The 144179-nt window shown below is 38.3% G+C and overlaps 3 protein-coding genes across 4 annotated transcripts; 1 reads left to right on the top strand and 2 right to left on the bottom strand.

Moving 5' to 3' along the window:
• Window positions 1–69027: 69027 nt before the first annotated feature.
• LOC140861003 (uncharacterized) lies at window positions 69028–88607 on the bottom strand. The gene is made up of 9 exons (XM_073264002.1): window positions 88478–88607; window positions 80382–80707; window positions 80161–80282; window positions 79969–80082; window positions 79043–79254; window positions 72721–73054; window positions 72408–72549; window positions 70322–70397; window positions 69028–69098 (listed from the first exon to the last, which is right to left on the bottom strand). Exons 1-9 carry the CDS (start codon window positions 88605–88607, stop codon window positions 69028–69030), a joined length of 1527 nt encoding a protein of 508 aa, XP_073120103.1.
• Window positions 88608–117515: 28908 nt separating this feature from the next.
• Window positions 117516–121752, top strand: LOC140863165 (cytochrome b5 domain-containing protein RLF). 2 transcript variants are annotated; one of them, XM_073266376.1, is made up of 7 exons: window positions 117516–117604; window positions 117707–117748; window positions 117923–118004; window positions 118368–118716; window positions 119898–120032; window positions 121184–121234; window positions 121343–121752. In XM_073266376.1, exons 3-7 carry the CDS (start codon window positions 117972–117974, stop codon window positions 121417–121419), a joined length of 645 nt encoding a protein of 214 aa, XP_073122477.1. In that variant the 5' UTR covers window positions 117516–117604; window positions 117707–117748; window positions 117923–117971; the 3' UTR covers window positions 121420–121752. The 2 variants fall into 2 exon arrangements, with proteins under 2 accessions (XP_073122477.1, XP_073122476.1); XM_073266375.1 differs by lacking the exon at window positions 117516–117604 and having other exon boundaries at window positions 117610–117748.
• A 131-nt stretch (window positions 121753–121883) lies between these two features.
• Window positions 121884–134658, bottom strand: LOC140861002 (putative zinc transporter At3g08650). Its single transcript, XM_073264001.1, has 6 exons — window positions 134421–134658; window positions 130522–130967; window positions 129026–129310; window positions 125035–125163; window positions 123160–123257; window positions 121884–122835 (listed from the first exon to the last, which is right to left on the bottom strand). The coding sequence occupies exons 1-6, from the start codon at window positions 134656–134658 to the stop codon at window positions 122022–122024; spliced, it is 2010 nt and encodes a 669-aa protein (XP_073120102.1). The 3' UTR covers window positions 121884–122021.
• Between the last annotated feature and the right edge of the window lie 9521 nt (window positions 134659–144179).

Genomic DNA, 144179 nt, shown 5'->3' with positions numbered 1-144179 from the left:
AGTCGATTGAGCCGTCCGATAATAAGGATAAGGATCGCTCGAGTTTGAGACTAGCTTTGCGATGCGGAGTACCACGTTTCATTGGTAGGGAACATGGAGATGTTCGAAGCATGCAAATGGATATTCATAGGATGAATAATCGAACTACCCTATCCGGACTTTCCAAGTGGTTATCACTTATCGAGTGGATAAAGTCCGCGGTTTTGGTTGTACACCATTAGTCCTTACTACTTGAAACATCATGGAGACTCTATATGCTAGTACTGTGCTTTGACTCGTTTACCGACTCTATGGGGGTCATCAGGTGTCGGGATTGGGTACAGTTACAACACATATAGGAGTCGATGCATTGTTGTCAAGGATTCACCACATACTTGCGAGTGTGGATATCCTATGCGATCTGAGGAGATATTAGTGTGACGAATCTCTGGCCAAAGTACTTGATGTGATTTAAGAAATGGTTTCTTAGTAGCACATGCGATGTCACTAATTTGATCTTCAAGATGTATTGCATAGTTATCGAATCTTGAGCGACTCTCGATATACCAATGGTTGTTGATTCGATCGGGATATATGGATGAAGGGACCGTACTGTACGCTAACCAAAATCTACTGGTTCTTGTAGGCACTATCAGTGATACCTAGGGAATCATGGGGCGATGTTGCTAGGCGCTTTACCATGATTCGTTGGGCAAGTCGGAAATCGTTGTTCCGAGTCACAAGGAGTTGTGAGCCCACGGCTAGCTGTATCCCTGAACCATTGAGGGTCACACAGTGTAATGGAGTTTTAATCCCCGTTGAGATAGTTAAATTTAAAGAGTTAAATTTAATGAATAAAGAAGTTGGACTTCTTAAATAAGAGTAAGGGAGTAGGATTTCCTAAAATGACATAGGGATGTACATTTTTGGAAACCACTGAATTCGGATTCAGGAAAATTTATCTTGACTTTAAAATGTGCAGAAATGGTTTCTGTGCACATTGGTAAAATCGGTTTATCAATCGGAGTCACGATGAATTTTATATTAATTTCTGAACATGCGGGCTTTGCTTGTCGGGCCTCAACTTATGACTAATGGGCCCTAAGGTGTTAGTGGCCTGCATTATAAATAAGTTATTGCAGTACAGAAATTACACACAGTTGGTCATAATTTTGAGAGACAGTTTTCGAAAAAAAACCCTAGCTCTCTCTAGAAATTCGGCCGCCCCTCCCTCTCTCTGTCAGAGATTTTCCGGTCTGTGATTTTGAATTGCAGACAGGATTAGCGAATCAAATTCGTTATTCTCTTCGCAGAAAACTTCTGATAGATTTTCTAGTGCAATCTATCAGAGGGATTAAACCTCCATTCGTGGACCTGATTGAAGGAAAGCTTGTTCATCAGTTCCAGGGAGATACAAGAAGCGCAGAGAAATCTGTGTGGTGTCCAATAATCTCGCTTCGAGATTGAAGGTAAAATTTAATAATAGTTATTTAATTTTACACACACAAATAATTTAATCGTATGGTTGATACCCACACTATGGAATTGTTCCATACTAAAAATTTTAAACTTCCGCTGCACCGGGTATCAATCGTGATTGATCTGAACGCCAGTTACTCAACATAGTCGTCAATGATGACAAGAGTATACCTCATTCCCCCTAAACTTGTTACTGGAATTGGACCAAATAAGTCCATGTGCAATAGTTCCAAGCATCGGGAAGATAAGTTATAACCCTTGTTTTTAAAAGATGACCTAACTTGCTTCTCAAATTGACAAGCTGAGCAAACTTTGTCGTTGTAAAAATCAATTTTAGGCAGGCCTGTTACTAGCTCGAGTTTACTCAGACTGGCAATTGACTTAAAGTTAAGGTGATTCAGTCGCTTGTGCCAAATCCAGTTGCGCTTAGAGTTGGAAGCTACGAGGCAAACTGGTTTGCTAGACTGAATGTTCCAGCATACTTTATATGTGTTTCCACATCGTTTCCTGTCAAAATAATGTTACCAGAGGCATCTTTAACAATGCAAGTTAGTTTTTAAAATTCAACAGAGTGCCCATAGTCACACATTTGACTAATGTTGTTTAAGTTATATTTCAAAGTCTCAACTAATAAAACATCTTGAATGATTATGTTGCCGTGGATAATCTTACCCTTACCCATGGTCTTACCCTGTGAGTTGTCACCAAAAGTGATAGTTGGACCATAACATTTAATGAGTTCAGACAGTAGTTTATCATTTCCAGTCATGTGTCTTGAACATCCACTATATAAGTACCATGATTCATCAATTTTTTCTTTGGTACCTGTTACCTGCATTCACAAGGTTGAATAACTTTTGGTACCCACATCTATTTGGGTCCACGAGGGATTAATCCTTTAGGAACCCAAACCTGGAATACTTTAACAAGTTTACCAGTTTCTGTGTTCCTATAGCTGCGTACTAAGTTAGATGCTCTAGATGGTAGAGTGCGATGTGCTTGTGAGACCATGTGTTGTTTGCACTTTCCTATATCCTTTAACTGTCGATATCGCTTCTGAACTGGAAATTGATTATGATAATGACCTCGGGTTCCTCTTATAGGATTAAGTTGGTGTGTGTTAGTCCGTTCAGGACTTTTAGCAACTTCAACTTTAGTTTCCTGAGGATTGAAGCCAATACCAAATTTTTTCCTGTTCATCTGCTCTATTTTCTGCCAAGTCATAAGGATGGGTTTATCATCTTCATTTACCCTAACTGCTCGTACAAGTTTATAAACTTTCCTTTGCACATATTCAGTTTGGGTTGAGTACTTATTTCACCAATGTCAGTTGTTTTACCAAACCCTAGACCAGTTTTGTCATTCAAGGGTCTTTGTAATTCATGCATTTCTGTCAACAAGCTCGAGGATTTATTCCATGATATTACTAATTCATCCATGCTTTGTTTTTCTATTGTAAGATTCATGATGTTGATCTTGAGTTGTTCATTCTCAGTTTGGAGCACACCAATCTCTTTTTCAGGACAATTTATCTCAACTTATTGTTCCCAGGTGGGTTCAATTGAGACATCTTGCAGATCCTTTTTCTTGGCACTGAATTCTTCGAATGCTAAGGACAGTTGATGATACTTATTTGCCATATCATGAAGTGCTTTGATCAGTTCCTCTCTGGTAAATTCCTCAGAGCTGAAATAAAATACATGTTCACTAGTGTATGGAAGCTCACGATCATTTGCCATAAGACACTTGACCTCTTCTTCATCATCATTGGAACTGGAGGAATAGTTGGATCCCTCTGAATCACTATCTGTTTCTGCCCACTTGGCTTTGCTATCCTTTGCAACCAGTGCTTCATGTTTTCTATCTCGAAGTGTGTCTGTCATCCCTTGAACTTCTTCTTTTGTCAAAGTTCTTCGGTTTGGGACAGTCAGCTATAAAGTGTCCTGTTTTTCCATAGTTGAAGAAACTTCTTGGTTCTTCGACTGCATCTTTCTTTTGGAAGTTTCTTCTATAGGACCCTTCCTGGTTTCTTCTTATGAACTTGCCAAAATTTTTCACAAATAAGGACATGGAATCACTGCTCAGTTGTTCTGCTGATTTTTCTGATTGAGCTGGTGACTCTATCTTCACTGCAGTCAAGACCTTGGTCAGTTGAGAAGTAGACTGATCTTCCTCTCGAGTTTGCAACTCAAATTCATAGGCCTTCAAATATATAAATAGATCGTGCAGCTCCAGTTTGTTCAAGTCCTTCGATTCTCTCATAGCCATTGTCTTCACATCCCATTCTTTGGGAAGGCCTCGAATAACTTTGAGAATGACTTTCCTGTTAGGATATGTCTTTCCCAATCCATTAAGTTCAATAACAATGCTACTTACTCTCTCATTAAATTCTGTCATTGATTCACCAGGTTTCATCCTGATGTTGTCAAATTTTTGAGTATCAACAGACAGTTTGTTTTCTTTGGTCTGTTCATTTCCTTCACAGAGTTGAATCAATTTCTCCCAAATTTATTTCCCGATTTTGCATGTCTTGATTTTGCTGAAAGTATTCTTGTAAAGAGTTTTATACAAGATATCTTTAGCCACATTGTCAATATTTGCCTTCTTTTTTTCTTCAGCAGTCCATTCAATTCTTGGTTTCTCAATGTACTGTGGACCACCTCCAGAAAGAGCTATAGCAGTATTGATCTTGGTGATTGCAAGAGGTCCATCAGTGATGACAAAACACATGTCATCATCTAGTGCTGATAGATGTGCTTGCATACGAATCTTCCAATCATCAAAGTCTTCTTTTGAGAACATAGGAATTTTGCTAAACGAAGTCATTTTGGTACAGTGCTTAAAAATAAGATAACAACCTCTCTGATACCACTTGTTAAGATCGGTTGAAAGTCTAGAAGGGGGGGGGGGTAAATATACTTTCAAGCAGTTTAGTAGGAAATATTGAACTCGATCGGTTTAGTGATTGAGTTAGAGGCTTATATTAATGTCAGATGTAGTTTAAAAAACAAAATATGTACGGAAATATGTCGAACTGCAGATTTAAAACATTGAGTGAATATCACTTTAGGGTGTGTGTTGAAGGTGAGTAAACTGAAATAGTACAAGCAATTGTTTATGGATGTTCGGAGATTTCAAACACTCCTACGTCACCCCTTCTTGCACATCGAAAGGATTTCACTAGAAGACTTTGAATTTTACAAGCAATTTGCAAAACCCCGATCCAGTTTAGGACTTAGACACTGCCTAAACAAGAACTCCTAGTACAACACTTCAGTTTCAGTCCTCTACTGATAAGAGAATAGAATGAATACAACTCGAAATTCTTAGCACAAAAATGATCCTGCAATTATCAAAATTACACTTCAGCATTTGTGCTTCGAGTTCCTTGATCAAATCTTGAGCGTATGAAGCTTTTTGTATTCTCGCAAGAATGACAGAGTTTTTAGAACATCAGTGTCTCCTGATATTGATCAAGATCTCTATTTATACCCTTTGGATTGCCAATGGTCATAAATTCAAATTGTCCTTCAGATACGATTTAAATAATTCCCGTTGGATTTGTCACTATCATCAACGATTTCTGGAGCCGACATTCCCTTAGTATCGCGACACTACTTCTGCAGAGTTGTCAGAGTACGGATGATCTTATCCAAAAATGGCAGGGTAGTAAACTGTTGTGGGTAGACTGATGGAGTCAGTTTAGCAAGGGTAAACTGATGGATTCAGTTTAGCGAGGTAAACTGCATTCCTTAGCCAGTTGAGCGCGGTCGTTGATGATGACGTAGTTTAGTTCCGAATATCAGTTTAGCGCTTTTTAGTTGCTCAATTAGTTTGACTTTCTTTTAAACTTTGTAAATACCAAAACTAAATTTCCCAACATAATCTATCATTTATCTTTTAAACCCCATATATTTCAGAATGGAAAAAAAAAGCAATTATCATAATTTTATAAGGTTATGATTGATATATTATAATGGATAACATAAAAATAAAATAATTTTGGAATGAAATGATGAAAATTAACTGAATATTTTTATGTAATTGCAATGATGGGTACGTGCGTGAAAAATAAAAATAAAATAAAATAAAACTATTTTTAAACATCAATTTTTTTAACTAAAAATCGAAATAATAAATACTCAGCAAATGTTTTGTTATTAATATGAAATAACAACAATAATAATTGATGCTATATTAATTGTTACATATAAAATTAACGTTATCATATACTTCCCTCGTCGCGATTATATATGACTGTTTTCTTTTTATTTGACTCAAATATATAGATATACACCATATTTAGTAATAGTTTTTACACTTATTAATTTACCAGTATGCATCTATTAACTTCATCTTGAAAATTGTGCAACCATCTTTTGAATGCATTAAATAGGGAAAAAATAGGAAGTGTATACATATCCCAATCATTTTTTCTTAATCTGTGTGAAGAAAAAAGTAAGGCTATATAATCGAGACGGATGGAGTATGTAGTAACCCGTCCGGATCACCTACTAACTAGCAGTCTTAAGAATGTCATTAACTTAATATAAAATTTATTAAATCAAACTTAATAGAGTTTATTGCGGAAACTTAAAAACCTAATAATTACATGATAAGCCGGCGGAATACAATCGGTACCACAAACCGAAGTGTATTAACCCAAAATATATACAAATGAAACTGACTGTGGCAAGTAACTTCTGGCATCTCCAAAACATGCACTAACCCTGCTTTAATCCACCCGCTCCATCCAGCCTAAGAACTTCCCCATAGAATGGGGTGTCCAAAATAATACCAAAGACGTGAGCGACTAATGCCCAGTACGTAAATATAAGTATACAAAACTTAATATGATGCATGCAGCATGAGATTACTAGGGTGACTGGTTAACTACCAAATCCTGCTCAAACTAGGCGTCAATGAGTATGTAGTACCATATGGGATTCTATCTTCTTGGTAGCTCACACACTCTTCTAGATCACCATAGTATCAGTCTCCACTCCGTGCAATAGCTCCCGGTGTCAGATAGTATAATCAGGAGCGACCCTACGAGAAAGACTATCTCAAAAGAGATACGGCTCAACGTGTATATGCACGTACATGCAGTATGTATATAAAATAGTAAAACATATATCATGTCACATAAATGCAACACATAAGCATACATACTCAGCTGACAATCTCAGTCCGTACTTACATACCTCTAGTAGTAGATCAAGCCTAGCAGAGTCTAGATTTCAAGCCTACAATCAAGTATTCATCGTATCACTAAACATGTTCTAAAAGTCTTAACTAAGCTAACTTATAATCCTATAATTTAAATAGGATTCTCGGACCATACCTTCGTCCGTCGTTAGCCTGTTGATGTTGAAAACCTAGTTTCTACTCTCAACTGGATGTTATTACCAAAGCACCTCACTTATATCGTTGGGTCCTCAATTATAGACTGAATCAAGAAGGGAAACTTGTGAATCGTGGTCTGAAATCTCGTCTGATGTCCCCTATTTACAAATGGAGGTCGATAGTTCTGATCTGGAGTTTGGATCTTCCGATCTCTGCATGCTCGCCACGTTTCCGAACGCCAGAGTTCGGACGTTTCGATCAGGACTTCGGTGGTTTTGATCTCTACATGCAGTCACACGCGTCCAATTTCATTGCTTAATCATCATGTCATATCATCGGATGCTTTGATCTGTCACTTTGGATTGTCCCAGAGACGGAGCATTGCATGGGCTGTGGTGGGCTGTAGCCCAGTCCCAAAAAAAAACTTTTTTACTACCCATGTAAGTTTTTGTCCACCTCTCTAGCCCCCAGTCAACCCTTTCAAGTTTCAAGTCCAGCCCATCTCCATAAACCTTAATTCACACTTTGAATTCGGCGGCCTTGTATAAATTGGAGATTTTCTTCTTCTCACAGGCTGGAAACAACACACAACGCAGGTTTACCTTAATTTAATTTTTTTAATTTTTAATTTTTGCTCTCCTTTCGGCTTTTTTGTTGTTGGCCTGACAAAGAGTGGGACAAAATTAGTTCTTTATTTATACGTGGTATGTTCTTAGCTTAGAATACAAGCACTTTGAATTTTTTATGTGTATTTTATGTGAATTTTTTGGGCTCTCAATCAAATTATAAGCTTGTGTATTTTTTTTATTTATAATGCAAACTCAACAAACTAAATTAGATATATAATTTGAATTTGGATTACTTATTAGTGCCATTGGAATTATTGTTTTTTTATTAAAATATTTTTTCTTGTGTAATTTATTTATTAAAATATTTTCCCTTAAAAACTTTTATTGCTAAGTGAAGATACGGGTGATAAATTTATTGTTATTTTCTTGATTGTTATGCTATCACTTGTTTAGGGATATAAATTAAATTATTTCAAAATTTAGCATCAATCTCCTGCAAAGAAAGGAAAGACGTTGATCTCCTCTTTCTTTAAGAAGATAGATAATCAAACTAGTGAAAACACTTCAATTTCTACGGTATCTACAATCGACCATCAAGCTAGTGAAAATCTTCTAATTCCTAATGTCCAAATTCCTTCAATTTCCTTACCTAGAGACGACCATCAGTCATCCTCCATATGTATTGAACGATATCTGGGAAAAAGAAAACAGATATGTGAATATATAATGTTAATCTACTAGATGAGATAAGACACGTTCATATATGAAGATGAGACCTTATCAACCAGATATGTTGGAGTATCCGGGTACAAAATTTGAAAGTCAGAATCGTCGTTTTTTTAACAATATAATGTCTTTATATATATATATATATATATATATATATATATATATATATTATACTTTTTGATAATAATATATAATTTATTTCATTAAGTTCAAGCTCATCCCAATTATAAGTCCTGGATCCGTCCCTGGATGGTCCGAACTGCACCACGTGCCAGTTTATCTCGCTACTACTCATGGACAACTTTGCTACAGGAGTTCGAACGTTCCGATACTCAGTTCGGTCGTTCCGAACTGGTCTCTTGTTTCCGAAGTTGATCATGTTGACTTCGCTGCTTCCGAAGAGTATCAAGTTCGGATTATCAAGTTTTGATCTTCCGAACTGCCCGGTAATTCCGAAGTCTAGAATCATTTTAATCTCATTTCATCCCTTGATTTATGATGTCTAACATTTAATTATCTTAAAATAGGGTACAAGTTATTACAGAGTAACTAATATTACCATTAATTTTAATATGACTATAGCATACAAAAGAATGGAATGAGATTGGGGATGACATTTCCACTCCATTCCATCTTAATTACCAAGTATGTAGTTATAGTTTTAAATAATTCAAGAGATTATAGATATCTATGTTATGAATAATATTTTTATCCATATACATAATTTTTTTAAAAAAAATAATAAGATATGTATAATCATAAAATTTTTTGAACATGCATGTCTCTTGTTGTCTTATAAATTTATATCCGTAAAATATGTCGATTCGTTCCATTTATAACGAAAAGTAATGCTGTGAGCATAAAAAATAATAATTATACTCAAATCATCATATATACATAGTATGTTTTTGACATAAAAATAATATTTTTTTTTTTACTTAAATAAGCAAATATTACACAATATGTTAGGATCGAGTGATTGACTAGTAGGGGGACTAAATAAGCAATCACACTACTTTCTTTGAAAATTCGGTTGGACTAACAACTTAGAATGTATAATTCTTGATTTGTCAATATCAGTTGGCTAACAGATCAATTCTATGCAGAATATAGTATGACTGATATATTAAACACTGAAACTGGCTAAGCAAAAAAATAAGGGATAGACTAACTGAAAGATATAAATGACACCAATTTGTTTTTGGATGTTCGAAAACTTAAATAACTCGTACGTCACCCCTTCTTCCTTGTGAAAAGGATTTGCACTAGAAGATTTTGATAATTACAACACTTGTAACTACTAGGGATGTAGTGACCCGCATCGAGATCACCTACTAATCAGAAGCTTATACATGAAATTAAACATTAAATAACCTTAATCAGAGTAAATGCGGAACTTTAAAATAAACCAATACCAGAAAGTAAAACCTATTGGTCAACCCTGCCATCCAACCTTGGTCACCATCTAACCTTCGTGTTCTCAGGAGTACTACTTGCATCTTCCCCATTGAATGGGGTATACAGATAACAAAAAATAACCAAAATTGAGCCTAACATGCTCAATACAAGAGTATGAGTATACACTATTAAATGCGCATGAATGCAAATGAACTGGGTACCAAGAAACTCAGGTCAAGAATCAAGCTCATTGATAAGTGCAATTTATGCACTTAATTTATATATGATTTGGCTTGACTTTTGTGATGTATCGAGTGGATTTTATGCGTATTAGTTGTTGTTTTTGTGAGTTGCAAGGATTGGAAGAAAAGTAGCAAGAAGAAATGGAAAGACGAATTATGAGCAGCAACTTCAGAAAAATACTGGGAATATTTGAATCATCCAAATCCAATCTCCACTATTCAGAATAAAGTTTGAGATGTTTTGAAACTACTGTCAAAATTTCAGCTCAATCCGATGGTTAGATTATGAAATATGATTTTTTGCATATTATCGCGCGATGCAGAATTTCAGACCCGAGAGCCATGCGCGGGCGCGCCGTCGCGGAGTCAGATTTTGTTATTTGTTTTGGAAGGAAACTTTGGGTTTTCTTTGGGCTTTTTTTTGGACGATTTTAAGGGCATATAAAAGGAGATATTTAGGCACAATTAGGGAGGAAGAGCTGCACGATCAGAAACATAACACACACACAAATTTGAGAGACTTGAGAGGAGAAGAAGCGGCACCCAAACAAGAGAACCACACAACTACGCATTCTAGTAGGCTTGGGACACAGATTTGAGACGTGAGAGCAAACGACAAGGGATAATCGAATCACCATATAGAGGAAATTCATCTTGGGACGGAGAATCAACTCTACTCTGTGATTTTTATTATCTGCCTTGATTTATGATGAGATTTTTGGATATGTCTATGTGTTTGATTATTTTATTATAAACTTATTAGTTGTTTATAGAGATTGATGAATCTTGATTGGAGTTTCATGTTTTGACTATTATTTTGCCTAATATTATTTGTTCTTAACAATTTATTTGTGTATTCTTGATTTGATTGTCTTTCAATTACTTGATCACTAATTGAATTGTTATATTTATTTAAAATCTGGCACTCGAGAGAGGAGATTTTGAATAGGATCATAGAAAAACACATCCTAGGATTTTTGTGGAGTCGGGAGGCTTACAAGTTCCTTTGAGGTCATTGAAAGAGAACCATAGAACTTGATAAATTATTTTGTGTTTGATTTCTGATAGGGATATCGAAATTAGCATTAGAATAATAACATTTACTCGGCACTCGGGAGAGGGAGTAAATAACAATTAAGGGTTCTTGGTCTATAAATTGGAATAGATGATATAATCAATTGATATGATTTGGATGAATGAAAATCGAGTGATATCTTGTATCTAGAACCCGTCTCAGATCGTGTACCCAAAGCCATCCTTCAAATTCTAGATTCTTTATTTTATTTTAGTTTATTGAAATTTAAAACTTTGATTTTCTAAAAAAAGTTGAGATTTTTCTAATTACAGGACTTGATGTGAATATAAATTTTTAATTCTCATGGGAACGATACTCTACTCACTCTATATTAAAACTTGACACTCGTACTCTTGCGAGTATTTTTCACAACAAGTTTTTGGCGCCGTTGTCGAGGATTGATTCAATTTATTGTGCACTAATACTGTTATCAAGTGATCTTGATTTTGATTTAGAATTTTTATTTTTATTGTCTATTTATTATTATCATTTTTTTTAATTATTTTTTTGTTTTATCTATGCATGCAGTTTATTCACAGATCTTAAAGTTTTGAAAGTGCAGATGTAGTCGGGCTGAGGACTATAAACTAAGCGCTGCTTGGGAGGCAACCCAAGAGTTTTTAGTATTATTTATTTATTTGTTTATTTATTTTTATGTGTTTATTTCTTAAATTTTTGTCCCTTGTCATTTTTTTTATAGGATGTGTGGAGATGAAATTTGGTGGTGTTACCCCTACTATACCCCAATGCGCTGCAAATGACAATGAAAAGGATGATGAATACTGATGGTCGTTGTCACAGGTACGTGCATTCCTATGCTACTTAATTTGTTTATTTTACACTGAGGACAATGCACAGTTTAAGTTTGGGGGGGTGTTTAAAAAATTCCAAAAATTTTGAAATTTTTTCATGAGTTAGTTTGAGGTGATGATGTGTACTTGTGTTGGCTTATGATGAAAATATTTTTTGTGCTGAAAAGTTCATGTTAGCGATATTTAATCTTGAGTTCTCACTTACATGCACGAATGCCATGATTTTTGATACTCCTAGCAATTAGAGAAAAATAATGTGGATTTGTGATGTGGATTAGAATATTTGATTCTTAACTCTTGTGATTTTTACTTGAAACTGAGGTAGATTTTTAAGAGCACAAAAGTGATTTAGGCATTTTTGAATTCGTTGAGCCTTTTTAGCCATTATTCATTTGTTAGTCATATAAATCATGAAAAATCCAAAACAAATTGAGTAGCTAAAAAGTTCAAAGAAAAGTAATGGAGGAGAAAGTAAGGTGAGGGGAGGCCTTGAAAAGAAAAAAAATGGATTGAAATTCTAGTCCAAATACAAGGCATAAAGATGGAGATGTATGGAGTAGAAGAAAGCCAAGACTAATGTCTGGCAATGAAAATAAAAAATTTTAGCTACTCATCATCCTGCACAAATTGAAAATATTCAATTCCCTTTGTTTTGAATCCTGAGTCCTTGTTTACATTGATATACATATGGATTCTTATCTCCTGCTGATTATACTTGAGCCTAATGTTAACCGAAAAAGTCCTGTTGATATGTGCAATTAGAAGTTGAACTTGGTGGAGAGTGTCTTGAAACTTGAGGGCGGGATTAATGAATCTGTGAAGCTTACGGATTGCATGATTTTATTGAAAGTTGGGTGGGTAGATGAGATTGGCGAAATCACACACACACAAAAACTCTTGAGAAAATTAGCCTACATGTGTATTTAATCTTGAAACTCAAAAATTCGGAGGCCGACTATATTGCTCATTATTGTTTTGCTCGGGTCTAGCAAAAGTCTAAGTTTTGGGGAATTTGATAAGTGCAATTTATGCACTTAATTTATATATGATTTGGCTTGACTTTTTGTTGGAGAACACGGCTTTCAGATCAACTATGATTGATACCCGGTGCAGCGGAAGTTTAAAATTTTGTATGGAACGATTCCATAATGGGTATCAACCTTACGATTAAATTGTGTGTGTAAAAATTTAAATAACAATTATAAATTTTTACCTTTAATCTCGAATCGAGATTCTGGACACCAACAGATTTCTCTGCTCTTGTTGTATATCCCTGAAACTGATGGACGAACTGTTCTTCAATCAGGTCCACGAACAGAGATTTAATCCCTCTGATAGATTGCACTAGAAAATCTATCAGAAGTTTTCTACGAAGAGATTAACGAATTTGATCCGTTAAACCAGACTGTAATTCAAAATCACAGGCTGGATTTTTCTGTCAGACAGAGGGTAGGGGGCGGCCACTTTTTAGAAAAATACTTAGGGTTTTCGAAAATTGTGACCTGTTGTGTATTATTTCTGTACTGCAATAACTTATTTATAATGTAGGCCACTAACAGCTTAGGGCCCATTAGTCATAAGTTCAGGCCCGACAAGCAAAGCCCGCATGTTCAGAAATTAATATAAAATTCATCGTGACTCCGATTGATAAACCGATTTCACCAATGTGCACAGAAACCATTTCTGCACCTTTTAAAATCAAGATAAAATTTTCTGAATCCGAATTCAGTGATTTCCAAAAATGGCCATCCCTATGTCATTTTAGGAAATCTTACTCCTCTACTCTTAAATATGTTGGAAAAACTGGCGGTCAGATCAATCACGATTGATACCCGGTGCAGCGGAAGTTTAAAATTTTGTTATGGAACAATTCCATAGTGTGGGTATCAACCGTTCAACGATTAAATTATTGTGTGTGTAAAATTCAAATAACAATTATTAAATTTTACCTTAAATCTCGCAACGAGATTAATGGACACCAACAGATTTTATCTGCTCTTGTTGTCTCTCCCTGGAACCGATGAACTCCTTCAATCAGGTCCACGAACAGAGGTTTAATCCCTCTGATAGATTGCACTAGAAAATCTATCAGAAGTTTTCTGCGAAGAGAATAAACGAATCTGATTCGCTATTCCTTACTGCGATTCAAAATCACAGACCGGAATTTTCTCGGGCAGAGGACAGGGAGGGGACGGCCGAAACTTTTGAGAGGCTAGGGTTCGATTTTTGCTTCTCAAAAATTATGAGCTGTTGTGTGTAATTTCTGTACTGAAATAACTTATTTATAATGCAGGCCACTAACACCTTAGGGCCCATTAATCATAAGCTGGGGCCCGACAAGCAAAGCCCGCTCGTTCAGAAATTAATATAAAATTCATCGTGACTCCGATTGATGAACTGATTTCACCAATGTGCACAGAAACCATTTCTGCACATTTTAAAGTCAAAATAAATTTTCCTGAATCCGAATTCAGTGGTTTCCAAAAATGTCCATCCCTATGTCATTTTAGGAAATCCTACTCCCTTACTCTTATTTAAGAAGTCCAACTCCTTAGTTCATTAAATTTAACTCTTTAAATTTAACTATCTCAACGGGGATTAAAACTCCATTACACTGTGTGACCCTCAATGGTTCAGGGATACAGCTAGCCGTGGGCTCACAACTCCTTGTGACTCGGAACAACACTTTCCGACTTGCCCAACGAATCATGGTAAAGCGCCTAGCAACATCGCCCCATGATTCTCTAGGTATCACTGATAGTGCCTACAAGAACCAGTAGATTTTGGTTAACGTACAGTACGGTCCCTTCATCCATATATCCCGATCGAATCAACAACCATTGGTATATCGAGAGTCGCTCAAGATTCGATAACTATGCAATACATCTTGAAGATCAAATTAGTGACATCGCATGTGCTACTAAGAAACCATTTCTTAAATCACATCAATTACTCTGGCCAGAGATTTATCACACTAATATCTCCTCAGATCGCATAGGATATCCACACTCGCAAGTATGTGGTGAATCCTTGACAACAATGCATTGACTCCTATATGTGTCGTAACTGTACCCAATCTCGACACCTGATGACCCCCATAGAGTCGGTAAACGAGTCAAAGCACAGCACTAGCATATAGAGTCTCCATGATGTTTCAAGTCGTAAGGACTAATGGTGTACAACCAAAACCGCGGACTTTATCCACTCGATAAGTGATAACCACTTGGAAAGTCCGGATAGGGTAGTTCGACTATTCATCCTATGAATATCCATTTGCATGCTTCGAACATCTCCATGTTCCCTACCAATGAAACGTGGTACTCCGCATCGCAAATGCTAGTCTCAAACTCGAGCGATCCTTATCCTTATTATCGGACGGCTCAATCGACTAGGAACGGTTTTTAGAATATACAGTGACTATAAGATGTATTTCATGATAGACATCTCCATGTTCTACCACATCTTACATACACTATAGTATATTCAAGGTCTTTATCAAAACAACAATAGTATATCACAATATAACAATATGAAGTAATATAAAGTCATTGCCATAAAAGTGTAAATAATATTAAACAAAAGATTGTTTATACAAAGAGTCATCAAAGCCCATAGCCACACAGTTGGCTCACTGGGCACCCACTCTTACAAAATAAGAAGTCCAACTTCTTCGTTCATTAAATTTAACTCTTTAAATTTAACTATCTCAACGGGGATTAAAAATCCATTACACTGTGTGACCCTCAATGATTCAGGGATACAACTAGCCGTGGGCTCACAACTCCTTGTGACTCGGAACAACAATTTCCGACTTGCCCATCGAATCATGGTATGAGTGCCTAGCAACATCGCCCCATGATTCCCTAGGTATCACTGATAGTGCCTACAAGAACAAGTAGATTTTGGTTAGCGTACAGTACGGTCCCTTCATCCATATATCCCGATCGAATCAACAACCATTGGTATATCGAGAGTCGCTCGAGATTCGATAACTATGCAATGCATCTTGAAGATCAAATAGTGACATCGCATGTGCTACTAAGAAACCATTTCTTAAATCACATCATGTACTCTGGCCAGAGATTCGTCACACTAATATCTCCTCAGATCGCATAGGATATCCACACTCGCAAGTATGTGGTGAATCCTTGACAACAAAGCATCGAATCCTATATGTGTTGTAACTGTACCCAATCCTGACACCTGATGACCCCAATAGAGTCGGTAAACGAGTCAAAGCATAGTACTAGCATATAGAGTCTCAATGATGTCTCAAGTAGTAAGGACTAATGGTGTACAACCAAAACCGCGGACTATATCCACTCGATAAGTGATAACCACTTGGAAAGTCCGGATAGGGTAGTTCGATCATTCATCATATGAATATCCATTTGCATGCTTCGAACATCTCTATGTTCCTTACCAATGAAACGTGGTACTCTGCATCGCAAATGCTAGTCTCAAGCTCGAGCGATCCTTATCCTTATTATCGGACGGCTCAATCGACTAGGAACAGTTTAGAATATACAGTGACTATAAGATGTGTTTCATGATAGACATCTCCATGTTCTACCACATCTTACATACACTATAGTATATTCAAGGTCTTTATCAAAACAACAATAGTATATCACAATATAAACAATATGAAGAAAGATAAAGTCATTGCCATTAATAAAAGTGTAAATTTTATTAAACAAAAGATTGTTTATACAAAGAGTCATCAAAGCCCTTAGCCACAAGTTGGCTCACTGGGCACCCACTCTTTCAATCTCCCACTTGCCCTATAGCCAACTAGTCATACTACGTAGACCCATTGCTTCGCGATGTTTGTCAAATAATGGTCCTGGCAAGGGCTTAGTAAGTGGATCAGCGATATTGTCTGCAGAGGCCACTCTTTCGACAGTAATGTCTCCTCTTTCCACAATCTCCCGGATGATGTGGTATTTCCTCAGTACGTGTTTGGATCTTTGATGAGACCTTGGTTCCTTTGCCTGAGCAACGGCACCCGTGTTGTCACAGTACACCGGGACTGGACCAACAACTTCAGGAATGACGCCCAACTCTTGGACGAAATTCCTCATCCAAACGGCCTCTTTAGCAGCAGCTGATGCTGCAATGTATTCAGCTTCAGTGGTGGAATCCGTTGTGGTGTCCTGCTTGGAACTCTTCCAAGAGACAGCACCGCCATTGAGCATGAACACAAATCCAGAGGTTGACTTCTAGTCATCCACGTCACTTTGGAAGCTAGAGTCGGTATAGCCTTCCAATTTTAGTTCTCTTCCTCCATATACCATGAACATATTCTTAGTCCTTCGTAAGTACTTAAGAATGTCCTTCACGGCTTTCCAATGCATTTGACCGGGATTAGCTTGATATCTGCTCGTGACACTCAGAGCAAATGCTACATCCGGTATGGTAGATATCATCCCATACATGATACTACCTATGGCTGACGCATATGGTACATGTGTCATTTTCTCTATCTCTTCATCAGTCTTGGGACACATAGACTTGGATAGAGAAACTCCATGACACATGGGTAGATGTCCTCTCTTGGAACCATCCATTGAAAACCGTTTCAATATGGTGTCGATGTAGGTTGATTGAGTGAGTCCTATCATTCTCTTAGATCTATCTCTATAGATCTGTATCCCAAGAATATAGGATGCCTCACCCAAATCCTTCATCGAGAATCTACCTGATAACCATATCTTTGTTGACTGCAACATCCCTACATCATTCCCAATGAGTAGGATGTCATCAACATAAAGTACTAAGAATGTCACAGCATCCTTAACTACTTTCTTGTACACGCATGGTTCCTCCGGATTCTTGATGAAACCAAAATCTTTTATTGTTTCATCAAATTTTTGGTTCCAACTTCTTGATGCTTGTTTTAGACCATAAATTGATCTCTGAAGCTTGCATACCTTATGCTCGCTTCCCATGGATGTGAACCCCTCAGGCTGCTTCATATAGATCTCTTCCTTAATGTCTCCATTAAGAAAAGCAGTCTTCACATCCATTTGCCATATCTCATAGTCATACCATGCAGCTATGGCAATAAGGATTCTTATGGACTTGAACATTGCAACTGGTGAAAAGGTTTCATCATAGTCAACTCCTTGTCTTTGAGTATAACCTTTCGCCACCAATCGCGCCTTGTAGGTCAATACCTTACCATCAGGCCCAAGCTTTCTCTTGTAGATCCATTTACACCCTATTGGAACAATTCCATCGGGAGGATCTACTAAAGACCAAACTTGGTTTGTATGCATCGAATCTATTTCCGACTGCATAGCTTCAAGCCATAAATTTGAATCCGCATTAGAAATTGCTTCCTTGAAGTTTCTTGGATCACATCCAACATCGGGTTCATCTTGATCCCCTTCAAGAAGAAGACCATATCGAATAGGAGGTCTAGAAGTCCTCTCGGATCTTCTAGGTACAGCCGTGTCCAGCAATGGTTCCTGAGGTGTAGGATCGTTATTTTGTATTTCGGGTTCTTCTCGAATTTCTTCGAGTTCCATCATCTCGCCTTTCTTATCCAATAAGAACTCCTTCTCCAAGAAGGTGGCATTCCTTGAAACAAACACCTTTGTTTCAGCAGGATAATAGAAATAATATCCGATTGAATTCTTCGGATACCCTACAAAATAACATAAGCTGGATCGACTATCCAACTTATCTCCCACTGTCTGCTTCACGTAAGCAGGACATCCCCAAATCCTCAAGTACGAATACTTAGGAGCTTTTCCATTCCATAACTCGTATGGTGTTTTGTCCACTGCTTTAGTGTGGACGTTGTTCAACAACAATACCGCCGTTTCAAGCGCATAGCCCCAAAACGAAGGTGGAAGCTCAGTGAAGCTCATCATGGATCGAACCATGTCCAACAAAGTTCGATTACGACGCTCCGATACACCATTAAGTTGTGGTGTCATAGGAGGAGTCCACTGAGAGAGAATCCCATTCTCTTTTAGATAGTCCAAAAACTTGGTACTCAAGTATTCTCCACCTCGATCCGATCGAAGTGCTTTAATACTTTTACCTAGCTTGTTTTCTACTTCAGCCTTGAATTCTTTGAACTTTTCAAATGCTTCAGACTTATATTTCATTAAATATAAATACCCATACCTTGAATAATCATCAGTAAAGGTAATGAAGTAGGTGTGGCCATATTGAGTCCCAACTCTAAATGGACCACAAACATCTGTATGGATCAAATCCAACAGATTTTGACTACGCTCAGGTTTCCCCTTAAAAGGAGATTTAGTCATTTTTCCTTTTAGGCAGGATTCACAAGTAGGTAGAGAGTTAATATCAGACATATCAAACATGCCCTCTCCCACTAGCTTGTTCATCCTCCTTGAGGAAATATGACCTAGCCTAGCGTGCCAAAGGTTTGCCGGGTTTTGGCTATCGATTTTCCTTTTGTTTGTTGTTGCCGGTTTATCAGCATAATTTATTGGAACGTCTTTTAGTTTTAAGTTGTATAGATCGTTTTCAAGTTGTCCATTTCCAATCAAACATTCATTCTTGTAAATATTGCAAATCCCATTCACAAAATTGCAAGAATAACCATCTCTATCAAGCATAGAAACAGAAATAATGTTTTTTAATCAAATCCGGAACAAATAAAACATCTCTTAAAAGTAACTTAAAACCGTTCTGCAAAATTAAATAAACATCTCCCACGGCTTTTGCTTCAACTCTGGAACCATTTCCGAGCCTCAGCTGGGTCTCACCCATCCTAAGCCTGCGACTTCTTGTCATCACCTGCAAATCATTGCAAATGTGAGATTTACATCCGGTATCCAATACCCAAGAAGTAGTATTAAGTGAAACATTTATTTCAATATAGAACATACCCTTCGCAGTTCGCAACTGCTCTAGATATTCCTTGCAGTTACGCTTCCAATGACCGGGATTCTTGCAGTAATGGCAAACATCCTTGGATTTTTCCATGTTTGAAGCCTTTGTCTTGTACTTCTTCTCGGGTTTGATTTTCTTGGGTGGGGCAGAACGTTTCTTGCCCTTTGTACTTGGCCCCTTCTTAGCAGAAGAAGAGGAGCCCACCAAGAAAGCCGGTTTATCCTTCTTTAATGTGGATTCATATGTCACAAGCATATTGACCATCTCTTCAAGGGAGGCCTCTATCTTGTTCATATTGAAATTTACCACAAATCCGTCAAACGAAGAAGGAAGAGACAGAAGTAGTAAGTCCACGTTGAGTTCATGCTCCAACACCAAATCAAGGGTTACCAACTTCTGTATGAGCCAAATCACTCGTACCCCATGATCACGGACCGAAGTCCCTTCACGCATGCGACACGTCATTAGCTCCTTTACAGTAGCGAACCTTTCAGCTCTCGATTGAGCCCCAAAAAGTTCCTTGAGTTGAACGTGAATGTCAGCAGCATTCACGGTGTCCTCAAATCGCCTCTGGAGTTCATCAGACATCGAGGCTTGCATATAGCATTTGGTTTTAATATCATGGTCCCACCATGTATCAAGCTTGGCTAACTCCTCCGGACTTACGTCAGCTGGTGCTTCCTTCGGAGGAGATTTTTCTAACACGTAGAGCATCTTCTCCGAAGTCAAGACAATCTTCAACTTACGGAACCATTCCGTATAGTTTGCGCCAATCAACTTATTTTGTTCGAGGATCGAGAAAAGTGGATTACGCGAATTCATCGTATGAAATACTGAAAAGAAACAGACAAATATCAGTGATTGTTTAAGCAATTTACTAAGACATAAAATAGGCGAAATTTATTTTATGAATCTCACTCCCACTATTTTAACGATTTCACTACCCTCTAGTGAAAACGGGAAACTGTTTTCCTTAGTGAGAACATGGAGTCCAATTGACAAACTTATAGTCCCGAATAATATCAGCCAACCATAATTTTCAAAAGGTAGAGCCCAATTGCTTCCAAAGCAACCTCCACGTTTTTACCTCATGTCCAATAAGGGCCCAATAATATGACGCCGATTATTGTGACATGTCAAGATGACCCATCAATATTAAGTTGTGATGGACGGTCGCCATGTGGATCCCCAATAATATGAGCCGATCCCATGGGAGTTCCACCCAACTTACAACATGTGTCGATCCAATGTACAGCTTTCCGACGAACGGGCCCCCCCAATAATATGAGCCGGACCGTATCCGCGGGTAGCATCTCATACATTGATCGTTGATGGAAGGTAGGAACATTTAAACAAATTTAAATTTCCTTTAATTATAAAAATTTGTCTCATCATTTTTAGAATTTTGTATGCTTGTCGGATTCACACAATTATGTCTAAAACATGCATACAAACCATAATATCACATATTATATAGGATGATCGATTCCATTTCTAATCGACCCGTGGTTGCCAATCACGAGTCTTAGTCCAATCCTAGGTAATATGCAGTATGCAATGCAATCCTATTACATTTTCTTCCAATTTACATTTCTTCTGTCTTTATTGTCTGCTGGGCCCACCTCCATCTTCAAATCTTGATCTCCCACTAAATCTAATGTATTTACAATAAATAACAATGACAAGTGGGGATACATTTTTAAGGGATGGGAACGGGCTATAAACCAAGTCCACTTTTATTACATATGACATTCATATTGGGCCATAAACCAGGCCCATTAATAAAACCAACAACAATAAAAACAAATGTAAATTCCTAACATACACCTACAAAATTGGTCATGGCAATCGATCATCCTTATCCAATAATATTTAATTCAAAATTAATTTATTGGATAACATGCAATGTCAATTTAAATTTAAAAAGATAAAATCATATCTCATACATAAAATCTTATTTTACATATAAAATCATATTTTATCTTTTTATCAAATAAAATCATATTTTATCTTTTTATCAAATAAAATCATATTTTATCTATAAAATCCAATTTTATACATAAAATCATATTTTACTCAATATATCCATAAGATCATATCTTATCATCAATTGTACCAAAAATTAATTAATTTCAAAATTTAATTAAAGGATAAAATATTAAAATTTTCCAAAAATTCAAATTTATCCAAAAATCAATTTTAAAATTTTCGGACTCGAACAATTCGATCCGACGCCTCGTGGACCAATCAAAACAATTTTCAATCGGACCAAAAATAGAATTTTAACATATTAAAATTTAATTTAAATAATTTTTCCCGCGGGCCGCCCGGGACGTTCCCGGGCCGGGCAGCGACGATCGCTGCCCTGGGCAGCACCGTGCGCTGCCCTGGGCAGCGATCACATCGCTGCCGGGCAGCGCCGTGCGCTGCCCGGGGCAGCGACCATCGCTGCCCCTCCCGGGCAGCGATCCAATCGCTGTCCGGGTTTTTGCCCGAAAAAAAATATTTTTATTTTTAAAATATTTATTTTGTTTCAAAAATTGAGGCCTAAAAAATTTTTGTACAATCGATTAATTTAATCGCTTGATCTGAGCAACCTGGCTCTGATACCACTGTTGGAGAACGCGGCTTTCAGATCAACTATGATTGATACCCGGTGCAGCGGAAGTTTAAAATTTTGTATGGAACGATTCCATAATGGGTATCAACCTTACGATTAAATTGTGTGTGTAAAAATTTAAATAACAATTATAAATTTTTACCTTTAATCTCGAATCGAGATTCTGGACACCAACAGATTTCTCTGCTCTTGTTGTATATCCCTGGAACTGATGGACGAACTGTTCTTCAATCAGGTCCACGAACAGAGATTTAATCCCTCTGATAGATTGCACTAGAAAATCTATCAGAAGTTTTCTACGAAGAGATTAACGAATTTGATCCGTTAAACCAGACTGTAATTCAAAATCACAGGCTGGATTTTTCTGTCAGACAGAGGGTAGGGGGCGGCCACTTTTTAGAAAAATACTTAGGGTTTTCGAAAATTGTGACCTGTTGTGTATTATTTCTGTACTGCAATAACTTATTTATAATGTAGGCCACTAACAGCTTAGGGCCCATTAGTCATAAGTTCAGGCCCGACAAGCAAAGCCCGCAAGTTCAGAAATTAATATAAAATTTATCGTGACTCCGATTGATAAACCGATTTCACCAATGTGCACAGAAACCATTTCTGCACCTTTTAAAGTCAAGATAAAATTTTCTGAATCCGAATTCAGTGATTTTCAAAAATGGCCATCCCTATGTCATTTTAGGAAATCTTACTCCTCTACTCTTAAATAAGAAGTCCAACTTCTTCGTTCATTAAATTTAACTCTTTAAATTTAACTATCTCAACGGGGATTAAAAATCCATTACACTGTGTGACCCTCAATGGTTCAGGGATACAGCTAGCCGTGTGCTCACAACTCCTTGTGACTCGGAACAACAATTTCCGACTTGCCCATCGAATCATGGTATGAGCGCCTAGCAACATCGCCCCATGATTCCCTAGGTATCACTGATAGTGCCTACAAGAACAAGTAGATTTTGGTTAGCGTACAGTACGGTCCCTTCATCCATATATCCCGATCGAATCAACAACCATTGGTATATCGAGAGTCGCTCGAGATTCGATAACTATGCAATGCATCTTGAAGATCAAATAGTGACATCGCATGTGCTACTAAGAAACCATTTCTTAAATCACATCATGTACTCTGGCCAGAGATTCGTCACACTAATATCTCCTCAGATCGCATAGGATATCCACACTCGCAAGTATGTGGTGAATCCTTGACAACAAAGCATCGACTCCTATATGTGTTGTAACTGTACCCAATCCTGACACCTGATGACCCCAATAGAGTCGGTAAACAAGTCAAAGCACAGTACTAGCATATAGAGTCTCAATGATGTCTCAAGTAGTAAGGACTAATGGTGTACAACCAAAACCGCGGACTATATCCACTCGATAAGTGATAACCACTTGGAAAGTCCGGATAGGGTAGTTCGATCATTCATCATATGAATATCCATTTGCATGCTTCGAACATCTCTATGTTCCTTACCAATGAAACGTGGTACTCTGCATCGCAAATGCTAGTCTCAAGCTCGAGCGATCCTTATCCTTATTATCGGACGGCTCAATCGACTAGGAACAGTTTAGAATATACAGTGACTATAAGATGTGTTTCATGATAGACATCTCCATGTTCTACCACATCTTACATACACTATAGTATATTCAAGGTCTTTATCAAAACAACAATAGTATATCACAATATAACAATATGAAGAAAGATAAAGTCATTGCCATTAATAAAAGTGTAAATTATATTAAACAAAAGATTGTTTATACAAAGAGTCATCAAAGCCCTTAGCCACAAGTTGGCTCACTGGGCACCCACTCTTTCAATCTCCCACTTGCCCTATAGCCAACTAGTCATACTACGTAGACCCATTGCTTCGCGATGTTTGTCAAATAATGGTCCTGGCAAGGGCTTAGTAAGTGGATCAGCGATATTGTCTGCAGAGGCCACTCTTTCGACAGTAATGTCTCCTCTTTCCACAATCTCCCGGATGATGTGGTATTTCCTCAGTACGTGTTTGGATCTTTGATGAGACCTTGGTTCCTTTGCCTGAGCAACGGCACCCGTGTTGTCACAGTACACCGGGACTGGACCAACAACTTCAGGAATGACGCCCAACTCTTGGACGAAATTCCTCATCCAAACGGCCTCTTTAGCAGCAGCTGATGCTGCAATGTTTTCATCAGCTTCAGTGGTGGAATCCGTTGTGGTGTCCTGCTTGGAACTCTTCCAAGAGACAGCACCGCCATTGAGCATGAACACAAATCCAGAGGTTGACTTCTAGTCATCCACGTCACTTTGGAAGCTAGAGTCGGTATAGCCTTCCAATTTTAGTTCTCTTCCTCCATATACCATGAACATATTCTTAGTCCTTCGTAAGTACTTAAGAATGTCCTTCACGGCTTTCCAATGCATTTGACCGGGATTAGCTTGATATCTGCTCGTGACACTCAGAGCAAATGCTACATCCGGTATGGTAGATATCATCCCATACATGATACTACCTATGGCTGACGCATATGGTACATGTGTCAATATCGACCCATATTTATAGGCCTCAATCGGACGGTCCGATCTTTGCATGGTTTCCACATCGCATGCATGCAAGTTCAGATGGTCCGATCCTTCTTCGGATCGTCCGATCTCAATCGTCCGATACACCTGTAGAATCCCTTTTGACATCTGTCCTAGGAGTGTTTGGACCGTCCGATCTCACCCTCCTCCAAACTCCAAACGTGCCTCCGAACTGACCGAGTCCAAATAAGTCCATTAACCATTTTTTGGGCATTCTGGACCCAATTCCTTGGTTCGGTTGATCGTATTAAAATCCCTTAATCATGTTTTATTAAATCTAAACATGATTAAAAACTTAATCTTATAAAATGGAACCGGGCTACTACATTCGCCCCCTACTTAAGACATTTCGTCCTCGAACAATCTTAAGTATTGAATGCAGTTAAAACTTGGATAAACATCTTTTATTCAGACTGAACATTTTACAAGATACAACTGAAATTCAAAAATTTCAAAGCAACTCTGGACATTCCGTACACATACTATTCTCACGTTCCCAAGTGGCTTCTTCAATGCCTTGGTATTGCCACTGAACTAGAACAAGAGAAATAATTCTTGTTGCGTGAACTATATCACTGTCCAATAATCTAATTAGACCAATAAACTCTAGAGATATCATTCTGATAAATCATGTGTATCAATTCCCAGTTGAATTAATTCTGGTCGTTCAACCTGTAGCTCTTCCACTTCTTCCCAGAACAGTGGAGTATGACATTATCGTTCATACAATGCCACAAATGGTGTCACACCATTACTATTGTATGCGAAATCAATCGGTGGCAACAAATCTTTCCATGCTGGACCAAAGTCCAAAGACCATGCTTACAACATATCTTCAAGAGTACGAATCGTGCGCTCTGACTGCCCATAAATCGCTGGGTGATATGCTGTACTCAAGCTAAGAGTAGTACCCATATATAGCGCTGAAGACTCCCCCAGAAACAGTGTGTGGTGCCGGAATATACATAAATCTGCATACAAATTGAATATCATAAATATATTTCATGTTTCAAAATGTAACTACTTAGAAATAAAATTGAACATACCTCAAGATAACATTTTTAGTGTCCATGAATCATCAATAAAGCTTCTAGTAACTGCCATGAAACCTTTCATAGTATTGTTCGATATACACATGTCAGTTGTGCGCAATTCGGCACGAAAGCTTGCCTAATAATTTATAGCACTTGGTCTTCTTATCATTATAAATCTTTAAAATATCTTTTTTGAGGGTATTTCTTGAGATCATCTTAAAACAAGGTTGGAGTCTAGCAACAAAATCTTGAAACCCCTCATGATCAACTATACAAGTGCATAATCATGCAAAATGACCATCACAACAAGCTTTTGCCTTGAATATTCTTGGCTGAAAATATGGGTAGTCAAGGCCGAACTTCCACTAGTTTTCTTGCTTGCCATCATAAGACTTTGGAGAATATACATTTTTCAGGGACGGTTTTTACAAGCACTGTCATAATGTTTTCTCAAATGTGAAGTTCCAAGTCTTGATGAAACTTTAAGACGGGTTTTTCAGTAGTTACACTCTAGAATTGAGTTTTTTCAATATTCACTATCTTATAGTGGTTCCAAACATCTGAATTGTGCTTTCTTTTACCACTATTCTCGGGAAATAAAAACTCTTATATCATCACCATCTTCATCATTCTCACAAGTAATTTTCAACACATTATTACTTTCTCGAGGATTTATAGATGCGTCTTCAGATCCCATCTATTAACAAATAAGCAAATAATAATAATAAAAGCTAATAACTACCATATTTGTTCAATTTCAAAACATCTCAGACATGGATAGCATACTATACACCTTTACAAATTCGTAATGAAGTTGAATCACCGATGAAGCTTGATGGAGCTGATCACGCTTTTCCTCTACCAGCTGCTGAAAGTCAACTTCAACTGCCTATTTTTCAGTCAACGCCTCACGTATGCACATCATAAATCTCAATGAGTGTCAATATAAATAAAACCCAATATTTATTTTCTTGAACAAAAATCTTAAACATTAAATTTTTGTGATTCTAATTAATCATGATAAAATCGATAACTAAGAAATGTAGCTAAATAATATGCTTCTAAGAGAATATTGAACACAATCTTTCCTATAGGCACCTTTACTAAATGTATTGATAGTCGTATTTTGTTTGCATATTTTGTTGTTATTTTGTTGGTAGTTTGCATGCATTTAATTGTGTTTGTTCATGTTTTATCTTAGTTTTGTCTTTTGCATGCATTTATATTCATAACATACTCACGGGTTTAATGTGTAGGAGATTTCAAGATGAAGAAAACGAAGGTAGAATATTGGTTTTTCCCATGCGATCGATCCCACGTACTCAGCAGGATCGAGCGCGGGCCGAGAAGTTGAAAACAGAGAAACGCATATTATTACGCGATCGATCGGACGAACTCACGCGATCGAGCGCGCGCAAGGAATTTTGGGCAGTGAATCGTGTAAAATAGCGCGCTCGATCGTGCGTACTTATGCGATCGAGCGCGCTCGTCTGTCGGGAAAAAAATAGTAATTTGGGAAACTTTGTTATTTTATTCTCTAGCCTTTATTAGACTCTTAATTTCGATTTTGGAGGATTATTATATGATTTTGAGACTCTCTCTTGGAGGCTAGGTTTTATTCTTGAATTTCTATCTCTAGTTTTCTTCTTTTCTTTGAATTTTTATGAATTTGGTGATGAATCATTGTAGCTAAAACTTTTAATACTTGGTTGAGGGAGACAAAACCTTGATATATTTTATTCATGAGATTAGATTCTTAGTGTTTAATCTTTATTAAGTATCAATCTTTGATCTGTTTGATTTCATGTTTGTATGCGAGATTTTAGGATTGGCCATCTTAGAGTTTTGTATTGCGAATGATAGCTAAATTAGAATTCAAATCCGTAATTGTTTGAACAATCTAATTTGCGAAGCAACTACGTTTGATATTTTCTGCTGTTGAGTTTATTAAATCGTAGGATCATTTATTGACTAGGCTAAATACAACCGCTGGTGTTTGTGTTGTCTAGGTTCGTCAGTTTTACTAGTTTGAATGCTACCGTGGATTTAAATCTAGATTGCTGTTATCGGGTTAATTCATTGGTAAGAGTTAATTTAGAATGTTGTTTTCTAATTAACTAAAATTACGGTGAAACAGGAATTTAGTTTTCAGTGATGAATATTTAATAGGACTAATTATTTTTAGGGAATCGATGATTGAATGAATGAATATCAAGGGTGTAGTTGACCGATATCAAGTCTCACCTCTTATTGATTTCTCCAAGTTTATTATTCAATCTTGCATGTTAGTGAATTTTAATTGTTTAAAATTTTTAGTAGTTAATCTCAAACTACAAAACCCCCTTTTATTTATTTAGAACACATTAAATTTACCTTTCCTCGTGGGAACGATCCCTACTCACACTACTGCATTATTTGTTTATCTGATTGAGTCGGGTAATTTTGGCGTGACACAATTAAGCGCTACCAAATTTTGGCGCCGTTGCCGGGGAACGGTGTTAATTTATTGTGTTCCTTTTCTTTTTGTTTTTTTTTTGATCTCTTCTTTTTTTTTTCTTTGTTCCTAGTTCTCTCTAGTTCATGCTTTCAGGTGATCTTGCTGACGAAGACTTTCTCTACGATCCGGAAATTGAAAGGACTTTGCATAGGCGAAGGAGAGAACTTCGTAGGCAACAACAAGAATCCGCTGCTCGAGCTGCTTTTCCAGAAGAAGAAGAAATGGCTGCTAATGCGAACTTGAGTCTTAGACAATTGGGCACTCCTGATCCCAATCAACAACCTTTATGCATTATTTTTCCTACATTAGAAAATAATGCTACTTTTGAGCTTAAGTCTGGATTAATTCACTTATTACCTTCTTTTCATGGTCTTGCAGGTGAAGATCCCAATAAACACTTGATGGAGTTTCACGTGGTCTGCACGAGTATGAAAACCCATGGAGTGACAGAGGAACAGATTCAACTGAGAGCCTTTCCTTTCTCTTTGAAGAGTGCTGCTAAGGATTGCCTATACTACTTGCCCTCTGGCTCCATCACAACTTGGACGGAGATGAAAAGAACCTTTCTGGAGAAATACTTTCCAGCCTCTAGAGCTGCAAATATCGGGAAGGAAATCTATGGGATCAAGCAATACTCCGGGGAGTCACTGCATGAATACTGGGAGCGGTTCAAGAAGCTTTGTGCTAGTTGTCCGCAGCATCAGATAAGTGAAAACCAATTGATTCAATTTTGCTATGAAGGTTTGTTACCTCATGACAGGAGCATGCTGGACGCAGCCAGTGGAGGAGTTTTCGTTGACAAAACTCCGGTACAAGCAAGAAATTTGATAGAGAATATGGCTGCCAATTCTCAACAATTTGGCACAATCATGAACGAGCATCCACCAAGGAAGAACAACGAGGTAAATGTCTCTTCCATTGAACAACAATTAATTGAATTGACGACTCTTGTGCGTCAGATGGCTGTAGGGAATGGACAAACTGCAAAGACGTGTGGAATTTGTGCTGCAATGGGACATGCTACTGATACGTGTCCCATACTTCAAGAAGAATCAGTTGAACAGGTCAACGCTACTGGAGGATTTCCTGGACCACCCCAGCGAAAATATGATCCTTATTCCAACACATTCAATCCTGGTTGGAAGGATCATCCAAATCTAAGATATGGGAATCCTCAAGCAAATCAATCGGGGCCTCAAGCACCACCACATAATCAAAATTATAGGCCGCCGTATCCTCAACAGCAACAGCAGCGTCCTCAGATACCAACACCAGGTGAGTTTCTCGAAAATATAGTTAAGGAACTTGCCACTAACACTGCAGCTTTTCAACAAGAAACAAGAGCAAGTATCCAGAACATGAACACCCAGATGGGACAGCTCGCCACCGCCATCAACAAGCTAGAAGCACAGCATTCCAATGCTCTACCATCTCAAACAATTCCAAACCCAAGAGAAAATGCAAGTGCAATCACTCTAAGGAATGGGAAGGAGTTGAAGATCAAGGAAAAAGAAGCGGAGACTTCACCCAAGGAGAAACAACAAGAAGAGCCGAAGGCGACTGATGGAGAAGCATCCAAGGAAGAAGCGCCAAGAGGTAAGTTTCCTCCACTTTCTGAATATAAGCCTGTCGCCCCTTTTCCCTTAGCACTTAAGGAGTCTAGAAAAGATGAAGGGATAAAGGACCTTTATGAAACTTTTCTTAGATGTGAGGTAAATATTCCGTTGCTAGATGCAATTAAGCAAGTGCCTCGATACGCGAAGTTCTTGAAGGAACTATGCACAACAAAGAGGAAACAAACATTGAAGGGCTGTCAAAAAGTGGAACTTGGTGAGAATGTATCTGCTGTGATCCAAAGAAAATTGCCCGCAAAATGTAAGGATCCAGGTATGTTTTCTATCCCATGCACCATAGGGAATGTTAGACTTGAGAAGGCCATGCTAGATCTAGGAGCATCAATCAATGTTATGCCTTATTCTATCTATGCAGACTTGAAACTTGGCCCATTGAACAAAACTGGAGTTGTTATTCAACTAGCTGATAGGTCTAATGCATACCCTAGGGGAGTAGTAGAAGATGTGTTAGTGCAAGTAAATGAATTGGTGTTTCCTGCAGATTTTTATGTGCTAGACATGGAAAACGGTGATCATAATAGTCCTATTTTGTTAGGCAGACCATTTTTGAAAACTTCCATGACAAAAATTGATGTTTACAGTGACACACTTACTATGGAATTCGATTGCGAGATTGTGAAATTTAATATTTATGATGCCATGAAATTTCCTGATAGTGATGATTGTGTATTTTCTGTTGATATTGTGGATTTCTTGGCCCAAGATTATTGTGAGCATGCAGGGAAAGATGAGCTAGAGGTGGCTATTACAGCACCCATTATGCAGACGAAAGATGGAATTCGATGCAGTCAAGAAGTGGAAGAGATTGAGAAACTTCTGAATAATTCACCTGAGCTACCTCAGTCAGGTAATGTCTCTTACTTATCTTTGCCAATCTCTAATACTAGGCGTCTTCCATCTGTTTTGCAGGCACCAGTGATCGAACTGAAGATGCTTCCGAACCATCTGAAGTATGTTTTCCTTGGTAAAGGAGAAACACTACCGGTTATCATCTCCAACAGTTTGGAAGTCGATCAAGAGGAGCAATTAGTCAAGGTGTTACAAGAGCACAAGACTGCTATTGGATTGACCATAGCAGACATTAAGGGAATCAGCCCTTCCACATGCATGCACCGAATATTGATGGAGGAAGGAGCAAACCCCTCATGTCAGCCACAACGAAAACTGAATCCACCGAAGATGGAGGTGGTAAAAGCTGAAATTCTGAAGCTACTTGAATTTGGGGTTATCTACCCAATTTCTGACATTCAATGGGTCAGTCCGGTTCAAGTGGTGCCCAAGAAAACTGGAATTACTGTGGTAAAGAATAAGGATGATGAGATGGTTCCCACTCGTATTCAAAATGGGTGGAGGGTTTGTATTGACTATAGGAAGCTGAATGCCGGAACCCAAAAGGACCACTTTACTTTACCCTTTATTGATCAAATGATTGAATGGTTAGCGTGTCATCCTTACTATTGTTTTCTTGATGGATATTCTGGTTATTTTCAGATTGCTATCGCGCCAGAGGATCAGGAAAAGACGATGTTCACATGCCCGTTTGGCACCTTTGCATATCGACGGATGCCCTTTGGACTTTGCAATGCACCGGCCACTTTCCAACGGTGTATGGTTAGTATTGTTTCGGACTTTATTGAGCATATCTTAGAAGTTTTCATGGATGACTTCACTGTCTATGGTGATTCCTTTGAAAACTGTCTATCTAACCTTGCACTTGTCCTTAAGAGGTGTGTCAAAATCAACCTAGTTTTAAATTCTGAAAAATGTCATTTTATGGTTGGGCAAGGTGTGGTTTTGGGTCATGTTGTGTCATCTAAGAGCATAGAGGTAGATAGGGCTAAAATTGATATCATTCAGTCTCTCCCTTATCCCATATGTGTGCGGGAAGTGCGTTCTTTTCTTGGACATGCAGATTTTTACAGGAGGTACATCCAAGATTTCGCCAAGATCGCATCCCCCATGTGCAAGCTATTACAAAAAGATGTGTCATTTGAGTTTAATGAGTCATGCAAATCATCCTTTGACAAATTGAAGAACTCCTTGACATCTGCACCAATAATCCAACCACCGGATTGGAGCTAACCATTCGAGATTATGTGTGACGCCAGTGACTATGCCGTTGGCGCTGTTTTAGGCCAAAAAGTTGGGAAAGCATCGCATGCTATTTATTACGCTTCGCGTATAATGATCGATGCCCAACGAAATTATTCCACTACTGAAAAGGAGCTTTTAGCTGTTGTTTTTGCATTAGAAAAATTTCGCTCCTATTTACTTGGTGCTAAAGTTATTGTTTACTCCGACCATGTAGCTCTTCATTTTCTGATGGCGAAGAAAGAGGCAAAACCAAGGCCGATCCGGTGGATACTACTTATGAGCGAATTTGATGTGGAAATCAAGGACAAAAGAGGGGCTGAGAATCAAGTTGCTGACCACTTGAGTCGTCTAGTTCATGTTGATGAGGAGCTGAATTTGCGAGAAGAATTTCCTGATGAACAGCTGTTTTCGGCGAGCGCCGAATTACCATGGTACGCAAATATTGTGAATTATTTAGTTACTAATGGTTTCCCCTATGAATTTTCCAAGGCGCAAAGAGACAAAGTGCGAAGCGATGTGAGGTATTATGTGTGGGATGCTCCATACTTGTGGAAACACTGCGCTGATCAAGTGATACATCGATGTGTACCCACGAGCGAGGTAATCCCTATCCTCACATTTTGTCATTCTTATGCATGTGGTGGCCACTTTGGGCCGAAAATGACGTCAAGGAAGGTGTTGGACAACGGATTTTTCTGTCTTTCCTTATTTCGAGATGCGTACCTGTTCTGTAAGTCGCGCGCTCAATGCCAAAAGACAGGTAAAATCTCCCAACGAAAGGAGATGCCCCAACAACCTATTCTAGTTTGTGAGATCTTTGATGTTTGGGGCATCGACTTCATGGTACCCTTCCCGAGTTCATATGGTTATATTTATATATTACTTGCTGTGGATTATGTCTCGAAGTGGGTGGAAGCAAAGGCCACCCGTACTGACGATTCTCAAGTTGTTGCAGAGTTTATCAAGCATAACATTTTCTCTAGGTTTGGAATTCCGAGAGCCCTCATCAGTGATAGAGGTACACACTTCTGCAACCGAACTGTGGCAAATTTGCTTAAAAAGTATCATGTGACGCACAGGATTTCCACGGCATATCATCCGCAATCCAACGGTCAAGCTGAGGTATCAAACAGAGAGATCAAATCTATCCTAGAAAAGACCGTGAATCCTACAAGAAAAGATTGGAGCTTAAGGTTGGATGATGCCTTGTGGGCATATAGAACCACATTCAAGACACCGATTGGAATGTCTCCATATCGGTTAATTTTTGGGAAAGCCTGTCATCTACCAGTGGAATTGGAGCATAGAGCCTATTGGGCTATCAAAAAGTTTAACATGCAAATGGATGAGAGCGGCGAGCACCGAAAGCTACAGTTGCAAGAATTGGAAGAGATCCGGAATGATGCCTATGCTAGCTCTAAGATTTACAAGGACAAAACAAAGGTCTTCCATGACAAGATGATTTCTCGATGGAACTTCGAAGTCGGTAAGAAAGTTTTGCTCTATCATTCAAGACTTCGGTTGTTTCCAGGTAAGTTACGTTCGCGTTGGAATGGACCGTTTGTTATTACTAATGTATTTCCTCATGGTGCAGTCGAAATTCAAAGTTTGGACACCTCCAAAACATTCAAGGTGAATGGCCACCGGCTGAAGCACTACTATGAAGGAATCCAAGTGAACGTCGAAGAGGATGAGCATGATATCACTCTTGATACTCCGTAAAATGTCGACTAAAATTGCGGCATGCAGTCGAGCTATAGACTGACTGTAAATTTAGCGCTGACAAGGAGGCAACCCAGTGTTTTTCCCAAAGTTTCACGCGATCGAGCGCACGTTTTTCCCAAAGTTTCTGCCCCGGAATTTTTAATGGGGCGCGCTCGATCCTGCGTAATCACGCGATCGAGCGCGCTCCCCTGAGCCCGTTTTTTATTTATTTATTTATTTCCTTCCCTTTTCCCTTCACTTTCTCTTTCCCTCTCTCTCGGTTACTCTAGAACCCTAAAGCCCCAAATTTGAATTTTTCAAATCGTCACCAATTTCTCTTGACAAATTGCAGGTCTCACCACACGGATTGCACTCACCATCCTATTTCTCTTCTCCACTTCTCTAGTGCCCGATTTTGCCAAGAAACACCGGAATTCTTAGTGCACGCCACGTGTTCGATATATTGCCCCGGTCAAATTTCTTGCTCATCTCACACATTTATGGGCCCAAAACGCACTCGAGAGCGCAGAGAATCCTCTTGCCAAGGAGTTAGGAATACCCAGGACCCAATCCACCCAGCCGACCAATTCGTCAACCAAGCGGCTCAGGATTGATACGATCATGCTAAAGCCCATCGCTCCCCTATTACTAAGAGGGGTTTTGCTCAAATGGACTACGAAAGCGATGTGGCTAACCAAGTTGTCAACCGTGGGTGGGGGCCATTTTCTCGACATCCATCCCCGGCTATTGTCCCTATTGTGAGGGAATTCTATGCCAATGCAGCAGCGCACACGGATGATAAGGCCTTCGTCCGGGGTATTCTAGTTTCATATGCACCACAAGATTTGAATAGCCTTTTGGAGACGCCCGACGTCGATGACAGTCTCTACCAGAGCATGGATTTCGACCCGGATTTGAACGAAGTAATTCAGCAAATATGCATGGCCGGGGCTGCTTGGAGGGATCCGGTTGCATTCAAGTGCTTTAAAGAGAAATATCTGCTGATGAATCCATCAACTTGGTACATCTTTGTAGCCCGCCGCCTCATGCCCATTACCCACACGAGAGAGGTCCATGTTGAGAAGGCCGTCTTACTCTACGCTCTTGATCTTCAATTACCGGTGAATGCGGGGCGTGTGATACATAGTCAGATGAGGCATTCCATCACTACGAATACGGCGGGTCTCTACTTTTCGATGATTATCACGCAACTGTGCTTGCGCACTGGGGTGCCACATCGACCCGACGAAGAATGGTTACAACCCATGCGTCCTATTGATGGCGCGACTGTCGATGCCAAACGAGAATATTGGAGGAGCCAGTTCATGTTGGACGATCAATTTGTGCCGGTGCCCGACCCACTACGCCCTCCACCGCTTCCACGCCGAACCACTACTGTCATGGTTTGAGCGTTGGCCAATCAAGCCCAATTTCAGAATGCTTTCAATGCAGCGGTGGCCTCGAATTTTCAGGCCTTGGACTTTATTTGTTGAGGAATTTCTGAGCGGCTTGGGATTGACCCCACCACATTGCCCCCGGCTATCCCATTTCCACAGCCTTCTGACTTTCAAGGCGCCGATCCCATCCTACCTCCCGAGCATGAAGAGGAAGATGCCTCCGACCATTGAACCAGGGGAGTTTTGCTTTTATTTTGTCGCTTAGCATATTGTTTCGTTGTTTGTTTGTGTTTTGTCTTGTAATGCATTGAGGACAATGCTTAGGTTAGGTATGGGGGGGGGGGGGGGTGCATTGTTTGCATTTTGTTTTTTTTGTTGTGCATTTTTCTTGTGTTGTTATGCATCATATTGTTGTCTTGTCGTTTTTGTTGTTCAAATGCATAAGTTGAGGATGAGTTGTTAGCCTATGATGAGGTAGTTGAAAAATGAAATTTTTTAAAAATTTTACTCTTCATTGGACATGAGAAACCATAGGTTGATTGTTGAATATTCTTAAGCACGCATGTTTAACCAGTGAAGTGTAGCGATGTATTAGATATCGCGGATGTCTGTTGGACCATTGCACGACAATAGGTGTTTGTGGAACTTGATGGTTCTTAAGTCTTGATGATCCTGTTGATTTAGCATTTATTATCTTGGGTATTTTTAGAAGTAAAAAAGAAAAAAATCAGCTTTTATAGCATGTTTATGAAGTAATCAACTCCATCCGGGTTGCAAGCAAGATGTTTGAAATCCTACTCATCTTGTTTGTGGCTAAGTCTGCGGAAAAAAATAAAATGGGGTTTAGCCTTGAAAAAATAAATTAGTAAGGCATCAGTTCCATCCGGGCTTGAAATATGTTTGAAATCCTATTCACTGTTTCATAGCTAAGTATGCGGGTAATTATTGGGACTGCAAAAGAAATCGCAAATTAGTGCTTAGTTAGCTTGAGAGAGTTGTGTTTTGTTGATGGATTGTTGGGAGGAGAGTTCTTGATTGTGAGACTTGCACTGAATTGTTATAGGTAGGCGGACAGTCTTGAAACTTTGCTCTTTTGAAGTTGCATGTAACTGGGGTAACATGGCACACACACACGTTCGCATTCGACTGAAGGTATATCATTGATGATTGAGAGTAGCTATGAACTTGTTTTTTTTTTATGAAAGTGGTTTACTCTGAGGCTAAATTTTATGCATAATCGTCCTTGCTTATGTGTTTATCCTGTTTCATTTTGTTTTTGCATGACTTGCTCGAGGACGAGCAAGGATTAAGTGTGGGGGTATTTGATAGTCGTGTTTTGTTTGCATATTTTGTTGTTATTTTGTTGGTAGTTTGCATGCATTTAATTGTGTTTGTTCATGTTTTATCTTAGTTTTGTCTTTTGCATGCATTTATATTCATAACATACTCAAGGGTTTAATGTGTAGGAGATTTCAAGATGAAGAAAACGAAGGCAGAATATTGTTTTTTCCCATGCGATCGATCCCACATACTCAGTAGGATCGAGCGCGGGCCAAGAAGTTGAAAACAGAGAAACGCATAGTTTCACGCGATCGGTCGGACGAACTCACGCGATCGAGCGCGCGCAAGGAATTTTGGGCAGTGAATCGTGTAAAATAGCGCGCTCGATCGTGCGTACTTATGCGATCAAGCGTGCTCGTCTGTAGGGAAAAAAATAGTAATTTGGAAACTTTGTTATTTTATTCTATAGCCTTTATTAGACTCTTAATTCCGATTTTGGAGGATTATTATCAGATTTTGGAGACTCTCTCTTGGAGGCTAGGTTTTATTCTTGAATTTCTATCTCTAGTTTTCTTTTTTTCTTTGAATTTTTATGAATTTGGTGATGAATCGTTGTTGCTAAACCTTTTAATACTTGGTTGAGGGAGACGAAACCTTGATATATTTTATTCATGAGATTCGATTCGTAGTGTTTAATCTTTATTAAGTATCAATCTTTGATCTGTTTGATTTCATGTTTGTATGCAAGATTTTAGGATTGGCCATCTTAGAGTTTTGTATTGCGAACGATAGCTAAAATAGAATTCAAATCCGTAATTGTTTGAACAATTTAATTTGCAAAGCAACTACGTTTGATATTTTCTGCTGTTGAGTTTATTAAATCATAGGATCAATTATTGACTAGGCTAAATACAACCGCTGGTGTTTGTGTTGTCTAAGTTCGTCAGTTTTACTAGTTTGAAGGCTACCGTGGATTTAAATCTAGATTGCTGTTATCGAGTTAATTCATTGGTAAGGGTTAATTTAGAATGCTGTTTTCTAATTAACTAAAATTACGGTGAAACAGGAATTTAGTTTTCAGTGATGAATATTTAATAGGACTAATTATTTTTCGGGAATCGATGATTGAATGAATGAATATCAAGGGTGTAATCGACCGATACCAAGTCTCGCCTCTTATTGATTTCTCCAAGTTTATTATTCAATATTGCATGTTAGTGAATTTTAATTGTTTAAAATTTTCAGTAGTTAATCTCAAACTTTAAAACCCCCTTTTATTTATTTAGAACACATTAAATTTACCTTTTCTCGTGAGAACGATCCCTACTCACACTACTGCATTATTTGTTTATCTGATTGAGTCGGAAAATTTGGGCGTGACACGATTAAGCGCTACCATGTATCCAACCAACACTTAAAGAAACTAGAAACACACTAATTCACGTATCAAACTATCTATTATGAAGATTACAGAAAACTCATTTTATAAAAAGTCTCAAGAAACCCAAGAAGTTGTACTCAAATTTCTCAATTACCAAGTTACAATGAGAATCAGACAAAGTTCTAGGGAGATGAAGACTGGAAGAGGAACGCATAAAAATGGAATTTTGCACGTAATTACCATATTCAACGGTGAGAATTATCTCATCGAGTTTAGAAAATATTTGAATTAAAAAGTTTGTTACCTTATTTCTAACCGGAGTAAGGGGTGTTCTGGCGAGATTGCAAAAATCGGGGGTAATACTCAATTTGGTATTCTTTGTTTAGGTATATTCCCAAATTAATCCTTTATCTTTTTAGTGTCCCATTTTATTCCCTTTTGTTTCGAAATTTTTTCCAATTTAGTTTAAATACCCATTTTACCCTTCTTTCATATTTTTATTTACTTTTTTTTTTTTTGCCTATCATGCTTCTGTAAAATAAACTAAATATATTACCATTTTGACCAAAATGGTGCAGGATTATATCCACCGGGTTTTACAGACTATTTTTACAGCCTCACCACACGATCGCAACCGATGGTTCCTGTCATAGATCTCTTCAGTAACACCCAGCACAACCTTGTTTCATTTCCAAAATCAAGGTTTACAGTAATAGACTTAATTTGTGAATGAAAACAACATGATAGGGAACAACCTGGAATTTTTTTATTCAGACATAACAAATATTATTAAATTAGTAACCTTCTGCATAGGAGGAGATTACTTGTTTAGCTACTTATAGTAGCGAAGATTACAAAACACATAAACTAGAAAGAAAAATATTAAAATTTTTATTTGCAGAAAAATGAAGAGAATGATCGATGCTTTCATCTTCCTTCTGCTTGATATTTATAGAGGTCCTTCACGGATTTGAAATCCGGACTTCAATCTTGCTCACTTCTTTACATTATTGTTGGCCAGCTGTTCTCATGACTTATTGTTGGCACCTTCTTTTGTCGGGTGATCCTGAGTTGTCCATCCCATCTAGTCGTGGTTGGGTCACATATTTTCTTTTATTTTTGTCGGGGAATCTTTGACTTTTGATATCCTCGAGGAAAATACTTTTTGTGTGGGCCTTCCTCACTTGGATTTGTTTTTGCAACGTGTTTTCGGTCAGATCTTGGATGAAAACACTTCCCAAATTCTGTCTCTTTTTGGTTTGGGCAGTCTGGGAAAATTTTTTCTTCCATCTTTCCAAGTGAACCATGTTGCAAAATTTACGGCGAGTTTCTTTACTCCCCAATAACTTTTGTTCCATAGAAGATTTCTTTTCTTTTCTAATATGAATCTTTGATGGCATGAATAGAAAACACGATTATTGAAAAAATGACTCCCTCAATCCAATAACAAGAAATAATCAAAGTGTTGTCCCGATCTTGAAACAAGTAATCGATTTTGTGAAATTCACCCCTATTTTAAAAGAAACCAGTAACAAATACTCACGATAAACAATTGCGATTCAAAGGAACCTTCAAAAAACTTATATTTGACAATCCATGATGAAGAATAATCGAAAAATTCCACACAGTGTTAAACTTTAATAAGTTTGATTTAAAACAAAGCAAAAGGCTTCAATAAAAATTCTAGAGAGCATCTTTTGATATATATCAATAAATCTGAATTATGAATCATTCATTGTGTATTCTAAGTTTTATACAACGTAAAAGATAAATGATATCATGAAATATTTCAAAATTTAGTTACCTAGTAATCTAAAACTCTCAAATAGGCAGAATATTGAAAAATCCACATAGAAGATAATTTTCCTTATCGCGGACGTGTTGTAGCGGCCAAAACGTGCGGCTGGGGTGCATTCAAATGCGCTGGAGCCGCCAAAAGTTGTGGCTGGGGCGCATTCAATTGAGCTAGAGCCACCAAAAGTTGCGGCTGAGGCACACACTGTTCTGTCCCGCATCACAAAATCTTAATTCTCTTTATCACTTAGCACTTCAATAAAATTTAAGTACTCTTCAACTTGGTCTCCATGCATCCCAAACCCTTCATGACTTATTGCCACCTTTGTAAACATCCCGTGGAGCTTTTCCTTAAACCTCTTGCTTCGACTCCTTGTTATTGGCACTTGTGGAAGCTCCAAAGGATCCCAAACCTTCTTGGCAACTTGATCAACTTGCAAGTGCATGTTTGCATCATCCTCCCCTTCTTGAAAACTATTTTTCTTCAAATCTAGTCCATCACCTGCATCAAAAAACAAAAGATCAGAAACATTAAAACTTGAACTCACGTTATACTCACCTGGTAAATCGAGCTTGTAGGAATTGTCAGTGATCCTTTCAAGTACTTGGAATGGTCTATCACCCCTGGTTAGTAGTTTTGGCCATCTCTTTTTCGAAAACCTTTTCTTCCTCAAATGCAACCACACCCAATCACCGGGTTCAAAAACAACCTTTTTCTTTCCCTTATTTTCTTGCTTGTACTGCAAATTCCTCTTCTTAATGTTCACCCTAACCTTTTCATGCAAACTTCGAACAAATTCTGCCTTTTTTTACCATCCATATTCACCCTTTCACTCATAGGTAAAGACAATAAATCCAAAGGGGTCAATGGATTAAAACCATAAACAATTTCAAAAGGAGAAAAATTTGTAGTAGAATGCACACTACGATTATAAGTAAATTCAACAAATGGAAAACATTCCTCCCAACTCTTCAAATTTTTCTTAATGATACGCAATAAAGTCCCTAAAGTTCAATTAACGACTTTAGTTTGACACTCCGTTTAAGAATGACAAGTAGTAAAAAATAGTAACTTATTATCAAGTTTGCACCATAAAGTTTTCCAAAAGTAACAAGTGTCTATAAGAAACAAGACTTCTAGGCATGCCATAAATTCTAAAAATTTCATTAAAGAACAAATCAGTGAAATGAGAAGCATCATCAAATTTATGACATGCAGTAAAGTGAGCCATCTTTGAAAATATATCAACCACTACAAACACATAGTCCCTCCCCTTCTTAGACCTCGGTAGTCCTAGAAAAAAAATCCATAGAAATATCTACCCACGGTTCACTAGGAACTGGAAGTGGAGTATACAATCCATGTGGTTGCTGTCTAGACTTAGCTTTTTTACAAGTCACACCTCTCACAAATTCTCTCAACATCTTGTCTCATGTGAGACCAATAAAAATGTTCGTGCAATATTTGAAAAGTTTTGGCCACGCCAAAATACCCCATAAAATCTCCCCCATGTGCTTCCTTAACAAGAAATTCTCGAATGGAATATTTAGGAATGCACAACCTATTTTCTTTGAACAAATACCCATAATGCACAAAGAAATTATCATGTGGACCACGCATACACGACTCATACACCTCACCAAAATCACCATCCACAACATACAAATCTTTCATATGCTCAAACCCCAAAAACATAGAATATAAATTGGATAGAAGTCCTTGTCGTAAGTCGGGTAGTTCAACACTGCTTCATTAAGCTTTTAACTAAATTACGCGATCGTCCGTCCTCCTTGCATCAAGACTCCTTCAATACCTACACCTGATGCATCACATTCAATTTCAAAAGTGTTAGAAATATTAGGTAAAACACTTAAAGGAGCATTAATCAATTTTTTCTTAATATTATTAAAGGACTTCTCTTGCTCCTCGCCCCAGTGGAATGGAACGTTCTTGATCACCACAGTCATTGGTGCCGCCAACGTGCTGAAATCTTTTACAAACCTCCTATAAAATCTTTCAAGTCCATAAAACTTTGAACTTGACCAATAGTATTAGGCATTGGCCAATCTCGAATAGTACTTACATTTTGTAGTGACCCTTACCGGGATCACCTACTAAACAGAACTTAGGCATGCAATTAACCTAATCAAACAGTAAACCAGAATTAAGCTGTGGAAACAATAAACATAAATACAATCCCAAAAAAAGGAATCTGCAAATATCCAAATAGTTATACTACCAAATCGAATACTGTATAAACCCAATACAATAAGATAAAACCCTAGGCGAATTAGCTCCAGCTGGCCAACCACTGCTTAGCCCCTCTTGGATCCACCCGCCTCATCCAATCGCAAACCTGCCCCATGAAATAGGGTGTCCAGAAACACAGAGTACGAGACGTGAGCATAAAATGCTCAGTACGAGAGTATGAGTATACATGAATGCAAGTGTACCGCCTACTGACTAGAGGTCAAGAATCAGATAACAAAGACAGACCGGGCCCTGGTATGTAGCAAGCTGTGCCGTCGCTTCAGGAGGTGAGTCACATACCGAAATACCAGTGGATACGCCAGACCCAAATCGATGGAAGTCCATCCACTAACAGGATAGGGTAGAACCCTGCTAACGGACATCTCAAAAGAGATAGCTCAAGATGCAAATGTATGCAGCATAAAATTATGTCATATAAATCATGATGTCACATAATACATGCATACTCAGTCAGGATATCTCGAACAGTACTTTTGTACCTCAAATACTAGGCAAGCTCTACCAGCTCTAAGTCCACGCCTATAATCCTCACTACACAGCGAAATGATACTAATATCATTAAAGTGCTCTAAAAACCTTAACTAAGCTATTGCATACTCCTAAATATTTTTAGAAAGCAAAAATCTATACCTGCGTCCGTCGTTAGCCCGTTGCTGTCAGTTGCCTCAAACTAGGCCACAGCTCCGCTACGATGCCTAGATCGCTACGCCACTTTCGGATTCCCAATGGGACGCCTAGAATGCCCTAGATCTAAGCTGGAAGACCAAGGAATCGAGAGAAGAGAGGTGATTGGTGCGTCTGAAAGTGAATCTCGGCACCCCTATTTATAGACGGAGTTCGGGCCGTCCGAACCCCACTTCGGATCCTCCGAACACTTCGGATCGTCCGAACTCAACTTCGGAGCTTCCGAAGTCCCATCAACACATCAGCCGTGATGTCATCTTGCTGACGTAAGCAATGACGTAATACTGGACTCCGATCTGACCGTCCAAACCTGCCGATGGAGCGTCCGAACATGTTCGGAGCCTCCAATCCTGGCTTCGGATCGTCCGATTTCATTCGGAACCTCCGATTTTCCTTTCAGACCGTCCGAACTCAAATTTAGTAAAACCGATTAGTTCCTTAATCTCTTTAATTGGTTACGGGCTACTACATTCTCCCCCACTTAAGATATTTCGTCCTCGAAGTTAAATCTTAATTACTGAAAATGAAACAACATGCAGAAACATATTTTATTCAAAAGAAAAATTTACAGAGTCCATAACTAAATACAATTCGAAATAAAATCAAAATAACTCAGGATGTTCTGTACGCATCCTGCTGTCGAGATCCCAAGTGGCTTCTTCAGTGCCTCGACGCTGCCACTGAACTAAAACCAGAGGAATGACTTTATTCCGCAAGACCTTATCCTTATCATCCAGGATACGAATAGGTCTCTCAACATAGGTCAAATTCGTATCCACCTGAACTTCAGACGACTGCATAATATGAGACTGATACGCCACATACCGTCGCATTAGAGATATGTGGAACACGTCATGAATACTGGACAGATACGGTGGCAAGGCTAGCCGATACGCTAAATCGCCAATGCTCTCCAAGATCTCAAACGGATCGATAAATCTGGGAGACAACTTGCCCTTGAGGCCAAATCTGAGAATCTTAAGGAAAGGTGAAACTCTCAGAAACACTTTCTCTCCAACATCGAACTGCAAAGACCTACGCTTAGTATTAGCATAGCTGGCCTGACGATCCTATGCAATCTTAATCCGTTTCTTGATCTGATCAACAATATCTGCTGCCTGCTGGATTAAATCCGGTCCCTTAGCCTGTCTATCCCCCACTTCTTCCCAAAATATTGGAGTGCGACAAATTCGTCCGTACAACGCCTGAAATGGTGTCATCCCAATGCTACGATGATAGCTGTTGTTGTACGCAAAATCAATCAATGGCAAATGATCTTGCCAGGCTGAACCAAAATCCATAACGCACGCTCGAAGCATATCCTCCAAAGTACGGATAGTGCGCTCTGACTGACCATCTATCTCCGGATGATAGGAAGTACTCAAACTGAGAGTAGTGTCCATCGCACGCTGAATACTCCCCCAGAATCTATAAGTAAACCTGGGGTCTCGATCGCTGACAATGCTCACAGGAACTCCATGAAGTCAAATGATCTCCTGAATGTACAACCGAGCCATACGATCCACATTGTACTCTCGGCTATAGGAAATGAAATGAGCTGACTTGGTGAGTCGGTCCACCACAACCCAGATAGCATCACAATTCCTCGAGGATACCGGCAAATGGGTCACAAAATCCATCGTGATAAACTCCCATTTCCACTCAGGAATAGGCAGACTGTGAAGCAAACCTTCTGGTCGTCGGTTCTCTACCTTGACCTGCTGACAGACCAAGCATTTTGAAACATACTGATACACACTGTGTTTCATTCCCTTCCACCAAAACCAAGTACGTAGATCTTTGTACATCTTGTTACTCCCCGGATGAATACTCAACTTAGTGTGATGTGCCTGAGACAAAATCTCCTCTCGCAACTCCTCATCCTCCGGAATCACAAGTCTACCAGAAAAACACAAAAAACCATCTGATTGATAGTGAAATCCATACGTGCTACCCTCGTTGGCTAAACGAGCCAAACGCTGAGTCTTCGGATCAGACATCTGAGAATCCCGAATCCACGAATACAAAGCTGGCTCAGATAATACTGCAAACATCTGGATACTCTGCATACCTTTCTTGTGCTTGAAGGTATACCCTAAAGAACAACAATCTCCAATCGTACTAGACATCGAACAAGTCTGAAGTGCGGATAGTCGCACCTTGCGACTCAAGGCATCAGCAGTGAGATTAGCAGCTCCCGGATGGTACTTAATCTCGCAATCATAGTCCTTAAGCAAGTCCATCCAACGCCTCTGCCTCATGTTTAACTCAGCCTGAGTGAACAAGTACTTGAGACTCTTGTGGTCGGTGAAGATCTCAAATTTCTCGCCATACAGATAATGACGCCAGATCTTCAAAGCGAACACAATGACTGCCAAATCCAAATCATGAACTGGATAATTGTCTTCATTCAACTTCAACTTTCTAGAAGCGTATGCAATCACATGCCCATTTTGTGTCAGGACACAACCTAACCCCTGAAGAGAAGCATCTGTGTAAACCACATACCCTCCAGATCCTGACGGTAATGCCAACACTGGCGCAGAAGTCAACCGTCGTCGAAGTTCACAAAAATTCTCCTCACACTCTGAGGACCACTCGAAATCAACACCCTTGCGGGTAAGCTGCGTCAACGGTCGAGCTAGTTGAAAGTTCAAAATGAAGCGACGATAATATCATGCTAGATCCAGAAAACTACGGATCTCAGCAACCGTCGTCGGACGCGACCAATTAAGCACAACCTCAATCTTGCTCGGATCAACAGAAATCCCCTTCCTGGATATGATATGGCCAAGAAAGACCACTCGATCCATTCATAACACACACTTACTCAGTTTGGCGTACAACTGCTCATTCCGAAGAGTCTGCAGTACCAACCTCAAGTGAGAAACATGCTCGTTCGCATTACGCGAATACACCAGAATGTCGTCAATGAATACCACGAAAAACTTGTCCAAATACTCCCTGAAGACAAGGTTCATCAGATCCATAAATATAGCCGATGCATTAGTCAAACCAAATTGCATCACTAGAAACTCGTAAGGTCCATAGCGAGTACGGAATGCAGTCTTGGCTATGTCCTGATCTCGGATTCTCATATGATGATATCCAGATCTCAAGTCAATCTTGGAGTAAACCAAAATACCCTGCAGTTGATCAAACAAGTCATAAATATGAGGCAAATGATACTTGTTCTTTACAGTAACTTGGTTAAGCTGTCGGTAGTCAATGCACAACCGCATAGACCCATCATTCTTCTTCACAAAGAGAACAGGAGCTCCCCAAGGAGATACACTAGGACGAATGTACCCCTTGTCCAAAAGATCCTGTAACTGATTTTTCAACTCTCGCATCTCTGACGAAGCCAGACGATACGGTGCTCGAGAAATAGGCGAAGTACCTGGCATCAACTCTATGCCAAACTTGACTTCCCTAGCCGGAGGAAAACCCGGAATCTCATCTGAAAATACATATGGGAATTCATCCACAACCGGAATACTCTCTATCCCAATGCTCTCAGCGGACAAATCAACTGCATAGATGAGGTAACCTTTCCCGCCAGACTCTAGAGCTCGACAGGCTCTCAAAGCTGATACCAAAGGCATCGGGGGTCGCGTTCTCTCACCATAGAAAAACCAGCTATCACTCCTATCTAGATGAAAACGTATTAATCTCTGATAGCAGTCCAGTGAAGCTCGATAGGTAGTCAGTATGTCTATCCCCAGAATACAATCGAAATCATCCATCTCAAGAACCATGAGATCCGCTATCAGAATGTTCCCTTCGAACTCTAAAGGAAAACCCATCACTAGACGCTTAGCCAAAGAAGATTGGCCCGTCGGAGTAGAAACAGAAACTACTACGTCTAATGAAATGCATGGTAACTTATGCCTCTTAACAAAATGTGCAAAAATGAAGGAATGAGATGCACCAGTGTCAATAAGTACAAGAACAGGTATACCATATAACAGAAATGTACCTGCGATGACCTTCTCATTCTCCTCCACTGCCTGATCGTGCCTCAAGACAAACACCTGGCCAGAAGCCCGTGGCTTCAAGTGAGAACTTCCAGTAGGCTGTCCCTGCGTCCTCTACTGAATGGTGGCCTGAGAACCCGATCCCAAACTAGAACCAAAATTGCCTTTTCCAGATAGTGGACAATCCCTCCGGAGATGACCAACCTCTCCACAACGGAAACATGCTCCAGAAGCTTTACGACATCTGTTGGTCGGATGGTTCTTCCCGCAATGGTCGCACTTCTCCTTCTTCCCAAAATGAACATCACCAGCGGAACCTGAGGAAGAAGAAGTAGATCCAGACTTCTTGAAAGACTCAGCACGGGGACCCAAAGAACTCGCTGGCCTAGACTAAGAGAAAGACCTGTTACGCTGAACTCTATCCTTGCCTGGTGACAACGGCTCACCAAAACCTCGTAGGTAATATCATCACTGACCACCACACGGTCATGAATCTCCGGGTTAATGCCCTGAAGGAACATATTGTACTTAATCTGGAAACTATTAGCGATCTCGGGGCAATAGGACAATAGATCAAAGAACTTCTGCTGATAATCCTCAATAGACATAGATCCCTGACGCAGACTCAGTAACTCACCCGCCTTTGTCTGAAAAAGTGAAGGAGGAAAATACAGCTTCTGAAAAGCTGTGCAAAACTCGGCCCAAGTGGCAACTCCTCTCACCGCAACGAATGGTGCAGAAGTGAATCTCCACCACTTCCGGGCTCGCCCATCCAGAAGATAACCAAGAGTCTCCATCTTCTGATCCTCAGTACAGTGAAATGTCTGAAAAGTAATCTCAATACGATCTAGCCAGTTCTCCGCATCCTCGGGAGACTCGCCTCCAACCAAGGGCTTAGGAACCATCTGTAAGAATCGGCGGACACTGAAATGCTGATCATCATGGCGACGATGATGGCGTTCTCAACAACGCTCCCGATCGTCATCCCCCCAACGTCCGCCTATACTGCCATGGCTACTCTGATCACCGTGATTTACCATCTACAAAATTACCTCACGGTTACCTTATGCAGAATCTAAATCCAAAGAATACTATGCATGCTCTGATACCATAAATGTAGTTATCATTACCGGGATCACCTACTAAACAGAACTTAGGCATGTAATTAACTTAATCAAACAGTAAACCAGAATTATGCTGCGGAAACAATAAACATAAATACAATCCCAAGAAAAAGGAATCTGCAAATATCCAAATAGTTATACAACCAAATCGAATACTGTATCAACCCAATACAATAAGATAAAACCCTAGGCGAAGGTCAAGCTGGCCAACCACTGCCTAGCCCATCTTGGATCCACCCGCATCATCCAATCGCAAACCTTCCCCATGGAATAGGGTGTCTAGAAACACAGAGTACGAGACGTGAGCATAAAACGCTCAGTACGAGAGTATGAGTATACATGAATACAAGTGTACCGCCTACTGACTAGAGGTCAAGAATCAGATAACAAAGACAGACCGGGCCCTGGAATGTAGCACGCTGTGCCATCTCTTCAGGAGGTGACTCACATACCGAAATACCAGTGGATACGCCGGACCAAAATCGATGGAAGTCCATCTACTAACAGGATAGGGTAGAACCCTACTAACAAATATCCCAAAAGAGATAGCTCAAGATGTAAATGTATGCAGCATAAAATCATGTCATATAAATCATGCAGTCACATAATACATGCATACTCAGTCAGGATATCTCGAACAGTACTTTCGTACCTCAAATACCAGGCAAGCTCTACCAGCTCTAAGTCCACGCCTATAATCCGCACTACACAGCGAAACGATACTAATATCCTTAAAGTGCTCTAATAGCCTTAACTAAGCTATTGCATACTCCTAAATATTTTTAGGAAGCAAAAATCTATACATGCGTCCGTCGTTAGCCCGTTGCTGTCAGTTGCCTCAAATTAGGCCACAGCTCCGCTACAATGCCTGGATCGCTACGCCACTTCTGGATTCCCAATGGGACGCCTAGAATGCCCTAGATCTAAGCTGGAAGACCAAGGAATCGAGAGAAGAGAGGTGATTGGTGCGTCTGAAAGTGAATCTTGGAACCCCTATTTATAGACGGAGTTTGGGCCATCCAAACCCCACTTCGGAGTCTCCGAACACTTCGGACCTTCCGAACTCAACTTCGGAGCATCCAAAGTCCCATCAACACGTCATCCATGACATCATCTTGCTGACTTAAGCAATGACGTAATACTGGACTCCGATCAGACCGTCCGAACCTACCGACGGAGCGTCCGAACACGTTCGGAGCCTTCGATCCTGGCTTCGGATCATCCGATCCCGTTCGGAGCCTCCGATCTTCCTTTCAAAGCGTTTGAACTCAAATTTAGTAAAAGAGATTAGTTCCTTAATCTCTTTAATTGGTTACGGGCTACTACACATTTTCTTCATCAACTCTTACTCCTTGAGCACTTACAAAAAAAACCAAGAAAAACAAGTTTTTTTGTACAAAACACATACTTTTTCAAGTTAGCATATAAATTTTCAGCCCGTAGTATTATTAGCATAAGCCTCAAGTGCTCAACATGCTCATTCAAACTCTTGATATACAATAAAATATCATCAAAATATACCACAACAAATTTCTCAATGTGTGCATGCAAGACATGATTCATTAACTGCATAAAAGTGCAAGGTGCATTAGTTAGTCCAAATGACATAACAAAAATACTCATACATCCCATACTTGGTTATAAATGCAGTTTTTCACTCATCATCTTCTCTCATTCTAATTTGATGATAACCACTTTTAAGATGAATTTTACTAAAAATACTTGAACCATGCAATTCATCTAACATATCTTCTAGTCTAGGTATGAGATGCCTAAACTTGATGGTAATACTATTAATGGCTCACAATCCACACATATTCTCCATGATCCATCCTTCTTAGGAACTAACAACATAGGTACAAAACACAGTGACATGAATTCATGCACAAAAACTTTATCTAAAAGTTCACTTACATGTATTTGTAGTTCTTTGGTTTCCTCTGGGTTGATCCTATAAGCTGGACAATTTGGCAACGCTCTTCCGAGCACGAGATCAATCTGGTGCTCAATTTCTCTCAAAGGTGGTAATCCTTGAGATAACTCCTCCGAAAATAAGTCTTCAAATTCCTGCAAAAGAGAGACAACATTGCTCGGAATATTTTCTGATATATCACTTGTGTTTAAGAGAACTCCTTATAAATAATTAACACAAGTGGAACATGTGTGTGTAAAATCTCTCTCAACTCACTCTTTTGAGCCATACATATTTTTTTAGCCTCTTTCCTCTCAATTTTTTTTTCTCTCATCTTTTTTTTTCTAAAGTCATCTCACTTTTTTATCACTCTTTTTTTTGGCCTCTTTTTTTTTTTTAATTGGTCCTCCAACACTTGTTTTGGAGACATAGGTAGCAATACAAGGGATTCCTTTCTCATAGTGAAAGAATAATTATTCTTGAACCCATCATGTACTGCCTTTCTATCATATTGTCATGGTCTATCCAACAGATATGACAAGCATGCATAGACACCACATCACACAACACCTCATCCACATACTTTCCAATAGAAAATGATACCAAAACTTGCTTAGTCACCCTCACTTCCACACAATCATTAAACCACTGCAACCTATATGGTTGATGATGCTTTAGTATAAGAAAACTCAACTTTTACACAAGTTCACAACTAGCCACATTGGTGCAACTCCCACCATCTATAATAAGACTGCATACCTTTTTATTTACAAAACATCTAGCGTGAAACAAATTTTTCCTATGGCTATCCTCCTCCTCCTTATGTTGGGTACTCATAATCCGTCTCATCACTAACAACTCTCCAACAACAGTCCCACATCCCTCATCAGGATCCCATCCAACACAGGCATATCATCATAATTTTCAACCTCCTCTTCACTTTCAGATTCAAATTCACCACATGCATTCACAATCATTACTCTTTTATTTGGGCATTGACTAGCAACATGGCCAACTTCTTGACACCTAAAACATTTAATATCTCTAAAATGATAATAAGAGTTTCATATTTACCTTGTGCTCCTTGCTTAGGTGCTCTTGCTAGATGTAGGTTTTTGGCCTGGACACCATCTTGCCATCCTCTCGTTTTGAAACGTTTGGATGCCAAGAATTCAAAGAACCTCTAGCTGATGTTGTTTGACCAATGCCTCTTCTCTTGAGCTGTTGCTCCACTTTCATAGTTGTCTGCACCATCTCGTCCAGATCAAAACAGTGTCGACGCTCCACTTGGTCTTGAATCTCCCTGTTCAAACCACATAAAAATCATGTCATGGTAGCTTCACTATCCTCCTCTATATTGGTTCTGATCATGGTAGTTTCCAACTCTTTGAAATAATCATCTGCACTCCTCGAACCTTGCTTCAAATTCTGCAACCGCCTAAACTTCTCACGGTAGTAATGATTAGGCACAAATCTCTTCCTCATAACCCTTTTCATCTCATCCTAAGTCTCAATAGGCCTCTCACCACATCTCCTCCTAGTATTCTCAAGCTGATCCCACCAAATAAGGGCATAATCCACAAATTCAACCATAGTCAACCTAACCTTTTGGAGCTTGGAGTATTGGTGGCAATCAAACACAAACGCTACCCTCTTTTCCCTCTCTAAATATGCTTCAGGATCATATTTCTCACGAACGAAGGGATTTTCATCTTAATACTGCTAATATTTCCATCCTCTCTACTCACATTAGTATATCTCTCACGTACTGCTTCTCTCCTAACTCTACCAAACCCATGGCCTCGCCTTTCCCCCTCTCAATTCTCATTATAACTTTCATAATCTCCATTAACATTGTAGTCATCCTCGACTATCCTATTTCTAGTCTTAGTCCTACTACCACTAACTTCAAGATTACTTACCCTCTCTCGTATTGGATCCAACTCGGCCCTCATCACCCTAGCCAAACGACCCATCAACGCTTCCATTTGAACCTTGGACATTCTTTGGTTCGAACTATCTCCTCATTATTTATTAGAATTTTTATCATCCATGTACCTGCAAGAAACATTAGTAATAAAAAATTTCTCACCCAAATTCTCACAAGTCACTCTAAATAAATTCACTCACTCTCTTTTTTTAACTCAAATATATGGAATGGCTTAAGTGTATCAAATTCATAAGTTTAAACTTGTAGACACATGCAAATCGACTCACGTAGACTGCACAAAAACAACTTAATTGATTATGAAAATTGAAGTAGATTTGGCACCCAAGGACGAACAAAAACACAAGAAAATTGACCACAAGTTATTTTTTTTATTTTTTTATTTGAAAATTTTCTCTCTCTCTCTCTCTCTCTTTATTTTTTTTTACCAATTTTTTTTTTAAATTCAAATTTTTTTGTTAACTTATCAAAAAGTCAATGACGAATAGACTCAATAGAAGAACGAATAATGACGAACGAATAAGAATCAAAGATATTGAAAACTAACTTGTCTCAAAACCTTTGCACTTGATATCAAATGATATGAATCTTCGATGGCATGAATAGCAAACAAGATTATTGAAAAATGGCACCCTCAATCCAATAACAAGAAAGAATCAAAATGTTGTCCCGATCTTGAAACAAATAATTGATTTTGTGAAATTCACCCCTAGTTTAAAGGAAACCAGTAACAAATAATCACGATAAACAATTGCGATTCAAAGGAACTTTCAAAGAACTCGTCTTTGACAATCCACGATGAAAAACAATCGACAAGTAATTGATTTTGTGAAATTCACCCTAGTTTAAAGGAAACCAATAACAAATAATCACAATAAAAAATTGCGATTCAAAGGAACCTTCAAAGAACTCGTCTTTGACAATCCATGATGAAGAACAATAGACAAACGCCACAAAGTGTTAAACTTTAATAAGTTTGATTTAAAATAAAGCAAAAAGCTTCAATAAAAATTCTAGAGAGAATCTTTTGATAGATATCAATAAATCTGAATTATGAATCATTCATTGTGTATTCTAAGTTTTGTACAATGTAAAAGATAAAAGATATCAGGAAATATTTCAAAATTTAGTTACCTAATAATCTAAAACTCTCAAATAGGAAAAATATTGAAAAATCCACGTAGAAGATAATTTTCCTTATCGCGACGCGCTGGAGCGGCCAAAAGTGCACGCTGGAGCACGTGGTGTTCTGTTTTGCAACTTCAAAAATACTCAAGCATGCTCGAGCGCCCAAAACATGTGGCTGGGGCGCATTCAAATACGTTGGAGCTGCCAAAATTTGCGGCTGGGGAGCACACTGTTCTGTCCCGCATAAAAAAATCTTCATTCTCTTGATCACTTAGCACTTCAATGACATTTAAGTACTTTTAAACTTGGTCTCCATGCATCCCAAACCCTTCATGACTTATTTCCACCTTTGTAAACATCCCGTGGAGCGCTTACTTAAACCTCTTGCTTCGACTCCTTGTTATTGGCCCTTGTGGAAGCTCCAACGGATCCCAAATCTTCTTGGAAACTTGATTAACTTGCAAGTGCATGTTTGCATTATTTTTGAATGTATCTTATGAAAATCCTGTACTTTTCCCTGTCATTGTGTTTAGCAGGAATGATCCGTTAACTGAATTCTGGTAGGATTTGAACATAAACTTGACTTTTTCCATCTCTGTGAGACAGAGCATATTCACCATGCTCTCCTATTAGAAATTTCTTCTTCACTAATAGTTGAAACCAGGGGTGTTTCTTTTTTTGGAGGGTCCTTAATAAATTTTTGAGAATTTATGTTTGGCCTCCTAAGTTTGATGAAATGAAAGGTTCCATGTGATCCTTTCCCAGCGGGTTCTGGTGTTGTACTAAAAAATTATAGTTCCAGAATATCTCCTCTGGACAAATAGTCATTATTTGCCTAAGTTTTATGCACTACTTCCTGGATCCATTTAGGTAACAAGGCTATCGCCGGGAAGCCTGGTGAGGTGGTATACACAAAGGCAAGGGCCCCAAAATCATACCATAGTATAACATCTTTTGGATGTGTGTTGGTTTTCGTCCACATCCTTGGATATTTTCCTACAACATCAACCCGACTTGTAGCCGGAATAATTCCTACTCTGGTTTTTAATTTGTCCGAAGTTTTTTGATATATCTAAAATGGAGAAATTGTAGTTTCGTTAGTATCAACCTTAGTTTTTCCTTTGTAAGTTTGAGGTCTAAGGTTGATCTCTCCCTCTTCAATCCCTTAGGTAAAGGGTTCACTTGATGGCTCGAGATAAGGATCTGAAGCCTCAATTATTGCTTGGGTCGACTCATCCAAAAATTATCCCGACTTAGCACTTCTGCTAGGGGTACTTGAATCCCATGCTCCAGGTGTAGAGTCATGTACTCGAAAGCTCTCATTTGTGAAACCAGTGGTTTCTCAATAGCCTGGAGGATCGGATTTTGTAATACAGACCATCACTGAGTATAAGCCTGTATGCATCATGTAATTCGATCAGAGACAGTTATCTTATCAACTTGTTGTAGCCTACCCGCCACTTCTGCATTTAGGGCAAGCTTATTGAACTCGTTTTTAAGCATTTCAAGGTGTTCCCTCAAATGCCTCTGCATTTTCATGATGGCATCGACATCAGCGCTGTCCATCCCTTGTTAATAAATCTGCAAAAATATTTTTATGAGATCTGATACTAACAATATCAAAAATATAAATTTGACATAAAGTTTGCCATCTTAATAGTCTAGCCTTTTCTGGTTCAGATTCAAATTTATTCTTGAAAAAGGCTTTTACCTGTGTATTATCAATTTTTAAAGTAAATTTCTTAGCAAGTAAAAATAATGGCCATTTTTCAAAGACCTTTTTTATCGCATAGAATTTTTTTCTTTGATATGTCATCTGGCTGCTTCTGCATCTGAGAATAGACCACTATAGTATCTGCATGGCTGTTCTCCATCTAGTGTGAGATTTGTAAGAACCGCTGCCCACCAATGATCATTAGCATCTGTATACAATACTAGTTCATCTTCATCTTGAAGGATAACCATTTTTGGGAGATTTTCGCAAATCTCTTTTAGTTGGCTAAGGCTCTTAGCGTGGTCTTTTGTCCATCTGAATCTAGCATCCTTTTTTTTTAATAATGTACATAATTTTCTTCTGTGTTTTGCTAGATTCTTTATGAACATTCCGGTAAAATTAACAACTCCTAAGAAACTTTGGAGCTACTTATTGTCTTTAAGAATCTCCAGAATATTCTGCACTTTTTTTACAATATGCTCTTGCAGAATTATTCCCGATTCATCTAATTCTACCCCAAGGAATTCAATTTTTCTTGTAGCAATGACTTCTTTGTTTTTGGACAAAACCAGTCCTTCTTGCTTACACACTTTAGAGAACATTTCTAAACGTTTTATGTATTCATCCATATTTTTTGATGCTATTAAAATATCATCAATATAGATGAACATAAACTCAAGATAGTATTTAAATAAATTAGCCATTTTTATTTAAAATATTTGGGGTGCGTTAGCCAATCTCATCGGTAATACTTTCCAAATATAATGACCTTGTGGTGTTAAGAAAGCTGTGAATTTCTTGCTTTCATCCTTCATCAAAATCTGATAGAATCGGAATTACAATCAAATTTAGAGAACACTTTTGCGTTGCGTATACAACTGATTAAGTGATCTCTACTTGGTATGAAATACCCAACAAATCCAAGATTTTATTTATTTCTTGGTAATAATGACTAACCTGGGTTTGTTTCTCTTGATCTCACCATGATTTATTACTAGAAAGCCCGGACTGCTACATGGTGATACTCCTGCTTTGATAAGCCCAATGTCCAAATGTTCCTTGATAATAATCTGCATATCCTTCTGATCAATTATGTTCATTGGGATAGGTTTGCATCTTACAAAATCACACTCTTTGCCTTCCTTAATTTTAAGGCTGACTTGTATTTGGTTTCTTTCCCACCATGCTAAAGGATTTTCATTGTAATTTTCTTTAATACTTCTCTTAGCATCTTCTAAGGATACCTTTATTTCAAGATTTAATTCTTTTAGGAACTCTATTTCTTCTGGTTGAAGTTCCTGCTCCATTCTTATTTGTATCGTTGTTTCTCCAAACCTTCTGGAGTCCTTCATTTTTTGGTGTAGATGTAAAGCCTAGAAAATCCATAAAACCAGTCACGAGTATTAATGGGATTTTAAATAAAATTTAAATTATTTTATTTTATTTATTTATTATTTAAAAGTTGTGTTTAATTAAATGATTTTATGTGATGTATTAATGATTTAAAAGTTGCGCTTAACAGATTTCGTGTCATATATATTGCATGGGATTTTTGTTTCAAAGTTGAGTTTTTAGGTGTTCAAATATATGCTTAATTATGGTGTTAAATAATATAATATTATGTAAGTTATCTGATGTTTATTGGTTACAAGTTAGTATTTGATGTTTTTCAGGTATGAGTTTAATTCCGCTGACAAAGAGAATCGAGACTAACCTATGAACGAGGGTTAAGAAATTTTAAGTTAAGCGTGTTTTACACGGATATTTATTTTTAATTCAAATATGTATTTGTGCAGCCTTTTATTTTGAATTTGGGCTTGACATTTAATTTTAAGAGTTTAGGCAAAGATATTTTAAAAGCTGAATTTTTAAGTTGTCGGGCCAACTTTTGGCCCAATAAATTACTACAGAATTGTGCGTCAAGTTCCTTTCCCCAAAATTTTTCTCTTCATGCCGCCTCTTCCCCTACCCCTTCTCTAGCAGCTGCCATATCTTCCCCTTCTCTTTCTTTTTGAAAATACGCATTATTTGAAAGAAGTTTATAGTTCAACTCGTTTGTGGCAAGACTAGGTCGTGTTCCTGAGGTCTGGATTTTTCCATACCAAAGAAGAAAAACAAGTTTTAACGTTTTGAAACCACCATTCAAGGTTATAGATATTTTTCTATGAAAAATCATGCGTATATGTTTATTTATGCATGATTTATGAGAATTATTAAGACATGATGTAGAATCGTGAAGTGTGATTCGTTCCTGATGTTTTTTGTGAAATTTTATTGAGATTTAGAAGTGTAAAAAAATCAAAAATTTATGATATATTTTTTTATGCATGATGTTTTATATGAGTAATGCTTGTCGAGTCTTTAAACTCATTATACTTGATTGGTGCAGTTTGATTGAGAAGTAAATGAATTAAAAGCTTTGGTAGAAAGGCTGAAGAGTCCAACAGGTGAAGACATTGCATGTTACGACTGTTCAAACCTCTGATGTTTTAAAGCGAGAAGCTTTGCATATTTTTGTTTATATTTTGTTGTTACATTATTTTATGCATGATCTTTAAAAGTTAGTGATGTGATGATATTTTCCTATATTTATTTTCGCTACTTTGTATGATTAGTAGAGTTTAATTGATTAAATTCACTTTATAGTTCCTAATCATTGTTTGTGATTTAATGTAGGAAAAGAGAAGAAATGGAGCCAAAGAAGGGAAGAAAAGAGCCGGAATGAAGAAACTGAAAAATGCGGACAGAAGGACCGCGCTCGAGCGGAATTTTTCGCTCGCTCGAGCGCGAGTGCAAGACATGAGAATAATTCGGGACAAAAATCTCGTGCTCGTGTGCGATTTTTGCTCGCGCGAGCGCGAATGAAAATTGCAAGAATCTGAGGCAAAAACATCGCGCGTGAGCGGGGGTTTTTGCTCGCTTGAGCGCGACGAAATTTTGGGGAATTATTTTTAAAAAATGAAATTTTCCCGTGGAGGACTCTAGACCTTAAATATCATCTAGAAGCCGAATTTTAGGATCTTTTTGATGGCTGAATAGGAAGAATAGGTCTTGGCTGCTAGGTTTTCTTCTTTATTCTTAGATTTAATTTCTATATTTAATTTTTCTTAAGATTTCATGAATTTTAGTGGCTAAGTTTTAATACTTGGTTGAGAAAGACGAATCCTTGAAGTTGTATTTTCTCGTGAGATTCTGATTTTCATTGTTTGATTTTTATCTGAGTATCAAGAGTTGATCGGATTTATTTGTTATTCTTGTGCGATTGATTATTAGCTTGATTGCCTAATGGTTTTCTCATACAATCTAAAGCTAAATTAGATATCAGATCCGTAATTGTTTGATCCCTCTAATTTGTAAAGCAAATATGATTAATAATTTCCTCTTGTGAATTTGTTAATTCGTAAGAACAACAATTGACTAGATTAAATACAACCGCTTGAGTTTGTGTTGTCTAGATTCATCAATTTCACTAGTTTGAATGCTACCTTAGATTTAAATCTTGATCAGTTGCATCTTGGTTGGTTTATTGGTAAGAGTTAATTTAGAACACTTGTGTCTAATTAACTAAGATTAAGATGAGATAGAAATTAACTTTTCAATGATGAATATTCAAATGTGAATTAATTATTTTTAGAAAATCGATGTCCGAGTGAATAACTTCAAGGGCATAGTCGACCGATACCAAAGCTTTTTTTGATTGATTACTTCGTTATAATTTTAATTATGCATGCTAGTTGATAAATTTTATTTTAATTTGTTTTTAATTATTAGTAGTTAATTTCAAAATCAAAATCCTTTTTTTTTTACTTTCAGTATTTTTAAGAACACAATAAATTTCACCTTCCTCGTGGGAATGATCCCTACTCTCGCTACTACATGTTTATTTAGTTGATCTGAGTTGGTTTAATTTGGACGTGATACGATTAAGAGCTACCTGTCAGTTTTGAGAAATTTTAGATTTCATATTTTAAATGGCAGTCTCGTAACGATGAGTTTTCATGATTTTAAGTTTTAACTTTTATGTTGTTTATTTCATTACGATAGTTTATGTTTGGATTTCACGAATTTTTTAAAAAAAAAATTTCGCACTTAGTTTATTTTATTGAAACTCATGTTTCATTTGTTTTCTTAAGATTTTACTTTTCGGTTCATTTTTTTCTTTGTAAGTAGTAGTTTTTGGCGTGCTCGTATAAGAATCGGTCATTGACTGTAGGGTTGCATTTGTTTCAAATACTTTATGCATGTTAGACTCATGATAATTTTTAAGTGTTAATTAAAGATTTGAATTTCAAGCATGATTTATTGATCTTGCTAGCGTGATGCATGCCCTGCACTTTTTATTTGAAAAATTTTCCCACACTTTTCTGCATCTACATTCTTATAAATGTTAAAAAAATACGGGACGTCTCAGTATAAGTTTTCCTTCATCACCACATTTGATGCGAAACTGGATTGCCATTTTTCTGTAAAATGCCTCTCTTAGTCTCTAGACTATGATTTTGTGATCACATGGGGTTGTGAATATTAATCTTCTAGTCTCGTTTTCTTGTGTATAGTATTTAAACATTTGTAGGAAATTATTTCCTAACAAGATGTCTGCTCCTGTATCATGAAAATAAATTGGTGGTGTCTTTACCTTAGACCAAGGTGTTTGACCAGCTCTACCAATTAAAATTTCAGATTTCTTAATCTCTTTACTTAAGATTAAGATTCTTTTTGAGAAATCTCGTCAAGCTATTTAAGGTAGTTCTTCTTCCAATTTTTTTGGAAAAACTCCTATTTTTGCTGTACAAATTTCAGCTCCTGAATCAATATAAGCAGCAAAGTATTCTCCTTTCTATTGTTTGTATAACATCCCAATTGAGATGTATATCGAGAATGGACTTGTGGTCATTGAATTTTACATACTTGGTTATCTGCCACAAATTCCATTTCATTTTCTAGACGTTTCCAAGGTTTGTGTTCCTAAAAAACTCTAGACCTATAACCAGTTGATCTGGTTATTTTCCTGGAACACCCTTAATATAAACCTCCAAGTTCTCGATATTTATTATCCTTTGTTAGGTTCCTATCACTGGTTATTCCAAATAGTATATAGTATTATAAGGGAAATTATTCATTTGACTTGTAATATCAAACACTATTTCGAATTCTTTCCATATTTTCGGACATCTAAGATTTCTGATGGTTGTGAAGCTTTTGGTACCGATTGGATTCCTTGCACCGGTGTTTTTCCCCACCTGTAACTAGTGATTCTATCTCTTGAAAATATAGTGTCTTGGGTTCTAATCTAAGACTTTGATTTCTTTGAAAATCGATTTGTCATGGATTTGTATATCAGTTTTCTGTATTAATGGAAACTCGATTCTATCTGGATATATTTCTTGAGCAACTTCTCCAAATATTTTGGGTATTTCAATAAACTCATTTCTAATAAATAATTCTGAATGATGTGTATTAGATAAAGCATATGATACCTGGTAGGTAATAGAGTGTGGTCTATTTCATTCGTTCTTCAACCTTTTTCCTTGAAATTTTGATGTAGTGTCAAGGCTCGGCTGAAGTCTCGATTTGCCATATTGTAGGCAATTATTGGATAGATAAATCCTACAATTTTCCTGCGCAAAGGTTTTCGGAGATAGTTCCCAGTACTGAATCTTGAAGATTACCCATCCTTTTATCCCATATAGAAATATCTATGGACGAATCTATTTCTTCTTTGAAGGTAGCTTTTAACATGATCTGGACTGCTCTGATATGAATCCAAGACATGGTGATAAGAATCTTTAATGACATGAAAAACAAACACAATTATAAATAATATCGCGCCCTCAATTCAATAACAAAAAAATCAAAAGTGTTTTTACCAATCTTTTGATACAAGTAAGTTTGTGAATTTTCACCCCTAATTTACAATGAAACTAATAACAAATAAACGCGGAATAAACAATTGAATTTAAAGGAACCTTCAAAAAACTTGTTTCTGACAATCCACGGTGAAGAACAATCAACAAATGCCAAAAATTTGTTAAAACTTTGATAAGTTTGATTTAGAACAAAGCGAAGCTTTGAATAAAATTCTATAGAGAATTTTAATTGATGAAAATCAATAAACTGAATAATTTCTTAATTAATTGAATACTGAATGTATATGTTGTATTTATAATACAACTACAAAATAATAAAAGATAACGCAAAATAATGCAAAAGATATCATAAGATATCATAAGAAAGTTTTCTAGTAGATTTAAAACACCCAAAAATAGGTAAAATACTCAAAAATCCGAAAACACACACTACATAATGAGCTGTGTGAGAGAGAGTGCAGCGCGGGGGCGTTGATCCACCGGCGTGGGGGAGCTGGTCCTTCGCACCATGTAGTTTAATTTCGTATTTTTTTCAAAGATTTCTTCACTTTCTTGATCTTTTTAGTACTTCACTGAAGCGCATCCTTGAACTTCTTGCTACGCCCTCTCGTCATTGGTCCTCGTGACATCTCTAATGGATCTTTAGCTTCCTTAGCAATGTGATCAATTCGTAGACTTTTCAGATTCATACCAGACTCTTCTTTTTCAAAAAATATTTGTCCTCAAATCTAGCCCTTTACCTACAACAAATAACAAGAAATTAGTATCACTAAAAATTTTATCGACGCCATACTTAAGGGTGGTTCGGTATGGTATACGGCGATATTCAACGAATACCGCATACCGTACCGAAAATTTCGGTATACCGACATGTCGATATACCGAAATTTTGGTATGGCATAAATCCATATCGATACCGTACCGAATATCGGTATTCGGTATGATATCGGTATGATACCGTGTATACCAAATTTTTTAAACTATATTTTTTTTTAAATATGGTATACACGGTATCATACCGATACCGTGTATACCGACTTTTTTTTGGTATACCAAAATACCAAAAATTTGAAAATATTATACTGATATATATGATTTTTTTCGGTACGGTAAAGGCAGTGTGACGGCATTTCGGTATTTTTTCCCAGCCCTAGCCATACTTACCTCGCATTTACTCCTTGCAAACTTTATTATCCAAATTGTCCTCAAAAATTCGTCTACCTTGCACACTAACCATAAGATCATAGAACATAAAATTCTTAATGTACAAGATAAATACCTCAACAACATTGGAAACAATTTTCAAACTTCCAACTTCACTTTGTGTGTGATCAACTCTACAAGGATCATACATGCTGATTCTTTCATCATCAACTCTCCTTGGCCTCCTCACTGACACATCTTTCACAACCAGCAAAGAAGAAAGAATATCGCTTGGAATTGAACTGGCTATTTCATGAAAATGAGAGATAAAAACTCTTTGTAAAAATTACTTGAAATATTTTATTCAATTTTAATAAAAAATTCAACCTCACAATTTTGGATAATAATATTATTTTTATTGGTCTCTTTACACTCATTTCCTTTCCTCTCTTTTTTCTCTCAAAGGTCATCTCACTCTGTTGCACACTATTTTTTTCGGCCTCTTCTTTTTATTTTTATTTCTCAATGGCTATCTCACTTTTTTCACTCTTTCTTTCAGCCATATCACTCAATTCATGAAATTCCAATTGATTCTCTTGAAGTTCTTTTGGAGCCAATGGAAAAGAATCAATACATGAATCCAATAACTCATTACTAGCTTCACTAGTAACACCAATACCACTATCAACCACAATATGCACAATAGAAAAATTTTCATCAAACAATGATTCACCCTCCACCACACATATTTCAATACTCACATCATCAATCATTGAAACATCATCTTTAACTTCCTCAACTTCAAATTTGGATTCAACATCAACTAAAACTTCAGATTCACCCTCTAATTGAGAATCCAACACTTTTATGAGGACTTGGACATTGGCCAAGATCATGACACACTTCATGCCACCAATTGTAAGGTCCAAAAAGTTCACTATCTTAATCACGTTAAATTAATTAAATTATTTGATTTTAATGCCTGATATTTAGAAAATATTAATGTTTAAGTATGTGTTAAATTTTAATGCCTAAAATTTTATGTGATGTGATGTGATTTTTTTAAAGTTTTCAGGTTGGTAATTAAGTTTGGTCGTAGGGATGAGGCTAGACTTTGAGCGAGTTATGAAAATTATTTTAATTAAGTTAATGGATGCAGTTTATTTTATTAATTGAGAGAGTAAAAATTTCAAAGGACTTTTAATTGTAACTAATGGGTCGTGTTAGGAGACCATTAGTCACAAAACGATTTAAGCGTTCAAAATTCTCTCTTCTCTCATCATCAAAATGCTCTATTTTTCTTTCAAAATCTCTCTCGCTCAAACACTGCGATCCAAGGCTAGGGTTCTTCATTCTCGAGGCTAGATTGTCCCATCGCTCAGGTTAATTCCAATAAATCAATTCAGGCAAGTTTTTACTGATTTTGAAACCCATTCAAGAATATAGATATTTTCAACGTAAAAACCCTAGGTGTTTTATTTGACAATCTTTGCATGTTTCTTGAAGAAAATCTATGAGAATGTCGCTTGATTGTGATACGTGAAGCATTATTTATGTCTTCGGTTCAAGTTTATTGAGTTTTGAATGATTTGAAGGCAAGAAATCAGATTTTTGGGCAAAAGTTTAAAGGAAGGTTTTTGATAAAAGATCTTTTGGATTTATTTGTGTTTTGGTGCGTGTTATTTTTAAAATTTTTCATGACGTTGAATGGTATTTTGATAGAAAAGTGTACCAAAACATAGCGGGTTTCCCGAAAGAGCAAAAAAGATCAGATTTTCGGAGAAGAGGCGTGACGGCGCAGCCGCGCAGCTTGAAGCAGCGCGACCGCGCCTAGGCATTGCATGTCTGCGCACAGGCTGTGCGCCCGCGCAACGCTTGCGCAGGTTTGCGAGCGGGCTGCGCGCCCGTGCTGCACAAGCAGCGCGGCCGCGCCGCAGGTTCGAAATCCCCACCCCATTTTTCGTATTTTTGGGTCCTAAAAATCATGATTTTGATATTCTAATGTATTTTAATTATTTTTAAGAATTTTTGTGGAAACATTTTCAAGTTTTCGATGTCCGAGACGAACGGAATGCCTCACGTGGATCGGTCAAGCTATGTATTGCATGACTATGTGATTTTCTATTGCAAACTAATTTCTCATGAAATGTTTTGAAGTTGTAAGTATGTTAAGATCACGAGAAGTTTTACGAGCATGATTTTACAATGATATGAAACGTTATGATATGATAATATGAATGTTATGTTGCATGAAAATGATTTGATGTTGTGTGTGAATTTGTGGTGGCAAAACGAGACGAAAGATACAGGGTTTTGGATTTTCGGGATGAGCTCCGAAAGTGCCTTCCCAAAATACGTGCTCAAAGTTACTGGGTTTTGGACTTTCAGGTTGAGCTCCGGGATTGCCTTCCAAAAACATGTGCTCAATGTAGGGTTTTGGATTTTCGGGATGATCTCCGAAAGTGCCTTCCCAAATTACGTGCTCACACGATGGTTGTCACAGATGCATGTATTTCATCACTTAAGATGCTAAGTTTTTATTATGTGTTATCTTATGTTATAAACTTTAAATTTCAAGTTTTTATGAAAAGTTTTTATGCATTTCTTGCTGAATCTTTAGACTCACTATACTTGAGTGGCGCAGGTAATGACAATGTCGATGCATTCATTAATGACTATGTGGGCGCATGAAGAGGAGCCGAGGGTCGGTCCAGCGGGCAATGCATGAGTGTGAGACTTCTTAATGAGTTTTATAAAAACAATTTTATGTTTTGATGGGAAAACAAATTTTGAATTTTAAGTAGATGGCCATGTTTGGCAAAACCTTTTAAATTTTTATTATATTATTGTGAACTTTTAATATGCTTATTTAATAAAGGAGATGATGCTTCCGCAAACTTTATTTTCTTTTCTTCAAATTTTTATCTTCAAGTATGTATGTTTGAGTAATGCTCCGATAGAGAAATTGGGACGTTACAACTTGGTATCAGAGCTGTTCGCTCTGGGTTTGTCGCATGCATGCATACTCGCCACGACCCTATGATTTATCTTCATGTCTGTAAGTTTTTAGGTTACGGATTGTTTAATATGCATGATAGTATTTACGATTTAAGAATTTTGCATGTTTGAGCATGATGTTTATGTTTAAATAAGTAATTAAGCATGTGGACTATGTGGAAAACAGGATCATGGCTCACCGTAGGAAACCGAATAATGATGGCGATCAGAACAACCAGTTTCTGGCTGGGTTGGCGACTCTGTTATAAGAGCAGAGTAGATCCCAAGGGGAGCAAATCCAACAATTAATCCAAGCTCAAGCGGGTGGACGGAACAACAATCAGCCATTATTGACCAACCGATCTTTAAGCAGTTTAAGGATCTAAGGCCACCGGAGTTCAAAGGAGGAGCTGATCCCCTTGTAGCCGAGGAATGGGTGCAGTCAGTGGAGACCATTTTAGACTACATGCAGCTCACTGATGCACACCGTGTGAGGTGTGTCATTTTATGTTCCGGGATGATACACGGATTTGGTGGCAGGGATCCCGTTCTGCTGTGAATATGATTACTTTGACTTGGAATGGATTCAAAGATGTGTTCTATGAGAAGTATTTCACTGTCAGCACCAGGACTAGACTTGCCAGGGAATTTTTGGAGCTCCGCAAAGGGAGCATGTCCATTGCTGAGTATGTGAAAAAGTTTGAGAGGGGGAGATAATTTGTACCCATGATTTCTGGTAATGCTGCAGAGGAGCTGAAGCATTTTATGGAAGGAATGAATGCCACTATTCGCCGTGATGTCAGATTGAGTGGGGCAAAAACTTACCAAGAAGCAGTTGGCGAGGCTATGTTATCAGATAAAGACGAGAATGATATTATCAAAGAATCACAGGTAAAAAGGATCAGCTACCAAGGGAGAGAGCAGCAAGGGCCTAGTCAAAAGAAGCCGCACCAAGCTCCGGCTTAGAGGAAACTGCAGCAGTAGCAGTGCCAGAACCCCAATCAAGCGCGACCTCAGGGGCATAATCAGTTGACAGCCAATGCTCCAAAACCAGCAAATGTACAAACTTGTCAAACATGCGGAAAATCTCATGTAGGTCAGTGCATGTGGGGGACTAATGTTTGCTTCTTATGCAAGAAGCCGGGTCACTATCAGAAGGACTGCCCTCAGTTTAACGATCCAGTCAAGGGGAGAGTGTTTGCAATGACCCAAGAATAGGTGGATCTAGATTCTGCAATCTTCACATGTATGATTTGTATTGCTGATTTACCTGCTAATGTGTTGATAGATACGGGAGCTACCCATTCTTTTATGTCTGTTAATTTTACGTTGAAATCGAAAATTTTTCCGAATAAGTCCGTTTTGAGGTTTAGTGTGTCGTTGCCTTCAGGAGAGGAATTGAAGAGCAGCAGGGTGGGAAGAAGTTGTAAGATTCAGATGCAGGGTTAAAATTTTTATGCAGATTTCATTATTTTGGAGATGTCAGATTTTGACGTGATTTTTGGGATGGATTGGTTGTCTCAGCATGAGGCCACCATATATTAAAAACAGAGAATAGTATCTTTGAAAGTTCAGAATGGGGAACCGTTTGTGTTCTATGCTGCATCTAACAAGAGCAATACGTGTGTGATTTCAGCAGGTAAGGCCTGTCAACTGTTAGATAAAGGTTGTACAGGTTTTCTAGCAAGCCTATTGGGTGATAAGGAATTTCAGCGACCGGAACATGAAAAGGTGGAAGTAGTGAAAGAGTTTCCAAAAGTCTTGCCCAATGATGTTTCGGGATTGCCTCCAGTCAGGGAAGTTGAATTCGGAATCAAATTATTGCCTGGAACCAAGCCAGCTTCTAAGGCACCGTACATGTTAGCACCGACAGAGATGAAGGAGTTGAAGGATCAGTTGCAGGATTTGCTGGATAAGGGGTTCATCAGACCGAGTGTATCGCCATGGGTTGCACTGGTGTTGTTTGTTAAGAAGAAAGATGGGTAAATGAGATTGTGCATTGACTACAGGGAGCTGAATCGAGTTACAGTGAAGAACAGACATTCCTTGCCAAGAATAGATGATCTGTTCGACCAATTTCAGGGAGCGGTGGTGTTCTCTAAAATTGATTTACGATCAGGCTACTACCAACTGAAGGTGAAGGATGAAGACGTGCAGAAGACAGCATTCAGGACTCTCTATGGCCACTACGAGTTCTTGGTAATGCCGTTTGGGTTGACCAATAAAACAGCTGTTCATGGACTTGATGAACAGGGTGTTTCAATATTTCCTGGATCAGTTTGTCATAGTATTCATAGATGACATATTGATCTACTCTTGTAATCATTGTCAGCACTTGTTCACCGTGTTGCAGATTTTGAAAGAAAAGCAGTTGTATGCTAAGTTCAGTAAGTGTGAATTTTTGCTTGAGCAAATTTCATTTTTGGGTCATATAGTTTTAGCTAAGGGGATTGAGGTGGACCCGTCTAAGGTGGAAGCGGTTCAAAATTGGGTTACTCCGAAGAATGCTACATAAATACGGAGTTTCTTGGGCTTAGCTTGTTACTACCGGAGATTTATTCAGGATTTCTCCAAAATAGCTCTACCATTGACCTCTTTAACTCGAAAAGGTGTGAAGTTTGTGTGGTCAGAACAGTGTGAGAAGAGCTTTGCAGAATTTAAGGAAAAATTAATGTCACAGGTCATTTTGTGGTTTACACCGATGTTTCGGAGAGTGGATTAGGGACTGTTTTGATGCAGGATGATAAAGTAATAGCTTATGCATCTCGGCAGCTGAAGGTCCATGAGAAAAACTATCCGACTCATGATCTTGAGTTGGCTGCATTTGTATTTGATTTGAAGCTGTGGAGACACTATTTGTATGGTGAGAAGTGCCAGATTTTCACCGACCACAAGAGCCTGAAGTACTTCTTCACTCAGAAGGAGTTGAATATGAGGCAGAGATTATGGTTGGAATTGGTGAAGGACTACGACTATGACATTAGCTATCATCCAGGTAAGGCTAATGTAGTAGCAGACGCATTGAGTCGCAAGTCTGCGACTTTGAACCAATTGGCAGTCCAACAGGAGTTGATTGCAGATTTTGAGCGGATGAGTTTGGAAGTGTTCGAACCAATTGAGGTATGAACTTTATCAGCTTTAACAGTTGTACCAAGTTTTCTTGATAGAATTCGAGCAGGACAAGCTTCTGATGAATAGTTGACATTGTGGAGGAATAGAGATGAAGCTAAGGGTGGTACATTATATACTGTCAAAGATGGAATTGTTCATCACAAAGATAGAATGTGGGTGCCAGCAGTAGACTCACTGAGAATAGATGTGATGACTGAAGCTCACACTGTTCCGTATTCCCTTCATCCAGTGAGTAAGATGTATAATGACCTACAGTCCTTATATTGGTGGCTAGACATGAAGAAGGACATCGTCAGATATGTGAATGAATGCTTGACTTGTCAGCAGGTGAAGATTGAGCATCAAAGGCTAGCGGACTTCTGAAACCGTTGCCTATACCCACATGGAAGTGGGAAGACGTCACTATGAATTTCGTGGTAGGATTTCCAGTTACACCGCGGAGGATGAACTCGGTTTGGGTGATAGTGGACAGATTAATGAAGTCAGCTCACTTTCTTCCAATCACGAATAATTTCTTGATGAATCAGTATGCAGAGCTGTACATTTGGGAAATTGTCAGATTGCATGGAGTTCCAGCTAGAATATTGTTTGACAGAGATCCTAAGTTCACCTCAAAGTTTTGGGGAAGTTTGCACCGAGGTTTGGGAATGAAGTTAGCTTTCAGCACAGCCTTCCACCCTCAAACAAATGGTCAGTTAAAACGAGTGTTTCAGATACTCGAAGACATGTTGAGGGCTTGCACGATCGACTTTGGAGGTAATTTGGAATCGAAATTACCTTTAGTGGAGTTCACATACAACAGTAGTTATCAAGCAATTATTGACATGGATCCTTATGAGGCATTGTATGGGAGAATATGTAGGACTCCCTTAATTGGGATGAAGTTGGAGAGAGAGTTGTTTTGGGACCAGAGATAGTGACTCAGACAATGGATTTGATAGCCAAGATCAGGGACAAAATGTTGACAGCTCAAAGTCGACAGAAAAGCTATGCCGATCAGCGGCGTAGAGATTTGGAGTTTGAAGTAGGTGATCATGTATTTTTGAAGGTGTCACCTTGGAAGGATGTTATGAGGTTTGGAAATAGAGGTAAATTGAGTTCAAGATATATAGGACCTTTTGAGATCTTAGAGAAAGTTGGGAGGGGCTGAGCCTCCCCAAAACCTGACCCGAATCCAAAACAGGACACAAGGCTCACATGGAAACTGTCAATATCTGACTCGAGTCCATGATGAGCTACAAGCTCTGAAACGACCCTAACACTCTAAATAATAAATAATAAATAAAATATTTGTGTAATTTACAAAAAAAAAAAAATTTGCCATGACTTGCTTTAAAATATTGTAAGCCCAACTGACACAGTCAGCAATACAGGTCAAAATAAAATAAACCCAAGTTAAAATCCAAATACGATAATCATAGAATTTAAAAAGGGGAGTTATTCCCTCACAGCTTCGGAATAATAAACTGTTAATTTTACATGCCAAAAATTCTAAAGCAGGGAAAACGCATCCTGCAAATAACTGACAGTGAAAGAAAATATTTCACTCATAAATAAAAAGTGCAACATCAGAGTTTTGCGGAACAACTAAAAGCACGTCGGTCAAGGGCCTGCACTACCGGTGACCTCGCCCTGGGGATCCTGCCCCTCAGCCTCAACGTAAAAGTCATCATCTAAAAACAATAAGTGTAGTGAGCCAAAAAGATCTAACAAGAATATGGGGGGGATAACAAGTACTACATAGATACAAGCACAGACAGATTGAAGATAATTTGTAATAAAATACTTTTGTGCCCTTAAACTTAAATAAAATATCTCAAGATAAATGACGCGAATATGAACATAACATATTCATGGCGAAGTCAAACATGAACAATGAAACTGCATATAATGTGCTGAACATGAATATAAATGACTTGAACTAAAACTGTGAACTTAGATCCATGAATTGTGACTCTGGTTTTTTATCTAGATCATGGCTGCAGTTCACTATGCCACAAGGAAGTCAGGATATCTCCCAACCCGTCTTGCCAATGATTGGTATGGGAAACCAAGATTTCTTTCAGCCTGTCCATACACGTCAGGTGGTAAGGGAAGCCAGAACGTCTCCCAGCCCATCCATACACGTCTTTCTATGGTCACAACCAACTCACTTCGTTCTAAAAAAAATATTTTCTTTCCTTATTGATTCATGTACTTAGCATGCATACGTAGATGTAATGTACTTGAAAATATTTACTCAATGATCAGGCAAGTGACTCAAATGAGGATGACCTGGATGGTGATTTAGGAAGTAATACCAAGGATGAAGATCTAAACCAAATATTTAGCTCTTAGGTTATTGGAGTGTTTCGCCCTAACAACTTATAATTCTCTCAACACTTATTCAAAAGGAATTCCGCTAGAAACGACACATTCCTAAACTCTTAGGCTAATTCCTAACCCGAGCCCTTAACCCATTTCCAACCTTAACTCTGTTTTGAACATTCAAACCCGGGCAGCAACTTAACCCTTAAAAATTATGTCTCTCTTAAGCCCAAAGGCTTAGAACTTAGGAAGAACTCATTGTACTCCATTCGAAACCTCACTTCTCTAACATCCCACAGTGCCACCAAACCCGAGTCAAAAACCAGACTCTAACCCAGTTATAAGTACTCAAACCCGAACAGCACCCGCCCCAATCCACCAATTCTGCCCATGACTTAGCTACCTATCCAATGAAAGCCTTGGCTAAGTTAACTCCTATCTCTCAACCCAACATTCTTAGGACCATAACCATTGCATTAGTCCCACTCACACCACTGTACTCGACTCACAAACATACCAGCATCACAGCCCAACGGCATGCCCAGTCGTCCTCAAACCGAGCCCTTAAGACAACAAGCTAGACCGAAACCTCCAATACAGTACTCCATTCCAAATTCATCACTTCTAACACTACCATGTGAACTACGTATCACCCACGGTAGCTCCTAAATCACCAACCAATCATCACCATCAATAACATCAAATTTCAAAAATAACTTGACAAAATAACTGGAAAATTTCGAACATAAGAAACCTTCCGTCATATTACTTTGCAAATGCTTCAAAACAAATCATCCTCGACCCATAACATGATTAAATCAGTAGCCAAACATTTGACAAGCAGAAAAAAAAAGCTCAAAGCCGTGACTGGAAGAAAAATACAGGGCACGCATGATGATTTTTTTTTCTTTTGAAAATGGAATACACAAAACTTAATACCAATCAAATCACACATAAATAATCTACAAGATAATCAAATGAAACCATAATCTTGCCTAGTTAAATGAAGACAGGAAAAAAATCGAAGAAAGTGGTTCAATGAGCTAAGCCGATCGAAAATGAGCTGGAATGGGATGGAATCGAGCTCAATCGACGGTGCTACAGCTCGCTCCTACAGCCTTGAAGATGCTTAGCCAAAAAATGAAGAATAATGGGGTGCTACGAAGAAGAAAAAAAAAGAGCTAAGGATTTCGAAGAAGAATAGGGGAAAGAAATGGTGGTGACGTGCGGTGTGTGTGGGTGTTTAGGCGTTAGTGTGTGTGTGTGTGAGTATATATTAGAAGCTAAGGTTTGCTTTGAGTCCAAATGTAAAAGTGCTACTAAAAATTTAAAAGTACTACATCAAAACTAGCAATTAGGACTACAATTTAATCGTACTAAATAAAAATACCAGCTAAAAAAATCCTAATAAAAAAAATTAGATTTGATTTTTACTAGCCGGAAATAAAGATACTAATTTTTCGCAAAAGTTAACAATAATAAATTCTAATGCGCGGAAAAAATATAAAATTTAGCCAATTAGCACCGAAAATTAAAATAATAAATATTAAAGGCTGATTTAGGCATGAAACTTAAATTAAAAAATTCTAGGCGTCACAAGCTCCCTATGGAAACTGTCAATAACTCACATCTCACAAGATGCAGTCTAGTATAAAACATGCATGTGCTAAAGCGGTAAATCATAGAAAACATATAGCACATACTCATGAAACATATAAGCATATATATCATATCGGATATCTCGGTCAGTACTTACGTACCTCTAACACTGCGGGTCAAACCTATCACCACTGGTCTAGATCCCATGCCTAATAGTCTACACTACGAAGTCTACAATGCAAATACCCACGTCATCAATATTTAAGCTCTAAAAGCCTTAACTAAGCTATTCCATGCTCCTAAATATTTTTAGGAAGCCAAAGCTATATCTGCGTCCTTCGTCAGCCCTTTGCTGCCGCTTGCCTCAAAACTAGGCCACATCTCCGCTATGACGCTTGTATCGCTCCGCTAATTCCAAATTCCCAATAGGACGCCTAGAATTTCCTAGATCTTAGTTAGAAGGCTAAAAAAAAAGAGAGGGAAGGAGCTCGGTGCGCTTGGAAATGAATCTCAGCACCTGTATTTATAGACGACGTTTGGACCGTCCGAACTCCGTTCGGAACCTCCGAACACGATCGGAGCGTCCGATCCCGAAATCGGACCATCCGATGTCCCATCCGTACATAAGCAATGACATCACCTTGCTGACTTATATGATTACGTAAGCCCTAGTCCTGATCGGACCGTCCGATGCTACCGACAAAGCGTCCGATAACGATCGGAGCCTCCGAACTCCACTTCAGAGCATCCGATCTGCGCCGGCCCAATTTTCTTACTTTTTGTTAATTAATCCCTTAATCACTTCATTGGGTTACGGGTTACTACATTCTCCCTCACTTAAGAAATTTCGTCCTCGAAATTTAAGTCTAGAGGAAAGCACTGAAAGTCAAACAAATGTTCTTTATTACAACTGAACATTACAAAGTACAAATCTTTCTTACTAAGAAAAGCACAAAACATCAAAACAACTATGTATGCTCAACTCGCATCCGGATTTCTAGCTCCCAAGTTGCTTCTTCAGCCCCCCTACGCTGCCACTGTACCATCACTAGAGGTATGCGTTTGTTGCGAAGCACCTTGTCCTTCCTGTCAAGAATCCTGAGAGGTCTATCCACGTAGGACAAATCCTGATCCAATTGTACCTCAGTCGGATGCAAGATGTGCAACTCATCTGCCACGTACTGTCTCAGCAAGGTCACGTGAAACACATCATGGATACTGCAAAGATATGGTGTCAACTCTAGATGATAAGCCACATCTCCAACTTTCTCGAGAATCTCGAAAGGACCAATAAATCTCGGCGACAACTTTCCTTTGAGTCCAAATCTCATCACCTTCCAGAAAGGTGATACTCGCAGAAATACGTGTTCCCCTACCTCAAAATATAACGGTGTGCGGTGAGTGCTAGCCTGTCGATCCTGGGCTGCCTTAATCATCTTACGGATTATCTCCATTGCATCGGTCATCTGCTGAATCATATGAGGACCTTCGACTTGATGTTCGCCAACTTCGTCCCAAAACAAAGGCGTATGACATAGGCGTCCATACAAAGCCTCGAATGGTGCCATGCCAATGCTGTTGTGGTCACTGATATTATAAGCAAACTCCACCAATGCCAAATGGTCATGCCACGCTGGACCAAAATCTATAACTGTCGCTCGAAGCATGCCCTCAAGAGTAAGAATAGTCCTCTCACTCTGCCTGTCGGTCTCCGGGTGATAAGCTGTACTCAAACTCAAGGTAGTGCCAAGAGCTCACTGGAAGCTACCCCAAAACCTAGAGGTAAACCTCGGATCTCTGTCACTGTGGTAACGCTTAGTCGTATCACGCCCAAATTAACCCAACTCAGATTAACTAAATAAACATGTAGTAGCGAGAGTAGGGATCGTTCCCACGAGAAAAGTGAAATTTATTTGTGTTCTTAAAAAAACTTGAAATAAATAAAAGGGGATTTTGAACTTTAAAATCTGCTATGCAATAATTAAAATTAGAAAGATCAAATAAATAACGAAACTTGGTACCGATCGACTACACCCTTCAAATCATTCACTCGATCATTGATTCCCTAAAAATAATTAATTCACATCGAATATTCATCATTGGAAATTTAATTCCTGTTTCACCTTAATTTTAGTTAACTAGACACCAGCGTTCTAAGTTAACTCTTACCAATAAATTAACCTGATAACAGCAATCTAGATTTAAACTCACGGTAGCATTCAAATGAGTAAAACTAATGAAGCTAGACAACACAAACACCAGCGGTTGTATTTATCCTAGTCAATTGTTGTTCCTACGATTTAACAAATTCAACAGCAGAAAATATTAATCATAGTTGCTTTACAAATTAGATGATTCAAACAATTACGGATCTGAATTCTAATTTAGCGGTAGATTGTACAAAAGAATTATCAGGTGATTAATTTAATAATTACACAAGCATGAAATAAACCAGAACAACTCTTGATACTCGATAAAAATCAAACAATGAAAATCTGAATCTCACAAGATAAATAAATTCAAGGGTTCCTCTTCCTCAACCAAGAATAAAAACTAGAAGAATTAAAATCTAAGAACAAGAAAGATAAAACCTAGCCTCTAGATGAATTCTCTGTATGTAGCCGTCTAAAGATCTTTAGAATTCATCCCCAAGATAGTAATTTTTGAGTTATATGATGTATTTAAAGACTAGAGTCCTTCCCAAGAAATTTTCCTAATTAAAACAGATTTTTCAGAAAAGTCGGTGCGCTCGAGAGCATGAGTACGTGCAATCGAGCGCGCACAAAACATCCAACTTACTGCCTCAAATTTTTCAATAGGCGCGCTAGGGCGCACGAGTTCATGCGCTCGAGCGCGCAGCTTTTTTCCCAGCGAGCAGCGATTTTGAAAAATTCATATTAGGAGATCTAGCCGTCGGATTGAGATGAAATTTGGACAGCTGCTTCAAAACATCTTGAACTTTATTCTGGACAGTGGAGATTGGATTTGGTCTTCTATAAAATTAAATATGATTTTTTGATCATTGCTGCTCCGTAATTCATTCTTGCGCAATAGCTTTTCCATCTTTTCCTTGACAAAATGCTACGTCCTATACAATAAACACGAGAGCGTGTAATGTAGACACGATGTATGAAAAACCAACAAAAACTTAATTAAAACAAATGAATGCACGCACAAATGACAATAAAATGATAATAAAATATGCAACACAAACATGCCCATCAAATACTCCCACACTTAATCCTTGCTCGTCCTCGAGCAAGTTATGCAAAAACAAAATGAAACCGAACAAACACATAAGCAAGGACGAATCACGCATATCATAGCCTCAGAAAAAACCACTTTCATCTAAAACAAGTTTATAGTTACTCTCAATCATCAATGATACACCTGCAGTCGAATGCGAACGTGTGTGTGTGTCATGTTACCCCAGTTACATGCAACTTCAAAAGAACAAAGCTTCAAGACTGTTCGCCGACCTATAACAATTCAGTGCAAGTCTCACCATCAAGAACTCTCCTCCCTACAATCATTCTACACAGCACAACTTCCTTGAGAATAATTACCCACCGTTGGATTTTGCACCCGACATTTTTTTTAAAAGTTCCAATAATTACCCGCATACTTAGCTATAACTAGATAGGATTCAAATTTCAATCCCCTCGTCTATAGCCCGGATGGAACTACAATCTCATTAGGTCCGCAAACATAGCTATGAAATAGTGAATAGAATTTCATTCACATTCCAAGCCCGGATGGAATCGTGATTTCAAAACTTTTTCAAAAATTATTTAATCCCATTTTACCCGCAGACTTAACCATAAGCAAGGGAATTAGGATTTCAATTCCTTAATTATAGTCCGGATGGAATTAAAGTCTTTTTTTTTTCAAAAGATTAACCCCTTGTAATTCGCATACTTAGCCACCAACAAGATGAATAAGATTTCAAACATCTCGCTCGCAACCCGGATGGAGTTAATTGGTTTTCAAAAATTTGTTTCTCTTTTTCATAAAACAAAAAATTTTAAGGTGCGCCCAATAAAGTGTATGTCATATCAAAAAAAATCATCAAGATTCAAGCACTATCAAGTTCCACAAACAGCTATTGTCGTGCAATGGTCGAACAGACATCCACGATATCTAATACATCGCTACACTTCACCGGTTAAACATGCGTGCTTAAAATATTCAACAAACAACCTCCGGTTTCTCGTATCCAATCAAGAGTAAAAAATTTTCAAAAATTCATAATTTTTCAATTATCTCATCATAGGCTAGAAAGGCTAGAAATCATCCTTTACTTATGCACACAAAACACACATGAAACAATTTACGAACTATATGCAAATACAAAACAAAAACAAATGCAAGATAAAATACCAAATACTGAATGCCCCCCCCCCCCCAACACACACACACTTATCTAAAGCATTGTCCTCAATGCTCTAGCACTAAAAACATAACACACAACACAAATAACAAAATGATAACGAGATGCAAAATTAAAACAGAACTCCCCTGGTTCAAGTGTTGGCGTTGTCATCCTCTTTGATCTCTGACTGAATAATGGAAAACTCATATTGAAAATTGGACTGCAGATGGGGCGGCTAGGCTCCTGAAAACAAAGAAAATAAAACAAAAACAAAAAAGAAATAAAGGAAAAAGACACTGGGTTGCCTCCCAGCCAGCGCTTCATTTTCAGTCATCGGCTTGACTCTCAGAAGCACTGCTCAAAGAGCGGCTGATGCCCAAAATAAGTGTCATATGACACCACAAATGGGTCTTGGTTCCATAAGCCCTCAATCTTGGCCAGATATAAACAGTTAAAGCTTGTCACCGCAGCAACATTCCATAGAGGCTGGTAAACATGGGAAGATAACATCTCTGCGGGCTCTCGGAAGCCAAAAGCTTTTGAAACTGGAACTGATGGACAAGAAAGGTCTTGGGGATGTGTGTAGGAAAATACTATCGATGACCTCATATCGATAGACTCTTGAACTCCGTCATCCTCAAACTCAAGTGGTAACATATTTCCATCATACGCTATTTCTTCCAGAACATCTTCTGACTGAGGTTCAATAAGAAGAGAAGACTCAAACGCCTCTAAATCTTCAGCATGATTTGATTCGCACTCCCAATCCTGGTTCTCTGAGGCATTATCATCGAACCAAATCGGGTTGGTCACTGCTTGAGTATCTTGCTTCACTTCCTGTTCTCGGTGTTCATGAACGATTGATCTCTTGATATTCTCTATTTTCTCTACAAGGTCGCATCTAGACTTTTTCAGATCTTCTATAGTTTCCACAGTCGATGCCACAAGCTTGCTCATGATATCTTCCAGCGGATGTAAGATCAACTGCGAACAACTTCCCTCCTCCTTTTGAAGCTCGAATGGCTGGTCTGTAAAATTTGGGTATTGAGATTGCGAATACCAGTAATAGTCAAACTCGGCCATATCATCCAATAGGCGTCTCATGGTATCATCATCTCGGCAAAATATTGAAATACCGATTGTGAAATCTCCATCAATTACCCATCTTCTTGTCACTGCATCCAAACCATCAAGAAAATATGTAAGGAGAGAATAGTTTGAAAATTCATGATACCGGAAGATGGTTACTAAATCTTTGAATCTCTTTCATGCTGCGTAGAATGGCTCTCCGTGTTGCTGGATAAAACTTGTGAATACTTGTCTATTTGACATCTCAAAGTATTACACTACAAAAATTCTTGCAAAAACAGAAAATAAAAACGGTGAAAAAATAAAAAAATAAAAACAAAAACACAAATAAAATAAACACCTTCCCCGGCAATGGCGCCAAAATTTGGTAACGCTTAGTCGTATCACGCCCAAATTAACCCAACTCAGATTAACTAAATAAACATGTAGTAGCGAGAGTAGGGATCATTCCCACGAGAAAAGTGAAATTTATTTGTGTTCTTAAAAATACTTGAAATAAATAAAAGGGGATTTTGAACTTTAAAATCTACTATGCAATAATTAAAATAAGAAAGATCAAATAAATAACAAAACTTGGTATCGGTCGACTATACCCTTGAAATCATTCACTCGATCATTGATTCCCTAAAAATAATTAATTCACATCGAATATTCATCATTGGAAATTTAATTCCTGTTTCACCTTAATTTTAGTTAACTAGACACGAGCGTTCTAAGTTAACCCTTACCAATAAATTAACCCGATAACAGCAATCTAGATTTAAACTCACGGTAGCATTCAAATGAGTAAAACTAATGAAGCTAGACAATACAAACACCAGCGGTTGTATTTAGCCTAGTCAATTGTTGTTCTTACGATTTAACAAATTCAACAGCAGAAAATATTAATCATAGTTGCTTCACAAATTAGATGATTCAAACAATTACGGATCTGAATTCTAATTTAGCGGTAGATTGTACGAAAGAATTATCAGGTGATTAATTTAATAATTACACAAGCATGAAATAAACCAGAACAACTCTTGATACTCGATAAAAATCAAACAATGAAAATCTGAATCTCACAAGATAAATAAATTCAAGGGTTCCTCTTCCTCAACCAAGAATAAAAACTAGAAGAATTAAAATCTAAGAACAAGAAAGATAAAACCTAGCCGCTAGATGAATTCTCTGTATGTAGCCGTCTAAAGATCTTCAGAATTCATCCCCAAGATAGTAATTTTCGAGTTATATGATGTATTTAAAGACTAGAGTCCTTTCCAAGAAAGTTTCCTAATTAAAACAGATTTCTCGAAAAAGTCGGTGCACTCAAGCGCATGAGTACGTGCGATCAAGCGCGCACAAAACATCCAATTTACTGCCTCAAATTTTTCAATAGGCGCGTTAGGGCGCACGAGTTCATGCGCTCGAGCGCGCAGCTTTTTTCCCAGCGAGCAGCGATTTTGAAAAATTCATATTCGGAGATCTAGCAGTCGGATTGAGCTGAAATTTGGACAGTGCTTCAAAACATCTTGAACTTTATTCTGGATAGTGGAGATTGGATTTGGTCTTCTATAAAATTAAATATTATTTTCTGATCATTGCTGGTCCGTAATTCATTCTTGCGCAATAGCTTTTCCATCTTTTTCTCGACAAAACACTACGTCCTATACAATAAACACGGGAGCGTGTAATGTAGACACGATGTATGAAAAACCAACAAAAACTTAATTAAAACAAATGAATGCACGCACAAATGAAAATAAAATGATAATAAAATATGCAACACAAACATGCCCATCACACTGGCAATGCTCAACGGAATCCCATGCAGATGAACAACCTCTTGCACATATAGGCGTGCCATCCTATCGAAAGTAAAGTCCCGATTGTAAGGCAAGAAATGCGTGGATTTCGACAATAGATCAATAACAACCCGGATAGCATCACAATTCCTGGATGACATCGGAAAGAGGGTGACAAAATCCATCGTCACGTGCTCCCACTTGCACTCAAGAATATCTAAACTCTGAAGCAATCCACCGGGTCGTGGAAATTCTGCCTTGACCAGTTGATAAACAAGGCATCGAGACACAAACTGATAAACACTGTGCTTCATCCCTTTCCACCAAAACCTCATTCGTAGATCTTTGTACATTTTCATACTGCCTGGATGTACAAAAAATCTACTACGGTGAGCCTGTGATAAAATCTCCTCTCGTAGTGTGGAATCATCAAGAACTACCACACGTCCAGAGAGACACAACAAACCATCATTCTGCAAATGAAAACCAAAAGTATTCCCATCCTGAGCCAAACGAGCTAACTTCTGCGTCTTTGGATCAACGGCATGCGACTCACGTATACGCGTATACAAGGCTGGTTTGGCAAGAACAGATGAAACGCGAACTCCCTGCTGTTCCTTCTTATGTCGAAAAGTGAAACCCAAGGAGCAACACTCCTCTACCACTCGTGCAACCGAGCTGGTGCAAATCGAACTCACATACACTTTGCATCTAAGAGCATCCGCAACTGGATTGGAAGAACTTGGATGGTACTTGATCTCACAATTGTAGTCCTTCAGCAAATCCATCCACCTTTGTTGTCTCATGTTCAACTCTGCCTAGGTGAACAGATATTTCAAACTCTTATGGTCAGTGAAGATCTCGAACCTCTCAATGTACAAATAATGATGTCATATCTTAAGAGCAAAGACAATGGCCGCAAGCTCCAAATCGTGTACAGGATAGTTCTCCTTATGAGTCTTCAATTTCCTAGAGGCATAGCCGATCACATGACCTCTCTGCGATATCACACATACCAAACCCTAGAGAGAAGCATCGGTGTGAACTACAAAGCCTCTTGATCCAGACGGTAAAGCCAACACTGGAGCTGTAGTCAGACGGCATTGCAACTCGTGAAAAATCTCCTCGCACTCTGACGTCCAAACGAAAGGCACATCCTTCCTCGTCAGCTGCGTCAAAGGCTTAGAAATCTGAGAAAATTTCTCCACGAATCTTTGGTAGTAGTCTGTCATCCCAAGAAAACTACGAATCTCTGAAACTGTCGTCGAACGCAACCAAATCAAAATGGCTTCTGTCTTAATAGGATCAACTGAAACACCGTCTCGTGAAATCACATGACCAAGGAAAACAACTCGGTCAATCCAGAAGTCACACTTGCTCAACTTAGCATACAACTGCCTATCTCTCAGAATCTGCAATACTATTCGAAGATGGAAAGCATGCTCGTCAACACTGCGAGAATACACCAGGATATCGTCGATGAATATTAGAAATTCACGGAAAACCCTGTTCATCAAATCCATAAAGACAGCAGGAGCATTCGTCAATCCAAACGGCATCACTAAGAACTCGTAGTGAACATACCGCGTATGAAATGCTGTCTTAGAGATTTCCTCATCTCTAACCCTCAACTGGTGATATCCCGACCGTAGATCAATCTTCGAGTAAACGGAAGTACCCTGAAACTGATCAAACAGATCATCTATCTGCGGAAGATGATACTTATTCTTCACAGTCTCTTGGTTAAGCTATCGATAGTCTATGCAAAGACGCATCGACCCATATTTCTTATTAAAAAACAGTACTGGGGCTCTCCACGGCGAAACACTCGGCCAAATATAACCCTTATCAAAAAGATCTTGAAGTTGATTCTGCAACTCTCGCATCTCTGAAGGTGCTAATTGGTACGGAGCTCCAGAAATCGATGTTGTCCCTGGCACTATCTCAATGCCAAAATCGATCTCCCTCACTGGTGGTAAACCTGGAATCTCCTCCAGAAACACATCGGGAAACTCACGGGCTATGGGTATCTCCTGGATGTCTAGTCCCTCCAAGGATGCATCGATGGCGTAGATAAGGTATCCTTCTCTGCCAGACTTTAGAGCTTGCCGGGCTTTCAGAGCAGAAACCACTGGAATCGGAGGTCGCGCTCCCTCACCATAGAAATACCATGCCTTGCCATCCTCGGGTCGAAACTAAACAAACCGCTAATAAAAATCCACTATATCTCTATAGGTAGTCAGGAGATCAATCCCGATAATACAGTCAAAATCTGTGATGCCCGGGGCTTAGGAGGCGGGGAGTGATCGCCGGTGCCATGAGGTTGCACGGACAATGACCGGCTCCTGGAAGGATTCTAGGCGGAGGGAGACATGAATCAACCGATCTCGTGCCGGAATGAGAGGAATTCTGAGACTGTGTAGGTATGGAACTGCATAGTTGAGGAGATCTTAAATGATTTCATATGTACTACTAATATCAAGAAGGTGCATTGTAGTGACCCTTACCCGGATCACCTACTAACAGAACTTAGGCATGCAATTAACTTAATTAAACAGATATCAGAATAAAACTGCGGAAACTATAAACGTTATACAATCCCAAGTAAAGGAATCTGTAATTTATCCAAATAATATACAACCAAATTGAATAGCTGTATCAACCTCAAAACAACAGAAATAAAACCTAGAAGAAGCTCCAGCTGGTCAACCACTGACTAGCCGCTCTTGGATCCACCCGCCTCGTCCAATCGCAAACCTGCCCCATGGAATAGGGTATCCAGAAACACAGAGTATGAGACGTGAGCATAAAACGCTCAGTACAAGAGTATGAGTATACATGCATGCAAAGTGAACTCCCTATAAACTCGAGGTCAAGGATCAGATAACAGAGACAGACCGGGCCCTGGTATGTAGCACGTTGTGCCGTCGCTTCAGGAGGAGGCTCCCATACCATAATACAAGTGGATATGCCGGACCCAAATCGATGGAAGTCCAACCACTAACAGGATAGGGAAAAACCCTACTAACAGACATCTCGAAGGAGATAGCTCAGTATGCAAATGAATGCAGCATAAATCAATGACATATAAACCATGCAGTCACATAATACATGCATACTCAGTCAGGATATCTCGAACAATACTTCCGTACCTCAAAACAGTGCAAGCTCTACCAACTCTAGATCCACGCCTATAGTCTGCTCTACACTGCCAAATGATACTACTATCATTAAAGTGCTCTAAAAGCCTTAACTAAGCTATTGCATACTCCTAAATATTTATAGGAAGCAAAAGCTATACCTTCGTCCGTCGTTAGCCCTTTGATGCCGATGCCTCTAGAACTTGGGCACAACTCTGCTACGACTTCCGAACGCCTCGCCGACCGCCGGGTCAAGCCTAGGGAGGCTAGAACAACTCGAATATACTAGAAAGGAGAGGGAAATACTCGGAATTGGCAATTGGAAATGAAGCCCCGGCCCTCTATTTATAGACAACGATCCAAACTTCCGATCCTCGATCGGAACGTCCGAACCTCGATCGGAACGTCCGATCCTGCCATCGGAGCTTCCGAAGATCCTGATCTACCACGTGTCAAAATATCACTTGTTGACTTCGGATAGGGGTGATCGGAGCTTCCAATCCTGATCGGAGCTTCCGATCTAGCCAATCGTCATGCCTGACGTAATATGATCGGAGCTTCCGATCCTGCATCGGAGCTTCCGATCCTGTTCGGAACTTCCGAACCTACCTTCGGAGCTTCCGAACTCTATTCAAGTAATTATGAATAATTCCTTAATTACTGATTTTGGTTACGGGCTACTACATTCTCCCCCACTTAAGATATTTCGTCCTCGAAATCAGATCTTAAGTACTGAATGTAATACAGAAATCAAAAACATTCTTTATTCAAATCAAACGTTTACAGGGTTTGCAACTGAATACAACTTAAGAATGAAATCAAAACAACTCAGGATGATCTTCACGCATCCTGTCCTCAAGCTCCCAAATAGCTTCCTCAGTGCCTCGGTGCTGCCACTGAACTAAAACCAGAGGGATTACTTTGTTCCGCAAAACCTTATCCTTATAATCCAGGATACAAATAGGTTTCTCAACATAAGTCAAATCTTTGTCCACCTGAACCTCAGACCGCTGCAGAATATGAGATTCATCCGTCACATACCGTTGCAACAGAGATACGTGGAACACGTCGTGAATACTGGATAGATGCAGTGGCAAAGCTAGTCGATAAGCCAAATCGCCAATGCTCTCCAAGATCTAAAACGGACCGATAAACCTGGGAGACAACTTGCCCTTAAGGCCAAATCTGAGAATCTTGCGGAAAAGGTGACACTCTCAGAAACACTTTCTCCCCAATATCGAACTGCAAAGGCCTACGCTTGATATTAGCATAGCTGGCCTGACGATCCTATGCAGTCTTAATCCGTTTCTTGATCTGATCGACAATGTCTACCGCCTGCTGGATAAGCTTCGGTCCCTCAGCCTGTCTCTCCCTCACTTCTTCCCAGAAGAGTGGAGTACGACAACGTCGCCTGTACAATGCCTCAAAAGGTGCCATCCCAATACTAGTATGATAGCTGTTGTTGTATGCGAACTCGATCAACGGCAAATGATCCTGCCAGGCTGAACCAAAATCCATGACGCACGCTCTAAGCATATCCTCCAAAGTACGGATAGTGCGCTCTGACTGACCATCAGTCTCCGGATGATAGGAAGTACTCAAACTGAGAGTAGTACCCATCGCACGCTGAACACTCCCCCAGAATCTAGAAGTGAACCTGGGGTCCCGATCGCTGACAATGCTCACAGGCACTCCATGAAGTCGAACAATCTCCTGAATGTACATCTGTGCCATGCGATCCACAGAGTACTCTCGGTTATAGGCAATGAAATGCGCTGACTTGGTGAGTCGGTCCACCACAACCTAGATAGCATCACAGTTCATCGGGAATACCGGCAAATGGGTCACAAAGTCCATTGTGATAAACTCCCATTTCCATTCAGGAATAGGCAGACTGTGAAGCAATCCTCCAAGTCGTCGGTGCTCTACCTTGACCTGTTGACATACCAAACATCTCGAAACAAACTGATAAACACTGCATTTCATTCCCTTCCACCAGAAACGAGTACGTAGATATTTGTACATCTTGTTGCTCCCAAGATGAATACTCAACTTAGTGCAATGTGCCTGAGACAAAATCTCCTCTCGCAACTCTTCATCCTGCGGAATCACAAGCCTACCAGACAAACACAGAAAGCCATCTGACTGATAATGAAATCCAGACGAGCTACCCTCGTTAGCTAGACGAGCTAAACGTTGGGTCTTCGAATCAGACATCTGAGCATCTCGGATCCGCGAATACAAGGCTGGCTCGGATAATATCGCAAACATCTGGATACTCTGCATACCTTTCTTATGCTTGAATGTATAACCTCAAGTACAACAGTCACTGATCGCACTAGACATCGAACAAGTCTGAAGTGCGGATAGTCGCACCTTGCGACTCAAAGCATCAGCGGTGAGATTAGCAGCTCCCGGATGGTACTTAATTTCGCAATCATAGTCCTTAAGCAAGTCCATCCAACGTCTCTGCCTCATGTTCAACTCCGCCTGAGTGAACAAATATTTGAGACTCTTATGGTCGGTGAAGATCTCAAATTTCTCACCATACAGATAATGATGCCAGATCTTCAAAGCGAACACAATGGCTGCTAACTCCAAATCATGGACTGGATAGTTGTCCTCGTGAAGCTTCAGCTGTCTAGAAGCGTATGCGATCACATGCCCATTCTGAGTCAGAACACAACCTAACCCCTGAAGAGAAGCATCAGTGTATACCACATACCCTCCAGATCCTGACGGTAATGCCAACACCGGCGCAGAAGTCAACCGCCGTCGAAGCTCACAGAAATTATCCTCACACTCGGAGGACCACTCGAAATCCATACCCTTGCGGGTAAGCTGCGTCAACGGTCGAACTAACAGAGAGAAGTTCAGAATGAAGCGACGATAATACCCTACTAGACCCAAAAAACTACGGATCTCAGCAACTGTCGTCGGACGCGACCAATTAAGTACTGCTTCAATCTTGCTTGGATCAACAGAAATCCCCTCCCTGGATATGATATGGCCAAGAAAGACCACTCTATCCATCCAGAACTCACATTTGCTCAGCTTGGCGTACAACTGCTCATCTCGAAGAGTCTGTAGTACCAACCGCAAGTGAGAAACATGCTCTTCCATATTACGCGAATACACCAAGATGTCATCAATGAAGACCACAACAAACTTGTCCAAATACTCCCTGAAGACACGGTTCATCAGATCCATGAATATAGCCGGCGCATTAGTCAAACCAAATGGCATTACTAGAAACTCGTAAGGCCCATAGCGAGTACGGAATGCAGTCTTGGCTACGTCCTGATCACGGACTCTCAACTGATGATACCCAGATCTCAAGTCAATCTTGGAGTAAACTGGCATGTCCTGCAGCTGATCAAACAAGTCATCAATACGAGGCAATGGATACTTGTTCTTCACAGTGACTCGATTCAGCTGCCGATAGTCAATGCACAACCGCATCGACCCATCCTTTTTCTTTACAAAAAGAACAGGAGCTCCCCAAGGAGATACACTAGGATTAATGTACCCCTTGTCCAAAAGATCCTGTAGCTGATTCTTCAATTCACGCATCTCTGACGGAGCCAAACGATACGGTGCTCGAGAAATAGGTGAAGTACCCAGCATCAACTCTATGCCAAACTCGACTTCCCTAGCAGGAGGAAAACCCGGAATCTCATCAGGAAATACACCTAGAAATTCATCCACAACAGGAATGCTCTCTATCCCAATGCTCTCAGCGGACAAATCAACTGCATAGATAAGGTAGCCTTCCCCGCCAGACTCTAGAGCTCGACAGGCTCTCAAAGCTGATACCAAAGGCATCGGAGGTCGCGCTCCCTCACCATAGAAAAACCAGCTCTCACTCCCCTCCGGATGAAAGCGTACTAATCTCTAATAGCAGTCCACTGAAGCTCGATAGGTAGTCAACATATCCATTCCCAAAATGCAATCAAAGTCGTCCATCTCCAGGACCATGAGATTCGCTAACAGAATGTTTCCTTCGAACTCTAAAGGGCAACCCATCACTAGACGCTTAGCCAAAGCAGATTGGCCCGTCGGAGTAGAAACAGACATCACTACGTCTAGTGCAATGCATGGTAACTTATGCCTCTTAACAAAACGTGCAGAAATGAAGGAATGAGATGCACCAGTGTCAATAAGTACAAGAGCAGGTATACTAATAAGCAGAAATGTACCTGCGATGACTTTCTCATTCTCCTCCACTGCCTGATCATGTCTCAGGGCAACACCTGGCCAGAAGCTCGTGGCCTCAAATGAAAACTCCCAGCAGGCTGTCCCTGCGACCTCTGCTGTACGGTAGCCTAAGAACCAGATCCTGAACCAGATCCAGAACCGCCTCCCCCAAATAGTGGACAATCTCTTCGGATATGACCAGTCTCTCCACAACGGAAACAAGCTCCAGAAGCTCTATGGCACTTGTCGGATGGATGGTTCTTCCTACAGTGATCACACTTGTCCTTCTTACCAAAATGGACAACACCTCCAGAACCAAAGGAAGAAGTAGATCCAGACTTCTTGAAAGATTGGGCATGGGGACCCAAAGAACTAGCAGGCCTCGACTGAGGGAAAGACCTGTTCCGCCGAATGCTGTCCTCCGCCTGGTGACAACGGCTCACCAAACCCTCGTAGGACATGTCGTCGCCAACCGCCACACGATCATGGATCTCAGGGTTAAGGCCCTGAAGGAACAGATTATACTTCATCCCAGAGCAGTCAGCAATCTCGGGGCAATAGGATAGCAGATCAAAGATCTTCTGCTGATACTCATCGATAGACATGGCTCCCTGTCGCAGACTCAGAAGCTCGCCTGCCTTCGACTGACGGAGTGCAGGAGGAAAATACAGCTTCTGAAAAGCTGTGCAGAACTCGGCCCAGGTGGCCACTCCTCTCGCCACAACAAAAGGTGCAGAAGTAAACCTCCACCACCTGCGCGCACGTCCATCCAGAAGATAACCCAGGGTCTCCATCTTCTGCTCCTCGGTGCATTGGAAAGTCTGAAAAGTCGTCTCCATGCGGTCTAACAAATTCTCCGCATCCTCCGAAGACTCACCTCCAACTAAGGGCTTAGGACCCATAGCTAAGAATCGACGCACAGTGAAACGCTCGTCGTCATGATGACGATGACGCCGTTCTCGACGAGGCTCCCGGTCGGCATCACCCCAACGCCCACCAATACTGCCATGAGAACTCCGGTCGTCACGATCTGCCATCTACAAAAGTACCTCACGGTTACCTTATGCAGAGTCTAAATCCCAAGAATACTATGCATGCTCTGATACCATAAATGTAGTGACCCTTACCCGGATCACCTACTAACAGAACTTAGGCATGCAATTAACTTAATTAAACAGATATCAGAATAAAACTGCGGAAACCATAAACGTTATACAATCCCAAGTAAAGGAATCTGTAATATATCCAAATAATATACAACCAAATCGAATAGGTGTATCAACCTCAAAACAACAGAAATAAAACCTAGACGAAGCTCCAGCTGGTCAACCACTGACTAGCCCCTCTTGGATCCACCCGCCTCGTCCAATCGCAAACCTGCCCCATTGAATAGGGTGTCCAGAAACACAGAGTACGAGACGTGAGCATAAAATGCTCAGTACGAGAGTATGAGTATACATGCATGCAAAGTGAACTCCCTATAAACTCGAGGTCAAGGATCAGATAACAGAGACAGACCGGGCCCTGGTATGTAGCACGCTGTGCCGTTGCTTCAGGAGGTGGCTCCCATACCATAATACAAGTGGATATGCCGGACCCAAATCGATGGAAGTCCAACCACTAACAGGATAGGGAAAAACCCTACTAACAGACATCTCGAAGGAGATATCTCAGTATGCAAATGAATGCAGCATAAATCAATGACATATAAACCATGCAGTCACATAATACATGCATACTCAGTCAGGATATCTCGAACAGTACTTCCGTACCTCAAAACAGTGCAAGCTCTACCAACTCTAGGTCCACGCCTATAGTCTGCTTTACACTGCCAAATGATACTACTATCATTAAAGTGCTCTAAAAGCCTTAACTAAACTATTGCATACTCCTAAATATTTATAGGAAGCAAAAGATATACCTTCGTCCGTCGTTAGCCCTTTGATGCCGATGCCTCCAGAACTTGGGCACAACTCTGCTACGACTTCCGAACGCCTTGCCGACCACCGGGTCAAGCCTAGGGAGGCTAGAACAACTCGAATAGACTAGAAAGGAGAGGGAAATACTCGGAATTGGCAATTGGAAATGAAGCCCCGGCCCTCTATTTATAGGCAACGATCGGAACTTCCGATCCTCGATCGGAACTTCCGAACCTCGATCGGAACGTCCGATCCTGCCATCAGAGCTTCCGAAGATCCTGATCTGCCACGTGTCAAGATATCACTTGTTGACTTCGGATAGGGGTGATCGGAGCTTCCGATCCTGATCGGAGCTTCCGATCTAGCCAATCGTCATGCCTGACGTAATATGATCGGAGCTTCCGATCCTGTTCGGAACTTTCGAACCTACCTTCGGAGCTTCCGAACTCTATTCAAGTAATTATAATTAATTTCTTAATTATTGATTTTGGTTACGGGCTACTACATGCATCTTCTTTTGGGGAACTCATCACATAATAACTCCAAAGTTAAGTGTTCTTGACTTGGGGAAATTATAGGATGGGTGACCCCCTGGGAAGTTTCTCAGGGTGCGTGTGAGTGAGGATATAAGTACGATGAAAAGACCCGTCTTAATACAATGGGTCGTTACAAAATCTTCCATGGCTAAAACCATCAAGTTATCACTAAGTCGATGCCCCTCAAAGTCAAAGATGCAACCCACAACTAGACGCTTGGCCAAGACCTCTTGACCCATTGGAGTCGATACTGTTAGCAACACGTATAAAGGAATATACGGTAATTTATACCTCTTAGCAAAAGGTGCTTAGATGAATGATTGTGATGCACCAGTGTCAATCAAGACATAAGCAGAAATACCACACAAACTACAGGTACCTACGATCATCCGGTCACTGTTTGCCTCCACCTGCTCCTGGTTCAATGCAAAGACCTGCCCCTGAACACGTTAGAGTAAGGAAGAATGACCTCGAGAAGAAGTCTGTCGCGGCAACAGCTTTGACTGTTGACGCTGATGCTGAGAGTGTTGTTGCTGGTACTGATGTTGTGGTTGCTGCACTAACGCCTGAGTTCCCATAGATCCACTCGATGCTCCCATCATAGTAGGCAAGTCCTTCTTCATGTGGCCCTCCTGTCTGCACTGAAAACATGCGCTGGTCACTCAAGAACACTGACCTGCAAGATGTCTCCACCTGCACTACTGACAACGGTTCCACTTCTATCCACTAATTCGGTGCACTCTGCCGGAACGAGAGGAAGAAGAAGAAGTGCCTCCCTGTTTCTTGAAATACTGACCCTTTGGCCCCAAAGAGCTAGTCGGTCTGGAAGAGGAAGAACTCATGGACCTGTTCCTCCGAATGCTATCCTCTGCCTGGTGACAATGGCTCAACAGGTCCTCATAGGTAATAAGATCACCACCCACGGCAACCAACTGATGGATCTCAGGGTTAAGACCCTGAAGGAAGAGAGTGTACTGCGCCGTAGAGCTACCGGCAAACTGCGAACAATAAGGAAGAAGCTCGATGAAATTCTGCTGGTACTCGTCCATAGTCATCGATCCCTGCCGCAAGCTCAACAACTCGCTAGCCTTTGACTGTAGTAGGGCTGGAGGAAAATATAGCTTCTCAAAGCCGCTTGGAACTCTACCTAAGTAGAAACTCCTCTGGCTGCTATGACCGGTGTAGAAACGGTTCTCCACCACTTTTTGGCATTGCCTTCCAATAGGAAACCCAACGTCTCCATCTTCTGCTCCTCGGTACACTAATACTGTCGAAAGCAGTTCTCTAAATGCTCAATCCATTCCTCGGAAACTCCTGGTGTCTTGCCACCAACCAATGGCTTCGGACTCACCTGAAGGAATCGATGCATACTGAAACGTCCCGATCCTCATGGTTCCTGCATCGTTCCCGCCTACGACCATCTCGATTTCCCCATCGACCTCCTCCACTATCTTGACTCTCGTCGTAATCTGCCATCTGTTAAAGAATAAAGAGTATTTCAATACGCTTTGCTTAATTTCCCAGTTGCAATGCTCTCTGATACCAATAAATGTAGCGACCCAACCCGGATCCACTACCTAATAAGAGTAATTAAGCGCATGCATTAATATTAAAAGCGTGAATAGCGGAATACTCAAAATACAACAAATCTGATTGGCAGAATACAACCAACGATAACAAAATTTTATAATACTTATAAAACCAAATCGAAAGTTCATAGGGTCACAATCCTACCACTACGACTCTCGCTGCAACCGGCACCGGCCTCACTCCTGGTACGGACCTCCTGGACCGTCTAGCCTCAAACTTGCCCCGCCACAAGGTATCCCAAGAACACCAAACACAGGGGCATGAGCGACAACGCTCAATACGAAAGCAATGATATATAAACAAATATGCAGCACATAAATAACTTTAAAATCCTTGGTAAAACAGTCTGCTCAGGGCGGCACCGAATATACAGCACCTTGCCAGAGAGAAACTCCGCGGGGGTACTCGTATATTCTCCCTATCAACTATAGTGTCTACTCCACCGTCGTGGTCGCTCCTAGTGATAGAAAAACCAGGGGCTGAGCCTCCCCAAAACCTGACCCGAATCCAAAACAGGACACAAGTCTCACATGGAAACTGGCAATACCTGACTCGAGTCCATGATGAGTTACAAGCTCCCTATGGAAACTGTCAGTGACTCACATCTCACAAGATGCAGTCCAGTATAAAACATGCATATTCTAAAGCGGTAAATCATGGAAAACAAATAGCACATAATCATGCAACATTTAAGCATATATATCATACTGGCTATCTCGGTCAGTACTTACGTACTTCTAACACTGCGGGTCAAACCTATCACAACTGGTCTAGATCCCACGCCTAATAGTCCACATTATGGCGTCTAAAATGCAAATACCCATGAATCAATATTTAAGCTCTAAAAGCCTTAACTAAGCTATTTCATACTCCTAAATATTTTTAGGAAGCCAAAGCTATATCTGCGTCCGTCGTCAGCCCTTTGTTGTTGGTTGCCTTAAAACTAGGCCACAGCTCCGCTACGATGCCTGGATCATTTCGCTACTTACGAATTCCCAATAGGACGCCTAGAATTCCCTAGATCTAAGTTAGAAGGCTAAAGAAAAGAGAGAGGGAAGGAGCTCGGTGCGCTTGGAAATGAATCTCGGCACCTCTATTTATAGACGAAGTTCGGATCGTCCGAACTCCGTTTGGAGCCTCCGAACACGATTGGAGCATCCGATACCGACATCGGACCGTCCGATGTCCCATCCGTACGTAAGTAATTATGTCACCTTGCTGACGTAGATGATGACGTAAACCCTAGTCCAGATCGGACCTTCCGATGCTGCCGACGTAGCGTCTGATCTGTGCTGGCCCAATTTTCTTAATTTTTGTTAATTAATCGATTAATCACTTTGTAAGGCCCTGAAAGATTAAATTCTTAATTATGTCATTGATATTTAAATTCCAAATTTAAGGAAATATCAATTGGATAATTTATGAAAATTAGAGATTTAATTTTCGAGCTGAAAATATTTAATTTGAGAATTTACGGATTTTGAGATTTAAATTCTGGGATTCTTAAATTAAAATATGGAAATATTTGAATTGAATATTTATTAAATTTAAGAATTAAATTCCAAGTTTCGAGAATGAAAGAGAATGTAATGAGATGGTGAAATCCGAGAAAGGACCAATTTGCAAATATAGAGAAGTTCAAGGATTAAAATGAAATAAGCCTGAAATTATATAATTTTGATCCGAGATTACATAATTTGGGAATATATGGAGTTTAGATTTAAATTCTAATATTCTTAAATTATATAGGATTGAAATTGAATTAAATCGCTTGTCCGGGGACTAGTTTGCAAATAGGCCAAAGTTTAGGGACCAAAGTGAAATTTCCTTGAAAGTGGCTTTTTATACGTGTGTTGTGTATGAGAATTGATCAGAATTCTCAGCCCTTATCAGAAAGAAACGAGAGTGAGGAGAAATAAAGAGGTTAAGACATTTTCCACCCTTCAAAACTTGATATCTTGTGATCCGATTATCCGTTTTATATTCCGAGAGTTGCGTTGCGATTCTTGCACGAAGAGCTTCGATTTGATGTAAGTTTTATCTTCTTTCCAGCATGTTTTGAAAGTTGTAAATTGGAGAAAATCATATTTGATTATGGTTATGTATTCGTGAGCTTATATTGATCATTCTATCGGCACCGAATCGGAAACAGACAACGTATTCATTTGTTATGATTTCCAGCATTAGTTCAAACCCTTGTACATCTGATAGACTGAGATTTTGGATGTATTCTTGTTGGTTTTATATGATATATGCTGATAGGAAATTGATATTCGAGTTCGATAATTGTTTCGGTTATCCGATTTTATTCCGTTATGCTGTCGGTTGCCATTACTATGATTTGCAGAAGTTATCTTCGATTCTATACCTACTATTTTAGCTGATATATGATGTATTATGGCTCATATGAGGTGTAGATTAAGTATATTTGAATGATAGAGTTGATAGCAATGAATTACGATTGCCGATGTTTAACCGTCATGCCGTCTAGTCAAGAATTGGCTAGTATTGATTATCTGTGATTGAGCTGAGTTTGAATTGAGTTCTTGCTGATATAAATGGCTTGTAAACACTTCATTTCAGATTAGGAATGAATGCCATTGAGCTCTATAAGTTTAGTTCAAATTGATAGAAGTTTGAACAAAGGTTGTGAATTTCTACCTTGAAGTTGAGATGATGAACTTGAGCAGAGTTTGTGATATGTTCAGATTTGAAGCAATTACAACTCAACAAAACGAAAGGTATAAGATGACATTGAGAGTCAGGGATTCGATACTCGAGAATGATGATTCTTGAGTTATCCTGAACAAATCACATACTTGTTTAATTACTTGTTCTTGAGTTAGAACTTATGTTATTGTCGATCCATCACATGTAGTGGATCTTTGATTTTGATTTTGATTTTGATATGATAAGATATATGAATTGATTCTAATGCCAAGGTTTGATGAACCTTATTTTCGAGTCAGATATGACGATGATAGATGGATATTCATGTCAAGATCGGATACGAATCTTGATGGCAGTGATTTGATGTGAATCAATACTTGATAGCGCGCTATATAAATCTTTTGATTTGAAGTATGATTTTAAGTCTTGATTGATATGTTTTGAATTGATATATGCGTTATAGTATTCTATCCTTGAATTGAAATGGTTAGAATTGACATGTTTATATTTTAACGCATGTATATGTCTTTTATACTTGGAATTATATTCTCACTGGAGTTTATCCGGCTATTGTCTTGTTTTGTATGTGTGCATGACAACAGGTGGAGCAGGAGCTAGTCAAAGATGACATTGACAGCTTGGGAGAGAGTTTAGCATGTGAGGACTCGGGTTTTAGTTGTGTTGTCTAGAAACATCAAACATGTTAGAACTATATTGATTTGAAGTACACTTATGCAACTTGATGTAGTTGTGTATTTTATCGCTTTCTAAATGATTCGTTTGATGTAATAAATGCATGCTTATATGCTTGAGACTTCATATATATACATATGCATGTTTCAGATTTTATAAACCATGATTTGAGTTGGTTTTTGAATGATTTGAATTGAAGGTTCAAAGTTTGACAGCAAAAGAAATCTGCAGATTTTCGAACAGGTCACGCTCGCTCGATCGCATGAACTCGTAGGATCGAGCACGGCATGTGATTTTATCAAACAGAGAATTTGATTTTGATGCCCGCTCGATCGGTTGAGTTCATGGGATCGAGCGCGGCCAAATATTTTCCAGACCCGAGAGCTGATGATTTAAGCTCGCTCAATCGGGTGAGTTTACCCGATCGAGCGAGGTGCTGAAATTTTAAAAATTAAAAAAAAATTTAAGCTCTTGGTTTAAACATTCTTTTATTGTTTGATTATTGTTAGTTAATCCTTAAATGATTTGATTCTTTATTAATTAATCATGTTTAGTGATTAATGGCCCCAAGATTTGATTAGCAACCCGAGGTTCCCACAACAGGTGGTATCAGAGCGAGAAAATTCTGGACTAAGATAGATGATTAGTGAGTGGGGTAGATCGAGTTTTCTTCCTTGCTTATTTGTATACTAGCATGATATGATTTAATTACATGTTGAATTACATGCTTTACTTGCTAGTATGATACATGCTTTCGTATTATGAACTTATCACATGATACTGTGTTTTAGTTGAAAAGCATGTTGTAATATTGAACCATCACATGCTACTTGAATATCTGAAGTGATTGGCAGCAGGTGTACTTGAATTCTTTGACCTTACATGCTTACCTGAATCTCTGAATCGAGTGGAAGCATGTGTATTTGGAGTTGATACATTTGATAAATTTGCTATATGAGAAGAAAGCTAATGTGATTTTGAACTACGGAGATCACTGCATTGATTTGCAGCGTAAGAGCTAGTGGAATTGAGAAATGGAACTTAACTCCTATTGATTTGCTCCGTTAGCTGAACACTCTTGAGAACAGATATGCGACAATGTCGGGCAATACAATGAATGATTATGAATTTTAAAACCTGATTAGGTGATGTATACCTTGATTATGGCATACATATTTTGGATATTTGTCTGAGATTGTGAAACGACCCAAACATTCTAAAATAACATATGCGGAAAGTTTTTTTTTTTTTAAATAATACTAAGTAAAATAGATGTACATACATGCCCATACATATATGCACACAAAAAAATAAACGAATTTAAAAAAATAACATAAATATGCAACATTTCTTACTTGAATAACTGAGTCAAACTTAAATAAAATACTGTCAAATAATCCACTTAAAAGTTTGCATGCAATAAAATTATTTAATAAAAATAGTACGAAAATTCACCACTGAAAAGACATAAAAGAAATAAATAAGAAACAGAGTTTAAAATTCTTAAAATGTTCATAAAGACTCAGCCGACGGTCACGGGGGATCACTGCATGTCCGCTCATACGTCCTCACCACCGGTAGGAACTACATCTTCCTCTACGTACTCACCTGCACCATATAAATGTAATGAGCCTAGAGGCCCAACATGATAACATAACAAGGGCTTAAAATAATTTAAATCACTGAAATACTAATACATAACATATACATGAATGAACATGCTTAAAATCATGAATCATAACTTAAAATCTTGCTTAAACTTGAACTTAAATATAATCATATAATACATACATAACATTGTTGAGCATATCATTTTTCTAACATCGCATGGTCATATCCGTAGTGTAACCTTAAATTTAAAAGGTTCCACTGATAGGTCTCTTAAAATCAACGTACGCGGCGGTGACGAATCACCTCTTACTGGTAGTAAACTACCCTTAACATGTGGGGACTTGTCCCCCTTAAATTGTCGCACTACTTCAACTTCCAAAATAAAAATTATTTTCTAGCTCAACCTTAAACATTAAATCATGCCATAAAATTATTTCATGAATGCATGTACTTAAATAAAATGTGTGTCCTTCCTATATATTTAATTTAATTTTTATACTAACATATAAATACTAAAATAACATTCATGCATAAAATAATTAAATATATAATTAGGACACATGCAATTTCTCATGGTTTGTGCTGAACTGCTGGCCCTAACACTCAAGCCCATTTTCTTAAATTCTGGCCTATTAACACTGAGACTGGCCCATTAACAAACTTAAGCCCAAAAATACATTTCTAAGCCCAATTAATTTATTCAAGCCCATTAATGCATTCCTGGCACAATAACAACCTATTCTGGCCCAATGGGCCCAAAAGCCCAAAAACTGGCCCAATAACTTCCATGGGCTCCCAAGCCCATAAAATTATTGGGCTAACTTAATTTAATTTAATTAAACCCAATAACAATTAAATTCAACCCAAATAATTAAATGGAGCCCAATCAAATTTTGGGATTTAATTAAGCCCATTTAACCCTTAATTAAAATTAAAACTTAAAAATAAAAATACCCGAGCCCGACTCACTTAACCCGGACTCGGACCCAACTAACATAACCCATGACTTACTGACCTGACCCGACCCGGCCCGCCAGAAAACCCACCGTAACCCTAACCGTGAATTCTATCTTCCTTCTTCTCTAAACCTGCGCCCAGTTGAGCGGCTTCACCAAAAACGTTTGTGCGGCCTACTCCAATCACCTATGGCCTTGAAACCACCGCCCAAACTTAGAAAACATCAAGACGGTTCTAACCCAACAAATTTGACCTCAAACCAAGTCGTGTATTAGGAGAACGAACCAAAACACTACAGGCCTTGTTTCTGCTCGCGCGCAGAACGCAAGCACGGACTTCCGGCCAATCGGCCGGCAATATCCGGCCACCACTGGCCGGAGAACTACCTGGAATACCTTTGCCAATGTCTTGAGGTTCTAACCCAACTGGAATCACCTTAAAACACGCTTTGTGGACCGAGAACGAGCCAATCTCCCAACCCCGCTCAATCTGCGCGATCTGCTGCGCATTAGAAGGACTGGCTTCGGTTCCATCCCTTTCCAACCTTAAACACCGAGCCAACCCAATTCTAAGAACCCTAACACACCCCTCTGAACCTCGGACCAGCAGCCAGCCCATCTCCCATGGCAAAAACGTGAGCTTTAGCATGAAAAACAAGTAAAACCATGAGTTGTTCATGTTCTAACCAAGAAACTTCATCATAATCGTACATAACATCAACTAATCAATGAAAATCTGACATGAATGAATTATCTAGCTTATATGGTGTTCAAGAAGAGAATTCAACATGCCTTTATAATTGTTTGATGAATGATCACGCGTTTACGGCTCCGGGACGACGAAAATTCTAAAAAAATTGAGGATCGGCTATGGCTTGAAATCTTCTGTCAAAACGTGAGAATGGAGGCTGAAGAATATGGGGGGATGTCGGCTGAATGGGTGGTGGGGTTTGGGGTAGGTTTAGGTTTTTATTTTATTGTAGATTGTAGATAATATCTTAAAAATATCTCACTAAATTAATATGTAAATATTATACCTTAAATATAAAGTTTTAAACTCCTAAAATATTTTAAAGTCTGATAACACAGCCAAAATCCCGAAATATAATATTAGGAAATTTTTAAATATTAATAAAAGTCATTAAAATGACTTATTTTGGCTAAAAATAAACCCTTAAATAAATATATAACTAAATACTAAATTTTTCTTGACAAAATACCTTAAAATATTATTTTAAGGCTCATAAAACTCATAAAATATTTTTGGCTAAATATTTTGGTATCACGTCCGTCCACAGTCCCGTCTACGCGATCAAAATAATTAAATTTCCATAAATCATGAAAAATCACTAATTATGGGTTAAATGCTTAAAAATAACTTAAAACATGCACAAATAATTTCACATAATTATTTAACCCATAATCTAAAATTTTAAATAAATAAATTTCCTAATTATGCATGCGAATTTACGTACTAAAAATACTGGGTGTTACAGATTGACTATAGGTTCAGCTCATGAAAATGATGACGCATCGCCATAAATGTGAAGTATAAGCGGAAGAGCTTTTTGGCTATTGCTGTTATGAGATTGAGATGACAAGGAGACCATCCTATATCGAGGGAGCTGCTCTATCAGCTTCGAGAATTTATTAAGCTGGGATTGAAGTAAGATTTAGTATGTTGCTGATTAGCAATACTTGACTTGATTTTGTCAGAAAACCTCAAATCTCTAGCAAAATAATGATAACTCCTCGATATGGAGAATGTCAGAAATTTACAGCACTTCAAGATATGGTAAGACTCCGCCAGCTTTGAAGGGAATTTCTATTCTTCTGAATTGATTCATTCTGAATTGATTAATTCAGGTATCATTTGTAGGCTTTGGAATAAGGTGTAAGACACTCGGAGGCCAAAGCTAGTGATTTGCAACATTTTATCCTGAATAGGTGAATCGATTTATCCCTCTTGCTCACCATTGAGATATACCAGGTAAGGTATTGAATTTACGATGTACTTGGGATTAGACTAGATGCTTGTAGCAGTATGAAGATGGAGATACGAATATTGTTTAGCTACTTAGCTCTGAGATGAGTTGATTATGCTAAGTTGATTGAATTTTGAGAAGTGATGTTAGGATGCAAACCAGGTGAAAGCTAGTTGAAACTGAATGATGTGATATTGCTTTTACATGACGGAAGCTAAGACTGAGTTTTACATGAACATGTATGAACTGAAATGACTCACAGAGAGAGTGAATGAAATGGGAGAATGAATCTGATATGTTTCTCCTCTAATTCTCGAGAAGAAGAAAATGAATTTTGATGTCCCTTTCTTAAGTGGTAACGATTGAGGTGAAGAACAACAGCGAATTCAGTTACAGTTGAGTCTTTCCTTTTGACGATATTTGATGCATGCACTTCTTGATTCGCATGCTATTGATTCATTGATGAATTGCATGATCTTAATTTTGAAGCTTCTTGCTATTCAGTATTGATTAATAAATCCTAATTCTGGACATTGATATGACATGAGGTGAACTTTGAATAATTGAATCCTTCAATTTGAATTCTTTCTGGTAATCTAGAGTTCCTGTTGTACTATCTTAATATGCCTTAGGACGGTGTCCTAATTGATTAGTGTGTGTAGATATCTCATCGTAAAGCCATGATGTCAACCTTGATTGGGGTATATGGGGAATAGTACTGATATGGACTTGGATCACCAATGTGATTATGTTTTCTTGACTCGTATTCTTTGATTTATCGAGCCTTGAGTTGATTTTCACCCCGAGTTTTGAAATGCAAGTGAGTTGTTTTCACTTAGCAACGATTGTCGTCCAGAATTTATTTGATTGGACGATCCGACTTTGAGCAATGTCCTTTGATGCTATCTGATTCTCGATTTCGAATCGATTTTCATTGGCCATTGTCATGCTATCTTTCATCGAAGTGGATATATTGATTCCATATATCGTGATATTATTGGCTCGTAACTGATAGAGATTAATAGCATTACTCGATTTGAGTTTTGATGAATAGCAACTTTAAATGTAAAACAGCATTGATATGTGATCAAACGATTATAATTTTATGGAGACTGCTAAATCACGATGTGAGATAAGACAATGAATCATAATGAATGGAATTGAAGTGACGAATTTGTGAATTGTTCTTGATATTCTTGATATGGAATATCAAATTTTGAAAAAACACACATTACCACAGACTTAATATCCATTCAAATGTCTCTATGTGTATGAATTACTAGGAAATCAGTACTGATGAAAGAAATTGAAAGTAGATATGACAGAATTGACTTTGCAATACTTCAATTTCCAGTAAATGAAGTAGGAAAAAAGAGATCAGATGAACTATGAAACAAATTAGCAACTGTCGAGTCGAAATATGAGTAACTATTCGAAAGATTTTTTCGTTTCCAATTACTCGAATCATCATGAGTTTGAGATTTGAAGTAGAGTATATTTTGACAAATTCAAGAATGTGATGTATTAGATGTGATATAGATATGAATAGCTAGCTGTGAAGAAGATACTGATGTTATGAGATTTCAGGAATTGATTGCAATCTATGATCGAGACCAAGAATAGAGGTTTATTTGATAGATTGTGGCATTGAGTTTTCTGAATTCTGAGTGTTTAGATGAATGTGATTGCATTTTTACCATCCTTGAACAATGGATTGTCTGAGATGACTATCCAGAGTTTCAAGGAAATGCTCAGAACTATTGTATCTGATTCGATACTATTTGATTGATTTTGCCACTTGATGATGATAATTCCTGTGACGGCTATTTGAGAAATATAGAGCTAATGATTTTAATTATGAGATGAGAAGAAAATCAAAAATTCTTTGTATTGAGATAGAATTTTTGAAGTATCAACTATCAGGTTTGAGAAAAATACAGGATGTGAGACTGAATTGTATAGATTACGAACAGAACATATTAGATAAAGTTGAGAATTGAATGTTTTTAAAGCTGAAACAGAATGTTCAGCGAGACATGTTTGTCCTGAAGCATTGTTTCCTTTTGAAAGAGATTCTAGGAATGATCTGATAATGGATTCTTGTGAGTATGAATCCGGAGATGATAATTTAATTCATTGATGTATACTTTATCTCGTATGACTTGTTTGATACAAGAAACATGATCTTTGATCTTAGTGTGTCAGCTGAAGAACATTAGCTAAATTTGTATATGTGAACTGTATTCAGATGAGGTCGATCAGCCTTTGAGCTAGTTTGAATAATTGATACTGATTGTGATTCAGAAAAGGAATAGGTCAAATGTGAAATCATTTAGTGACTACTGAAGAATGAAATAAATATGATTACAGAAGTGATTAGAAAAATGAGGAAGAAAAGATATCAAAAAATATATTTACAACTCACAGCATTGAAAAGAGGAATATATACTGATCTTGAAGCTGTGAGTGGGATGACAATATAGACTTGATATATGTTCTTTGCAGAATAATATAGCAGAAAAAATAAGTCATCATCAAAGATGAATTACAATATCTACGATGTTAGATAGAGTTGGGGGTTCCATTAACAGAATTGATTGTACTCCAAATTAAACGATCAGATATGGTTTATGTGTCTAATATAAGAAAGTATTCGTGATGTTCTTCCTATGTATTTTAATCAGTCAAGCCAGAATCTGATATGATTCTGAGCTACATCGAGTATGTGATAAATCCTTGACTGAGCAAAAGTACAACAGAAAATAGACACATAATGAAGAGATAAACTAGCAAGATAATATGAAGTGATAGAAAAAGTTTGAAATAAATGATTGAAGTGCGACTTACTTCAGATAATCCTTCAGTTTATCAGATTTGCTATTACGATTGAATGTGATTTCGAGGACGAAATCATTCCTTAGAGGGGAGGAATTGTAAGGCCCTAAAAGATTAAATTCTTAATTACGTCATTGATATTTAAATTCCAAATTTTAAGAATATATCAATTGGATAATTTATGAAAATTAGAGATTTAATTTCCGAGCTGAAAATATTTAATTTAAAAATTTACGGATTTTGAGATTTAAATTCTGGGATTCTTAAATTAAAATATGGAAATATTTGAATTGAATATTTAATAAATTTAAGAATTAAATTCCGAGTTCCGAGAATGAAAGAGAATGTAATGAGATGGTGAAATCCGAGAAAAGACCAATTTGCAAATATAGAGAAGTTCAAGGATTAAAATGCAATAAGTCCGAAATTATTGAAAGAGTGGGTGCCCGGTGAGCCAACTTGTGGCTAAGGGCTTTGATGACTCTTTGTATAAACAATCTTTTGTTTAATATAATTTACACTTTTATTAATGGCAATGACTTTATCTTTCTTCATATTGTTATATTGTGATATACTATTGTTGTTTTGATAAAGACCTTGAATATACTATAGTGTATGTAAGATGTGGTAGTACATGGGGATGACTATCATGAAACACATCTTATAGTCACTGTATATTCTAAACAGTTCCTAGTCGATTGAGCCGTCCGTTAATAAGGATAAGGATCGCTCGAGATTGAGACTAGCATTTACGATGCCCAGTACCACGTTTAATTGGTATGGAACATAGAGATGTTCAAAGCATGCAAATGGATATTCATACGATGAATTATCGAACTACCCTATCCGGACTTTCCAAGTGGTTATCACTTATCGAGTGGATAAAGTCCGCGGTTTTGGTTGTATACCATTAGTCCTTACTACTTGAAACATCATTGAAACTCTATATGCTAGTGCTGTGCTTTGACTCGTTTACCGACTCTATTGGGGTCATCAGGTGTCGGGATTGGGTACAGTTACGACACATATAGGAGTCGATGCTTTGTTGTCAAGGATTCACCACATACTTGCGAGTGTGGATATCCTATGCAATCTGAGGAGATATTAGTGTGACGAATCTCTGGCCAGAGTACATGATGTGTTTTAAGAAATGGTTTCTTAGTAGCACATGCGATGTCACTATTTGATCTTCAAGATGCATTGCATAGTTATCGAATCTCGAACGACTCTCGATTTATCAATGGTTGTTGATTCGATCGGGATATATGGATGAAGGGACCGTACTGTACGCTAACCAAAATCTATTGGTTCTTGCAGGCACTATCAGTGATACCTAGGGAATCATGGGGAGATGTTGCTAGGCGCTCTTACCATGATTCGATGGGCAAGTCGGAAATTGTTGTTCCAAGTCACAAGGATTTGTGAGCCCATGGCTAGCTGTATCCCTGAACCATTGAGGGTCACACAGAGTAATGGATTTTTAATCCCCGTTGAGATAGTTAAATTTAAAGAGTTAAATTTAATGAACAAAGAAGTGGGACTTCTTATTTAAGAGTAGAGGAGTAAGATTTCCTAAAATGACATAGGGATGGGCATTTTTGGAAATCACTGAATTCGGATTCAGAAAATTTATCTTGACTCTAAAAGATGCAGAAATGGTTTCTGTGAACATTGGTGAAATTGGTTTATCAATCTGAGTCACGATGAATTTTATATTAATTTTTGAACATGCGGGCTTTGCTTGTCAGGCTTGAACTTATGACTAATGGGCCCTAAGCTGTTAGCAGCCCACATTATAAATAAGTTATTGCAGTACAGAAATTAAACAACAGAGGCTCACAATTTTCGAAAAACCCTAGCAGTGTTTTTAATAAGTGGCCGCCCCCCTCCCTCTCTACTCGGGAAAATCCAGCCTGTGAATTTTGAATTTGCAGTTTGGTTTAACGGATCAAATTTGTTAATTCTCTTCGTAGAAACTTCTGATAGATTTTCTAGTGCAATCTATCAGAGGGATTAAATCTCTGTTCGTGGACCTGATTGAAGAACAGTTCGTCCATCAATTCCTGGGATATACAACATGAGCAGAGTAATCTGTTGGTGTCCATAATCTCGATTCGAGATTGGAGGTAAAAATTTATAATTGTTATTTAATTTTTACACACACAATTTAATCGTAAAGTTTTGATACCCATTATGGAATCGTTCCATATAAAATTTTTAAACTTCCGCTGCACCGGGTATCAATTCTGATTGATCTGATCGCCGTTCTCCAACAGTTATTTCATTTTGATCCGAGATTACATAATTTGAGAATATATGGAGCTTAGATTTAAATTCTAATATTCTTAAATTATTTAGGATTGAAATTGAATTAAATCGCTTGTCCGAGGACTAGTTTGCAAATAGGCCAAAGCTCAGGGACCAAAGTGCAATTTCCTTGCAAGTGGCTTTTTATACGTGCGCTGTGTATGAGAATTGATCAGAATTCTCAGCCCTTATCAGAAAGAAACGAAAGAGAGGATAAATAAAGAGGTTAAGACATTTTCCACCCTTCAAAACTTGATATCTTGTGATCCGATTATCCGTTTTCAATTCCGAGAGTTGCGTTGTGATTCTCGCACGAAGAGCTTAAATTTGATGTAAGTTTTATCTTCTTTCCAGCATGTTTTTAAAGTTGGAAGTTGGGGAAAATCAGATTTGATTATGGTTATGTATTCGTGAGCTTATATTGATCATTCTATCGGCACCGAATCGGAAACGGACAACATATTCATTTGTTATGATTTCCAGCATTAGTTCAAACCCTTGTACATCTGATAGACTGAGATTTTGGATGTATTCTTGCTGGTTTTATATGATATATGCTGATAGGAAATTGATATTCGAGTTCGATAATTGTTTCGGTTATCCGATTTTATTCCGTTATGCCGTCGGTTTCCATTTCTATGATTTGCAGAAGTTATCTTTGATTCTATACCTACTATTGTAGCTGATATATGATGTATTATGGTTCATATGAGGTTTATATGAAGTATTTTTGAATGATAGAGTTGATAGCAATGAATTACGATTGCCGAAGTTTAACCGTCATGTCGTCTAGTCAAGAATTGGCTAGTATTGAATTATTTGTGATTGAGCTGAGTTTGAATTGAGTTCTTGCTGATATAAATGGCTTGTAAACACTTCATTTCAGATTAGGAATGAAGGTCATTGAGCTTGAGAAGTTTGGTTCAAATTGATAGAAGTTTGAACAAAGGTTGTGAATTTCTACCTTGAAGTTGAGATGATGAACTTGAGCAGAGTTTGTGATATGTTCAGATTTGAAGCAATTACAACAAAACAAAACGAAAGGTATAAGATGACATCGAGAGTCTGGGATTCGATACTCGAGAATGATGATTCTTGAGTTATCCTGAACAAATCACATACTTGTTTAATTAATTGTTCTTGAGTTAGAACTTATGTTATTGTCGATCCATCACAGGTAGTGGATCTTTGATTTTGATTTTGATATGATATGATATATGAATTGATTCTAATGCCAAGGTTTGATGAACCTTATTTTCGAGTCAGATATGACGACGATAGATGGATATCCATGTCAAGATCGGATACGAATCTTGATGGCAGTGATTTGATGTGAATCAATTCTTGATAGCGCGCTATATAAATATTTTGATTTGAAGTATGATTTGAAGTCTTGATTGATATGTTTTGAATTGATATATGTGTTATAGTATTCTATCATTGAATTGAAATTGTTAGAATTGACATGTTTATATTTTAACGCATGTATATGTATTTTATACTGGGAATTATATTCTCATCGAAGTTTATCCGGCTATTGTCTTGTTTTGAATGTGTGCATGATAACAGGTGGGGCAGGAGCTAGTCAAAGACGACATTGACAGCTTGGGAGAGAGTTTAGCACGTGAGGACTCGGTTTTTAGTTGTGTTGTATAGAAACATCAAACATGTTAGAACTATATTAATTTGAAGTACACTTATGTAACTTGATGTAGTTGTGTATTTTATCGCTTTCTAAATGATTCGTTTGATGTAATAAATGCATGCTTATATGCTTGAGACTTCATATATGTACATATGCATGTTTCAGATTTTATAAACCATGATTTGAGTTGGTTTTTGAATGATTTGGATTGAAGGTTCAAAGTTTGACAGCAAAAGAAATCTGCAGATTTTCGAACAGGGCACGCTCGCTCGATCGCATGAACTCGTAGGATCGAGCGCGGCATGTGATTTTATCAAACAGAGAATTTGATTTTGAGGCCCGCTCAATCGGTTGAGTTCGTGGGATCGAGCGCGGCCAAATATTTTCCAAACCCGAGAGCTGATGATTTAAGCTCGCTCGATCGGGTGAGTTTACCCGATCGAGCGAGGTGCTGAAATTTTAAAAATTAAAAAAAAATTAAGCTCTTGGTTTAAACATTCTTTTATTGTTTGATTATTGTTAGTTAATCCTTAAATGATTTGATTCTTTATTAATTAATCATGTTTAGTGATTAATTGCCCCAAGATTTGATTAGCAACCCGAGGTCCCCACATACTTCATTTGGTTACGGGTTACTACAGTCGCGCTCCCTCACCATAGAAAAACCAACTATCGCCCTCAACTGGACGAAACTGGACAATCTTCTGATAGCAATCCACAGTAGCTCTATAAGAGGTCAGGATATCAATACCCAAAATGCTGAAAAATCCTCCATCTCTAGAACCATAAGGTTTGCTAATGATATGAATTCTCATCGTATGGAAGGCAAACATGATTTTATTGAATACCCTCAATCCAATAACAAAAAAAAAAATCAAAGAATTTTCCCGATCTTGAAAAAAGTAACGAATTTTAGAAAATCCACCTCTAGCTTACAATGAAACTAGCAATAGAAATTCACGAGAAAAACAACTGATCACAACTGGACCTTCAGAAAACTTTTTTCACACAACCCACGAGGATAATAAATCGACAAACGCCACAAAGTATGAACTTTGATAAGTTTGATTTTGAACAAAGCACAAAGCTTCAATAAAAATTGTAGAGAGAATTTTATGTATTGAATAATCAAAAATCTGAATTCTATTAAAAATAATGAATGTTATAGTATTTATATTACAACCCAAAAATAATAAGAGATATCGCAAAATATATCTAAAGATATAATAATATCTCCTAAAAGATTCCTAGTATGCTTAAAAGACTCAAAAATAGGAAAAGAATCTCAAAATATAGAAATTCCCGAACACACACATAAACACCTTTGATGTGTGAAAAAGTTGACGGCGCGGGCGCGCAGTGTCACAGCGCGGGCGCGCATGGGTTACACAGGATCGGAGCGGGCGCGCAGGGACTGAGGCGCGGGTGCGCTGAAGCCTCGCAAATTCTTCTCAAATCAACACTCATACATGTGGGCGCGCGGTCTTCAAGGCGCGGGCGCGCGTCTTCTTCGCAGAGCAAGGCGCGGGCGTGCCGCAGCTTCGAACTTGGTCTTCAATTTCTTCACTTTATTGACCTCATTTGACCTCAATAAGATTATAACATCCTCCAAATTGAATATCAAGTATTCCAACGCCCTCTTGTGAATTTATCATCAATGATTGAAGTGCTTCCTTGAATATCTTGCCTCGACCTCTCGTAATTGGTCCACGTGGCATTTCCAATGGGTCCTTAGCTTCCTCAGCAACACGCGAGCCATCCATAATCGCATCAGCTAACAACTCAGAGCCCTCAAACTCTAATGTACACCCCAAGACTAAACTCTTGGCCAAATCCAAATGACCAGTCGGAGTAGACACAGATAACACTACGTCTAAAAGTATGTACGGCAACCTATTGCGCTTAACAAATCTTGTTAATATGAAAGAATTTGATGCACCTGTGTCGATGAGAACAAATGCAGGAATGCCGCATAAAAAAAATGTACCTGCTATAACGTCCTCGTTCTCCTGCTGAATCTAGTCCTGACTCAGCGAGAACACCTGACCGGGTACATGCGGTCTCTGGTTGGTGCTCCCAATAGACTGTCCCTGCGACCTCTGTGGAACGGAAGGATGAGAACCAGATCCAGACGCTGATCCTCCGGTAGCCTGTGGGCAATCCCTCTTCATGTGGCCAATTTTTCCACATCAAAAACAAGATCCTGAATTGCGACACTTCTCTGTTGGGTGACGACCTCCACAAGAATCACATTGTCCCTGACCTTTCTTCCCAAAGTGATGAACAACACCCGAACCAGAACCAGGGGAAGAAGAAGACACTCCCTTCTTCTTAAAAGACTGAGCCCTCGCTCCCAATGAATTTCCTGGTCGGAATGAAGAGGAGGAAAAGTTTCGGTTCCTCTTGAGAGTATTCTATGCTTGGAGGCAACGGTTCACCAACACTTCATACGACGTCGGATTGTCGTTGATATACACTAGCGAGTAGATCTCCAGATTGAGACCCTGCAGAAACAGATCGTACTTGGCCTCCGAGATGCTGCCAACATACGAGAAGTAAGGCAAAAGTCAATAGTCATGCTACCCTGTTTCAGATTCATCAGCTCATTCGTCTTCTCTTGGCGTAGAGCAGTAGGATAGTAAAACTTTTGAAATGATGTACGAAATTCTGCCCAAGTAACTAGGCTTCGTGCTGTTATGATCGGTGCGGAAGTATACTTCCACCATTTACGAGCATTCCCATGAATAAAGAATTTAACAGCCTGCATTTTCTGTTCATCAGTCCAACGGTACACCTCAAAGCAAGTTTCCATTTCTTCCAACTAGTTCTCCGCCACATCCGGATTCTCGCCTCCCTCCAATGGTTTTGGAGTCATCTGCACGAATTTGCGTAAATCAAATCTCTCTCTATCATCCCTGGGGTGATGGTGTCTCCATTGTGGTTCTCTGACCACGTAATCTCCCCATCGACCACCGATGCTCCCATAACTTTCATCATCTCGACCAACCATCTGGAAAAATTTAGTCAAAACTTAAACCTCAAGATTTAATTTCTATGTCCCAAATTCAATGCATGCTCTAATAACAATAAATGTAGTGACCCAACTCGGAATCACTAAATAATTAGAGATTAAGCATGAAATTAAATCCTAAAATGTCATTAAATAAATCCAGCGGAAACTTAAGTCATAAATACATCATACACCGGCAGAACAACCGGGCTAAATTACAATATTATACAACCCCATCGAAAAGTACTTAAAATCCATCCTAAACACCTGAACAGAGATAGGATCGCCATGCAACCATTGCAGCTCAAAGACCGCTGCCACCAAGTCCGTCCAACCTAAGTCCTGCCCCATGTAATAGGGTGTCCAACACAAAACACTTGGACGTGTGCATAAACGCTCAGTACTGAAGTAAGAATATACATATATCATGCTTGCACATGCAATATGAAGGGTACTGGAAAACCTATCCAGAATACTGCTCAATCAAGGAGACATGGTATGTAGCACGCTGGGCCATCGCATCAGGAGGTGGCTCTCATACCATACAACCGTGGATATAACCGGTTTCCAAATCCACGGAAATCCATCCACTAAAATACGGGGCTGAGCGACCCCTACTACAGGCCGTGCAAATCAAAGGCATAAAGCTCAACGTGTAAATGCATGTCACATAATATCAATGCACATAGTAATGTCACACAAAACATGAAAATATAATACATGTATATCAAACCTGGTATCTCGGATAATACGTCTGTACCTCTAAGTAGAAAACCCAAGCACCCTAGCAACCTAACAGTCCAGGTACTCACAGTCCAAGCCTATAAGCAATAATTATCATATCACTTATAATACTCTAAAAGCCTTAACTAAGATATCTCATACTCCCTAATCTCCATAGGGATCCAAAGTTATACATGCGTCCGTAGTCAGCCCACTGATGGCGATTTCCTCAAAACTTAGGCATAGCTCCGCTGATGTCCCCGAAGCGCTCCGCCACTCCCGGCTTCCCAATACGATGCCTAGAAACCCCCAATATGGACAAGTAGGAGCTAAGAACGAGAGAGAGGATTTGGAAGGTGCATCTGAAACTGAATCCTTGGCCCTCTATTTATAGACACAGTTCGGACCGTCCGAACCCCGGGATCGGACCGTTCGAAATCCCCAAGCAACCCCCTCCGAACACGTGTCCAGGCTTATGACGTCACTATTGACAAAATATGATCGGAGCATCCGATCCAAGCCTTTGGATCGTCCGATCTTAGGGTCTTGTCCAATCAATTCCTTATCCATTTATCCGGATGAGATAGGACCATCTGATCCCCCTTCGGAGCATCCGATCTGCACGGGGTCTCCGAACTAGACTCCGATCTGTTTGGAGCGTACAAACCATCTGAAATCCAAAACCCTTCCGAGCCCTTTTTAAGATCCCTCAATAAAGTTTTAGCCATTTAAACCTAATTAGGTGCTTGATTACTTAATTTGGAGACGGGTTACTACAATACCTATCCTATCAAATGGTTAAAATCTAAACATCAAAGATTGGCATGTCTTTTGTAACCACTTTCCATACCTGAATGGAAATGGGATCAGATAACTATGAACTTCTTAGCTGGGTTATCCCACTCCAAGGAGGCTTTAATAGCATATGGGAAATTGTGGATCAATTAAATAAATCGACACACTATATACCGTAAGTCACCAATATGGTATGAAAAGGTTAGAATAGCTCTATCAAAAATTAATTATACGATTACATAGTATCTCCACTACCATAGTATCGGATAGAGATCTATAATTCACATCAAGATTGTGGAAAAACTCCAAGAATGCCTTGGGACAAAACTAAATTTTAGCACGACAGCACATCTGTAGACAGATGGCCAAATCTGAGCGAACTATTCAGACATTGGAAGACATGCTTCGCACATGTGTGCCGGATTTTGGAATGAAATGGGAACAACATTTGCCTCTAGTTGAATTTTCATACAATAACAATTAGCAATATTCAATTCAAATGGCACCATATAAGACATTATATTGAAGAAAATGTCATCTCCTCTTAAACTGGGATATGGAAGAATGGGAAAGATCAAGCAAGTAGGCTTGACCTCATACAAGAAACCATTGATAAAGTGCATATTATCTGGCAATGAATACAAATAGCCCAAAGCCAATAGAAAAGTATGCAGATAAGAGGCTAAAGGATTTGGAATTTTAAGTCAGAGACAATATATTACTGAAAATATCGCCAAGAAAGGGAATCTAGCGTACCAGAAAAAAGGGAAAAGTTGCGAACCCGATTTATTGTTTCTTTTGAAATTCTAGCACGAGTAGGCACGGTGGTCTTTCGACTAACTCTTCCTAAAAATATCTTTCATATACTTAATGTATTCCATGTATCGCAATTTAGAAAATGCAAAGTAGAAAATATATATAGAAGAGGATTTGACCTATGAAGAACAACCTATGAGGATTTAGAAAAAAAAGATAAAGAACTTTGTGAAACCCAATTCAGTTAGTAAAAATCTTATAACCGAAAATCCAGACATCTAGGATACTTTCAGAACATAGTGAATCTGGGGACCAGATTCTTTAAAGGTGGGGAGATTGTAACACCTCTAAAATCTCAAGTAGGAAAATGATTAAGTAAAAATTAGTAGACGTATAATAGTTTCTTGAAAAATAAAGGTACATGAATTTTCATGCATTTTATCCATAATAATAAATTATAAATTTTTAGCTTTACAACTTTTGACCGCATTATTTTAGGGTATAAATTTTTATTTGTTTAATGTGTTAAGAAATACATCAAAATACATCATCATACACTTAAACTTCATAAAAAATTATGTAACTAAATTTCATGATCTGGTTCCAAGTTCAAACACCCAAAATAATAAAATAATATATATATATTAAATAATAAATTATTAAAAATAATAATATATTATAAGATTCTTAATTATCTAATTAATTAAATTTTAATCAAAAAAATTAAAAATAAATTACTGGACCATTTGTCATGATCCTATTGGACATCCCAACTATAAATATCCTCAAATTCATCAGATTAATCACAAGAAAAATCGAAAAAGAGAGAGAGAAAGGAGGGGAAAAATGGGGGAAAAAAGAAGGAAAATAAGGGAAAATGGAAAAAATGATCCAAAAATCACGAAACTTTTCCACAATGACCCTATGATATGCAGAAAACATTGAGTAAAGGAGATGATTAAAAATCATCAACCAAAGTCGATCAAAAAAATCAAAATCCGAGCCAAAACCTGTTGTCTAAGCCAAGCAGAAAACATTCTAATGTTAGATGTTCTAGCCTTCTTTGCTTATGCTATTTGATCTTTTATTAAGTTTATTACAACATAAAAGATGTTTATCTAGTAGCAAAGAATAGTTTCATGTCGGCCATTGATCGAAAACATGGCCGGAAGTACCCATTTCTGTTATCCAAAGTGGACTGATAATCATTTCAGTAATTTAAATTCTGGTATTGATTGGTTGAGAATTTCGAAAAGTGTTCAACATAAAAGTTGTAGATCTTTACTCATTACATCTACTGGAAATTGGCCGGCTGCGTGTGGCCACCAGAGGGCCGGTCACGCACCGACACAATAGGCGCGTGTACCACACGCGCCGCCGTATCGGTAAATATCCGACTTCCAAAGCTTTCAAAGCTTGTTCCCGACCTTTCGACCAACTTTAGTAGTTTTCGGAAATATATTTTAATTACTATAAACTTTTTATGGAATAAACAAGGTTTACCGGACCAAATTCTATACAAAAATGATTTAGAAAAATGCATAAAATATCTATTATATGATATTTTAGGAAATTATCCAACTTCTGAAATATCAATCGAGTTTAAACAATCAGTTACAAGGCGATGTTTCCTTCCTTGAGGTTTCCTGCCTTGAAGTTTTCTTTCATGAGATTCCTTCCGTAAGGTTTACTACCGATTTTTTAATATTAGGCTTTGGCATTTGGCCTGAAATTTATGGTAAAATTTCATAAACTATGTTTGATTCATATATTGCATCATCTCGTGTATTTATCGTTTTATTGAACATATTGCCATACATATTTGAATTCTAAATGTTATTGGCTCATGATTGGTTGTCGGTCATTTACTGAATGAATGAATGATTCAATGAATGAATGTACTGAGCCTGCACAACGGTCTATGTACCGGATTTCCAGTCTACTGAACAACGTGACTTCGGTTCGGAAATGTGAGTTCACCTTGGCTCGTAAATGATTGATTATACGGATCTTAGTACATGGGGAAAAGTGTTATACCGAATGTTGGTGTGAGCCGTCTCTTTAGTCTATGATATTCACTTTAGAATCCTAAACAGTCAATACAGTTCACTTGGCAAGATATTTCGTAACGATACGTTACCATTGATTCATGTCATCTAATATTTTATTACTGCACTGATATTGTTTGTCTCGTTATAAATGTATTAAGCCAATTTATTCTCTCACTAAGTCCTGAAAGACTTAATCTCTATTTTTCTTCTATTTATTATAAATTCCAGATACAGGTTACAAGACCTCGAATAACAATGAAATTATGAAAGATGAAATGTTGGTTTAGTGCGACCGTAATATTACGAGATCTTGTCATGTTATTTGCATTTTGGTTATCAATCTTGTAAAGTCAAGTGTTTTACATGCTTCCGCTAGTACTGTTGTTACAAGTCGGGGCTCACATATTTTTACGCATTTTATACTTTCATAAGAATGAATATTGAGAAATACCGGACATCGCATATTATACATGAGTAAATTTTTTAACATGTGTAATTTAATGAAATAAATTGTTTTCTTAGATATAGTTTTTTTTTTTGGGGGGGTTGAATTACATCTGTAGTTTGGTGTTCACTATTTAATTTTCATAACTGAATCGTTTTTGCCACTTTCCATCACGATTCAGTTTCATTCCGACCATATAACTAAATTCAATGACACTTACATTAGCTTACATGTAATTAATCGCTGCTTTATATATGATCTCAAACGTTTGACAACTAAAAATCGTCATTTTGCTATCTAGGTTTCATATCTGTCTATATTTATATGGCAAAAACTCCTATGAGACGGTCTCAAGAGTCATTTTTATGAAACGGGTCTCTTGTATGAGTTATCCATTAAAAAGTATTACAATTTATGCCAAAAATATTACTTATTATTATAAATATGGGTAGGGTTGACTCGTCTCACGAACAAGACCGTCTCACAGGAGTGTTACTCTATTTATATGTAGCTTGCTTCAGAAAATGTTTGTAATTATAGGGAAAATTCATTAATGAAAGGAATGTGAGACTTGCTAGCTCCTCTTCGGAACGCATACTAATCTGTAATTTGGGAAAAATAAACTTTATTTGAAATTTACTGTAATTAAAATATTGATTACAAATGATGGTTTTTTTTTCTTAGGGGGGCAATGAAAAATATCAGAATTTACATATTGCTACAAGTAGAAGGTAATTGGAATCCAAAACCCAAAATCGTGTCTATATTTAGGTAGTGATTACAACCTCTAAAAATAAGTGATTATGAAGATTTTCTTCACAAATTTGTGAAAAAAATCTCCATAATCACTTATTTTTAGAGATTGCAAACACTACCTTAGAATTCAAGATTAATTTTTAGAGTCATTTTTTCTTATAAAAATATATGTCCAGTGTAGTAAGTATTTTTATTTATATTATGTTGTAAATAATTTTAAAAACACTATTGTTATAATTTTTTTAAAAAAATCTTAATTAATTATTCAGAAATTGCTGAAATTAATATGCAATTTTAATATTGGGGATTTTTAATAGGTATCTTCAACTCTAACCTTTTATAAAATTAGCACACGTGCCCCTTTATATGAGCGATTATTGCGCACGCGCCCCTCATGCAACTGGACAAATATTTTGATTTTTTTTTTTTGCACCAAATACTTCTGTAAAATATTAAAATTTCATATTTGACCCCTTAATAGTATAATTTTTAAATTTTTTCAATCCATAAGATCCAATTATAAAATATTTATCAAACATTTACATTTTATGAATTTTTATTTTTATTTTTATTTTAAATTTATTATTATTAATTAATTTTTTTGTAAAATTTTTTTATTACTTTATCTTGATATCATTATTTTATTAAACTTACTTCGTGCTTCCAAATTTTTCATTAAATATGCATTCATAAACAAGTATTTAAATACGTAAAAGTACCAAAATATTAAACTAATTAAAATGATAAGTTCAAGAATATTACTTTTTTTATTTAGGACTATATAGTATTGAACCAAAATCTAAATTTTTGAAAAGATGTATTGCACAATTTGAAATAAATAATTAAAAAAATAAAATGATTATATAATGATAAAATTTACTTTTAATTCTATTTTTAATTGAATAAAATAATATTTTTAATTAAATAACTATGAAAAATATTAGTTATTTATCTTAGTATTAGTTATACAAAATATATATTTTAATAGTAAATTTTATAATTATATAACCACTTTATTTTTTTATTATTTACTGCAAATTGTGAAATACATATTTTCGAAAAATTTAGATTTTGGTTCAAACATATATAGTCTTAAATTGAAAAAGTAATATGCATGAACTTATCATGTTTGTTCAATATTTTGATACGTTTATGTATTTAAATCCTTGTTTATGAATACATTTTTAATGGAGAAATTGGAAAAACGAAGTGATTTAATAAAATAATGATATCAAGATAAAGTAATAATATTTTTTTAGAAACAAATTAATTAATAATAAAAATTTAAAATAAAAATAAAAATTCATAAAATGTAAATGTTTGATAAATATTTTATAATTGGATCTTATGGGTTGAATAGATTTAAAAATTATACTCTCAAGGGGTCAAATATGTAATTTTAATATTTCACAGGGTTATTTGATGCCAAAAAAATCAAAATATTGGCTCAGTCGCATGAGGGACGCATGCGCAACAATCGCTCATATGAAGGGGAGTGTGTGCTAATTTTATAAAAGGTCAGGGTTGGAGATGTCTATTAAAATTTCACAAGGGAGAAGTGTAACGTCCCAATTTTTTTTATTGGAGCGTTACTCAACATACATACTTAAAAGTATTGGGAGAAATAATTAAAAAAAAAAAAAAAACTTTTCGGAAGCATCATCTTCTTTATTAAATAAAAGTGGTAAAAAAAAAGCACAAATAATGAATTTAACATTCAAAAGATTTTGCCAAACATGGTCATCAAAAGAAATAATAAAACTTGTTTTTCCCTCATCAACTTAAAATTGTTTAAACAACTCTCTTTCACAAATCTCGCACTTTTGTATACCCGCTGGACCGACTCCTGCCTCTTCTTCATGTCCACCAACGTAATCATCAATGAATGCATCAATATCATCGTTACTTGCACCATTCAAGTATAGTGAGTCTAAAGACTCAGCAAAAAAATGCATAAAAAGAATTTTTCTGAAACTGAAAAGGAGAAAAGCACCAACATAGTCTTTTATGCAAAAACTTAACATAAATACATCTTGATGAAGCCATATCATAAAACATTTAGGGGTGATGAGGTATGTGTATTGTGAAAACCGTCATAATGAGTCATTCGTAGATTATGTTGTACAACAAGCATATGGCATTACGCCCGTAACTTTCATTCTTTGGATAGCCGCTCCGAAGCTCATCCCGAAGTGCATACCCCGTATAACCATCACGTGAGCCATGTTTGGATAGCCGCTCCGGAGCTCATCTTGAAGTGCATACCCCGTGTAATCACCACAAGACGCATAAATCATAAAAATATTTTCTATGCAACATAAAATTCATCTTATCGTATCATAACGTGTCATATTGTCAACTTTCTTCTCGTAACTTCGTAAAAATCATGCTCTTAAACTTTACCGTGATGCTACCATGCGTGAAATCATTCAAAACATATCATGAGAAAGGGTTTTTATGAGAAATTCACATAAACATACAATACATAACTTAAAAGATCCACGTGAGCCGTTCCGTCCGTCCCGAACAATTCATTTTGAAACTTTCTCCTATAGAATGTATTAAAAATACTTAAAAGAGCTTAAAAGATCATAAAACTTGAATTTCGGACTGAACATGCAAAGTTTAAAATTTTGGGACAGAACCCTGATCGCTCGAGCGCAAAAAGTTGCTGCTCGAGCTAGTTGTGCGTCTCGCTCGAGCGGCAACAAGTTGCGCTCGAGCGAGAGGCTCGCTCCCGGGATTCCAAGGAAGCGACGCACAGACGCCCCAAAAACCCTCCCTTTTTTATTTTCTCAACTTTAAACGATTCTCCTTCACCCAAAAATATTTTCTTTTGAAAGGAATCAATCCCGAACATGATCAAAAATTGGGAAGAATTTGCCCCAAAATCAACCAACATCAATAGTTTGACTCAAACTTCCAAAAACACCATAACACATCAAAATTTCTGCATCTTAACTTCAAAATCCATCAACTTCAATACATCTACACCAAAGACATCCGGAACACCTCACGCTTCACGATTAAACATCATACTCATGAAAATTTTACAAGAAACATGAATCGATCATCATAAACCACCTAGGGTTAAACCTTTAAAATAGATATAGTCTTAAATGAATTTTAAAATGCTAAAAACCTGTTTGATTGATTTGATTGGTATTAACCTGGATGAAGAAATGATCTAGCCTTGAGACGAACGAACCCTAGCCTTGCGATCGCAGTGTTTGAATCATGAAAAGAGGATTTGGGAGAAGAGAAGCGTTTCACGTGAGAATAAAGGGGAAAAGTTTTGAACGCTTCTTTTAATCTGTGACTAATGGGTTTCCAACACGGCACATTAGTTATAATTAAAGATCTTTAAAATTTTAGTTCTCTCAAATAATAAAATACACTGCATCAACTTAAACTTATTTAAATAAAACATTTTCTTAATTCGTTCGAAAGCTAGACTTGTCCCTACGACCCAGAATTAAATTCCAACCTAAAACTTAAAAAAAAATCATACTTATCACATAAATTTTCAGGTATTAAAAAATAAATCACATAATTAAACATAACAATTAAATATTCTAAATAACATGAATTAAATCATATAATTTAATTAATTTATCGTGATTAATCTAGTGAACTTTTTAAACCTTATAAGAAGTATACATTTTCAATATTTCACAAAAATATTTGATGCAAATAACTCTAAATTTTATAGTCCTAAATGAACAAAAGGGTCTCATCAAATACGCAAATTCCATTCATTGCAACATAAACAAAGTGCGGCAAAAAGCTTGCAACGGAATAATAAATGGCATAGAAATTTGAAATCCAAGATTTTGTTAGAAAGTAAACGACTTAATCTATATTTGCAATGAAAAATAATATTTTTGACACAAAAAAATATTTTTTATTTGTTTGACCGATTCCAATATCCATTTCATAAAATAATATGTTAAACTATCTCATAAAATCGTTTTTGTGTTTGCGAAAAATAGAAATGATTTAGCTATGTTGGAAGACGGTCGAAATAATTCTCCTCAAGAAAACTTTTACTTATATATTGAAAACTCAAAAACTCATTTCGTATAGTTTATTTTTAATCAACCATTAAAATCAAATGAGACAAAAACGTATATTCACATATCATTTATCCTTTGTAACCACATTATTAGCATTCTAAAACCCCACAAAAGGAACTTGGATGCAAAATTTATTAATTAATAATAATAGTTTCTCTCTTTTCAAATAATAATAATAATAATAATAATAATAATACTTTCTCTCATAATAATAAAATAAAAAATAATAAGAAAAAGGATCGAATCAGCTGTTGGCTGAGACCCGGAAAATCCACATCCAATTCAACGAAGTACGCCGCCACGCCTTCTCCCTCTGCCTACATATATTATTGGTGCGTGTGTGTGTTCAATATTCTTGTATAAATTCCTTTGTTTATGTGAATCGGTGACAATTAAATTTTTTTTTTAATTTGATCAAATTCCCTTTTGTTCAGTTAGCAACCCGGAAGAGAATTATTGTTAATCGTGGTAGACAGGTAATTTTCCGAAGTTTTGCTTTGCTCTGCATCAATGCTGTTGCTAGAGGTCATGGGCCGATTCGTTTTAATCTGATCCTGTGATGGGTCATTAGGTTGTTGAATGCGATGTTTTGTAGTTGAATTATTCGGTGCTTTGGTCCATTGCTTACTAAATCTTCTGTTTCTATAAAGTGATTGAATCCTCTTCCTGACATTTCTTGGAGCCATCATTCAGGCTACGATGGCTGATGGGGATGATTTCACCTTTTGTCAAGTAAGTGCTTCGTGTTTTCATGATAGACTTTTCTTGTTTTTGATAAAGTGTCGGTCTTTAAAAGAATCTGGTGCTTCTTGATATGGGCAGTTGTGATGCGCTAACTTTTTCAACGGGTGTTTTCTTTGGCTATCATATTCATATGAGGGTGATTTCTAGTATGTTCCTAATAGGCGGGATTGTATTATTTTTTTAACATGAATATCTCTTTTTCGTTCGAGTGGAACGAGTGGACTACTGCCTTGCTCACTCCCTCTTGGCCTTTGCCAAATTACAACCCTTACACAAGTTCATCCTGTTTTCTTTTTCTTCACCTTTCAGTTGTTTTCTCTGTTAAATATTTAAATTTGTTTCGCATGCAAGGTTGAGAAGCCTGTAGATGGTGTTGAGGATCAGCATGTTGCCACGCGTATTGGTGGAATTTGTATAGATGATAAAAATGCTTATGGTAGTTTGGATAGTGGTAGCATATGGAAAGTCGGTGTTGCATCTCAGAAAACTGTTGGAACTTTGACGTTTAATGTCATTGATGCGCCAACTCAGAAAGTTAAGAACGAAAATGCAAAAGAGGTTGCTGGAAGTCCAAGTAAGGCGCCGCTGGAACAGAATACTCTTGTGAAGAAGCCTATGCCCCGAAAAAAGGTTCCTTATGAGATAGGATATAGCCCACTGGACTGGATTAAGCTCACAAGAACACATCCTGACCTGGCAGGTTATGACCATTTTGTAGAGTTTTGTTTGGGTGTTTGGTTTCTCACGAATTCTATGATCCCCATTCACGGATGAAATTTAACTTTGCACAAATTAAAAAACTATTTCTGGAACTTGGTTGTTTTGACTTTATGGTTGTGAACGAAAGTATTTCAGTAGTGATTTTGTGAGATTGGGTGCCAGAGTTAAAATGTCGTAAACTAAATAAGTGGTGATCAGATGCTCGTTTGGATGCTTGAGAATTCCATTAAATCTTTCTTTTTGATGTTTCTCGTCTTTTCTCTGAGAACTGTTGGGCGTTTTTTCTCTAGTTTTCTTTAAATCACTCCTAATTACTTGAGTTGCCCTAAAGTGCATAGATAGTTCGACTTGAAAATAACGAAATCAGATTGAGGCTGAGAGGTATGGGAACTGATTATTCCGGCTATGAGATGATTGGCATTTTCTTCGTTGCTCCACTTTTGGCATGCTTTATGCCAGTTCCTGTTATGAATCACGTCAAATACCAACTCGAGATTATAAAACCCAGTGAACAATGGAATAGAAATGGCGATTATGTATTACGAAGTACAGGAATCCCAGAGGCAACCCTCTGTACAATATGGAACTCCCTAGCTAAGTGCTAGTTACTCTCTTAACAAGAAATCAAATCTCAATACCCCATCATACAAACTAACTGCTATTATATATTCTCCCCCTCTTCACGTGTGTTTCGTTTGTTTCTCCTAACATACACTTTGACTGTCTTGGGGTTTTCATCTTCAATCACGCTTGGGCCCTTTGAATTTGATGTTCCCGGGCCCAATGGATCAAGTCTTGCATATATGAATCTGGGCTCATAACAGTTCCTCTCCTTACTTTTTGGACGGTTTTCTTGGGTATATCTACCTTTTGCTTGGAGAATTTTTTGGCCTATGTAGTAATAGATTTATAATGTCATTTCCAATCAAAATCTCCTGGTACTGTACTTCTGCTTACAACATGCAGTTGTGTCTTTTTTAGGATTTTTTCTGAAGAGAGCTGATTGAACATATTAAAATATCTAAAATTACTTCCAATCTCTATATTTTTAGTAGGATGACCCCTTTTACATTGTCTCCATGAAAGTCGTCGAAGTTGAAAAAGTTTCTAAAACAAGTATGTGAAGCTGAATTCTTTTGGTTTTAAATTACTTTTTGTCAGGATTGAATGGACAATCAAATAGAAGACTTATAACTATGGATGAAGTTAAACAACACAAATCCGAGGGCTCCATGTGGACTGCTCTTAAAGGCCGTGTCTATAATATTGGACCATACATGAAGTTTCATCCTGGAGGTAGCTATTAATTGTGTTCAATCGTTTTTTTGTCCTTCTAAAGTAGAGTTTGTGTGGTTCTTATTGAGGCCTTTTGCAGATAAAACAGTGAATTTGTCACATTTCTGATTTGTGTTTGCCTTATGGCAATGCTTCGGTCAAAAAGTACTTTTTTTCATCGGATGCTCGAAAACCTATGAGATATGATTGCCTTCTAACTTGTAACCGTACGAGTACTCAATTTGGGTGTCTAAGCATTCTGTCACTATGGATGCTAGCCCATTAACTTGGACTGTGGTTTAGTTTAGCATTGCATATTATTGAGTTTTTGTCTTAACAATTTTTTAAAAAATTATGATCTTGTTGCCATCACATGCTGAAATTTGGCTCTTTGATGATCAAGTCATGGTATCACTTTCTTCAATCAAAATGGTACATTAATAATTTGATTACATGTTTCAACCGATCCAGATTAGGATTGCTCCCCTTAGGTCAGCAATATTTCCACATTAGTCAACTAAATATCTTATTTGTACTGTTTATACTCTTTAATTTCTCTGTCAAATGACTCAAAATTTTACTTTCGAAACCCTGGGTTGAACTTTGAAGTATGGTTTGCATTTTTCGATAAGTTCATATATCTTTCTTCTTCTTTCCTTTTTTTATAGAGTTTCTATATTTGGAATGTAAGATTTTGGAGTACCTAATTAGGGTTTTAGGTAGAAGCACTAGATATCATCGGAGGGTTTCGTCTCAAGCCTTTACCTTTTATCATCCTTGTGAGGTTACCATATTCTAGTCAATAATACTCTTGTATTTCTTTACCCTTGTCTGAACTGTGAATTGACGTGATCGTACAGAGTTATATATTTCCTTCTGCCTTTTAATTGACTCATGCCCTTATCTTTGATTATTTCTTATAAACTATTGGCTGCTTAACTTTCAAGTGTGGAAATTAAATGAGTTTTTATTGTTGTTTCTTCTGAAAGCATCGATGTAGCATCCTTCGCTTATTTATGTTCTGATTTTTGTATAGTGATGTCACCATTATTGTAATGTCTAAAGTGAAGGTGTTGAGCATATTAATTTGTTTGAACTAGTTCCCATATATTGATATGAGATGCATTCAGCTTGCAGAGTTTTTCACGACTTTTTTTACGTTCCTTTGTTAGGTGAGGACATGCTGAAGAAGGCTGTTGGGAGAAACAGCACATTGTTATTTAGTATCCTTTACCACTTACCTGATTCTTTCTCAGTTTCAGTTTCAGTTTGAGTAAACTATATACAACATCCGTGGCTTGTACAAGTTGCGATCCTGATTCTTTATACAGATAAACACCATGCTTGGGTTAACGCAGAAGTTTTATTGGAGAAATGTCTCGTAGGCATTTTAGACGAGAGCAAGTAGATACAGCATTCTTTGTATATTTCCAGAAGCAGCTATGGAGATAGCAAGAGATCAGTTATTTCCACTTCTTGTCACATGGAAGATAGATGCAAGGCATTCAAGAATGTAGCATGTGTTGATGCTTGTAAGTTGTAATATGCTAAAATAAAGGAGGAAAACTTATTCAAAGGCTGATATATTTTGGCTATGGAGATGTGTTGTTTCAATAAATATCGTGGTGGTGGAATATTCAAAAACCTCAGCATCTAACCATGGTGACCAAGGGTGAATTTGTTATACCACAATTTTCACCATCTACTTCTCTTTCAATTTTAGTTAAACTTTTCACTTTGATGACTTTCTGTAACGTCTGGGTCATTTTTGTGAAAAAATAAAAGTTTGACCCGGTTTATACAACAAAAATATCCCGATTGGAAATGGCGAATATGCATCATTTACAAGGTAGCCAATGAGGGAATCCGAAATAAAGGTTGAAAACAGCACAAAACGGGTCATCAGAAGGACCCCCGTGCTCACATAGAATTATATCGAAAATAGCTGGGACTTTTGCATCCATTGCGATTATATAACAATTTGAACACACATCCAGGATTCTGCCATTCTCACCTTACTGCTTCCGGCGCAGAATTGCAGTAAGGTGTATGCAAACATACTAATTTTGTACACGTTAGACACAAACTTGCAAAGAAAAGACCAATAACAAGTCCAAAAATGCTCTTCCGTCTATCCAACTTAACAGCTCTCTTAACAATGCTCCAAAAACAGGGGAAAAGTGCCCCACACGCGAATATCATAACATGATCCAGACCCCTATAGTCGATCCCAGTGAGTATTGCTACTATAGCTGATAATGGGCCCACAAATCCGATAAGTGCAGCTGATAGAAGGGATCCGTGCCAACTGTCAGTTGCACCAAAAATGCAGCTAGCGACTGCTGCGCCACGAGGAAATCCATGGAGGGACACGGGAAGAACCATGTGCCTTCCAAGCCCATACGCTTTGGGCGCAGCCACTCCCAATGCCAAACCCTCAGCAAGAGCATGGAGGGCTATTGCCAAACAAGACACAATTGATTGAAGTGTGGGCGCACTAATCGAAAATCCAGTGATATCAGTAATTGTATTTGCTGATGTCTTTTTGCGGCTTCCAAGCTTGATAGCACTAGATATGATCACACGGGCAAATATAGATCCTGCTGTGAGAAGAAACAATAGTGGAAAAAGACCCATTTTTGAAGATAGGAGTAGTTGAAGGGGTCGCCAAGCACCAAGGACAAAGGCAACGCCAGAGGCCGCACCGGTGAGGACAGAATGCTGAAGATGGAAAGCAAGAGCAAATGCAACAAGAGCAATGCCACCAAGCAATGGACCCAGACCAAAAAGTAACGAAACTAAGAGACCAGACCCATCCTCTGGGCTGCAAAGTAAAAATTTTGTTACAAAGGCGGATATCATAAACCTGTTTTTTGTGAGCAGTAGCTATGTCATAATAAATTTACAAGTGCTTACACAGGAAAATGTAGAAACATATTTAAATTTAGTGATAGCCAATGAAAGGTAAAGTCACTCTAATAGGCTTCTACGGTGAAAATTAGTGTATTTAGTGATAGCCAATGAAAGGTAAAGTCACTCTAATAGGCTTCTACGGTGAAAATTAGTGTATTTATTAGCCCCCCCCACCCCCCACAATAACAAAAAAAACTCACTCACGCACATGGAGACAGGGAGAGAGAAAGATTACTTGTAATTGTGGCTGAAATTATCAAACAATACACTCAGAGCTTCCATAAATGCTACGGAAAGTGTAGCAGCTGATGCAACTTGAGATGGGGAAGTTTCCTGCAATCCGAAAAAAAGAAGAAAATCATCGATCACAGTTCAAATACAAACCGTTAATGATCTAAACAAAATCAAAATTTATTCCCTAGAGGTAGAATTTGATCAATTGACAACAAGTATGTTGGGCATCAATGACAATACAGCTTTTTCCTTCTCTCTTCTCCCCTCCACTTTTTCTTTTCCCCCCTCTCTCAGATAAGGCAATTTTTTTGTGTATTCGGCATGTGAGCTTTTTCAAGCATTATTTAATCTGAGGCACAAATATTTTCTTTGATAACCATAAGAGACAAGCAGCTTAATTTCCTTCACTGATTGAATGATTTGAACTCAAAATTTCAAATCTGTGATTCTCAATCAATTTTTACTCATTTGGAGAAACCAAACACTATCCAGGTACGAAGCATGTCTTGCCAAAACAAAACTTAGGAAATCCCCTACTCTACCACTAGGCTTATTGATTGGCCATATAAAGCATGTCCACCACTACAACCCAAGCTCTTACCTATTACCGACATTATTTTGTTCTACAAAGACTATTGACTACAAATACAAGAGTTGAAATATCTTCCCCTGGTGCGTACTGCATGCAAAAAGTGTGGGCTATCCAAGATGTTTGACATTTCTTCTCGTCCTCTTTCTTTGGCCTGGACTAAGGCACTAAATCTACTTTATCAGAGTTGGTCATTCTTTAAAATAAAGACATTAGGCAGAGCATATTAAGTTGACCAGTTATTACTTAGAGGCTAGGACTAAATAGGTATATCCCAAATCCACAACAATTGAGAAATAGGATAAAAGAAAATGAGTTAGCATAAACTATATTTGTTAAGTTATAAACCCAAAAGGTGTTACATCCCAAAAAGCTTGCCTAGTGGCTGGTGTAACCTCTTGGGTTCATAAGCTACTCTTTATTAGTTTTAATATTCGATGTGGGAGATTTGTAACAATATCTAATAAACCTTTGTAAAAATATGAAACCAAAACAGGGACCATTCGTCCATACGTCACACGACATTTGTAGATTCAATAAATTGCAGACGATGTAAAACATATTTTTGTTAGATATTGGACGAAAAAAAATATATCATATACATACTGAACAACAATTTGATAATAAACGACCAAACTGTACAAATGAGTTGATAAAACTGTCAAGTAATGAGAACACTTCCAACAAACCTAAACAAGGTGGACAGTACGATAACTGCAGTTAATGACAATAAATAAGAGAGCACCAGGTCAAAGAGCCCATTGTTCATGATATCTATGATATACATATTATGTAGTTCCCCTCCCAAAAAGGGATACTTCGATTTGAAATTGCCTTGGTCTAACCAAGAAAAAAGCATGGGAATAAGATAGTTCCTTTTTTTTTGTCTAAGGGCAAATTCTGAACTCCAGTGCCAGGCTTTAGCCCGCATGGAAGATAGAGATACAAAATATCTCATTAGAAATCAAGTAACCAAAGTGATGCTAAAGATTCTTTTACTGTTTTACATAAAGCGCACAAAATTCTACCCCACCTAATTCATCCCTCATAGGTAGGTACATCTACATTTAATGAATTCAAGAGCTCCAATGCCGAATTGGTGTAGAAATATACAATTACGAAGTTTACGATTCTCAAACTACATACTTACATAGGAGGCAACGCCAAAAAATTTATTGGACACGGGATTTTTTTGTTTCTAAATGTTGACCCCATATCAAGTATGAAAATTTTGCTTCAGTGTTTAGGCACAAGCAGTACTGTGCAAATGAAAACAAATAAGTTTACCTTGAATCCCTCTGGAAGAACCTCAGTGATTACCATCCAAATCATACACCCAGCAGCAAAACCAGTAGCAAATGGCAGAAACTTATTGAATGCATCAGCACAAATAAATGATGGAACCGCCACAAGAGGCTGCATCAAGAGATCACATGATGCAATTTATCATAATTATATCTAACCAAATGAATAAAACAAATGCTAGAAGTAAAACATAGCAGTTCCAATGCTACGCCTTGAACCACTGTAAAACTTCACATCTGTCCCTCAAAAACCATTCAGCCATGCTGAAATGTCTATATCATTTGCTTTTCTAGCCACGAATATCACTGGTTCAGATCAGACGCTGAAATAAATGTCTTACATGAGCAATGAAAATGGATAACACACTGGAATTTACTTCCTCTGGCTTCAGCAGCAAAGCATTCACCATATAGATCATTCATAAATAAAGGTTCATTATCACATGAAAAATGTAATGAATAATGATTCCCATTGGCTTCACCTAACAGGTTAGGTGTTTCACTTGGAATACTTGAGTGGACTGTTATGGACCCAAATACAGCTAGATGGTTTTAAGATATTGGGCCTAACCAAATCATGCCCAAGGATTACAATTGAGGCCCAAGTGTCTCAAGCCCATAGAAGAATCTAGATGTCTAACAATGAGGAATAAAACGTGGGAGTTGTAGCTTGTTAGGATATTCAGTTATCATTCTAGATTTTGTAACTAGCTTTGGCTAGGGAATTACTAGCAATTTTGGCTCGGGTTTACAGAGCTTGCTTTGGGATTTATATATTTTATATTGAATTTCTTCATATAAATCGGGTTCATAACATTGGTCCGACCTGCCGGATTTTGAGGAGCGCCGATTCACGATGGCCAGCACAGGAGCAGATGCGAAGTTTGAAGCTATGGAGCGTTCGGTGTGGGGGTTGCAGGAGAGTATGTTGCAGGTGCAGGGTAGGCTAGATAGGATCGATCAAGCTCTCGGAGACCTCAGTGATCTGAAGGTGTTGATGGGACGGTGGATCAAGGGACATGAAAAATTCGAGATGGCAGCAGATCAACGAGAGAATATCAAGAGTTTGATGGAGAAATTGGTGAAAAGAAAATTGGGAGATGAAGCAAACCAACAAGGTGGCCTCAATGAACCAATGGTGAAGGTGAATCATGAGTTGCTCTATCAAGAAAAAAACTCTGAAAGAAGAAGGCCTTGCAAAGAAGTGCACGGTGACACAAATGTTGTGATTAAGCAACCTGAAAAGTGGAACCCAGGTGAGCTCTCAAAAGGCAAGCTGCCAAATATTGAAGCACAGAAAAATTCGCTAGGAGAATACATGGAGATAACTGGATTGAAAGCAGAGGAGCAGCGCACCAAAATTTGCAGGGAGAGAAGGACTTTTAATTGGATCGGGAGGGTGGACAGGAAGATCCCGTGGATGAGATGGGAAAAACGTCAAGTTGAATTGATTCAAAGGTACAGTGGCCGCAAAGCAACTAATCCATATGAGTTTGTTTCAATGGCGATAGAGGAAGAGCCGATCAGATGGGGTGCTGAGGCGGTGTTTCTGCAGTCGGTGTTTACGATGGATAATGGCGAGGAACACTGCGTGTGTCATATGAGTGATGGGGCCAGAGAGGAAATATTGGGGAAGATAAAAGCCCACGACCCGATTATGAGAGCTTTGAATTTGAGGGGTGACTGTGTAGTGATTGAGATGGGTTTGTCTCATATGTGGGTTCTGGAAAAAAAAGTACATGGGCTATCAAATTTTAAGGCCCATGATTGTTAAGTGGCGCGAAATTAAAGAGAGGAGGTTGGGATCAGATGGGAGGGGGGGTCGATTGGATGGATTTTGGAGGCTTGGCAGTACAACGAGAACAACGTTGTTGTTCTTTCCCGGGTATCTTGTTAACTTTCCAGGTAGTAGGGCTTGAGTTTTGGGCATGTCAAGAGTGGGTCGGGCCTGTACTAGGGAATTTGGGCCATGTAATCTACTGGACCCAAAGAGATTATAAAGGCCAGGCAGAGGGATTCATATCGCACTGATGCACTTTGCGCCAAAACCTAGATATTGGGCAGGACAGGAATATGTTACAGGACGCTGGAGTAATGGGTTTCGTCGGCGAGGGATGTCCAGTGGGCCGCCGGTGGTTGACTGTGTCGGTGGCGGAATGGAATGCAGCGGCACTTCGGAATCAACTCTTGTAGTGAGGAAAAGCGTTGAAGGAAAAACAGAAGCAAATTGCACCTCCAAAGCCCTATCACAATGGCTGAAGTTGGTGGGAGATTACAATATAGGTGCTACTGGGGTGGTTGATCTATTTACTTCTGGAAAAGGTAATACTGATTTTGGGTTTATGCTCGGTACTTTTAAGGTTATGTTTAGGGTGTCTCATGTTACGAACCCCATTATTATTGGGCCTAAATATTTAAGAAAATTAAGGCCCAAGTTTGAAAGGCCCATGGGCAGCTACAGTTCACGAGGAAAGGTAGGAGAAAGCATGGTCAGCTGCAAATTCAATTTGACAGGGTCGTTGTTGTCTTTGGTGGAAGTTCGGGCTCTTACTCTTTGTGTTAATCCTCTTCATTTTCTGGATTGTGGTAATGCCTTAATTGACCTTGGTTTTGAGATCATAGTTTTTGATGTTGGTTGGAAGGAGGACAAATCCGTAGAAGTTCAAGTTGTGGCTAAACGATTACTTTTTGTGTGGGAAGATGGAATGGGTGTGCTTGTTTTTATCATTATGACTGGGCTGGGCTGGAGCCTTAAACAAGATCATCAAGTTTCAAGACTCAGCCTTGAGGACAAGGCTGATTTGAAGATGGCGGCATTGTTATGGACCCAAATACAGCTAGATGGTTTTAAGATATTGGGCCTAACCAAATCATGCCCAAGGATTACAATTGAGGCCCAAGTGTCTCAAGCCCATAGAAGAATCTTGATGTCTAACAATGAGGAATAAAACGTGGGAGTTGTAGCTTGTTAGGATATTCAGTTATCATTCTAGATTTTGTAACTAGCTTTGGCTAGGGAATTACTAGCAATTTTGGCTAGGGTTTACAGAGCTTGCTCTGGGATTTATATATTTTATATTGAATTTCTTCATATAAATCGGGTTCATAACATGGACATCGGAACACCAAAGAAGTTCAAACCCAGTATCATGAATCTAATAAAAGGTAGACAAAGAAATTCACCAATGAGGTGGTGCATTGTGCATATTCCCAAAGTTATTGCATCCACTTACAGACTGACATACTATGCTACATGTTTCGATTGGATCGTAATGCTTCTAATCATACAAAACTAGGCTTAAAATTTTAACAATGAAGTAATCATGGAAACACAATGTATATGTACACACACCCACAAGCAAATCAAGTTAAAAATCTACTCAACTGCATACTGATTACTACATAGATTGGTCATAAACAAAAGGTCCATTATCACAAGAAAATTTTCCATGAATAAACGATTCCCAGTGACCTTACCAAACAGGTTAGGTGTTTTGCTTGGAATACTTAAGTGGACATTGGAACACCGAAGAAATTCAAACCCAGTGTCATGAATCTAATAAAAAGTAGACAAAGAAATTCACTCAAGAGGTTGCGCATTGTGCATATTCCCAAAGTTATAGCATCCACTACAACTGACATAGTGTCCTACTTGTCTCGATAGGATTATAATGCTTCCAACTATATAACAAGTTAAACATCTACTCAACTAAATACTGATTATACAGTATATATCCATAATATTTCTCTAGGTTCTTACAATTTGCAACATTCGAATATTTTAAGGTGATAGTATAAGCCAAAAAGATCCGTTTATACTGCTCTGGATTCTTTCCATGCAAAGAATCATCTTAGAGGAGATAATTGCAGAGTTAGCCTCGCCCCCATAGTGGATATTGGAAAAAAGAAACCTATCTGCGATTTCACAAATTTATAAGCCTAATCTAGTCATATAAATGGACAAAATAAAGTACCTGCGGCAGCGACGTAATCACACTCCATAACATGGCATTCTGTGGAGATACTCCTCTCGATGCAAGCACCATACTAACAGCTAATCCCTCAGGTATATTGTGCACAGCAATGGCCATCGTCACCAATATCCCCTGAGATAAACCCTTGGAGCTAGCGAAGGATACTCCAACACCAGAGCCCTCCCCAAAAGAATGAAGAGTCATGATACCGACAACTAGAATGACTTTAGCAGCTTCTGCTCCTTTTATGTCCAGCATGCTTACTTCACCATATTGCTCAAGAAACTGGGAATAGTTGAAAAGTAAATTAAACTCTAAAGTGCACCGAAGAATATTCAGGACCATATCCCTGGTGACCATTAAGGGGGGTAGCTCAATGCTAATGGTCACTGATACTTATGCTTACTACAAAAAAACTACATGAAGAAAGCCTTTAGTTTACAACTGCACATGACACAATGTGCTCCCAGCAGATGCAAAAAAGAAAAGATTTCAAAGATTCAATTTTAACGACCAGCAGTTGATACAAGAGTATGAGATGATGACTTCATACTGTTTCCAACCGTATGATACACTTCTGCCAATAGATGCCCTATATGAATAAAAATTTGGATATTGTAACTACTGGAAGTGAAGATCTGTTGAGGATCGCGGACCGCCAGATGGACAAATTGTCAGTTACAGTGTAACACAGAGGCACAAAATGGACATCTGTATGCATACCTTATTCACATGCAAAATTACATAAATAAATAAAAGACAAAATATCTTTAGGGGATCACTCAAAAGAATGACATGAGCTGCTACGAAATTACACTAATTTCCCGGGGTTGAACTATGGGTAAACATATTCTCTAACAAGTCCAACAAGTTAAAAAAGAAAAAATAAAGACGGGCAAGCATTTCGCACATTGGTAAACAATATCAGCAGACTCCATGAAACCAGACTGTTAGCATCAGATTTCTAAAGTGTCCAATAAGATAGAACATGAAATAAAGAATTTCATTTATCATGGAATGCTTTTGACTAAGTAGACTTCCATAACATAGAATTTTTTGTTTCATTACAGTACTAGGCGCATAAACTACGCTCAATGACAACTTGTTTCCAAAATGAAGAATGATTCATGAAAACCAAAAATCAAAAAGGCTAAGTTGATAGCCTATTGCAGGCTTATAATTAATGAGCCAGTCATCAACAAACCTTTAACTCGCACACCAAGATCAATTAGTAACAGACTAAAATGCATGTCAAATTGTCAATAGGTTAGTAAACCAAACTGCACCACAAGAGGCAAGAAAAACAAAAAAATACAGAAAAGATAAGAAGTTACACTGTGCAGAAGTAAAGAGTTTGGGCCCTCTGGGCAGCAGGCGAAGGAATTAAATTGGTAATAAAAACCATGCAATATTATTACTTATATAAAAAATCAGCAAAAGCGTATTCATAACCATGTTTCAGAGGAAAGAAAGCATGATAGGTCTAAGAGCTTAACCTTCTTGCAAAGCCATATGAAAATGCCACCAGCTAAAATTCCAATAACAACCCAACTGCCACTTCCATGGTTCTGCCCTTCCTGTATTAGGTCAAAGCTAGCAGCCAACATTACTCCTGCAGCCATTCCATTGCATATTCCAGCCCATTGAGAATCAAGTTCCACAAAGAAAAATGGGACAGCACCTAAACCAGTAGCAGCAGCCATTGCCAGCGTTAAAAATGCAACTGTTGACACGGAAACTTTATTCCCGCCCTGCCACGATTCACCTCTTTCTCTACCAGCGCTATCAACATTAAAAACGCGCTCAGTCCCCGAGCCATCTATCACACCAACCCCTGCATTCCTTCGTGGAGCAGTTACTAATGATTCTGAAGTTCCTTTCTCGTTTTCTGCTATTACACTATAACTTAATATAGCTATAAAGAGAAAAGAGAAAGAATTGGCTTAACTCCTAAACTCATTTTCAGCCTATTGACGCTACCAAACATTGCACAGTCAGAAGAACAAGGTAGAATTGGATGTTTTCTTTACTGCAGTATGCTCATCTCCAGTCAAGAGAACATGTTCAGACCATATATAGCTATGCAACCATCATTCGTTTTCGTGGATATAGCTTGGTCGTCAATTCAACTGAACACCCACCGATGAATGATGAATATCTCTAAGACACCATGCAGTTGAAACTTAAGCTTGATGCCCCAGCTCCTTCTCTAAAATGAATGGATATAAGTAAGAGATCCATAAACAAAAAAGAACATCAAACACAAAAAGCACAGAGAGAACAAACATAAGAAATGTACGAACATGAGTTACATATTTCCAATGTTGTAAATGGCAGGAGGCGGTGGCGTGGCGGTCAGTGACCGCCTACCGTCTCGGCCGCCTAGGCTGTTGAATTTTTTTAGCCATTTTTATGGGTACTTATACATAATTATGCAATGTAACTACAAATAGTCATAATATTTTACATGATATATGTGATTAAATAATGTTTATGCATAAAGAAGCTTCATACAAGGTGCAAATAAATATATAAATACAAACTAACAAGATAATAAGATGGTGGCTGATGCGGCGGCGGGCGGCTGGAGTCAGGTGGTGGCTAATGGTGGAGGACACCTGAAACAAAAAGTAAATACAAAAGAGAGTGAGATGCGCTTTTATTATATGTAGGTTTTTTAAGTTGATTGATTTTGACTGGTTTTAAAATTATTTGATTTTGACAGTTGACTGTGATTTTAAAATCATTGACCGCCTCAGACCGCCTATAGAGACCACCTTAGACAAAGGCGGGGTGGTTGGGGCTGCCTACCACCTAGGCGGCTGCCTCGACTGCCATTTAAAACACTGCATATTTCTTTCTTTTACTCTACTCTCAACATTCACCAAAGATTGGATAAGTGGGACAACCACTTACAAAGGGGAGGAAACTATTGTTCAGAAAGAATGAAAAATATGTTAATGTACTGTCTATGACTATTAGATTAATCAAAAATAGAGAGCAAAATTCATAGATTACATTTAAGTTTCATCATAGAAACTTAAGATTTTCATCAGCCTTAAAAATATTAGAATAATTCCTTTACTTCTCCTCGTGTGCAGTAACATCAGCGCTCAATATTTCAAAACAGACTAAGATGCAAAGGTCATGTGTTAACTCAGCAAACCAGACAACATAACCAGTATTCCGTTATTTTAGCTTGAGAAGAAATACAAAACAAGCCATTTGCAAATCATTGATTGTAGTCTTAACCGAAAATAGTATTTAATCAGGCAGTTAGTCGCATGTAAGTCAACTCTTCAGCTGCCATAAACCTTTGGATTTGCATAAACACAGGAATCAACATCAAGTATGATTCTTTACAAAATTCACATAGTGCAATTCATAACAACAGTAGATGGACTAGGAGAATAAACAAGGAACCACCTGTGTCAGGAATTGTAAATCCTTACATAAAATGCCAAAACAAAAATCATAAAGAAATATAAAACAAACCACTTAACATTTGGTCAATCGAAAAATTCAATGGCCCAGAGGCACAATCATCACGAATCCTTAAAAGTAAAACCCCACAAAAAAAAAAAAAAGACTCAAATCTCAAAATTCGACCCAACTGCTTAAAACCCATAAAAGAAATCATCTCCACACATACGTATACACACGAAATCACAAAATCGGAGAGAATGAGGAAGCGCTGATGAAATCGAACTCACCAATGGTTCTTCGATTGCCTAACTTTTCAAGAAATCTGGTATAGAGGTTCGTAGGGGAGAAAGTAAATGGTTGAAAACCGTGTTGTAGAAAGTGAAATCCTACCAATGTTGCGTGCCGGATTGGATAGGCAAATTCACCTCTACGAATATGCTGCTTCTTCTTCTTCTTTGTTTTTTTTTTTTTTTTCTTTATACATGAATATGCCTTCCTCCCTTTATTTTATTCACAATAATTTTATATTTTCAAAACTAAATATGAATTTATCTTATATTTCCACACGGTGTTACATGAATATATCCATGAGTTTTCAGACAAAAAAATATATTCTATCTTATTTAGCGTTGACTCTTATTAATTTTAAATTTGTTCTCTTAAATTATCTTTATCTATATTTTAAAATTCAATCATATCTTTATTTATATTTTTTTAATTAAATTTTTTTAGATAATTCATCCTCTTAATAAAAAAATATATAAAAACTTATTATCATGTTTAGATAAATATATAAACTGGACAAACACGTAAATACGTTCAAATAGACAATATATATATATATATATATATATATATATATTGATGTAGCCAAAAATTGATATTACTCGATTAGAGAAAATATGAGAAATTTGTAGAGATCTGGATAACTGGATTAATACTTGAACTATTCCAAAGACCGAACTTTGTGGGTTGTTACCTGCATCACAAAACAAAGTGAGTGGCGCCGGGGGTTTTTCGGCGAAAACACTTCGACGCTCAAGTCATTATTTCCTCAATAAAAGTTCTAGAGAACTAGAGCATGTGACTATAGAGTGCGTACCTTAATAATGAGAGGACTTGAGCTATTTATAGATAGTCAGAAAGTTTCATGGGCTTTAGCCTCTTATAGGCTTTGAGGTATTTATGGGCCTTGATAAAGTGTCCAAATAAATATCGGAGTAATATGAGACTCATATGGATTGAGTCATTGGGCTGGGGCCTGAGAGAAAATCAAATTGGGTAATAACTCATCATAAGCCCCCCACTCTCGGGCATGTCGTTTCTGCGAGATTACCGAGAGTAGAAAATTTAGATACCGTTACAGATTAATTGTAGTAGGAATGTGTTGCAACTGAATCGGAGATAGTAGGAAGCAAAGTCCTAGTTGAATTAAAAATTGTTGGATTTACAGTCCTGTCTGAATAATGATCGTAGAATTGCAGTAGGATTGTGGTGTAATATGATATGAATCAAAGTCCTGCCAGAATAATAATTGTAGAAACTCAGTAAAACTCTGGATGTATTACTATTATAAATTTAACACCGTAATGTTTTCATCACAACTTACTAACTCAATATTATTTCTGAATTTTTTATTGCAGCAGCCGCGCAATCGAGTTGCATAAAGAGATAAATTATCTTTATTCCCGTTACATGTATTAATTATTTTTTTTTTTTTGTGATTGACTTGTGGTCCACTTTGGTAAGTTGCTTTTTCAATTTTTTCTTTCCAACTTAAACGTGAGTTTCTTTTTGTTTCTTCTCTCTTCTTTGTTTTTTTTTTTTTTGACAGGCTCTTCTTTGTTTTCTTTGTAACGTGAGTTTTCTCTTTTTCCAAGTTTCCTCTTCTTCAATGTGATATCATGTGTGTATGGCTAAGTGTCTTGGAGCATCTATCTTCCCCTACTCCATGTTTCCTCACTCCCACCTTCATTCACGGCCAATGGAGTGGTGTCTAGAAGGAGGCGGCAAGGTGGGGCAGGGCAGCGGTCAGGAGAGGTGGCAACGTTTGGAGATCGATTTCCAGCCACGGTCCATCCACTGCCGGTGGATGCGCCTAGATCTGGCTCAACTCGGACGATTCTGCTCGAGGAGATGCTGTGCGAGGAAGTGGCTGCTTTATTCAGGGGGGGTGCCGGAGTATCCAAAGTCGAGTTTTCAGTCATGGCTATGTTTCCGGGTGGGAACGGAGCCAGATTCTGCACTCGACGGTTTAGGGTGGCTTCGATGATGAATGGATCGGGGGAACGAAGGTGATGGGCTGGAATATGTGTAGTGACCCTGCATGGAATCACCTACTAACTGACAACTAATAGCATGCATTAAACTTAATACAGCAAAATTCTTAAACAGAGTAAAAACGTGCGGAAACATAATCCATATTTTACATAACAGCTTAGTAAAACATATCCAGACTTAAATATCTAGTGATACAACCATATTGAAATGCTTAAAATAAACTGTCTAAAACATTTATACAGCTAAAAAAATCATGCTGTATAAAATCCCCTGAAAAGCTCTGGCTCCCTAATCCTGCCTCGAGCTACCGGCTCCGTCCATCCTGCGACCTGCCCCTTGAAATGGGTGTCCAAGATAACAACTAGGACGTGAGCGCTAACGCCCAGTACATAAACATGAGTAAACATATGTATATGATGCATGCAACATGATGACTGGTAAAGGGTCATCTGAAAAGTCATGCTCAGTACCGGCGCCACATGAGTGCTGCCACTGCACGGATCAAACTCTGGGTACAACCACACTCGTCTAGTACACCAGAGTAGTCAGACATACATGTCCCCGCCGTCGCGGTACTCTCAGTGACAGACTATCGAGTATAGAGCTGAGCGGCTCTATAATCAGGTATAACAAGGTATAGGCTCAACGTGTATGTGCACATGATATATGAATATATAAAACGGTAAAACATACATCATGCCACATAATAATGCCAAATAAATGCAACAGATAAACATGTATACTCGCTGGAAATCTCAGTCAATGTGTGTTTACCTAACACCGAAGTCTGAACTAAGCTGGAAAAAGACAACCCCTAGCTGTCCTAGGTCAACTCCCGACCCGACCTGGTCTCAAGCCCGACCCGACCTGACCTGGCCTCTTGGTTCGACCCCGAGCTCTTCCTTCCCGAGCTCCCGAGCTACTATTTCCCGAACTCTCGAGCTATTCCTTCCCGAGCAGAAATATGAAGTGAGATGGAAGTGGTGTGTCAATATCTGAACTCTCAACTCCTATTTATAGGGAATGGGCTGGGACAGGTGTCAAACGCATGCGTGATATCTTGACATCTGGCAGGACACTAAGCATTCAAATCCTGAGCTCTTGACACCTAGCATGTCAACTCATGCATTGATTCTGGTTCCGCCACGCAACATTCCCGACCCGACCACAATGTGTTCTTCCTATGGCCAAACACTAGCTTGACCAAGCACTTCACTTTCTTGAGCACCCTAGGACCCGACCCGAGCCATGCTTTTCCTTGACCGAGCCCCTCGTGTCCGAACCCTCCCTTGGTTCACCATGACCGACCCGAGCCCCAAGGAAACATCCGAGCTCAAACCAAGCTCCATGCCCGAGCTAAATCCACCTCCACGCCCGAGCTCTAGCTCAATGCCCGAGCCCTAGTGCCATGCCCGAGCCCTAGCCAAAGCCACACACACACGGCCAAGCTCTTGATGCTCAACCATGTCCGACCCGAGCCACTCATGACCAACCCGAGCCCATGGTCAAATCCATCAAACCCTAGCTCATTCTCATACCATGTGTTCTTGATCTTGACTTATTTAATTAGTAACCTTTAATCATGTTTAACATATTATTATCTTAAAATAAAATCTGGGTTACTACATTCTCCCCACCTTTAGATATTTCGTCCGCGAAATAAAATCTAAAGACAAATTAAGATAACAATATGAAACAGAAAACCATGTTTTATTACAACAAACGGTAATTACATCTTTACATGGTAATCAAAACTACAAAGCAAACAACTCAGGATATTCTGCTCGCATATGGCTCTCGATTTCCCAAGTTGCTTTCTCAACGCCTCAGCGCTGCCACTGTACCATCACAAGTGGTATAGTTTTTTTCGAAAAACTTTCTCCTTCCTGTCTAGAATACGGAGTGATCGTCCAACATACGACAGATCTGGCTCTAGCTAAACTTCAGAAGACTGAATCACATGTGATTCATCAGCTATGTACTGTCGAAGTAACGACACATGAAACACATTATGTATACTGGAAAGAGATGGCGGTAACGCCAAACGGTAAAGCAACATCTCCAATCTTCTCCAGTATCTGGAAAGGTCCAATGAAATGAGGTGATAACTTGCCTTTCACACCGAACCTCATCACCTTCCTGAAAGGTGACACTCGTAAGAATACATACTCACCAGGCTCAAACTGCAATGGCCTGCGATGAATATTAGCATAACTGGCTTGTCTATCCTGAGCAGCTTTGATCCTCCGCTTGATCAAATCTACCTTGTCTACAATCTGCTGCACCAACTCAGGACCCTCGACTTGTCGTTCTCCGACTTCATCCCAGAATAACGGAGTACGACACCGTCGACCATACAATGCCTCAAAAGGTGTCATATCAATACTACGATGATAACTGTTATTGTAGGCAAATTCGATCAAAGGTAATTGATCCTGCCAAGATAAACCAAAGTCCATGACAGAAGAACATAGCATATACTCCAACGTACGAATCGTCCGCTCTGACTTACCATCAGTCTCTGGATGATATGCAGTGCTCAAACTCAGAGTGGTACCCAATGCCTGCTGAAAACTACCCCAAAAACGTGAAGTAAATCGCGGGTCTCTATCACTAACTATGTCACTGGAATCCCATGTAATCACACTATCCCCTGGATGTATAAGCGTTGTCATGCGATCATAAGAATACTCCCGGTTGTAAGGAATGAAATGTGCTGATTTCGTCAAACGGTCAACAACGACCCAGATAGCATCACACTGACGTGAAGTCATAGGCAAGTGGGTAACAAAATCCATAGTCACATTCTCCCACTTCCATTCGGGAATCTCAATATTCTGCAGTAATCCACCTGGTCTTCGGTGTTCAGCCTTGACCTGTTGACAAACCAAACATCTTGAAATAAATTGATATACACTCCGCTTCATCCCTTTCCACCAGAATCTAGTTCGCAAGTCCTTATACATTTTCATGCTTCCAGGATGAATAGACAATCGACTCCTGTGAGCTTGAGAAAGAATATCATTCCTGAGCTCCGCAATATCAGGCACAACCACTCGATTCGATAAGCATAATAAACCATCTGCTTGATAATGGAATCCAGATGTATTAGCTCCATTGGCTAGACGTGCCAAACGCTGAGTCTTAACATCAGATATCTGAGCATCTCTGATCCGAGAATACAATGATGGCTCAGATAGAATAGTATACAATCGAATCTCATTCCTCCCTTTCTTGTGCTTGAGCGTAAAACTCAATGAACAACACTCTTGAATCATATGAGATACTTCACTAGTCTGAAGTGCAGAAAATCTCACCTGCCGACTCAAGGCATCAGCAGTAAGATTAGCAGAACCTGGATGATATTTGATTTTACAATCATAATCCTTCAAAAGATCCATTCAGCGTCTCTGTCGCATATTCAACTCCGTCTGAGTGAATAAATACTTCAAACTCTTGTGATATGTGAATATCTCAAATTTCTCGCCATAAAGATAATGCCTCCAAATCTGGAGTGCAAATACAATGGAGGCTAACTCAAAATCATGTACTGGATAATTATTCTCATGCGTCTTCAACTGTCGAGAAGCATAGGCAATAACATGTCCATGCTGTGTCAGAACACATCCCAACCCCTGACCAGAGGCATCAGTATAGACAACATAACCTCCTGATCCAGAAGGTAGAGCTAGCACAGGTGCAGTAGTAAGACGTCTACGCAGCTCGTGAAATGACTCCTCACAATCCGAGGACCAAATGAAGGCAACATCTTTTCGTGTAAGCTGTGTCAAAGGCCTGGCCAACTGTGCAAAATTCTCGATGAACCGACGGTAATAACCCGCTAGACCCAAGAAACTACGAATCTCAGCAACTGTCGTCGGACGAGACCAGTTCAACACTGCCTCTATCTTACTTGGATCAACAGATATTCCTTCACTAGAAATCACATGTCCGAGAAACACTACCCGATCAAGCCAGAATTCACACTTGCTCAATTTCGCATACAGCTGCTTATCTCGTAACGTCTGCAAAACAATTCTCAGATGCTGTGCATGCTCATCCTCGTCATGAGAATAGACAAGAATATCATCAATGAAGAGGATGACAAATCTATCCAGATATTCTCAAAATACCTGATTCATCAGATTCATAAAGACTGCCGGTGCATTCGTCAAACCGAATAGCATCACCAGAAATTCATAATGCTCGTATCTTGTCCTAAAAGCAGTCGTAGAAATATCTGAGTCTCGTACCCGCATCTGGTGGTATCCCGATCTCAGATCTATCTTGGAGTAAACAGAAGTACCCTATAATTGATCGAATAGATCATCAATTAGTGGCAAAGGATACTTATTCTTGATGGTGACACGATTCAGCTGTTGGAAAACGTTTTCAGATCATAGATCTGATACCCGGTACAGCAGAAGTTTAAAAATTTTTATATGGAACGATTCCATATCATTGGTATCAAATCCTAACGATTAAATTATGTAAGTAAAATAATAATAACAATTAATATTTTACCTCTTCAAGCTATGGCTTGATTATGGACTCCAACAGATTAAATCTGCTCTTGTTGTAAATCTCAGAAACTGATGACTTGCTCGATCAATCTCCGGAATTAGGTCCACGAACAGAAAACTAAAACCCTCTGGTTGATTGCACTAGAAATCAATCAGATGTTTATCGAAGAGATTAAACAGATTTGATCTGTCAATTCAAAATGTAATTTTTCATAAAAATCACAGACTGAATTCTCTTAAAAAGGGAGAGTGGATTTTCGAAAAATCCTTTTTCTATTTTGTGTAATTTTCAAAAAATCAAGCTTGGAATAACTTGAGATTTTCGAAAATTACATATCATGTATTTATAATTTCTAGACTGGATTAAGTTATATGTCTATTAGGACACTAACTCCTTAGGGCCCATAATCCATAACTTAAGCCCAACAAGCCAAGCCCGTTATTATAGAAATTAATATAAAATTCATCATGACTCCGATTGATAAACTGATTTCACCAATGTGCACAGAAACCATTTCTGCACCTTTTAAAGTCAAGATAATTTTTCTGAATCTGAATTCAGTAAATTCCAAAAATGCCATCCCTATGTCATTTTTAGGAAATTCCACTCTTTTTAGTTAAGAAGTCCAACTTCTCTTTCATTAAATTTAACTCTTTAAATTTAACTATCTCAACAGTGATTAGTAATCCATTACTTGTGTGACCTTCAATGGTTCAGGGATACAGCTAGCCGTGGGCTCACAACTCCTTGTGACTCGGAACAACAATTTCCGACTTACCCATCGAATCATGGTAAGAGCGTCTAGCAACATCGCCCCATGATTCCCTAGGTATCAATGATAGTGTCTACAAGAACCAGTAGGTTTTGGTTAGCGTACAGTACGGTCCCTTCATCCATATATCCCGATCGAATCAACAACCATTGGTACATCGAGAGTCGTTCGAGATTTGATAACTATGCAATGCATCTTGAAGATCAAATAGTGACATCGCATATGCTACTAGGAAACCAAGTAACCTAAATCACATCGAGTACTCTGGCCAGAGATTTGTCACACTAATATCTCATCAGATCGCATAGGATATCCACACTCGCAAGCGTGTGGTGAATCCTTGACAACAAAGCATCGACTCCTATATGTGTCGTAACTGTATCCAATCCCGACACCTGATGACCCTCATAGAGTCGATAAACGAGTCAAAGTATAGTACTAGCATATAGAGTCTCCATGATGTTTCAAGTAGTAAGGACTAATGGTGTACAACCAAAACCGCGGACTTATCCACTCAATTAATAATAACCACTTAGAAAGTCCGAATAGGGTAGTTCGACCATTCATCATATGAATATCCATTTGCATGCTTTGAACATCTCTATGTTCCATACCAATGAAACGTGGTACTTGGCATCGCAAATGTTAGTCTCGATCTCGAGCGATCCTTATCCTTATTTGCGGACGGCTCAATTGACTAGGAACTGTTTAGAATATACAGTGACTATAAGATGTGTTTCATGATAGTGATCTCTCTTTATTCACTATCTCATCTTACTTACACTATAGTATATTCAAGTTCTTTATCAAAATAACAATAGTATATCACAATATAACATTATGAAGAAAGATAAAGAAAATGCCATTAATGAATGTAAATTATATTAAACAAAGATTGTTTACAATAAGAGACTTTCAAAGCCCTTAGCCACAACTTGGCTAGTGGGGCATCATCTCTTTCAATCTCCCACTTGCCCTATAGCCAACTAGTCATACTACGTAGTCCCATTGCTTCGCGATGTTTGTCAAACAATGGTCCTGGCAAGGGCTTAGTAAATGGATCAGCGATATTGTCTGCAGAAGCCACTCTCTCGACAGTGATGTCTCCTTTTTCCACGATCTCCCGGATGATGTGGTATTTCCTCAGTATGTGTTTGGATCTTTGATGAGACCTTGGTTCCTTTGCCTGAGCAACGGCACCAGTGTTGTCACAGTATACCGGGACTGGACCAACAGCTTCAGGAATTATGCCCAAATCTTGGACGAAATTCCTCATCCAAACGGCCTCTTTAGCAGCAGCGGATGCTGCAATGTATTCTGCCTCAGTGGTGGAATCCGCCGTGGTGTCCTGCTTGGAACTCTTCCAAGAGACAGCACCGCCATTGAGCATGAATACAAATCCAGAGGTTGACTTCGAGTCATCCACGTCACTTTGGAAGCTAGAGTCGATATAGCCTTCCAATTTCAATTCTCTTCCTCCATAAACCATGAATATATTCTTAGTCCTTCTCAAGTACTTTAAAATATCCTTCACAGCTTTCCAATGCATTTGACCGGGATTGGCCTGATATCTGTGTTGGAACACGCGTTCTATGATCACACGGATGTGATACCCGGAGCAGCTGAAGTTTAAAATTTTATTTTTCGATATGGAACGATTCCATATCGTGGGTATCAAATCCAAACGATTAAAATCTTGCAAGTAAAAATATAAATTCACAATTAAATATTTTTACCTCTTCAAGCTAAGGCTTGATTATGGACTCCAACAGAATTTAATCTTCTCTTCTTGTAAATCCCGAGAACCGATGACTTGCTCGATCAATCTCCGGAATTAGGTCCACGAACAGAAAAACTAAAACCTTCTAATTGATTGCATTAGAAATCAATCAGATGTTTATCTAAGAGAATAAACAGATTTGATCTGTCAATTCAGAATGTAATTTTTCACAAAAAACACAGCCTGAATTATCTCAAAAAGGAGAAGATAATTTCGAAAATTCCCTTAGAATATTATAAGTGATTTTCAAAAATTTCAAGGATGGAATACATCTAATTTTCGAACACTACACCTATATTTATAGATAATTTCTAGACTAGATTAAGTTATAATTATATTAGGACTCTAACTCCTTAGGGCCAATAATCCATAACTTAAGCCCAACAAGCCAAGCCTGTTATTATAGAAATTAATATAAAATTCATCATGACTCCGATTGATAAACTGATTTCACCAATGTGCACAGAAACCATTTCTGCATCTTTTAAAGTCAAGATAATTTTTCTGAATCCGAATTCAGTGATTTCCAAAAATGCCCATCCATATGTCATTTTAGGAAATTCCACTCCCTTTAGTTAAGAAGTCCAACTTCTCTTTCATTAAATTTAACTCTTTAAATTTAACTATCTCAACGGGGTTTAGTAATCCATTACTTGTGTGACCCTCAATGGTTCAGGGATACAGCTAGCCGTGGGCTCACAACTCCTTGTGACTCGGAACAACAATTTCCGACTTGCCCATCGAATCATGGTAAGAGCGCCTAGCAACATCGCCCCATGATTTCCTAGGTATCACTAATAGTGCCTGCAAGAACCAGTAGATTTTGGTTAGCGTACAGTACGGTCCCTTCATCCATATATCCTGATCGAATCAACAACCATTGGTGCATCGAGAGTCGTTCGAGATTCGATAACTATGCAATGCATCTTGAAGATCAAATAGTGACATCGCATGTGCTACTAGGAAACCGAGTAACCTAAAACACATCAGGTACTCTGGCCAGAGATTCGTCACACTAATATCTCCTCAGATCGCATAGGATATCCACACTCGCAAGTATGTGGTGAATCTTTGACAACAAAGCATTGACTCCTATATGTGTCGTAACTGTACCCAATCCCGACACCTGATGACCCCAATAGAGTCGGTAAACGAGTCAAAGTACAGTACTAGCATATAGAGTCTCAGTGATGTTTCAAGTAGTAAGGACTAATGGTGTACAACCAAAACCGCGGACTTATCCACTCAAATAATAATAACCACTTGGAAAGTTCGAATATGGTAGTTCGATCATTCATCATATGAATATCCATTTGCATGCTTTGAACATCTCCATGTCCATTACCAATGAAACGTGGTACTTGGCATCACAAATGTTAGTCTCAATCTCGAGCAATCCTTATCCTTATTAGCGGACGACTCAATTGACTAGAAACTGTTTAGAATATACAGTGACTATAAGATGTGTTTCATAATAGTGATCTCTCTTTATTCACTATCTCATCTTACTTGCACTATAGTATATTCAAGGTCTTTATTAAAACAACAATAGTATATCACAATATAACAATATGAAGAAAGATAAAGAAAATGTCATTAATTAATGTAAATTATATTAAAAAAAGATTGTTTATACATAAAGTCATAAAAGCCCTTAGCCACAAGTTGGCTAACCGGGCACCCACTCTTTCAATCTCCCACTTGCCCTAAAGCAAACTAGTCATACTACGTAATCCTATTGCTTCGCGATGTTTGTCAAACAATGGTCCTGGCAAGGGCTTACTAAGTGGATCAGCGATATTGTCTGTAGAGGCCACTCTCTCGACAGTGATGTCTCTTCTTTCCACAATCTCCCAGATGATGTGGTATTTTCTCAGTACGTATTTGGATCTTTGATGAGACCTTGGTTCCTTTGCCTGAGCAACGGCACCAGTGTTGTCGCAGTACACCGAAACTGGACCAACAGCTTCAGGAATTATTCCCAACTCTTGGACAAAATTCCTCATCCAAACGGCCTCTTTAGCTGCAGCTAATGCTGCAATGTATTCTGCCTCAGTGATGGAATCCGCTGTGGTGTCCTGCTTGGAACTCTTCCAAGAGACAGCACCGCCATTGAGCATGAATACAAATTCAGAGGTTGACTTCGAGTCATCCACGTCACTTTGGAAGCTAGAGTCGGTATAGCCCTCCAATTTCAATTCTCTTCCTCCATAAACCATGAATATATTCTTAGTCCTTCTCAAGTACTTGTAGAATATCCTTCACGACTTTTCAATGCATTTGACCGGGGTTGGCCTGATATCTGCTCGTGACACTCAGAGCAAAGGCTACATCTGGTCTGGTAGATATCATCCCATACATAATACTACCTA

This window comes from Henckelia pumila, chromosome 4 (assembly GCF_033568475.1).
Source record: "Henckelia pumila isolate YLH828 chromosome 4, ASM3356847v2, whole genome shotgun sequence".
NCBI classification, from domain to species: domain Eukaryota; kingdom Viridiplantae; phylum Streptophyta; class Magnoliopsida; order Lamiales; family Gesneriaceae; genus Henckelia; species Henckelia pumila.
This window is presented reverse-complemented; position numbering and strand designations above follow the sequence as displayed.

What these genes read in the sequence shown, in the direction of transcription:
- LOC140861002 (XM_073264001.1), bottom strand. Translation starts at nt 134,658, where the DNA reads ATGACTGAAAACTCGACTTTGGATACTCCGGCACCCCCCCTGAATAAA. An exon ending in TCCATTGGCCGTGAATGAAG is followed by an intron (nt 130,968 to 134,420) that starts GTGGGAGTGAGG and finishes TTAGGAGTTAAG; the next exon opens with CCAATTCTTTCTCTTTTCTC. An exon ending in TTCTTCCAGAGGGATTCAAG is followed by an intron (nt 123,258 to 125,034) that starts GTAAACTTATTT and finishes TTCGGATTGCAG; the next exon opens with GAAACTTCCCCATCTCAAGT.
- LOC140861003 (XM_073264002.1), bottom strand. Translation starts at nt 88,607, where the DNA reads ATGGGTCAAGAGGTCTTGGCCAAGCGTCTAGTTGTGGGTTGCATCTTT. An exon ending in GACCCATTGTATTAAGACGG is followed by an intron (nt 80,708 to 88,477) that starts GTCTTTTCATCG and finishes CTCCGATTCCAG; the next exon opens with TGGTTTCTGCTCTGAAAGCC. An exon ending in TTCTTGACAGGAAGGACAAG is followed by an intron (nt 70,398 to 72,407) that starts GTGCTTCGCAAC and finishes TTGGTGATTTAG; the next exon opens with GAGCTACCGTGGGTGATACG.
- LOC140863165 (XM_073266376.1), top strand. Translation starts at nt 117,972, where the DNA reads ATGGCTGATGGGGATGATTTCACCTTTTGTCAA. An exon ending in ATGATTTCACCTTTTGTCAA is followed by an intron (nt 118,005 to 118,367) that starts GTAAGTGCTTCG and finishes TTCGCATGCAAG; the next exon opens with GTTGAGAAGCCTGTAGATGG. An exon ending in AACACATCCTGACCTGGCAG is followed by an intron (nt 118,717 to 119,897) that starts GTTATGACCATT and finishes ACTTTTTGTCAG; the next exon opens with GATTGAATGGACAATCAAAT.